At 38.0% G+C, this 119,265-nt stretch overlaps 1 pseudogene; it reads left to right on the forward strand.

Moving 5' to 3' along the window:
- Window positions 1–4,718: 4,718 nt before the first annotated feature.
- Window positions 4,719–84,715, forward strand: LOC149138650 (uncharacterized; annotated as a pseudogene).
- The last annotated feature ends 34,550 nt before the right edge of the window (window positions 84,716–119,265 follow it).

A 119,265-nucleotide genomic window follows, 5' to 3' on the forward strand; every position in this document is an offset into this window, starting at 1 on the left:
ACCCGGTGGGCGCGCCTCTACCCGGCTCGCCGCCCAACCATCTGCACGTTCAGTTTACTTCGTCCGCTGTTTACACCCGGGCGCGCCTCTGCACGACGGTCGTCCACCCGACTCGCCGTTCACCTCTGGGCGCGCCTCTGCACGACGTTCGCCTGCCCGACCCGTCGTTCACACCTGGGCGCGCCTCTGCACGACGTTCGCCTGTCCGACCCGCCGTTTACTCCTGGGCGCGCTCTTGCACGACGGTGGGCGCGCCTCTGCCCGGCTCGTCGCCCACCTGTTTTACGTTCAACCGCCCGGTCACCGTGCACGATTACTCGCCCGGTCCACCCGCGCTCCTTCCACTTCCGTGTCAACCATCGTGCACGCCCTGCCCGAGACGCTAGGGCGTCACAGAAACCCTCAAACAAATACTCATGGTCATCCCCGACTGATGATACTTCATTTTTTATTTAATGTGCAACTCTGCTTTCTCGCGGGACATGTGCCAAGATTTCCACAGGTTGATTTCTCTGGTGAATAAACACGAATTTTAGATTGAAAGAACATGCATACTGAAATCGGTAGGTTGAATCAATATTTTATATAGATTAAAGTGGGCTTCATTAATAAAGTTGTTTCTAAAGTGGGTTTATTAAGTTAAAATGTTATTTTTTATTTTATATATTAAAATTTTATTTTTGTATTATTTCGTTCATAAAAAAGAAAACAGTGTATATTTATTTTAATGTAGATTTATCAAATTTTTTGTAGTCATTTTAATAGATTAGATATTTTTGTGTTTGATAAATCCAAGGGTAAAGATGGATCTAAGTTGGTTTAAGATTTATTCACAAATTTTGAATTTATTTACAAATTTATAGAATAATTTCAAAATTTAAAATTTAAAGATCTTTATTTTTATTTTTTTTAACCACATGGTGAATCGGTAAGTGCCAGGCCTATTCCATGGGAGACCAAGGATCAAACCTCATCGCTGCCACTATAACACCAAGAGCATAACCTATTCTATGGGAGACCAAGGATCAAACCTCATAGCTGCCACTATAGGCCTATTCTATGGGAGACCAAGGATCAAACCTCATAGCTGCCACTATAACACCAAAAGCTGCCACTATAACACCAAGAGCATAACCAACCACCTGCCACCTGCAAGTCGAGTTTCCTACTATAACACCAAACTTGTTTCCTACTATAACACCAAACGCTGCCACTATAACAGCAAGAGCATAACCTATTCTATGGGAGACCAAGGATCAAACCTCATAGCTGCCACTATAACACCAAAAGCTGCCACTATAACACCAAGAGCATAACCAACCACCTGCCACCTGCAAGTCGAGTTTCCTATGATTTTAGAAACGAATCAGCCCCTCTAGCTGCCACCACACCAGGTCATTGTACTCAATGAGATTTGAACTTCGGTCTGCCAGGGCTTCGCCCATGTGACTTACCGTCAAACCACACATCATTGTACTAAAATTTAAAGATCTTTATTACTACTGAAGACATTAAAACCATAATGAAGGGAAGTTGTCACACACAACAATTTGGAGGAAGTTTTCTTTGCCAATATACATGATTTTAAGTAAATGTAATGATTAAATAGTAGTAAAACATTGAAGTTGCATATATAATTATATTGGAAATGTATCCATAGTGTATTGGATAGAGGGTGATAGGGTGTTCTCTTAAGACATTCCTTGATGTAAAGTCATTTGTTAAATTTGATGTTCTGTTAAAACACTCCTTAATGTGAAATCACATGTTCAATTCCCCACATAAAGATGTTTTCTGTTAAGACATTCCTTGATGTAAAGTCATTTATTCAATTTGGTGCTCTATTAAAACACTGCTTAATGTGAAATCATATGTTCAATTCCTACCGAACTTAAAAAAAAAATCAAAAATACACTTCTAATACTCATAAATTAAAAATATAAAAATAAAGATTTTTTTTTAATAAAGTAGCTCTCTAATGCATGATGTTCTTGTGAACCGGGGCACAATATTCTTTAATGCGGGATGTTCTTAAAAACCATTACTTTATTTCGTTGTGTTATATGGCATTAAAGAACATCATGGATTGTTTTGTTATATGGCATTATCTTGTGCAAACAATTTTCCACTCAGCTTGGATAGATATTTTCTTTTGGCGACTTTGATCCAGATAAATTAAATCTGAGCCCTTTATTAGTAAATACTACTGGCCTTTATTTTAGTTCTCTGTCAGAAAGAGGATATCCATTTCTAAAAACATAATCAATTTAACGCTTTCCAATCGCTGTAATCCTAATAAGAGTTGTTGGAGGTTTGGTCTATGACTGTCCGGCGAAGTTTACCCTCCGAAGTCTTTAATGCTTAAATTCTCGCATAATAGCCTCAAGAACAAAATTAGGCACACAACTATTCCTAGGGAGATGCAAATTTATTGTAACGTAAGACCACATGAACATCAAAATAACCTCTGCATCTCCTATGGTCGTTCTAATCATGAGGATCTCCAGGATGTTATGTAAATTCCCAGACAGCTTGTACAGATCCGCTGCACAGTTTAGATGTGCCTTCATTCATGTTTGGATTGTGGAGCAACAGATTATATAAGGAATTTGGATGGTGGCTAAATTTTCATAATTGTTGTCGGTATTTCCATTTGAAAGGCAATGTAATCACAAACTTTCATGGCATTGAGACTGAACATTCATGGGGCAAGCCCTCAAATTCGAAACTATAAACGCAAAAAGAGAGCAAACAAATACCCTTGAAAAACATGAACAGTGAATTAACAATCTTCACTCCAATTTAAAAAGAAAAATTGAAAATACAAATTAAAGAGCATTGAAGTCCCTAATTCGAATCTTTGAACAAAACTAACAACCATTCCAAAGAATAATGAGAATTAAAAGCAGCATTCGATAGATCAAATTAAAAGCAGTCTTTCTATCTATTTCCTTTGTTATTCAATGATTCTGAGCATAAATACTAAAAAAAATAACTAAATTCTTTCTGCATGTATGCGGTTTAGTCATTCCTGTTCTTATTTTTTTTTCCGAGGAGTGATCTATGAAACATTCTGAGCATAAATACCATAAATATTTTCAGAATAAATGCCCAGAAAATTTTACAACATACTTTGTCTGGTTCAATTTTTAGATAGAAATTCTGGCAAAAGAGCAATATTTTTTTATTATTACAGATTCATTGATTATTAAAAATATATTGATTACAAATGAGCAGATATTACAAATGTTGACCAACTATTTTACATTACATGTACACATATGCAAAAAAAAATTCTGCAAAACTATGGTATTAGATCCCAAAACTGACATCTTAAACTCTTTTGTGAGTGCAAAACTTGAAGAAAAGTTTGCACTTAGAGAGATTTGATCCCTCTGAGAGCTTGATAGAGCTTGTTTAATTATTAATATACTTATTTTATTTTTGAGTTTAGATTTTGATCCATAATGTTTAATGAGAATTTTTTCTAGAGAAATCCTATCTAATAATTTCTTGGAGTCAACTTTTCAATTTTAGTTATTATTTTACTTATTTTAGTTTAATTTTTATTTTTATGAAATTTCAACCTGTCAAAATATTTTAATTAATATTTTTTTCCACTTTTATTTTTATGTATTTTTCTATGTGAAAATGTTTACATAATATACTTTTATTTTTTTAAATGGTTAGGCCAAATTTCTCTACCATTTTTCCCTCCCGCGTCTGATCAGTTGAACTATTTTGAGCGGTTGATTTAAATACACAAACCTACATCACTGCATATTAGGGGTTTAATTTTTCCATTTTGACATGTCTCTTGTGGTGGGCATGCAATGAGACACATTGGTCGCTGAATCTAACCGCGAAGGGGTTTTGGTATTTGATAATATGCTTATGGAGGAGAAAGAGAGATATACTTCGTTTCACTTTGAAGAATGTTGGCATTAGAGTAAGGTCTCAAACTCGAGACCTCTGTATGAATTCAAAGTCTGTCTCTAGCATTTTAGCATTCAATGAGGGTTCACAAAAGGGAAAATTCTATTCACGTTAACGTGGTGGGCCGCAAGATCAGAAGTATATCAAGAATTCAAGCACTGGAAGTTCTTTCCATCCAACTTGTGTTTCTGCATCCCCGGCAACTTACAGGACTGGACGCAATGAGGCACCGACTTCATGTAAGAGTTGTGGTGGTAGAGGTACTCTTATTGTAGGCTTGCGAGATAAAAGGCCTTCAAAGCTAAAATGAAGAACAAAACCGATTATGCAACAAATATGTCAAACATTCACATAACTAGGCCTCCAAGGCCCACACATGTTTCCTTGCACATCTCACTGAGATTGGGATCCCAACCTGGAAATACTATCGTGCCTCAACCATTTTCTATTGAAACATGCAAATTTGCTTCAAATGTTCAAGGATTTTTGACAACGCGGGACCTCAGAGAGAAGCTTGCCCAATATGGTCATTCTGCGACTGAGGTAACATATCTAGGGTTTTATTTATTTTTTATTTCTAAATTATGTTACATCCCCTCTACATGCTACCTTAGAAACACACATAATTTATTTTCCTTGACTAGCTATAAGCATTCCAATAGATGTAATGGGTTTTATTATAACGAATCTACCCAATGATCCTGTATGGTTAATGGGTGGTGTCCAAATACATGGAGGATGCATGAGGATCTGTAAATAATCTAGCAACTGGTTTAGTGACCATGGTTAGCAAGGTAGATGGCATTTATGGCATGTCAGGGAGAACAAAATTTCTAGACAAGCCCTTCCTTTCTAGCTTAGTTAAGCTTGCATTCCAAGCCCATCACAAACCTCATAGAAAAAAATTATCCAATGGTAATGACTCGAGGATCATTTCCAGTCCAAAATGGGATGATAATCTCAACAACATAAACATTATTTACCTATGCTTCTATCCATTTCCACATTTGTGGGAGATGCCAAATGTGTGACAAATGAAGATATTATTACAACATTGACAAAGGTGGAGGATACATACCAAAAACTTGAAGGAGTAACCTCGAGTGCCTATAGGGTGTCAAAGGAGTTCATTGAGAAAACTATAAAGACCATGAAGCTTGAAATTGATGTTGTAATGCCATACATACAAAAGGATTTTGATTTTGCAATTCAGATAACCTTCGTGGTTGCACCAGATGTCACTAAGCAAGCCCAAAAAGAACCTGAATCTGCTCATGTTGATCCAAAACCAGTGGTAAAAGAAGAAAAGAAGACAACAGTTGCAGATGGGTGGGTTTTGTAGCTCGTGGATAAAACCACTATATTGAGGAGAAGTTAGTGCCGAGGACAGCTTAGTCTCTCTTAAAGATAAATCACTGCAACTCAAGAGATGGATGCAAAATGATTTAGATTTTTGGTTCAATTACCTTTCTCAAAGGAAGATTCTATACACACTTGAACAATGTATCACTCCCAAGAGTAAATGTTTAGGTGTGGTGGCTGACACACAAAGGATGCAACTTAATTTTCCGTTGCATTAAATATGGAAAGGAGAAATATAAGAGAGGATTATGTGTTTATCTAGACGTATGCACTAGGTTTATCTCTTTTATGTCTCCTTTCCATCTTTACATCAATGAAAAATTAAGCTACATCCTCTGCATGCCTCTAACCAGACCTGAACATTTATTCTTGGGAATGATCCATTGTTCAAGTGTATATTGAATCTGCGTCTCAAAAAGGTAATTGAACCAAACATCTAAATCATTTTACATCGACCTCTTGAGTTGCACTAATTTATCTTCAAGGGAGACTAAGATGACCTAGGCACTAACCTCTCCTAAACCTAGGGGTTGTCTCTAGGAACAAAAACATCTTCAGGAGTTGTTTCCCAGGAATGAATAAGTATATTTTTCCCTGGCTACGACCTTAGTACATTCCTTTTTTTCGGTGAGAAAAGGAAGTGTGGGTTGAAGTTCTCTCACCTTGTCGACTCAACTGTTTAAAACCTTTGCTTCATCATCCTCGCTTTCAAAAAGCCTCATACTCATTCTAATATTTCTCAACAGAAGAATGCTCCTGTATTCGACCCTCAAAAAATCATATCTAGGAAGACTCGGAAAGAGAGGGCCCCTATTACTCTATATCCTATGATCGCGTTTGCAGAAGTGACAACTTCCAACTCTTTGAAGGCTAAGAGAAACTCCTTTGAGCTCTCTTCCAAAGCCTCAAAACATTATGGAGAACATTGTGAGTTGTTCAATTCATTTTCCTCAAGAACAAAATATGAAGAGGCTTCTATCAGTACACCTCTTTTCACTTTTCGAACCCCCCCCCCAGAGTTGAGGAAATTAAATATATCCTCATTAATAGTCTGACTCAGAGCATTTCTCAACTCCAGATAGCCATAATCCATACAACTCCCCAACCAGGCCCTGCGATAAATATTCTACTTGAAAAACATGGATTTACCTCATTTTCTACTTAATAGATATGCTACACTCATCTTGGCACAACCTTTGAATGGGATACCACGATATTACCTTAAAATCCTACACAAATTCACAGCATAGGATGATATCTCAGTCGAGAATTATATAGAAATATTCTATGTATTTTCTAAGAATATGAATGTAGACCATCTAGATATAGTACTAAGACTCTTTGTTCAATATTTGGATGGAGAGGCTAGGAAATGGATCAAGAATCTATGATAGTTTCAATCAATATCCAAGAGGAGATGGAGAACTCTTTCATGCAGAAATGGGGGGAAAGAAGGGACCATGGGTATATCCTTACAAAATTCAATGCAATGTATAAAAAACACAATGAAGATGTCTCAGAGTTTATAAGGAGGTTTAATAAACTATATAAAAATCTTTATACTAAAGTTAAACCCCCACAGGCTGCTACCAAAGTGGTTTTTCAGGGTCATTGAACCACAGTTTGGGTTTACTCTTAGAGAAAGAAGGTCACGTACTCTAGATCAAATCCAAACAGATGCCCTAGAAGTTGAAGAAAATTTCACCTCCACTGGAAAGTGGAAAGGGAAGGTTGAATATGGTGATAGGAGGCGGGGAAAGGAAGAAGCCAGTTCTTTAGGGTATGCAAAGGAAACCTAAGAACAAAAGTTAGACAAGATGAAGAATATAATAGGTAATTTTTCTAACAAACTCAAAAAGCTAGAGTTAGAAAACAAGAACCCCCCTTGACCTAGTCATCCAACTCCCAATATAAATTTTAATCCCCAATACTGGAGACCACTATTGCAACTCTTGCAAAGGGAAAGAAAGGATCAAGTGGACCATATTCAACCTCCTTTGTACTTAGAAGATGATCCTGAGGAGACTGTTGAATAAAATATCGAAGTACAAGAAAACCAATTTTCTTCTCTCTCAGAGGGGGGAAATGAAATAAAAGCCCATGAAGGAGAAGGGAGTGATTTGGAGGCCCCATTGGATGATGATGAGATAGAAAGTTATTGTAAATAGTTTTTTGACTTCTTGCAAGCCTAGTTGCACAAGAAATATGATCTCAGTTCGTCTAGGAAAAGGTCTAGGGGGAAAGACGAGAATGAAGAAACTCTTCATCCAAGTCCCCCTACGCCAATAGATAAAGGGAAGAAACCACTCAGCCCTTTCCCACAAAGTAAGAAAGAATCCTCCCATATCATTTCAAATAAGTCAATAGCCTCCAAAATAGATTAATTTTCCCCAACGATGAAGCCAATCTACAATGAGGATGAAGCACTTGTTGATTTTTCTAAAACTGATAAGAACCCCTTTCCCTTCAACCTCCAAAAAGAGTTAAAGAAAGTCAATATAGTTGTCCCTTTGACTAAATTATTAAAACAACCCAAGTACAAATATTAAGTGTCTCAATTCATTAATTCACCCACCACTACCCCTTGCAAGATAGCCTTAACCTTCAAGAAGAGATGCATATGGTTGTGTTTGGACCCCATGTGGAGGAGTATGACCCTTACACTCCTCCATTCTATGTCACCTTGGTAATTCATGACCTTCCACTACATAATTGTATGCTTGATTGAGGAGCATCTCCCAACTTAATGCCATTATATGTGATGGAATATTTGGGACTCCAATAACAAAACAATACAAATATATTTACTCCTTTGATTCCGAAAGAGTAAAGTTCCTGGGTATGATCAAGAATCTAGTGGTAAATTTGGGTAAAATTCCAATAAAGAGCATAGTAATGGACATCATAGATGCTGAAATCCGTGCAAGATCTGGTATGATTTTGTCCAAGTCATGGGGATCAAAAATTGGGGGGTACATCAAACTTGATCTAACATATGATACCATTCCCTTGCTTGGTGGAGAAGAGAGTTCAAAGAATACCCTTGTGTATGGTAAGGAGAAGGATTTTTCTTTTTTATTATTAGAATAGGATAATCAAATCATGGGATACACTGAGGTGGAATGTACAACTCAGCTGAGTAAACAATTATTGGAGGATTACATGGAATTGAAATTTTATTTTGATGGTTCTTATTCTAGGGAAGGAAATGGGGCAGGTGTGTTATTGGTATCCCTAGTAGGAAGCTTGACCCCTCTCTCTTTCAATCAAGAGTTTGAGGCCACAAACAATGTTACTGAATATGACACTTTGTTCTTTAGGATGTAAGCTGTTAAAAAATTAACATCATGTTCTTGAATTTGTTTGGGGATTCAGAGCTAGTGGTGAAGCAAATAAAAATCAGTCTTAAACCAAGTATCTAAGATTTAAGGACTACAATAACAAAGTATGGGATTCGGTTGAAAACTTATTCTTAGCCTTCAATATAAAGTTCATGCTGAGAGAATGAAATCAGATGGAAGACTCCTTGGCCATCGATGCTAGAAATTTTAAGCCTCCCCGAAACGCTTGCTCAGATGTGAAGTCGAGGTTAGGTACAAGCCATCGATACCATACAATGTGAAGTATTGGCATTTATTTAAATATGAAGAACATATTAAGCACTTCATGGAGGTTGTTGGGGAATTCTTGAACTCGGTGATTGATAAGGAGGACGAGGAGATGACATGTGAACAACAGGCTGGTTGGGAGGGAATCATTATTGGTCATGAGATATTGTAGCTATAGGGGAATACCGTCCCCAGATGGTTGGTCCCATTGGAGATACTTTTCCACTCAAATGATATGGCTCCTAAGAAAATTGAACAAGATCTAAAGGAGGAGGTGGAGGATTGTTATATTGGCACCGAAGAAGATCCGAGAATCATCAAGTTAGTTAAAGGATTTCCGAGGTAATACAAAGAAATATACCTTGATCTTTTGAAGGAGTAAATGGATGTGTTTACTTGGTTCTACTAGGATTTGAAGACTTTTGATCCCAATGTCATACAACACAAAATACCTCTAAAAACTAGGGTGGATCAATTTAAGCAGAGGATCATGAAGATTAATCCTTTGTTTCTCCCATCAATTGAAAAGGAAATGAAGAAATTGTTATAGGATAAGATAATTTTTCCTTTAAGGTACTCTGATTGGGCGGAAAATTTGGTTCATGTCAAGAAGAAGAATGGATAAATAATGTTGTGTGTATATTTCATAAATTTGAATAAGGCGTTGTTGAAATATAACTATCCTCTGCCTAAAATGGATTATATTCTACAGAAAGTGGTAGGGTATGCCCGAATGTACATGATGTATGGTTTCTCTGGATACAACCAAGTCACTGTACATCCTGAGGATCAGAAGAAAACAAATTTTACTACACCATGGGGAATATGTATGTATGCTAGAATGCCTTTCAGCCTCATCAATGTTGGAGCTACTTTAGAGAGAGTGATGGATATAACATTTGTTGGAGAGTGGGATAAATTTGTAGTAATCTACCTATATGACATAGATATTTTGTCTAAGTCAAATGAAGAGCACCTCAAGCATTTGTAGTTCACATTTCCAAAATGTAGAAGGTACGGTCTGTCTTTAAAACCCAAAAAATCATATTTTGCTTTAAGTGAAGGGAAGATCTTTGCACATAATGTAGCAAAGGAAGGAGTGAAGATTGATCCCAAAGGTTGGAGGCAATATTATTAATATTCCTTTACCAATTAACAAAAAATAAATAATGTTTTCTTGGGAAGAATAAATTTTTTGAGAATGTTTATACCAAACTATGTTGAAATTGTCAAAGAAATCACATAAATGCTAAAGAAAGATAGGGATGTCAAATGGACTATTGAAGCTTGGAAGTCATTGTCCAAAATTAAAATTACTTTGGAATAAGCCCCAGTATTAGCTATTCCAAATTATGAAAAGTCGTTCCTCACTTTCTATTTTTCCTCTCCTAACACGGTGGCAACTTTGTGGTTGCAGAAATATAGTGAAGGGTAGGAACAACCAATTGTATTTTTCAGGCAGGGTGTTGCGAGATGCAGGGTTGAAGCGTAATATATTAGAAACAATAATATTCCTTGGTTAAAGCTTTGAAGGCCTTCCAAATTTATTTCCTGCAGTCAAATATAATAACTTATGTTCCCACAACTGCGGTGAAAAATATTCTGGTTCAGGGTGACAGCGAACGCAAGAGAGGTAAGTGGATTGCCAAGATTCAATAATATGACATGGAAATCAAACCCACTAATTCAATCAAGGGGAAGGGATTAGTGAGAATATAATTTGAGGCTAACTGCTAGGCCTTGGGCATAAACCTATTGGCAAATACGGGAGATGAACGCAAAGGAGAAGAGAGGCAGAAAAGCATTGTGTCCTCCACATAGAAAATTAAAATGAAATACCTTGTCTCACAATGCTATAAACATATTGTCTACTATTTACATTTTCGAAAGTTCCTAGTGAATTTTAATAAAGTTAAATATAGGGCATTGAGGTTGCAATCCCAAAATTTTTTCATTTCAAATGGGCAGTTGTACTAGAAGGACTAGTTGGGGATTTTTCTTTTATGCCGAGTAGAAGAAGAGATTCATAAGGTGAATTCCATAACTATATATGTGTTGTACATTATAACTGGAGAGCCACAACCCATAAGATCCTTAAAGCAGGTTTCTATTGGCCCAAGTTGTTTTGTGAGGTTCATGCTTATGTTAGATCTTGTGAGCAATGTCATATTTTTGCAGAGAAGCAGAAGTTGGCACCCCTCCCTTTGATGCCTATTTTTGTGGAGGATCCCTTGAGGAAATGGGGCTAGAATTCATATGGGAAATACATCCACCATCCAATAGTGAGCACAAATGGATATTTACAACCACTAACTATTTTACGAAATGGGTGGAGGTCATCCCAGCCATAAATGAAACTAATGTAGTGGTAATCAAGCTTATGGAGGAGAACATCCTTGCATGGTTTGGTTGTCCAAAGAATATTATCACTGATAATTCTCTATTGTTTAAGTCATCCAAGTCTCTTAGCTTCTTCCAAAAATACAATATCATCGTGGGGTACTCCACCACCTACTATCCACAGGGGAATTGACTAGCTGAATCTTCAAATAAAAATCTAGCAAGGATATTGAAAAATACCATATCAAAATGATCTAAATTGGATCATTATATTTTTTTCATCCATATCAATGTATTCTGAGTGGAAAAAGTGGAGGAATCAAGTCATGAGACCTTTTTAATCGGCAGGACCTAGTTTGGTGAAACGGGATCTGAAACATTCTAGGAGTGTTTTGAGGCATCAAATGATGTTATTTGGAGGTAAAAAACTACTGCTCAAGTGCAACATCTTTACATGTTATTCTACACACCAAATATTTCCAACGATGCAACAATCATATCAATTAGAGTCTGAGCAAACATTATGCCACTCAGAAGTTGACCTTCCTGTTTTCACACCTATAGTTCAGGAGGATGCTGCTTAAGCCCCCATATCCATGGAAAAGTGATTGGCCATGTGCTTTTTATGGAAAATAATCTAAAAGAGTCTATTTTGTAACTCTAGTTAAGAGTTGATGTAGTCAAAATTTACCACTAATAGGCTATTGGGTTGTGTTATAACTGGGCCACTCAGAGGAAGAGGCATTCCATTCTTTCGAGAAAATTGTGTTCCATAGTTGATCAAAGTTATCCAGGAGAGATAGGAGGTGGAGAAGAAAGAGAGGATATGTGCATTGTAGCAGCCCATAGGCCACATGTATTACTTCTTTGTATATGTAGTTATATTTCTAGACGGATAAAGAGAGCGAAGCGGCCTCATCTTCCAGTTGGGTTTTCTCACGAAAGGGTTTCCAAGAGAGCATATCTTGTGTGTTATGTGTGATTGAGATTATCTTTTCATTTTCTACTTTTCTTCTTGATTTACTTGTACATGCATGTTCTAATTACAGTTAATTTTATAGATCTAGAAATTAAATAAATTTGTAATAGTGTAGAATCTCAGATTTTTAATATAATATTATCAGATTTGTTGTGACGAACTATTTAGTGGAATATACATGGAAGTTTATGGATCATTTAGTATCAGAGTAGGATTCTTTGGGTATTTTTTGGAGATTTCAGGGATCTAGATTGACAATGGAAAAAATCGTAAAACCCTGATCATGGGCAACGAATCTGTAAACGAACCTTCTGATGATACAGAGGTGAGGTTATTCACATCTCAAAGAAAAAGTCACGGATATAAACCACAATGTAATCCTCCTCATGGTGGCCTTTAGAAATAAGCTATGGATATTTGGAGAAGAAGGGGGTTCAAATGCAAAGGATAAATCAAAAGGGCGATTGAGATCGGGAAGACGCATATAACCAGGCGAAGAAAGAACACGGAAAAGATCAACCCAATTCGAGTACCATGAACTACTCCTTATTTAAAGTGGGAGAAAAATTGAATATCAAGCCATACCATGAAGATATCGGTGCTCTGAAGTTGAACCACTCATTGCAACAACTGAAATTTTATTTAAGTGTCCATCAAATCGAGGAAGGGTAGGAGGTCTCATTCACGCGGTTGAAATTGAAAGGCCATGCACTAAATTGGTGGGAGAGCCACACGAAAACCCTAAGGTTGGAGGGAGAACCTCTAATGACTAAGTGGGAGCATTTCAAAACCCTCATTAAGTCATAGTTTTATCCCATTGGGTATGTGGAAGACCAATGGATCTAGTGGCATTACTTCAAGCAAAAGCAAGGCGAAAGGGTGTAGGAATACACCAGAGAATTCAGAAAGATGGCTATAATGTTGGGTATCTCTCCAAAGAACCCAGATGTACTCCTCAAGTATTTGGGATGTCTACACCACCATCTACTTGAGTAAGTGATGCTGTTCAAGTCAAAAACGGTGGACGAGGCTTATGTATAGGCACATTACCTAGAGAACATAGGTCTGAAAAGAGAGCAATCAAGTGCATCGAAGAAAAAGGAGCAACAAGACACTTCTAAGGAGGGGAAGAAGAAGAAAAAAGGGGGAAAATATAAAAAGACGACAACTACAACACACCAGTGCAAATATCCTAGCAACCACTACAACATTGATGGTCATAAAGGGAGAAGTGATGGAAATTGCATCAACAGATAAACCCGAAGAACAAGAAGAAAGATAATAAGAAGAAGAATCTCATGGCCACTAATTCGAGCAACCAAGTTGAAAGTAGCTCAAACGTGTATGAGAATATCGTTTGTATGTTATTGTAGAAATAGGTGAATATGAGTAGCCTTTAACAATAGGAAGAGAAAGAAATGACCAAACTCTTCCATGTAAATATACAAGTCCAGAAGACGATCATTGATGCTCTGTTTGACTGAGGATCGCAGGAAAACATCATTGCAACATATCTAGTCAAGAAGTTGGATTTGGAAGTTCATGATCATCGAGACCCATGTCCACTAGGATGGGTACAAAAGGATCCAAAGTTGAAGGTAACAAAATAGTGTAAAATTAGATTTGCTATCAATTCTTATTTTAATGATGAAGTAGATCTGGATGTGGTTCCCCTTGATGTATTTGGAGTCGTGTTTGGGAGTCCATACATGTACATGCCTGATGCAATATTCATGAGGAGAGATAACTAGTATGAATCATCAAGGATGGAAAATAATTCATCATCAACAGACGAAAAGGAAATTAAAAATTTCATTGGTAAGTTTCAACCAAGCCAAAAAATTGATCAATTCCAGTAAGAGCTATTATTTATTTTTTTTAAGAGAAAATAAGTCTATAGAGGACTCAATAAGAGGCATGGCATCCCTAGAGGGGTGTACTAATAAAAAAAAAATTGGAGTATTTTTTACAGACATACAAGGACATGTTCCGAGAGGCTAAAGGGCTACCCCCTAATAGAGAAGTGGAGCACTAGATCTAGCTATTTCTAGACTCTCCATTTCCAAATATTGGGTTGTATAGGTAGTCTGTTAGGGAATCAAGTGAGGTGAAGAAACAGTTACAGTTGCTACTAGAACAAGGTGTCATTCGATCGAGTACATCACCATGTGGGTCACCCATCATCATTTTCCAAAGAAGGATGGGAATTGGCAGATGTGTATAGATTAGAAGGTGTTGAATAAAATCACACTAAAGAAAAAATACCCCCTTCCTAGCATAGATGATATACTAGATCAGTTGTAGTAAGAAAAGTATTTCACCAAGCTGGACTTGAATTCTGGATATCACCAGGTTTGGGTCAAAGAAGAAGATACATGGAAGATCGCCTTCAAAACTAGACAATGTTTATATGAGTGGTTAATTATGCCATTTGGCCTATGTAATGCACCAAATAAATTTATGATATTAATGAATGATGTACTGCACCCTTTTATAGATTCATTTGTTGTTGCCTATTTGGATGATATACTAGTATATTGTGCTACCTGGGAGGAGCATATTTCACATTTGATGTAGGTGCTGGCAACATTGAAGAAGTACCAGCTGCGAGAAAATCTCAAGAAGTGTGAGTTACACAGTAGTCCTTGGTGTATTTGGGATATGTGCTTGGTGGAGGAGAATTAAGGATAGAGCCTTCTATGGTGGAGGCCATCATGAAATGACGAGTGCCTACTAATGTTACTAAGATTAGGAGTTTCATTGGAGCAAAATAGTACCTGATAAATTGATAACCTCGTTTTTAGTGGTAGAAACATTGCTCCATGCCATAAAAACAAGTGGCAAGAGCTTCCAATGGAGAAAATGGAAGGAGAAGACTTTTGATGAGTTAAAGAAGAAGATTTGTGAAGCACTAGTTCTAGCATTACCAAACTTGCAACAACCCTTTGAAGTGGAGGCAAATGTGAGTGGGTATGCTATGGGAGTTGTCTTAATGCAAGGAGGAAGGCTCGTTTGCCACCATTCTAAAGTATTTACTCAGGTAGTTCTTAAATACCCTACCTGTGACAAGGAGCTCTATGCCATGGTGCAAGATGTGAAGAATTGGAAGCACTATCTGATGGGAAAGGAGACAATAACCCACACTTATCACTAGTTGTGGATGGGGTTTTATAGTAGTTTCATTTGGTGATTAAGTATAAGAAGGGAATAATAAACAAGTTGGCTGATATGCTTTCAAGGTGACCCACATCAAATATTGCAGCTTTGGGGACTCTTATGCACATGGAGCCATTCACCCATGATGCATACAAAGATGCATATTTAGAAGATGTGGAATTCAAGCAAGTTTATCGCAGAGTTAGAGTCATGTGCATGATGGTGACAACACCATTGACTACCATCTCCAGGATGGGTTATTATATAGGCTAGATAAGCTATGTGTTCATAGAGGTGAGAATTTGGAGTTGATTAAAGAGGTTAATACCTCCATGGTTGCAGGGAAATTTGGTGTAGGGAAGACCTTGACTAACTTGCAGAGTTATGTGTATTGGCCCAAGATGCAAGAAGAAGTAGCTAGGTTCATAAGAGGATGTAGGCTTTGTTGTACCAGCAAGTCTAGAAATAGGAAACAGGGTTTGTATCATCCCTTACCTATACCTACTCATCCTTAAAAATCATTTCCGTGGACTTTGTGGGAGGTTTACTAACAACCAGGAAGGGACATGACTACATGTTCATGGTAGTTAACCAGTTCAAAAAGATGTGTGTTATGATGCCATGAAAAAATACCATCAGCGGACAAGAAGCAACAAACTTGTTCTTTGGACAGGCTTCGGTAAGCTTTGGGATACCAAGGAGCATCATTTCAGAGAGGTATACAATATTTCTCAGTGCGTTCTCGACTACATCGTGGGAGAAGAAGGACACGAAGTTGAATATATCTACAACATTCCATCCACAGACAAATGGGAAGACAGAGGTAGTCAACATGAATTTGGTGCAGCTTCTGAGGGGTTACAACCAGAAGCATCCCAAGGCTTGGGATGAAAATCTTGTATATATACAACATTATTATAACAAAGCAGTCAACACTTCTACAGGAAAGTCCCCATTTATAACTTTTTTTGGATATTTTCCACCTTCACCTATGGATATTGCATATGCACAACAAGGAGGAGTGAAGGAAGACATTACATGAGATTCTTTGAGGAATGAAAAAATTATAAATAATATCAGGCATGTCCATCTACAGGTACAGGAAACACTACAAAAGTAATAGGTGAAGTATAAGGCCAGACATGATGAGCACAGAACAGAGAAATCATTCAAGGTGAGAGATAGAGTGTGGCTACAGTTGAACAAGGAGAGGCTACAAGGGTGTGGTAAGAAACTTAAGGCTCTAAGGTATGGTCCTTTTGAGATACTGGAAAATGTGGGTGATAACCCCTCTCGACACAATTTACCACCATATATGCGCATTTACTCAATTGTAAATGTAGAGAATTTGAAACTCTATGAGCCTTCCATGCTAGATCAGGAAGAGGAATAGGTCCTACCTTTTGTGGACAATTTGGCACCAGATGCTCAAATAGAGTTCACAGAAGATACGGTTTTGGATAAGAGATCCAAAACTATTAAGAGTTTGTTGATGGTGTTGGACCCGCCAACATGTTAATGGATCTCCCTGGTAAGAAGTCCCAATTAGACCTCAAACCATTTGGTGTAGGAGTCCCAGTAGTGGGTAGTACGATATCACCTGGACCACGGTTTCGTATAGAGAAAGATGTCCCTATTGATAGAAAGGGTGTGAGGGCTATGGTGAGTCAAGGAAGATGCATGAATGATTCTAACACACAGAAAGTGGGTGTGCCCCTTGGAAACCTATAGTAGTAGTTGGCTTGGAAGCGAACACACGAACAAAGATGCATCACCAGCTAGAAAGAAAGTTAGAGAGAAATACAAAGTGATGTTTAAACCAATTAACACATCAGTAAGATTCATACATACTTATACATAATAGTCCCTATATGAATGCGTAAGCAAACATATACATATATCATTTAGAGGAAACAAGATAGCAGGAATACAATATGACATATGCATGAAATGTGCTAGCTCTGTTATATTAAGAAGTGTAAGTTCCAGTCATACAATACATCCATGTCCACCCACTAGCCTTGATAGTAGAACATTACAGCCACAACCTCCTGCTCCTCCAAAGACATATACTAGCACTGCACAGTGGACAAGCCAAGGCTAGTTACAATATTGTCCAATATTTCTCTAAGATACTCCTATTGGAAGCTTAGTTGACCAAAGGCTTCTACAATGAGTTATGAGGGACTATATATAGCAAAGATTGGGGTGGCCCTTGACATTCCTCTTTGTGGCAATTCCTATACCCTCATCACTCTTCATCTACTCTGTGACTATTACATCCAACTATTGACACTTGAACTTACACTTGACAACACATTACATACAATCTGCACATGTACCCATGTGAGACAAAATAGGCTTGAGTAAGACATGCAAGACATCACTATGACTCAGACAAGTCCTGGAAGACCAACTCTTCGACATCCTCATGGTGGTTGACAGTAGCAAACTGATCTTCCAACAGTTGTCCGAGTCTAACAGGTAGATTTGCACAAATCTAGAGCCCAGCAGGCTGCCAGTCAAGATTGTACAATTTCTGGAGGGAAGACTGGTTCCGCTCTAGAATTGCACAATTTCTTGAGGGAGAAGCTCAGCCTGGAGTTTGACCAAGTCCGGAGAAACAACCTGTGAGGGGAATGCAACAAGCTATCATGCATAGGCTGGAACTTTGCTAGAAAACCCATTGAAACTTGTGTACTTGATAGTGCAAGACATTCTGTTGAGGATGGTTGTTAGGTAGGCTCCAAAAAAAAGCTAAGGAAAACAATTTGGAGGGTGGTTGTAGCTACTACAACACTTGGAGACACACTGGTAGAACTCTAGCTCTTTGAATGGACCTTGCTCATGGAAAGCAAGTCTAACACCACCAGAAGTATTGTTGAGTTCATAGTTCGTCTTGGTTTCCACACTTTCTTGATTGTAACTTGTAGCATCTTCCAAGCCCTTAATTGGTTGCCACAAATTCAAATCCAATACAACACATTTGTTTCGATTGGGATTGAATGGTATATTGGTGCAAAAGAAGTATAGTCGTCAGAGTCTTAGTTTCATCTCTAGTGTTGCACCGCTGCCAACGGGCTTGGATAGTACCCTGACAGAGTCACGTAAGAACACAAGCATCACTCCACTTCCAGAGAGCCTGGTCAATACCCTAGTGGAGTTACTTTCATCACATCTCTATGTAGTAAGCCTTTCTCTTCTTTCGCCTTATTCATTTTTAATTTTTGAAAATTTTCACTTTTTTATTTTTTCATTTTTCATAACTGTGCAAAGAACTTATTCATTTCACAGGTGGAAGACGGATCCCAACTTATTGAGAGAAAAAGAGGTTGTTTATTTAGAGAAGTAGTTTATTATATACCTTTGATGTGTCTGTTAAGGTTTCCCCCCTCACCTTGCTCTACTTGACTGAGTTTTCAAGCGTTAACCCAAAAACAACTGACTAGAGTAGGTAACACTAGTTAGCGTGCAAGCAATGTGTTTTCACCAAGGTTCACTTTGAACAGTACCTATTTTCCATCGACGTATCACGAACTGAAGATAACAAGATAGTTGGAATACAATACGACATATGCATGAAACATGTTGGATTTGTTATATTAAGAAGTGTAAGTTCCGGTCATACAATACATCCATGTCCACTCAATAGCCTCGATAGCTGAATGTTACAGCCACAACCACCTCCTCCTCCAAAGAGATATACTGGCTCTACGTAGTGGAGAAGCCAAGGCTCATTACAATACTGTCTAAGATTTCTCTAAAATACTCCTATTGGAAGCTTAGCTGACCAAAAGCCTCTACCATGAGTTATGAGAGACTATATATAGCAAAGGGTAGGGTGGCCCTTGACATTCCTCTTTGTGACAGTTCGTCTACCCTCATGACTCTTCATCTACTCTATGGTTGTTACATCCAACTATCGACGCTTGAACTTACACTTGACAAGAGAATACATACAATTTGCACATGTACCCATGTGAGACAAAATAGGCTTGAGCAAGCCATGCAAGACATCACTATGACTTGGACAACTGTTGGAAGACCAGCTCTTCGACATCCTCATGGTGGTTGATAGTAGCGAACTAATGCCAAGCTTGGTAGTTTGCAATGGTGTCCATGTACTCTAAGGTGACATCATTCTAGAAACGAACTCTTGCCTCCATAACATCTAGGTACACTGCGCGGGGTCCTCTGTCCAACTCGTCTGATAGAATCCACATGATTGTCTTTTGTGCAACTGCACCAGCAACATACTTGTGCATGGTGTCTACACTGATCACCAAATCTCGGTTGGTGTCTATGCGCATCAACTCGTCAAAGTACGAGTCAAGCTCTAGTGGGACCTATGCCTTTCTCCTCACCTGGGTGAGTGTCCCAATAGATGGGATCACATGTGCATACACAACAACATCCATACTTCTGAATACACATGCATGGGAAGCCTGTAGACTAATGATGAGCTGCGGGAGATATTCACAGTTCCAAATCTGACTCCGGATGGATGCCTTCACCTCGACCGCTATGGGCTTCATCATCACAGGAAAGTGTAGCAAGGGTCCCTTGTATATCATTGTCGATGTTTGCATGTAATCAAAAGTAGTATGCACGTTTGACAAGATACGTGCTCTCCTAGCACATCGTTGCTACCAACCATTGAGATGGACAACTGCCTTATGCACGATACCAAACTTGGAATATAATGCCCGCATGACTATGTCAAGGGACAATACTTCATACAGTATTTCCTTCTTCAACTCTGGTTGGGCGGATGTTGTAACCAATTCTCCTCCCTACTTGGTCGTCTATAGCTCCTTAGCCATTCGCTCATTCTCAGCTATAAGGAAGCGAACACTCGAGCTAGTGGCTTCAACATATGCTCTAGTAGCATCAGCCAATGCTGCTGGATGTTTGCACACGTCAAACATGATCACTCATTCCTCAATTTGCGCAAGGGATGTATGATCATCTAGAGTTGACACTCTACAAGTTTGTACAACTCTATGTCGGGACGCATCAGATGAGATGTTGTGCATCTCTCCCCCTGTATTGTCTCCAAGGATTTCAGTGTCTCCTTGGTCGCTTGGGACTTGCTCCTCTTCTAGATGCAGTGAGGCTGGTGGGTCGACCTCTTGGTGATGAGGCATGAGTTCAATGTCTTGCTCTAACTCCTACTGCTCCATGTCTGTATCCATATATGTTCAAGTGCTTGTTCGATCTCTCGAGGAAAATCCTGCTCCTGTGATTGTTCACCCTATCTGTGTGATGCCATTTGTTCAAATGAATTGACTACCTGTATGGGCGCAGTTTCATATATTTGTACATGTTGTGCCCCCTGTTGTACTTGTTCCTACTACGCTTCCTTCTCTTGTCTATGTAGCTTCTGTTTCTTCCAAGGTTTCTCCTTCAACTCATGCAACTCTTCTATGTTTCCTCCATTCTCTGTTTTTCTCTCTACCTTTGCACATTCCTCTTATCACATTGTTGCCTCTTTTCCTCTATTGCCAAAGCTACTTTCTGCACAAGTGGTTCTGCTTGGAACTTTCAACATTTTTTCTCCTCCATGCTATTGACAATCTTCCTCCTTCCCTTGTTGCACACTGGTATGTTTACCTTTGTTATTGCTGTTGCTGGTTCTCTCTAGGATGCTTCTTCATGATTCTTCGCTAACCATTCCAAAGTGAGGCTAACTAGTTCATTGTGTCTGGAGAAGCTGTGATAATATCTCCATGGGTCTTCCTCCACCCAATGAAATGCCCCGTGGATCCAATTAAATTGTACTCTTGTCCAATGATCTTTCACAAAACAATGTGGGTCATATGGGTTGTAGCTTCTGGCATCGAATGGATATTTCTTCATATCCTCTTTTTCAACATCTACATGCTTGAAACTTTTTATCTCGTATAACCTGATCTACAATGAAAGAGCGGGCCAAGCTACCTTCTTCCTTTAGTGCATCCTAGCTGACAATCCTATCGAGATGTGATATGATACTTCCTCCATGATGAGTTTGTCCAAGGAGCTTCCAATGGAGAAAATGGAAGGACAAGACTTTTGATGAGTTAAAGAAGAAGATTAGTGAAGCACTAGTTCTGGCATTACCAAACTTGCAACAACCCTTTGAAGTGGAGGCAAATGTGAGTGGGTATGCTATGGGAGTTGTCTTAATGCAAGGAGGAAGGCTCGTTTGCCACCATTCTAAAGTATTTACTCAGGTAGTTCTTAAATACCCTACCTGTGACAAGGAGCTCTATGCCATGGTGCAAGATGTGAAGAATTGGAAGCACTATCTGATGGGAAAGGAGACAATAACCCACACTTATCACTAGCCGTGGATGGGGTTTTATAGTAGTTTCATTTGGTGATTAAGTATAAGAAGGGAATCATAAACAAGTTGGCTGATATGCTTTCAAGGTGACCCACATCAAATATTGCAGCTTTGGGGACTCTTATGCACATGGAGCCATTCACCCATGATGCATAAAAAGATGCATATTTAGAAGATGTGGACTTCAAGCAGGTTTATCGCAGAGTTAGAGTCATGTGCATGATGGTGACAACACCGTTGACTACCATCTCCAGGATGGGTTATTATATAGGCTAGATAAGCTATGTGTTCATAGAGGTGAGAATTTGGAGTTGATTAGAGAGCTTCACACCTCCATGGTTGCAGGGAAATTTGTTGTAGGGAAGACCTTGGCTAACTTGCATAGTTATGTGTATTGGCCCAAGATGCAAGAAGAAGTAGCTAGGTTCATAAGAGGATGTAGGCTTTGTTGTACCAGCAAGTCTAGAAATAGGAAACATGGTTTGTATCATCCCTTACCTATACCTACTCATCCTTAAAAATCATTTCCATGGACTTTGTGGGAGGTTTACTAACAACCAGGAAGGGACATGACTACATGTTCATGGTAGTTAACCAGTTTAAAAAGATGTGTGTTCTGATGCCATGAAAAAATACCATCAGCGAACAAGAAGCAACAAACTTGTTCTTTGGACAAGCTTGGGTAAGCTTTGGGATACCAAGGAGCATCATTTCAGAGAGGTATACAATATTTCTCAGTGCATTCTCGACTACATCGTGGGATAAGAAGGACATGAAGTTGAATATATCTACAACATTCCATCCACAAACAAATGGGAAGACAGAGGTAGTCAACAGGAATTTGGTGCAGCTTATGAGGGGTTACAACCAGAAGCATCCCAAGGCCTGGGATGAAAATCTGGTATATATACAACATTATTATAACAGAGCAGTCAACACTTCTATAGGAAAGTCCCCATTTGAAACTTTTTTCGGATATTTTCCACCTTCACCTATGGATATTGCATATGCACAACAAGGAGGAGTGAAGGAAGACATTACATGAGATTCTTTGAGGAATGAAAAAATTATAAATAATATCAAGCATGTCCATCTACAGGTACAAGAAACACTGCAGAAGTAATAGGTGAAGTATAAGGCCAGACATGATGAGCACAGAACAGAGAAATTATTCAAGGTGAGAGATAGAGTGTGGCTACAGTTGAACAAGGAGAGGCTATAGGGGTGTGGTAAGAAACTTAAGGCTCTCAGGTATGTTCCCTTTGAGATACTGGAAAATGTGGGTGATAAACCCTCTCGACAAAATTTACCACCATATATGCGCATTTACTCAGTTGTAGATGTAGAGAATTTGAAACTCTATGAGCCTTCCATGCTAGATCAGGAATAGGAATAGGTCCTACCTTCTGTGGACAATTTGGCACCAGATGCTCAAATAGAGTTCACAGATGATACGGTTTTGGAGAAGAGATCCAAAACTATTAAGAGTTTGTTGATCGTGTTGGACCCGCCAACATGTTAATGGATCTCCCTGGTAAGAAGTCCCAATTAGACCTCAAACCATTTGGTGTAGGAGTCCGAGTAGTGGGTAGTACGATATCACCTTGACCACGGTTTTGTATAGAGAAAGATGTCCCTATTGGTAGAAAGGGTGTGAGGGCTATGGCAAGTCAAGGAAGATGCATGAATGATTCTAACAAACAGAAAGTGGGGTGAGTGTGCCCCTTGAGAACCTATAGTAGTAGTTGGCTTGGAAGCGAACACACGAACAAAGATGCATCACCAGCTAGAAAGAAAGTTAGGGAGAAATCCAAAGTGATGTTTAAACCAATTAACACATCAGTAAGATTCATACATACTTATACATAATAGTCCCTATATGAATGCGTAAGAAAACATATACATATATCATTTAGAGTAAACAAGATAGCAGGAATACAATATGACATATGCATGAAATGTGCTAGTTCTATTATTTTAAGAAGTGTAAGTTCCAGTCATACAATACATCCATGTCCACCCACTAGCCTTGATAGTAGAACATTACAGCCACAACCTCCTGCTCCTCCAAAGACATATACTAGCACTGCACAGTGGAGAAGCCAAGGCTAGTTACAATATTGTCCAATATATCTCTAAGATACTCCTATTGGAAGCTTAGTTGACCAAAAGCTTCTACAATGAGTTATGAGGGACTATATATAGCAAAGATTGGGGTGGCCCTTGACATTCCCCTTTGTGACAATTCGTATACCCTCATCACTCTTCATCGACTCTGTGACTATTACATCCAACTATTGAAACTTGAACTTACACTTGACAACACATTACATACAATCTGCACATGTACCCATGTGAGACAAAATAGGCTTGAGTAAGACATGAAAGACATCACTATGACTCAGACAACTCCTGGAAGACCAACTCTTCGACATCCTCATGGTGGTTGACAGTAGCAAATTGATCTTCCAACAGTTGTTCGAGTCTAACAGGTAGATTTGCACAATTCTAGAGCCCAGCAGGCTGCCAGTCAGGATTGTACAATTTCTGGAGGGAAGACTGGTTCCCCTCCAGAATTGCACAATTTCTTGAGGGAGAAGCTCAGCCTGCAGTTTGACCAAGTCCGGAGAAACAACCTGTGAGGGGAATGGAACAAGCTATCATGCATAGGCTGGAAATTTGCTAGAAAACGCATTGAAACTTGTGTACTTGATAGTGCAAGACATGCAGCTGAGGATGGTTGTTAGGTAGGCTCCAAGAAAAAGCTAAGGAAAACATTTTGGAGGGTGGTTGTAGCTACTACAACACTTGGAGACACACTGGTAGAACTCTAACTCTTTGAATGGACCTTGCTCATGGAAACCAAGTCTAACACCACCAGAAGTATTGTTGAGTTCTTAGTTCGTCTTGGTTTCCACACTTGATTGATTGTAACTTGTAGCATCTTCCAATCCCTTAATTGGTTGCCACAAATTCAAAGCCAATACAACACATTTGTTTCGATTGGGATTGAAGGGTATATTGGTGCAAAAGAAGTATAGTCGCCAGAGTCTTAGTTTCATCTCTGTTGTTTCACCGCTGCCAACGGGCTTGGACAGTACCCCGACAGAGTCACGTAAGAACACAAGCATCACTCCACTTCCAGTGAGCCTGGTCAGTACCCTAGTGGAGTTACTTTCATCACATCTCTATGTAGTAAGCCTTTCTCTTCTTTCGCCTTATTCATTTTTAATTTTTGAAAATTTTCACTTTTTTATTTTTTCATTTTTCATAACTGTGCAAAGAACTTATTCATTTCACAGGTGGAAGAGGGATCCCAACTTATTGAGAGAAAAAGAGATTGTTTATTTAGAGAAGTAGTTTATTATATACCTCTCATGTGCCTGTTAAGGTTTCCCCCCTCACCTTGCTCTACTTGACTGAGTTTTCAAGGGTTAACCCAAAAACAACTGACTAGAGTAGGTGACACTAGTTAGCATGCAAGCGATGTGTTTTCACCAAGGTTCACTTTGAACAGTACCTATTTTCCATCGACGTATCACGAACTGAAGATAACGAGATAGTTGGAATACAATACGACATATGCATGAAACATGTTGGATTTGTTATATTAAGAAGTGTAAGTTCTGGTCATACAATACATCCATGTCCACTCAATAGCCTCGATAGCTGAATGTTACAGCCACAACCACCTCCTCCTCCAAATAGATATACTAGCTCTACGTAGTGGAGAAGCCAAGGCTCATTACAATACTGTCCAAGATTTCTCTAAAATACTCCTATTGGAAGCTTAGCTGACCAAAAGCCTCTACCATGAGTTATGAGAGACTATATATAGCAAAGGGTAGGGTGGCCCTTGACATTCCGCTTTGTGACAGTTCGTCTACCCTCACGACTCTTCATCTACTCTATGGCTGTTACATCCAACTATCGACACTTGAACTTACACTTGACAAGAGAATACATACAATTTGCACATGTACCCATGTGAGACAAAATAGGCTTGAGCAAGCCATGCGAGACATCACTATGACTTGGACAACTGTTGGAAGACCAGCTCTTCGACATCCTCATGGTGGTTGATAGTAGCGAACTAATGCCAAGCTTGGTAGTTTGCAATGGTGTCCATGTACTCTAAGGTGACATCATTCTAGAAACGAACTCTTGCCTCCATAACATCTAGGTACACTGCGCGGGGTCCTCTCTCCAACTCGTCTGATAGCATCCACATGATTGTCTTGTGTGCGACTGCACCAGCAACATACTTGTGCATGGTGTCTACACTGATCACCAAGTCTCGATTGGTGTCTATGCGCATCAACTCGTCAAAGTACGAGTCAAGCTCTAGTGGGACCTATGCCTTTCTCCTCGCCTGGGTGAGTGTCCCAATAGATGGGATCACATGTGCATACACAACAACATCCATACTTTTGAATACACATGCATGGGAAGCCTGTAGACTAATGATGAGCTGCGGGAGATCTTCACAGTTCCAAATCTGACTTCGGATGGATGCCTTCACCTCGACCGCTATGGGCTTCATCATCATAGGAAAGTGTAGCAAGGGTCCCTTGTATCTCATTGTCGATGTTTGCATGTAATCAATAGTAGTATGCACATTTGACAAGATACGTGCTCTCCTAGCACATCGTTGCTGCCAACCATTGAGATGGACAACTGCCTTATGCACGATACCAAACTTGGAATGCAATACCCGCATGACTATGTCAAGGGACAATACTTCATAGAGTATTGCCTTCTTCAACTCTGGTTGGGTGGATGTTGTAACCAATTCTCCTCCCTACTTAGCCGTCTATAGCTCCTTAGCCATTCACTCGTTCTCAGCTATAAGGAAGCGAACACTCGAGCTAGTGGCTTCAACATATGCTCTAGTAGCATCAGCCAATGTTGTTGGATGTTTGCACACATCAAACATGATCACTCATTCCTAAAACTGCGCAAGGGATGTATGATCATCTAGAGTTGACACTCTACAAGTTTGTACAACTCTATGTCGGGATGCATCAGATGAGATGTTGTGCATCTCTCCCCCTGTATTGTCTCCAAGGATTTCAGTGTCTCCTTGGTCGCTTGGGACTTGCTCCTCTTCTAGATGCAGTGAGGCTGGTGGGTCGACCTCTTGGTGATGAGGCATGAGTTCAATGTTTTGCTCTAACTCCTACTGCTCTATGTCTGTATCCATATCTGTTCAAGTGCTTGTTCGATCTCTCGAGGAAAATCTTGCTCCTGTGATTGTTCACCCTATCTGCATGATGCCATTTGTTCAGATGAATTGACTACCTGTATTGGCGCAATTTCATATATTTGTACATGTTTTGCCCCCTGTTGTACTTGTTCCTACTATGCTTCCTTCTCTTGTCTATGTAGCTCTTGTTCCTTCCAAAGTTTCTCCTTCAACTCATGCAACTCTTCTATGTTTCCTCCATTCTCCGTTTTTCTCTCTACCTTTGCACATTCCTCTTATCACATTGTTGCCTCTTTTCCTCTATTGCCAAAGCTACTTTCTACACAAGTGGTTCTGCTTGGAACTTTCAACTTTTTTTCTCCTCCATGCTATTGACAATCTTCCTCCTTCGCTTGTTGCACACTGGTATGTTTACCTTTGTTGTTGTTGCTGCTGGTTCTCTCTAGGATGCTTCTTCATGCTTCTTCGCTAACCATTCTAAAGTGAGGCTAGCTAGTTCATTGTTTCTGGAGAAGCTGTGATAATATCTCCATGGGTCTTCCTCCACCCAATGAAATGCTCCGTGGATCCAATTTAATTGTACTCTTGTCCAATGATCTTTCACAAAACAATGTGGGTCATATGGGTTGTAGCTTCTGGAATCGAATGGATATTTCTTCATATCCTCTTCTTCAACATCTACATGCTTGAAGCTTTTTATCTCATATAACCTGATCTACAACGAAAGAGCGGGCCAAGATACCTTCTTCCTTCAGTGCAGCCTAGCTGACAATCCTGTCGAGATGTGATATGATACTTCCTCCATGATGAGTTTGTCCAAGGAAAATTTCGGTACAACATGTGGAGGATTCTCTGCGCTGTACATCCATATGAAGGTGTCGGATGGTGAGGCATACCAATCTGCTATATCAATTAGTGCCTTCATTGCTGCCTTCGACATGCAGGCTGGATCCTATTCAAATATCATCTTGTACACCAGGGTGACAAAATGATCAGACAACTCTGTGATAACTCCTCTGAACTTGCATTCAGAAAACATCTTAAAATAATGATTCACAGAGGTCTCCGCTAGTGCCCATGCCCACTTCAAGCCTACGAAATCCTGATGGGCACAAATTCCATCCAAGTTGTAGGTGGACATGTAGATTTCTGCTTGCATACATTTCGGCAGCTGTTGAGCTCTTGTTACCTGTTCCTTGAGTTGGTGAGCCAACATGTCGGACCAGTTGCATGCTTTCTATAGGAAGGTGTCCGTGCTCTCTTGGCCATACAGGCAACATGCAAAGATGACCAAGTATTGATAAACCTTCTGTAATATCTTTGTCTTGTAGACCTGATTAGGTGTCATTGTGAATTTCATTGACTCCTTCACCTAGTTCTTCAAGATATCTCTGGAGTTGGCATTGCTGCTAGGTATGCTAAAGGGAGTCTCCATGGTGATCACGAGCTTCGACATCTGATACATCTGCTCATAATCCTGTGCCCTGAAGGTATAAATCTCCATCGAGATGACATTTCTCAAAGTCATTGTCTAGGGATTACTGTGTGAGACAATCCAATGTATCATGTCCACGCATGGGACCATGGGGTACCTGCATGCATTCCGGTAGAAGCCAAAGTTGTGGATGTTCACATAGACTTGGCGGTCTTCGAGGTCTTCCCAAAATGTGCCTGCAAATGCATCATTTCCCTCTTGACATTTCAACTTGATGTCCTTTTCTACAATCATCTTGGTGTCTTCATAGAGCAAAAAAATTGTAGGCACTCACTCAACTGCTACTCTAGTTTCGCTTCTGTTAGTGTCCTTTGATCCTGCTCTCATGGAGGCCATTGATCCTGAACTGCTAAGAGGCAGATGAACACCTGCTAGATATGGATACATAGCGACATGAATGACAAAAAATTTGTCATCTAAAACAAAAGCGAACTTGAGGAACAACATGCAACATCCCTGGTGACTAACTAGCAAGGATTGCACAATTGTTCCTGGGAGGTTGGGAGACTGGCTACTAGAACTATGCAAAAGGTAGTCTGGGCTATATGGAGGTTGGCTAGCTAGCTGAGTTGTGCAATGCGCAATCTAGGCTGGCCTACTGGCTGCTGGAATTACGTAATGCACAATTTTTGTTGCCAAGGGTTGCAGACCCAGTGACTGCATTGCGCAGTTTTATGGGCCAGCAGCTACTGCCCCTTAGAATTACGTAATGCAAGACTGGAGCATATTCACTGGGCAAAAATTTGCATTTTATGAGAGGAAGGCAGAGCCTTCCCTCTTAGTATTGTGCAATTCTATCTCGGTGAGGCAAAGTTTAGGCCAAGGCTGCCTAGACATACCAACGGGCAACTAAAAGAAAATGTGAAAGTGAATGCATGGTGATACTAAGTGTAAGTAGGAGTGAATGATCGTGCATGTAAATAGTCAATGGGAGATTCAAAAAATGGAGCAACATGCGTGTGGTGAAGCAAGTCACCAAATCGACGATCTTTCGTGCAAAAAAGTGTCGTGCTTATGACAATAGTGAGATGCTAACAAAAACTAAACAGTGCTAGTACAAGCCAATATGCATGCAAATGACAACAAGCGTTCACATAAATCAAGAAAACAACAGTCACATGAGCCAAAACACAAAAAGCAACAAAAATGTTGTGAAAGACAAGTTAAGAGGACTTACCCATAAATAGTTGAGTTGGATGTGTCAAACACTGCTCGATGTGTTGTGGGATGTCAAAGCTCCAAGATCGATGTGAATAAGTGAGCTCTGAAGTGTCAAACAAATAAGTTTGAGTATCACATGCGCATGCCATGAATCCAGGAAAAAGAAACACTTGGAGGAAATGTTGACAGGCAAATTTGTATAATTCTGGAGCCCAACAGACTACCAATGAGGATTGCACAATTTCTGGAGGGAAGGCTGGTTCCCCTCCATAATTTTGTAATTTCTTTAGGGAGTTGCTCAGCTTGCAGCTGCACCAAGTCTAGAGAAACAACATGTGAGGGGAATGCAACAAGCTATCATGCATTGGCTAGCAATTTGTAAGAAAACCACTGAAGCTTGTGCACTTGAGAGTGCAAGACATACTGCTGAGGATGGTTGGTAAGGAGGCTCTAAAACAAAGCTAAGGCAAAAATTTTGGAGGGTGGTTGTAGCCGCTACAATAGAGTTGATGTAGAAAAACTTGACTACTATTATGCTATCTGGTTGTGTTATAACTGATCCACTAGGAGGAAGGGGCATTCCATTATTTAGAGAGAATTTTGTTCCATATTTGAGAAAAGGTAGCCAGGAGAGATACGAGGTAGAGCACATAGAGAGGATGTATGCATTGTAGCATCCCACACACCACGGACATTACTTTTTTGTATCTGCAGCCATATTTCTAGATAAAACAAGAGACCAAAGCAACATCACCTTCCAGCTGGTTTTTATCCTGAAAGGGTTTCCCAGAGAGAATATCTTGCATATTCTGCATGTGTGAGCTTATTTTATCGTTCTCTACATTTCTACTTGATTTAATTTTTCATGCATGCATTAATTACAGTTAATTTTACAGGTCTAGAAATGAAATAAAACTCTAATAGAGTAGAATCTCAATTTTTTAATATAATATTATCAGATTTCTTGTGACAAAATATACAGTGGAATATCAGCGGAAGTTTACACATCATAGAAAATCATAAAAACTGGGACTCGCAATTGAAATTTTCTTTATTGGCCAATAGAGTCACTACCAGGAGGTCGACTGGGAAGTCTACCTTTGAATTTGTATATAGAAGGGCTACAATATTCCTTATCCAGCTAGCCATGCCAGTGGCTAAAATCCTACAAGATGGTTAGAAGGAGCCAACTCTCTGATCCGAAGAATAAATCAGTTGGTAGAGTTGCAAGAAACCAAAGGGGAGGTAATTCAGAATCTGATTAAGTATTGCGAGAAGCTGAAAGCTATTTTTAACAAAAAGGCAAGGGATAGATCCTTACAGCTTGGAAATTTGGAACTCAAATTGGATGTTAGGTGGCAGGACAAAGGAAAACATGAAAATTTTGATCCCTTGTTGTTTCAACCCTTTAAAATATCCAAAGCAAAAGGAATAACACCTTCGTACTCGAAAACTTTGATGGTGAGGTGCTTGAACTAACTGTGAATGGGCAGTTTCTAAAGCTCTGTTTCCAACATTAAATAGGTCCATTTTCACTCACTGTATATATAGGTCAGCCATTTTACATATCAATAATGTTTAAAGTTCTTACTATTTTTTTTTTGCTTCTTATGTACTTAAAAAAATGACTCCATGCCAAATGGATAAAAGGATACTAGCCCATAGCTTCTCATGACCTTGCCAACAAGGCACTGTCCCCAATTGGAGCTAATGTTGTCACCTATGACACCATCTTATATTTGTGTCAAACGGTGTTATTTTTCATCCCTCATGTAGAGAAGGGTAGGTGCTTTCTTGGTTGACTAAAGCAAAAGCCAAAAAGGAGAGCCGAAAATCGGAGGCTGAAACGAAATGGAGAACTAAAATTCCGGGAGCCAAAATTTGGAACAGTGGATATTAGAGATATAATTAGAATATTGAGATCTGATATCGGAAGGAATAGCAGAAGGGCATATCGAGACTTCAAGATTTCTTAGGTTAGAACATAACGAACCTCGGTAGTCTATTTAAAAGGCGGACATAAAATTGAATATTAGAGCAATCAATCAAAAGGAGAGGTAGAGAGCATATTGGATCCTCATCATTTTGGAACCTGATATCAAAAGGAGAAGAACTCAGAGTAGAGTGGTATCGGAATATTAGAGTTTCCTACTACTTAAAAATTGATTTCTTTAGAAGGACTAAAGTAACAAGGAGTAGAGAAAATACAAAGGAAATCATCATGAAACGAAGGACCCCAAGGACGCTTTATCTCTCCTCAAGGGAGACGCATGGGAGCAGGTGATTGGTCTGAGGGAGAATATGTGGTAGATGATCTCAGCATGGCGTAGTAGTACAATGGACACGTAGTAATCAGTTTTGGAATTTTTTAGGACCTAATAGGAAAAATCGGGGTAACACATTTCACCACCCAAGGGGAACCACGTAGCAGTGATGATGTTAGTATGATGTCATTTCAGAGATCTTCCTTTTAGAGGATAGAGTTTTCCTAACGCCTATCAATTTATTTTTATGAAAAGTTCTGATTCGATGAAGGGGATTTGATGTGGAGTATAATCTGGTCATGAGGAATCAAAGGACCAAGGGTGTATGTTGGATTAGGGGTTCCTAACCTAGGTTCAGAGTTAGTTGCGCCAACCAACAAAACCCTACACTACTAGCCCTTTCAGCGACAACCCGCGTAGCGTAGGCTGCATTTTCACCCAAAGTAGTATTGGGGGATGCAACAACCAAGTTTCTAAATCTAGAGACTCCTGTGATTCCTTCCAGTGCCTTGGATCTTCCTTTGTGCAGACCTATAGACTTCTAGGGCTCGTTACTATAATTAAGTTAAAGTGTCCTTCATACCCTCGTAAAGGTCCACAATCAGTGCTTATGGACCTTAAATAGTCGATTTACCTACTTACATGCATCAAAAAGTAATTGTAGATCGGAGTTCGCGTAGATCTACTAATTTTGTTAGAACACATAAGACAAACAACCTGTAGCTTCACGGAAGTGGCTAATAATTCATTTCATACATTAGTAAACCAATTCAGTAAATTCACGTAGCATTCGATCATTATTTCATAAAACATATCATTAATCGATATCATATAACATAAACAGATACAAACGAAAATACTCAGTAATCCTTCAGAAAATTGTCTTTATTGATGTTCAATTTACTGATTACATACTCTTCTTACCCTACGCACATAGTTGTAGGAGTCTGTGTACTCAGCTGTGGACACTACCTAGGCCTCTTGTGCACTCAGCTGCAGGAGCCTTCCCTTCTCTATCTAAGTGCAAGAAGTAGAGCCTTCCTGTCTTAGCTCTTTCCCAAGACAACAAAAACTCTTCAATGTACCCAATTTTCTATCCAAACATACCTCTAAGACTCGCTAAGAATCAACTATTTATAGCTTGCTTAATACAATACCATGACCCCCGTCTCATGGGTGAGTCTTTAAAACCAACCAAAAATAAGGGGTTAAGGCCCCTTTGACTCTATCTATATGCGTGCTCCACATCCACATTTTGCGGAGACTTTACATATTTTACAAAAATGACTAAGTATAATTCAATTCTACCCTTAGGGACCCTATCCCAATAGGCCCTCAACACAATGATCGTGACTCGCCCTTGAGTCATTGAGATGGTTGTTTCACTTTCTAACGGAGTTCGCTGAATGGATTGGTCAGCGCCTGAAGCTTCGCAGTACTCCGTTATGTCGGTTGTTGTACTTCCTGGACCTGCTTCTCTATGGTTGGACCCTCTACTACCAGTTGCATAGTCCTTTGTGTCTACTGCATTGCCTTTAGCTTCTCATGAATGTTCTTTGAAAACTGGTAGGCTTCCTTTGTCCAAGGCCCAAACCGAGATCTAAGCAAGGACTGATTTTTCTGCAACTCCTAGACCTCCATCAATTTTTCCTTTCCTTCCTACAAGCGCGCAAAGTGTTGGACTAGTGCCAATGTCCGTGTTGTTGTACTGATCTCATCGTACTGCTACTGCGCTTCCTTGATTTCTGTGTTCAAATTTTAGAGCATAGGATCCTCCTGTATTGTACCCCATAGGCCCAAAGACTTAATGAAGAGGTGGTCACAACCTTGAACTGCGACATCTAGCTAAGCCACGGATTCTTTTATCACCGCACCTATTTTTTCCTGAACCTTTGGTAGTGTGGTCAACTAAAGATTCAACTAGAGCTCACTTATATGCATCCACAGATCGAAAGTCACCTTATCGACCTTTTCTTTTGATGTGCACACTACAGTAGCCAATTTCCTCACTTTAGTTGAAGCCTCTGCATCATCATGTATATTCAGCTCGGGTACGGACTTGCAGGGCTGCTCAATTGCTATGACGAGGTTCTGGCATTGTGTCCAAAAATATTCTTGTTCCTTCAATGCTTGAGTTAGCATTGCATCTAATGCAATGCAAGAAGCATCCACATGTACATGAAACTCCTTTTTCCAATCAGGAAATAAAAAGATTAGCGGAGTTACCATATTTTCCTTCAACACATCTAAGTTGCACTGACATTCTTCATCCCAACAAAATGTGACATCCTTTTTTAACAACTTTTCCATGGGCACGATAATTTGAGAATAAGCTTTGATGAATTATCTATAGTATCCTGTGTATCCCATCATCGTCTGTCGCTGCTTGACGTTCGTAGGGGCCTCCAATTTCACAATCACTGCAATCTTTGTAGGGGAAACCATCAATCCTTGTTTGCACACAACATGACCCAGCAAGATCCCAAAAGGAACACAGAATATACATTTTTTCAAATTCAGCACTATCTCATATCTTCGACATGTATCCAATAAAAGGTGCATGCTTGCTACATGGCACTTTACCAAGACAAACATCGTCCAGTCATTAAAGTACACTTCTAGGAACTTATGAATGAATTCTTAGAACACTGCTATGACTACATGGGAAAATATTTTAGGTGCCTGCTTCAATCCAAACAGCATAACAACATACTAAAAGAAATTGCACTCTGTCACAAAGGTGGTTTTCCTTCTATCCTCCGAGGAAATCTTAATTTGATGATACCTAGAAAACATGTCAGTAAAGGAATAGGCCTCTTGCCCTCTGACAATGTCTAATACTTTATCTGTAGATGACATCAAAAATGTATTATGGACGCATGCATCATTAAGCCTCCATAGATCTACGCAAATTCTTATTTTGCCCTTTTGTTTCTTCTCTTGGATGGCAGTCAGGCTCAACCAATCAGAGTCTTCAATAGGTTCGATAGTGCATGCCTCCAACATTTTATCCATATCTTGGTGAAATTTTTCCTTATACTTAGGGTTAAGGTGATAAGGCCTCTGTTTAGTAGGTTTCACATCCAACTTCAATGTGATCTTCATAATGCCCAAATCACCAATTATGCCCTTCAAATCTAAAAACTTAGTGGGGAATAGATCCTGGTATTCATGAATTAATTCAACAACTTTATCAGTACTATAGCGTCATCCCAATAGTCTCTAATCTTTGTGGACTTTGGTTCTTCTTCGGTGCTAATGTTTACTTCCTTCATTTTCAAAGGTGCAGAGATGTCTGGGTTCTCTACTTATGGACCTTCTACTTCATGATTCCCTTCTGTCTCCAGAATATTGATATTGCTCAAGTCTTCTTCCTCCTCTTTAGCAGTCACATTATAGAATTTCAATGCGTGGCACAGCTAAGTGCGTTAGTCTGGTTGGGTCCATTCCATCTGTTCCGTTAGTCTTTTAAAGATAACTGCTTCGATTTCTTGAAGCGCTTCATCGATGCTTGGAAATCTGTCCTCGAAGCTAAAAGTAAATAAGAATCCCTCCTTCAATACATCTCATTCTGTCGTGCCGTGGCAGAGCTCTATTTCAAGGTACCAGTTCATGGGGATTGTATCCAATGTATGACAAAAGATATTTACCCACTCTGGCTGCGGTTTTGTTCCCCATGCCTTAGTCCATTTTTTGAGGTGATCACGTGGATAATTACTTCCATTGTACTTCTCAGTCATTTTGGTATTAGCATGCCCAAATCGGAGCTTGACCATTCTTCTGTAATATCACCATCCAGTAAAAATATCCTTATGCGTACCCGACCATCGTGTAGGCGTAGCACGCAGCGCCAACTCTAAGGTTTGAAAGTGGTGGTACTCAAGGACTTCACGCTCAAATTCATCTAAAAACATATCTACATCAGTGAAACCATCATAATAAGGTAACTTTCTTACCTCCGACGACACATAGCATAGTCACTTCATCATCATATTGCATCATAATGTAGAAACTTCATCTAAGAAATTATCCCAATGTTCTAATTCCTCGTCTAAATCAGAAGTGTAGGAACTTTCTCGATCCCATGAAATCTATCCATCTACCATTAGATTGATCCAATCCATATATCGTGCTACTATCTTGTAGATTTGATCCAGATCATCATCACTTTCCACGTAAGCGCAGACTGGTTTAGTATAGCACATCCCTTCTGTAGGATCTAGTGGCACTATAACCCTACGCAAATTTCTTTGAAATGACATTGTCCTCTTCTTCAGATTGATGACCTCATTCATATCAATAGCAGTCGATTCATAGGAGCGCAGGGTATGGATTACTGTCATCGACAATTTCTATAACTTCAAAGTCTACTACTGCACTTGGACTATCCATATCAACTATTACTCCATATAAGAATCCCATGGGGATGATTTTCTATTGATTCGCCATCCTGAGTTGAATCGGAGACCACTGTAGTGTAGGTCTCCCCATCCTTTCCCATGTCTGTTTTGGTAGGACATTCGCATTGGACCCCAAATCCAAAATGACCTAGTCCATTTCATAATCACCTATCTACGTTGTTAGCCACATCTCTCGCCTTGTGTGTGCCTTATTCTTACCAATTTTTCTGACTGCGGACTGCTCTGAAGGAGTCTTTTCCTTATTGGCGCACTTGTCTATTAGGTCTTGCAATCCTTCCACAAGCTTCCTATCGCATAGTAACTTTATGCAGGTCTCCAAAAAGGTAGTGAGTACGAAAGGATCAACCTCTTGTGTCACATTGGTTTCTTGCGTCTTGTCCTGGCTTCCTGAGGTGGAGGCCTCAACGAAGCTCTTCTTGGCTTCCATGAATGTTTCCTTAGTGTGATTAAGGTCAAACCTGAATTCTTTATCCGGAGCTTTGTGAACCCATCCATCATCTTGAGGCTACTTTCCATTATCTACGCTAGTCGTCATATCACTTCTTAGTACAATATTAATGTTCTGATCCTCCTCGCAGGGCTCAATCCTTATCATTTGTAAATTCTGTGTATGTTTTTGGAGTTGTGGTTTCTTTTCTTGCATCTTAAATCTAAGGTGTAGTCGGTAATTTATTTTAAGGAGATCATGATGAAGATTGAGGAGACACCTTGGGACTTTGATCAAAGGTTGAAGTGCCATATCAGATAGGCTAACATGCATATCTCAGATAGCCAGCATCCTGACTGATTCATCGCGTCACTTTTACCTCATTTGAGAATTTATTTATCATAGCAAAAGATATCAAGATAGGCAGAAGCCTTTGAGATCAGGATGAGGCTGCACACATCACCTATTAAGGATACGAAACTAGGGGCATAACATATGCACTCGCAGTTAGCAGGTCTACACCTAGAATTACAGAGTTTGAAGAATGAAAAGGAGACTAATCCAGAAGTGCATGCAGAGGTTTGGCATTTGAAGTGCAAGGGCCGTGGGAACGATAAAGATAATTTTAGATAGAGGAGGAATCACCTGTTGTAGAGTTTTGTGAACCCAACGTTTCGGACTACCAAGTGAGTCCATCATCAGGGGACGCGACAATAGATAATCTTCAATCTTAATGATGTATCCATGAGCTGGGTTTAGGGCATATATATATATATATATATATATAGGTTATTAAAGAATGATGTGAGAAATTAGGTCGGCCAATGTATTTATTTATTTATTTAAATTTATATATATATATATATATATATTTTTTTTTTTTAAATCAAAAATTAATTGTTTTGAATAATGATTTACTTACATTTATTAATGAGTTTAAATTATTTATTTATTTATTTGTTATATTTAATTATTTGTTTATTCTGATTATTTTTTTTTTCTCGGCAAAGCTAGCTAATCTATTATATTATATACAGAGAACATTACATTCAAAAAAGCAGGCTACCCAGGGCCGACAATGGCGCCTTGGGTAGCTGTACCTGACTCAGAATTCGCCCACGCAGGGGCAGCACTTCCAGTTTATACCAAAACACATGACACAGAGATGTTCCCAGGTAGTAAAAAACGGCCCACGCAGGGGTATCCAACAAAACGACGCATAACAGACTTTGCCAGGCCTACTTCCCTTACTATAATAAACGTGAACGTGAACAAGAATAGAATGGACACAAACATAGATATTTAGCATAATCCAGAAACCAACCGAGACCCCAAACCTATACCAGACCTGAGAGAGAGAAATGTATGCTAGTGAGTGCCTCTGGGAATTAATCTTCAGGTTCTTCCTCAATAATTCTGCACCAGCCTTGGCCTTCTGGGATGCGTGCCCACATTGCCATAGGATCCTGCGCGGGGGCCGGCATCTCTTGCTCTTGAGGTCGGGTAGGGGCTTGCTGAAGCTCCTTCTCTGAAATACCCTCGGCATTTGATGGCTACAACACCGGGCGTTTCTCCCTATTTCCCTCTGGAAGTACCTCAGCGGAGACCGGTTGCGTTTCTTCTGCATTCTCCTCAGGAACCTTTGTAAAAAGAACTGAGATGTGTGCGTTAATGCCAGCATTATCCCGCGAGCTGCCCAGGGTAAAAATGACTGAGCCGAACGCTGGAAGCATGGGCGCTCCATCATTGGAGCTGCCGGCCTCCAAAAACTGACTGGCTGGAATTGGTGTGGCTCCCGCCCTTCTGTAGCAATAGCAGCAGCAAGATTGATGATGGACATCCGCTGCAGGGGGATGCGAAGACTCACCACGCCCAGTACCTCTTCGACACGGCATTCTGTCACGCAATCGCGCCATGGTTTCAACGACGCCCTCAGCTTGTTCCAGAGCAGTGCTTGAGGGCCTGTTGTTACTGCGTTCACCCCCAATTGAGTGCTGTCCCCAAATAGACTCGAGGCAGAGCTCAGCTGTACATGAACAAAGCCCAGAATAAACAAGCAGGGGCCAAACCTCTTCCGAATGAATGTCTTCGCTCTCAGCATCAATGGCGTGACACTTTCCCTCAGAGATCTGAGTAGCTTGCTCGGCAATCTGAGCCCATAACTGCAACATTCCATCCCACTTAAACCAGCTAACATTCCCTTGGATTTTGTCCGCATTGAATGCTCTCTGCAGGCTCTCCATCATTCCCAGCTACCTCATTAAGGATTCCACTATGCTTCTCCCTTCTTAACGTCTCGGCGGCGAGGGGCATTAAAGTCGTTTGTCCATCACGTGGCGGCACATGCTGGGCATGTGGCTCCCCATGTCCTGGCTCGATGACACCCGCATCCGGGGTGTTTATTCTGATTATTAAATTATTAATAATTTTTTATTTATTATAATTTCTTTTATTCTATTTTATTTATTTTTTTTAACTTTTAATTTTTAATTTAATTATATATTTAATAAAAAAGTTTGATGAAATATGTATCTATAAATGTTTATTGTTATTATTATATATATGTATATATTTTTTAATTTAATTTGATTAATTAATTAATTAATTATTTATTTATTTATTTGTTATATTTAATTATCTATTTATTATGATTATTAAATTATTATTAATTTTTTATTTATTTTAATTTCTTTATTCTATTTTAATTTTTTAACTTTTAATTTTTTAATTTAATTATATATTTTAATAAAAAAGTTTGATATATATATATATATATATATATATATATATATATATATATAATTTAATTTAATTTAATTAATTATTTATTTATTTATTTATTATATTTAATTATTTGTTTATTATGATTGTTAAATTATTATTAATTTTTTATTTATTTTAATTTCTTTATTCTATTATAATTTTAAATTTTAAATTTTAAATTTAATTATATATAAAAAGTTTGATGAAATATGTATCTATATATGTTATTGTTATTATATATATATATATATATATAGATATATATATATATTTTAATTTATTTATTTAATTAATTAATTAATTAATATATGATTAATTAATTTATTACTTTAGATATCATTTTTGGGATTCAATTGCGTTAAGTAAGTCATTCAAACGTATGACCATTTCCATGAGAGGTAGTCGTAACTGACTAATTTCTCATGATTTTTGAATAGTTCACTTAGCACTCATTGCATCGGGTGATGCTCACAGGGGTGAAGAAGTGGGATTGAAACTAGTGAAATGTGGAGAACGAATCACATAGCATCAATCATCACTTCCGGGGCTTGCACCCGGTAACCAGGACTTCCCAGGAGGTCACCCATCCCAGAACTCCTCTGGCTCAAGCGCGCTTAACTGTGGAGTTTTCCCCCACAATCAAGCCCACTTAGCTTGCTACCCCATTTGCAAAACCTTAGCAAGTATTGTGCCTCATGAACCATTCAAGTAGAGATCCCTTGACTCTTTTTGAATTTAAGTATGGGGGATTTACGCAGTGCATTATATTAGATATCATTTTTGGGATTCAATTGCGTTAAGTAAGTCATTCAAACGTATGACCATTTCCATGAGAGGTAGTCGTAACTGACTAATTTCTCATGATTTTTGAATAGTTCACTTAGCACTCATTGCATCGGGTGATGCTCACAGGGGTGAAGAAGTGGGATTGAAACTAGTGAAATGTGGAGAACGAATCACATAGCATCAATCATCACTTCCGGGGCTTGCACCCGGTAACCAGGACTTCCCAGGAGGTCACCCATCCCAGAACTCCTCTGGCTCAAGCGCGCTTAACTGTGGAGTTTTCCCCCACAATCAAGCCCACTTAGCTTGCTACCCCATTTGCAAAACCTTAGCAAGTATTGTGCCTCATGAACCATTCAAGTAGAGATCCCTTGACTCTTTTTGAATTTAAGTATGGGGGATTTAAGTATTACTGTTTTATGATTTGATTAGACCAATGCATTAATGCTTAAGGAGGATGGTTAAGTGGAGTTTTATAATGATTGTTAGTTTTTTTTTTTTTTTAGAGGAGGGAAAAGGTTAATCTGAGTGGTGATTATTGTTTTTTAGGATTTCTAGTAAAGGTTTCCAAGCGTTACTCAATTTTGATCCATCATCACGGTTAAAGTTGTTTTTCCTTTTTTCTATTTCAATGGCTTCTTTAATTTTTCTTTTAAGACAATGTTCTTCTTTTCTAACAAGTTTGGCTTTTTCCATGCAGATGTAATGAGAGGAAGAGTGAACATGTTCAGCTAAGGCTGATATAGAGATTCTTTCTCTTCTTAAGTCAGCAGTGTGTTCTTTAATTCTAACATTAAGAGATCTACCTGTTTCACCTATGTATTCCTTGCCGCATGAGCAAGGAATCACATAAACACCTTTCTGAAGGTTAGGGTTTATGGGATCTTTAACAGAGTTGAATAATTGTTTGATGGTGTTAGCTGGGGTGAATGCTACATTAATGTTATGTTTATTGAGAACTTTAGTAATTTTATCTGTGGTACCTTTTATGTACAGAAGGGAGACCTTAGGAGTTGATAAATTTTGATCATTATTATTATTGTTATTTTTCTTTAGGGATAGGTGCATAGCTTTCTTTATGGTATTTCTATTGTAGACATTTAGCTCAAACACTTTGTGAAGATGGTTGAGTTCATTGTTTAAATGGTCAGGATCAGATATCCTTACTGCCCTAGTGGTTAAGGTCCTAATGATGCCAATCTTCTATTTAGGGTGGTGATGGGAATTTGCATGTAGATATCTTTCTGTATGAGTTTTCTTTCTATAGACCTGGAAACCAAGAGACCCTTCTCTTTTAGTTAGAAGGACATCAAGAAAGGGAAGCTGGTTGTTGTTTTCAATTTCAATGGTGAATTTTATATGGTCAGAGAGGCTATTTAAATGATTGAGGAATAGGTCAAGCTTTTCTTTTCCATGACTCCACTTAGCAAATATGTCATCTACAAACCTTTTCCATTCTTCAGGGGTGTATGGAAATGACATAAGAGCCTTCCGTTCAAAGTGCTCCATAAAGATGTTGGCAATTATGGGGGATAGAGGAGAACCCATAGCCACACCATGAGTTTGTTCATAAATTATTCCTTTGAAGCTGAAGTACGAAGATTTCAAGCATAGTTCCAAAAGATCCACAGTTTCTTTATCAGTGAGGTTTCTCATGATCTCAATGGCTTCATCAATAGGAATCATGGTGTAAAGGGATACAATGTCAAAGCTGACCATAAGATCTTCATCTTTCATTTCTATGTTATTTATCCATTGAACAAACGAATAGGAGTCTTTAATATAAGAAGGGGTATTACCAGATAGGGGTCTAAGCTTTTTAGCAAGGTGTTTTGCGAGCAGGTAAGTAGGGGAACCTATGGTGTTAACTATAGGTCTGAGAGGTATGTTTGGTTTATGGACTTTAGGAGCCCCATAGATTCTAGGAATAATAGAACTGCTAGGAATGATTTTCTTTTTAGTGGCATCATCTAAGGATGATTCTTTGATTTTCTTAATTACATCGCGCATGATTTTCTCACTAGGATCTTTGTTTATTATTTTATAGCAACCACTATTGTTTAGATGATCTTCCATTTTATTGTCCTAATCACTTCTGTTCATAATCACAGTTGCGTTTCCCTTGTCAGCCTTTAGGATGACTATGTTTTTATTATTTCTAAGGGTGTTTAAGGCTCTTTTCTCTTCTAAGGAAATGTTAGATGAAGGAGGTTTTGCAGTTCTCAGGATTTTTGCAATATCTTGTCTGATTTCTTCACTTTCAGCTATATCTAAGTTTTTTATGGCTACTTTGATATTACTGATAACCTCTTCTATCAGAATTTTATTAGGGGTTATGGCAAAATTCAGCCCTTTTTTTAAGATGGATTCAGCTGCATGATCTAGGATGATGTCTGATAAGTTAATAACTAGGGCTTTGTCAGATGTCATGATTAGATTGTGATGAGGGTTTTGCGTTTTTAAACTGGTGGAAGGGTTATTAGCGAAGTTTTCTGTTTTATCCATATTATTATTTATGTCAGCGCTATTTTCATTTTGTGACCTGTTGGTTATGTTGCCGTGCCTACCTATTATACCTCTGCTGCTTTTATCCTGAGTCACAGCCACATTTCTTGCCATCGTATTGCTGCCTTGACTGCTCCCATCCTGACTTGTAACAGTGCGGTTCAAAGGTTTAAATGTTGTGACTTGCGTTGAATTGAAATCAGCGTTTGAGCGGGAATGTGCTAGAGTTACCCTATCCTTCCAATTTACCATAATACAATTCCGCTCTGCACTGTTTAAAGATTTTACTGCTGGAATGTCGGGACTGTATACCTGCACCACCAAATCCATAGTCTCAGGCGTTGAATCAAGACTGGATTGCGTTCTGGATGAGTGGATAACCGGGATTGTGCTGATCTGTGAGTCGGTTTGCAAAGGAGCCTGCGCCAACGAATTATTACTACTTCTATTCATCATCATGGTAGTGTTGTTTATAGGCACGACTGTTAAAGATTGCGAGTCAGGAACAGGGGCCGCTGAATTATCTCTTTCTGGCATCGAATCTAATTCCGAGTTTTCGCTGATACAACCACTATTCATCATTTTCACTGCCCTATTTATCTTTAATATATCTTGATTGCTATCAGGAACATTATCAACCAGCGTGTCTTGCGGTATTTGTATTCTGGAGGAACCATTAAGATGAATCTTTGAACGAGCGCACAGGTTGTGATGTTCCCCATTGTTGCGTAAATTGTTTAATTTTTTTAGTTTCTTGATGTTGTCTTTCATTAACCATTTGTCAGCTCTTATGAATGTAATTGCATCCAGTGATTGCCAAAAATCCTTTCTAAGATGCGCGGAAAGGTTCAGATGCGCAGAAAGAAGTTTCTCAGAAGTTTTTATTAATTTGGATCTGACCCATTTGATTTCATTTCTCACCAAGCTATCACTTAATTTTTTGAAACTGGATAGATTTCTGAACCGAAGAGGATGTTTGTAGATGGAAAATTTAGGAATGACGTTGTTATCTCTACACTTTTTAAGAAAATTCATATTAGAAATGAGTTTAGCTCTGGACAATCTTAATTTTTCGAAATCTGATGCGCTATCCATCATATCCCTTCCATGGTAGGATTTCATGTTGTTAAATAGGGAATCCATATAGGTGAGGATGGTTTTAGATAGAGGAGGAATGACGTGTTGTAGAGTTTTGTGAACCCAACGTTTCAGACTACCAAGTGAGTCCATCATCAGGGGACGTGACAATAGATAATCTTCAATCTTAATGATGTATCCATGAGCTGGGTTTAGGGTATATATATATAGGTTATTAAAGAATGATGTGAGAAATTAGGTCGGCCAATGTATTTATTTATTTATTTAATTTTTATTTTGTTTTTATTATTATTATTATACTTTTCCCATGTACGAAAATTATATTACAAGCGGGGGCCAATTCCCCTTAATCTAGAAGTCCCAGCAAGGCCAAGCACGCGAACTGCACTATGGTGCACCATTTGTTAAAAGTTGTATGTGTTTCTATTATCGATGCATGAGGGTTGTCAACCCAATACATAATTTACTAGGTTAGCACACGATCCTACAAGGTGGTATCCAACTGAGCCTTCTTTATATTATCATCGGTGATTTGTTGCATTTTCCATACAGTGTTCGCAATAAACTGAAACTTCTCTAGATCTTCATTCCCAATGCCCTTGAAAATCAACATCTTCATTGTGTTCTTCAAGTTGAATGGAAGCGGTGGAGGTGGAGATGTAGATGAAGGTGTATGCACTGGTGGTGTTGGGAACGGGTCCCTTGAGGTCAATGTTGGGGTTAAAAAACTAAGTTTTGTGGTAGAAAGCCCAAATTTTGTATAAAGAAATGTAAAGTCTCCACATTTTGTGATTGTGGAGCACGAAGATATCAAGTGTCAAAAATGGTTTATGCCCTTAGATTAGATAGGTTGTTTCGGCTTGATGAGATCCTCCCTTGGTTTGAGTACCATGGGATTGTATGAAAAGAAGGTCTTAGAGGTGTCTAAGAGTCAGTTCAGTAGAGTTGATAGATATAGAGTCATTGATGAGTCTGTAAGGGGCTAAGAGCGAGAGTCTTAGCATAGGAAGAATGCTCTACAACTGATTGCACAGAGTCCTAGGGTAGAAGTTGTTATAGACATATTTGGGCACTTCAACCCCAATATTATATGTCCATAATCTAGGGCTCTTTAACCCCTAAAAGTGTCGTTTCATACTTTAAAATATCATGGTCAACTAATTACATCATTCCCCAAAAGTTACACCTGAAAAACCATCCAGAACTGGCTAAAACAAGACCATACTGACTGCTCCACTGTCAGGGTACGATGCATACTGACTTTTACACTAGCCAAGTGCGATGCATACTAATGAGGCCTTCTGTAGGGTGTGATGAGCAAGGATGGACAAATGTCTGAGACAGTTTGCTAAGTGGATGCTCATGGAATCTTCTAGAAACTTCTCCTATGACACTTGCCTCTCTGAATTCGCCCAGGGATGAGTAAGAGATCCAATAAATCTCCAAGTGGAACCAAATGTAACAAGTGGAATGACACTAATCAAAAACCCAGAGATGACTCACACCCTTGCATACATATATAAATGGATCCCTCATCTGAGAGATCTAGAGGCTGGAATTTTGTAATTTGTAAGGAAGTGTTGATAGTTTGTGTCTAAGAAAGAACATTGTATTGTTGGGTGATCTTGCTTTTCATGAGGTGAAGAGGGCTTTGATGCTGGGAGGATGATGCTGGATTAGATAGCTGGGTTGTAATTCTCCCTTCTATTTTAATAAAGTTCTTTGAGTTTTCCTCCATACAATTGTGTATTTGTGAATGTTGTTATTTGTGAATGCCATTGTATGTTCATTGTATTTCTGATTCTGCAATGCTTATGATATAATAGATCAAGATGCTTTGATGGTGTTTTGTTACTTTGTTTCTACAGGTATTCTCTAAGCGGGATAAGTAGGAGAGGAGGTGCAAGCTCTGTCAAGGGGGAGAGAGATCAAGCAAGGAGTTAAGTGAAAGATCTAGGTTGGTTCCTTTGCCTCTCTCTTATCTATTATACATAGAGGAATCGAAAATTTCTTTAAACTGTTTGTTTCTAGGATAGCTACCAATCCTAGAGGGCTAGTCGATCGAAAAGACACTAGTTTTCCCAGAAACAAAAAGGTGACTCCACTGGGGATCGAATAGATGTTTGTCTGTTATTATTTTTTGTTTTATAAACTATAGACGAAGCCTGAAGTTAGCCAAATAGCCTTCGAACTGCTCTTTCTCTACAATTGCATAGTAGATGAATGTTGCTTCAGTCAATCTCCGGTTTAGTTTATGAACTGAACAGTTGACTTACAAGCATTCTAGATGCCCTTTTGGTAGCTCAGTAACCTCTCAAGATCATTCCTCTATACTTATCTCTTTATTGTCTATCATAGCTCAGCTTAACTCACTGAAATCAACTGCAAATTTGAGCCAAAACCCACTCAGTTGCACTCCCTAGCCGAATGCACTGTCTGTCACTGTCTAACAGTATGCTTCACACCTCCCGAGCTTGAAAATTTGGATGCATCATTGTTTCTATGAAGCCCAGGTGCGATGACTAACTGAACCTATTTCCCTTCTTGAAATTTGGGTTTTTGTCCTTGTCTTCAGCTTTGTTTAATTGTTTTGATGCTTATGAACAGTACCTCATTACTGAAGCCTCCTTGCATCAGATAGACCAGCCTCCATTGACTAGGATTAGTAAATGTTTTTATGTATTTGTCCATGATTTACGATCCTTTGTCGAAAATTTGCTTAAATCGAACTGTCGTTTTGGTACAAAAAATGTCGTAACTGTCGTTTTGTGTCAAAAAGAGAAGTGTTGTCGAGTCTTCCTTCTATGGATAGTTGATTGAACTTTTTGTCATGTATTTGATTTGATTTTTTGATATTTGAAGTGTCGAAAGTGTTTTCTATTCGAAATCGAAAAGTGTCTTTTAGTCTTCCTTTCTATTTTGAAAAACGAAATTGTCGAAATGTTGCTTTGAGTAAAAATATTTCAGATATATGCTCTACTTAGTTTTCCTTTTTGGCATTTTTCACATTAAGGGGAATGAAAAACAAATACATGCATTTGCATTTACATTTAGACTGTGTGCAAAAAATGATTTAGGAAATGTGAATTTAGTGTGTGTTGTTTGCTCTTTGTTCGAAAGAATCGTAATTTTTTTCCTTAGTAGTTAGGATTTTCATTGCTCAAAATAAACAACAATTGTTTATCATTGTAGACTACATATTTAGGAATTTTAAATCTACATCACGTGGTGAACCATTGAAAGGCAAACTTTAAACAAGATCAACTCTAAAATAAATTTCAATGAACTTAACAACGCTTTGGAACCTAACGCAACACATCTAGAGGTCTAGGCTAGAGATGTGTTCCAGTGTCGTAAAATCTAGTAACTATCGTTTTCATTGAAGGTTGGGTGATTCCTCCTCCTTGATACGACAAGTGCTAGCACGGACTTGTGCTCCCCATATCGTCACGTATATATTGGGAGACCATAATAGGCTTATATCCTTTATCCATAGGAAGCCGAGTCTACCGCCCTATCGATCGCAATGCACTGAACACAACATTCGGGAAGATTGACTGCCGTACATAAGTCCTTGGTAATTTATCTTTAATTTATCACCAAGGTTTATTTTGTAGTTTTGGGATCGGTTTGGTAATCCTTCTGTCTAGATTTCCAGAGTAGTCACTTTCGTTCCTTTTCGACTCTTTAAAAGAAAAGGTCCATCTGAGCACTTGTCACTTCAGGCTCATTAAAAATCAAAGGGGACTAGAGTCATCTTTAGCTTTTTCTCAACTCTTAAAAATTGAAAAAGCAAAGTTGTGTCAAAGCGTCATTAAAATTTATTAAATACAGAATAACATCCCTGTTCCTTAGTTGATCTTAGGTTGAGATATATGGAGTCCACCAATCAAGGAATCCCTCTCGAGGGGAATCCTAGTCCTTTTACCTCTTAGGGAAATATTGGTGCTCCTCATATGGCCACTTTGTCCCTTTCGGGACTTACCATTGGCCTGCCAGTATGGCTATTCTCAACCTCTGTGGTTCAAAATGCCATGATTCCTCAGCAATCGAATCGATCTCCAGTTGATACTGAAGTTCACCCTTCTCCTTCTTCCTCGTTTGTTTCTTCCTCCCCTTCTTCCTCTTCGCTTGGTAAAAGTATTGATACTAGTAACCAGGTGGCTAAGAAAAAGAAGAAAGGGAAGAAGAAGAAGAAGAAGCCAATTCAGCAAGGGGGCAACCAGGAAACCATTGCTCTAAATGCAACATCTAATGAAAATTTGTCCATTAAAACTCCTAAACCCAAATTTCCATGCATAATTTGTACGGGAGACCATTTTCACCGAGATTGTCCTTGCTTTCCTCGGATCTTGAAAGAATGGTCTTCCTGTTCACACCAACCCGTGTCATCAACCTCTGGAGATCATGTTGGTAACACACCATCAACTAGTGATAGTAAAGTTCATGGACAGAAGGGAAAAGTCAAGCTTCCATGTAGGTTATGTGAAGGTACACACCCCTTTCACCTTTGTCCCTATTTGGATGAAGCCAAAAGAGTGTTGGATAACTGTCCTGCTTCACTAGGTGATGAACCGACTGACTTAAATCAACCATCGATTGAAACCACTCTCTCTGAAAGTGAATCCTATGAGTCTATCCCCGACCAAAGTCAACAAGTCGAGGTGGCAGTTGACCCGATTTCACCTTCAGCTAATCGTACCTTCCCCAAAGAGAGTGAAAAAGATACCGCTCAAGTTCTTTTTGTTTCCTCAGATTCAAATGAGCTTGGGGGCAGTCCACCTATTCCACCCAAACAGGAGGAAAATCCTCCAGTTCTCGTAACTCAAGGGGTTAATTCTCCCGTTTCTATGGTACCCCCTCTAAGTAGTCTAGTTACTTCCTTTGATTGGAATCAACTGGCAGGATACCACCTTCCTTCTTATGTGCCTTTCCAGATCATAGTACAAGTATTGTATCTGGCACTATTATAGATGAAGGTGCATCAGTGAGCATCCTTTCCTCAACTACCTGGAAAGTGCTCGGTTCGCCACCACTTGTGCCTGTTACATAGAATCTGTTGGGCTTTAACAAAGGAACCAGTCGACCGTTAGGGTTCCTTCCTTAGTTACCTATCACTTTGGGAGGAAAAATGGTTTATTTGAATGTGATGGTAGTCCCAGGACCTTTAGATTACAATTTACTTCTTGGGCGTGACTATGTTTATCACATGGGAGCTATTGTTTCAACACTCTTTCGAGTGATTTGTTTCCCGCATGAAGGCAGAATTGTCACTGTTGACCAGCTTTCATTTCCCAGTCCAAATATAACTCCTAGTCAACCATCATTCCTAAATGGTCCATTTATACCAATGGTATCATCCCCACCACGGGTTAATTATGTGGCAACCTCTTCCATACCTACATCAACTGACGATCAATTCAGTGATGTTGTACATTATGTACTGGGGGCATTGGAACTAGATCTTTCCTTCATGACCCCTTATGAGTTGTGATCAAATCTGAGCATAGTTTCCGCAAGGTTCAAGCTCGTTAAAAAATGAACCCGCACCCACACTGAGCATATGTTATCGCATGGTTCAAGCTCATTAAAAAATAAACCTACCACAAAGCATATGTTCCCCCAGAGTTCAAGCTCATTAAAAAATGAACCTACCTTCGGTAAATAACCTTTGTGATTGCCATTACATCAACCTTTTGAGCCTTAGTTGTGTTCCTTCCATCACCTCCATTCTTTTGGCCGATCATACACTTCCACTTGATTGTTTATCCTTTTGAGTAACATCTGTGATGAGTGGTTTTATTAGTCAACCTCTTCAAACAACCATGTTTTGAGAAGTTCCAAACCTACCCGAAACCAGTTGCTACCCTAGACACCACTCTTTCCTCAAAAATGAGTCCTCTTTAAACCCTTTTTAGACCCGTTAAATATGAAAAGATTGTCGAGAAATTGGCCTTTCCGGCTTGTTGAAGTGATGTGAAATGCCATCCCTCCTGTATATTTTAATCTTTTTCGGACCTGAGGGATTATCTTACTAAAAAGTTTGAACGCTTGTCTTTTTGGCTCGCTAAAGTGATCGAAAAGTCATCCTTTGTATTATTTTAATCTTTTTATGACTTAAGGGATTATGCTACGAAAAGGAATCATTGGATTTTCCTTTTCATCCCTTTTCAAACTCTTAAACATGAAAAGGACCGACTTATCCTTGTTGTTAAACTCGTTAAAACAATAGCGACAAACTTGTCCACCTAGACAAGAACAAGTTTCATTGTCGCTAGGCTCGCTAAAACATAGCGACAGGTTTGCCCGAAGGGCAAATTATAAAACAAGCATATGTTATCCTCCTCAAGCTTGACAAAAATAAAGAGGTACTGGTCAGCAATGACTGGGGAAAAAGTGAAGAAAACTTGAATAATTTTATGGTAGCAGGTTGCTCTTGAACATGACACTTTCACTCCATCACCATGATTGAGTAGTGTTGGGTTATTCCGTTCACCGGTCATTTCACCATTGGTCCTTCACACCATCCATTTTTTGGGTTAACGCTACCAATCTATCCTAGTGTCGCCGATATATTCAAGAGAAGTCATTCAGTCGAGAATTCACCATCCAGTTAATGTCTCATCCACTGAAATAATTTCAACCTCCATTTTTCATGACCACCATTCCTGAACCTTATATCATCGATTGTTTTCACCTCCAGAAAATCACTTGCTTCATTTCATGTCGCAGATGTGGGATACATTAAGGCCCTCCTACAACGGGTCACTTCTTTTCGACATCAGCTCATTATCCAATAAGTTGACTTAGAAACAACCCTTTCAGTACTTTGAAGCTTGCATGCCTTAATGGCAAGTTTCTCACTTCCGGTGATAGGTTGACATCAATGGCCTTTGACCAAAATATTTTGCGTGGTGTTTGACACCAGATCATATATTCACAGCACATGAATTGTATTGTAGTACCTTGAGGTTCATTATCATTATCGGTGATTCCTCTCGCATCTGTTAACATCTCACATTATTGGCTAGTAATCATGCGATTTCTTTCCATGTTCGACTTTGAAACATCTTTTCACATGGATCAACTTGTATGTCGAGCGAAGATTGAATGAGTTTGAAGACCTTGGATCTAGTTTCATCCATCTGGTCTGTGATATATTTAGGGATATAAAGACATCAAATGTACACAAAAGCTACACAGATGGTCATCCAAGCGAGGGAGGATGACTCTACATATGAAGAATCACCAATCTACAACTGTAGACGATTATCTATTCTATGTACATGAAATGAATTTATAAAAGCTGAGCATGGGAATGCCCACCTCAACTAGATCATGAAAATTATATTATGATGATGTATTGTATTGTATCTTATACAGGTCACCTTCCAGTTTCGAAACCTCGGATCCTCATGTTAAATCATTTCACTCGACATCAAAGATTTACGACTTCATGCTTTAGGGGGCAACTGTTCTAGACATATTTGGGCACTTCAACCCCAATCTTATATGTCCATAAAATAGGGCTCTTTAACCCCTAAAAGTGTTTTTTCATACCCTAAAAAATCATGGTCAACTGATTACATCATTCCCCAAAAATTCCACCTGAAAAACCATCAAGAACTGGCCAAAACAAGACCATACTGACTGCTCCACTGTCAAGGTGCGATGCATACTGACTTCTACACTAGCCAAGTGCGATGCATACTAATGAGGCCTTTTGTAGGGTGCAATGGGAAAGGATGGAAAAATGTCTGAGACAGTTTGCTAAGTGGATGCTCATGGAATCTTCTAGAAACTTCTCCTATGACGCTTCCCTCTCTGAATTCGCCCAGGGATGAGTAAGAGATCCAAGGAATCTCCAAGTGGAACCAAATGTAACAAGTGGAATGACACTAATAAAAAACCCAGAGATGACTTACACCCTTGCATACATCTATAAATGGATCCCTCATCTGAGAGATCTAGAGGCTGGAATTTCGTAATTTTTAAGGAAGTGCTGATAGTTTGTGTCTGAGAAAGAACATTGTATTGTTGGGTGATCTTGCTTTTCATGAGGTGAAGAGGGCTTTGATGCTGGGAGGATGATACTGGATCAGACAGCTGGGTTGTAATTCTCCCTTCTATTTTAATAAAGTTCTTTGAGTTTTCCTCCATACAATTGTGTATTTGTGAATGTTGTTATTTGTGAATGCCATTATATGTTCATCATATTTCTGATTCTGCAATGCTTATGATATAATAGATCAATATTCTTTGATGGTGTTTTGTTAGTTTGTTTCTATAGGTATTCTCTAAGCGGGATAAGTAGGAGAGGAGGTGGAAGCTCTATCAAGGGGGAGAGAGATCAAGCAAGGAGTTAAGCAGAAGATCCATGTTGGTCCCTTTGCCTCTCTCTTATCTGTTATACATAGAGGAAATCACAAATTGCTTTAAACTATTTGTTTCTAGGATAGCTGCCAATCCTAGAGGGCTAGTCGATCGAAAAGACACTAGTTTTCCCAAAAACAGAAGTCCATAGCTAAGTGCGCAGACCTCTGCAGTGGTGTGCGCAAGGTAGTCAAAGTCTGTACTGAAAATCTGGATCATCAATAAAGAAGAGTATTATGAAATTACTGTGTATTTTACTTCTATCAATTGCATACGATTATGTTATGTTAAGCACTGGTTTTATGTTTTAATGCTGAATTGATGTGCGAACCTATATGTTTTCCTCTGCTATATGAACGCAAGTAGAGATATATGTTTATGCAACGATAATCTAAATTGCATGATAGAATTAATCAACACTTAAGATAATTCGGGAAACTATACAGCAAGAGAGTTACAGAGGTGCCTAAGTGCCGAGATCGCTTGTTAGGGTTACGTGAAGGATGATCCCAGACCTTCGCGGAGGTTTTTAAGGGCTAATAGAGAAGTACATCGATAAGCCCTAATAGCTTATCGATCTGCACGAAGGTAGTATTAAGGTATAAAACCGACATCACAAAGATCTCATGGTGCGAAAACTTGGTTCCTACATCCCCCCATACTTCTTCAGGTGAGACTTCAGTCCGTGCTCCGCGGGCTGATGCCGAAAGGGCTAGTAGTGTAGGGATTTTCTTGGCTGACTAATGCTGAACCTGGGTGGGGGCCCATCAAGCCAACAAATGGTTCTGTTGTCGAGACTGGGATCTGCATAACGATATGTGTGATGTTGCATCATTGGAATCCAGCTAAGAAGGAGATTGAAGACTAATTGGATAGAAAGATCCATGAATTCCAGACGCAAGAAAACAAGAATGTGCGATTGACGAAAGAACAGTCGTTGGACTAATATCTATACACATAGATACATGAAATATTCTTCTGTTCCTTCTCGGTTGAATTATGCAAGTGGATTGTGAAGTTGGCACATGGCCAGGGAAGGTGGAGGCTTGACAATCCTATTTTTTGGACCGTAAATTTAATGTGGAAATTGTAAGCCTCTGAAGATAAGATCATGCATGTTGTCTATTGTTGGCTTGATCATATCATATGAGGGTTTGTAATAGAGTTTGCGGTTGATACTTCGGCCAACAACAACGAAGCAGAGCGCCGATTCTTTAAGGGACTACGAGGTAAGTATTTTAAATCATTAAATACTTGGATTAAGATGCTCTTGTGTGAAAAGTGGGTCATGTAGTTACCTTGATGTTTGGAGCTACGTGAAGTGGAAGGTCTTTCAGGGACAAAAGAAGAAAAGGTCCTGAGTATAGCCCGTTGATTGAGCCTCCTCTAAGTGACAACGAAGGAGCAGCACAGGCTTCTCTGCTAAATGCTATTTAGTTGATAAGACAAGGGTTCCCGCGAATACCTACGCTGCCTCCATCCTCATCCCATCCATCCACACCGGCTCCATCCTCACCTCCACTGCTTACCCCATCACCCACACCACCGCCACCTCCACTAGTGTTCAACATGGCAAACTCATTAAAGTTACCTGTGTTCAAGGGTGTAGGAAATGAAGATTCGGACCAGTTTTGGTTCGTGGGGAAGGTTGTATGGGAAGCTCAAGGTATCACGAATGATCAAATGAAGAAAGAAACGTTGGTTAGTTCTTTGCAGGACCGCGCACTAACGTGGTACATTAAGTACAGTATTGATAACCCGACGTCCATGTTGGAAGATATCCAGACTATGTTGAATAGGGAATTCAGAAGACCTAAGTCTCAAGAACAATCCATTGTGGGATTCAAGGAGATCATGATGAAGCCTGGGGAGATGCCCTGGGTCTTGGATCAAAGATTGAAGTTTACAATCTGTGAAGCCAACATGAACCTGGCTGATGGGCAGCACTGCGAATGATTTGTCGCCTCACTCCTACCTCACCTAAGGGTTGCGCTATCACAACAGAAGATTGGGACCCAGGCGAAAGCTCTAGAAATCGTGACGAGATTGCATGAGACACTGATCCAGGATGCTAATCTACGGGTTCAACAGATTCACGTGCAGTGGGAGAACCTTTGCCTCAAAATGAAAAGCCTAAAGAAAGAGAGAAAAACTCAGCCAGAGGCACGTGAAGAATTCTAGTGCCTGAAATGCAAAGGTCAAGGGCATGACAACGATCATTCTCCAGTATTTGTGAATTATATTGCAGTAGGGGGACCAATTCGTCTAAGGTCAAAGGCTATAGTAGGGCCAAGTATAGGTCCCGTGCTATGGTGTGCCATATGCCAGGTAGCAGGAAACATACGACCGATAATTTCCGTTTGCTGCAAAAAATTGTACGAACACCACAACTGCTCTTCTGCAATTTTTATCAGTTAGTCGGTCATGAAAAGCACAATTGCCATAGTTATGAGTTAATGATGGACAAGTAACCTACATACAGGGTGTAGGCAGAAACGCAGCCTCCGGACCAAGGTGTTGGAGGAGCGCAAGGTGAGTATCATGGGCGTGGTCAAGTCGGAGGTGGAGGAGGATCTGGTAGAGGTAGAGGGAAACTTATTTGTTAGAATTATGGAGGACCAGGACACTATGCGAGAGACTTATCGAACCCGACGCGACTGTCATGCCATTATTGTACTCAATTTGAATATTCGACTAAGGATTTTCCTATATTGTTTGCTAAGATCCGCAAAAAGGGGGTGCAGCCTCCGTAGTTGACTCAGAACCTACAGATGATCAGGGCTGAGCCTCGCGAGGAAGACCCTAAGGCAAACATTATGTTGCAGAGTGGAACGATGACTGGTGAGGATAAGGGGAAGCAACCTGCAGAGGGTGACTGAGTCAGTAAAGCACCAGAAAAGGAGACCGAGTTTGATCTGGAATGTGCAAAATAAACATTTATGGAAGTAAAGAAAAGTTTCACTGAGGCCTCTACCTCAGCAATTCAGGAGAAACTGGTTGAAGAAATTGACCCATCCATGACTACCACGTTCTTGGAGACCTGCATGAAACTGCTTCGTGATAGTAAGGCTATGAAGGGACTACAAGAACTAATCAATCAGTGTGCTGGCAAGGATAAACTATTGGTGAACCACGCGTAGTTAGAAAGTTTGGTAAGCATAAGGCAAGGCCTAGACGTGAGATGAAACTCACCACGCAGATAGGGGAATATAAAATGGACCAGGTTGTCTTGGATCTGGTGTCTGATGCAAATGTTTTGCTGAAACAAACATGGGAAATAGTGGAGAGACCTACACTCCAGTGGTCTCCGATCTAGTTAAGGATGGTGAATCAATAGAAAATAATCCCAATGGGGAGGTTGCAGGGGGTAACAGTTGACATCGAAGGCGTGAGCGCACTGGTGGATTTTGAAATAATAGAGATTTTGGATGACAACAATCCCTACCCCGCACTCCTTGGGATCTATTGGGCCACTAACATGAATGGCGTAATCAACCTAAAGAAGTGAAAGATGATATTTGAGAAGAAATCACTCCCAATAGTGCTGCCACTGGATCCCTCAGAAGCACCTCCCTATATAGAACCGGTATGTGATTATGAAAATGATGATGATTTGGACCAAATTTACAAGATAATGGCATGAGACCAGGATTGGGTGAATCTGACAACAGACGAAGGTATTGAATGGGACTGCAAGGGCTCCTGAACATCAGATTCAGATGAAGAACTAGAGCACTGGCAAAACCATCTGCATGAAGTATCTACGTTGCGTTGTAATATGATGACCAAGTCATTGCACTACGTATCATCAGAGGTAAGAAATATGCCTCACTATGATGGGTTAACTGACGTTAATTGGTTTTTGGATGCATTTGAAAGGGAAGTGCTTGAGAAGCATCGCTTCCAGGCAATACATTTTGCGCTGCATGCTACACCCACAAGATGGTGGGATACACAAAAGGAAAGTTTAAGGATTGGCGTGAATATAGAAGGATGATGAGGATACGCTTTGGCCATCGAAGGTATGACTAACAAAAAAGTATGACGAGAGGAATGATCTGCATGATCATTTCGCCAAATGGACTGAATTATATGGAGAAAAGCCTTAGCCAAAGTGGGTCCATATGTTTTGTCATACCTTAGATGTTATACAAATGAATTGGTACTTAGAGACAAAACTTCATCATGGCACTGAAGAATGGGATGTTTTGCGCCAAGGCTTTTTTATGACATTCATTTTTGCAGCTGGATTTGAATATATCGATGAAGCATTGCAAGAGGTGAAGACAACCATCTTTAGGATACCACAAGATCCTCTAGACCTGATTCAACCTGATTGGACTACCCAGCTGAGCCACGCACTGGAGCGTTACAATGTAATAGCGGAAGAATAAGACGAAGACATAAGAAAGATTAATATCCTGGAGACTGAAGGTCACCATGGAGTTGAAGGACCACAGCTAGAGAATCCAAACATGACTGAGCCACTCAAGACTAGATATATGAACATTAGCATGAAGGCAGAGACAAAGTTTGCAAAGATTCGAGACTATTGGGATGATGCGATAGTAGATAAGGTCTCTGAACTACTCGGAAAATATCAGGACTTGTTTCCCATGAAATTTTCTGATCTTAAAGGAATAATAGGAGAGTTTGGTGTCATAAAGATCATCCTAAAACCGGACGTGAAACCTGTGAAACAAAGACCTTACCACCTCAATATAAATTATAAGGAAAGGGTCCACATTGAGTTAGATAATATACTCATGGCGGGTATTACTGAACCGGTGGAAGAATATGATTGGGTAAGCCCAATAGTGGTTTAGGAAAAGAAGTAGAAGGAAGAAATAAGGATATGCATAGATATCAGGAAGTTGAATGATGCCTGCATGCATGAGCCCTTCCCAACCCCATTCACCGATGAGGTCCTCGATAATGTTGGTGGCCAAGAAGCGTATTTCTTCACTAATGGGTTCTCTGGGTACCATCAAATCAATATCGCACTGGAGGATAGAACTAAGATGACCTTCACGACTACATGGGGATGATTCCAGTATACTTTGATGCCTTTTGGGATGAAGAACACACTGACGATATTTTCTTGCATATTGATCGCGGTGTTCAAATATTTTATTCATAAATTTCTAGAAGTATACTTCGATGGTTGAACAGTGTTCAGACTAGTGAAGTTCCATGTCACAAGTCTGCGTTTGATGTTAGATACATGCCAGAGATGCTAGTTCGCATTCAATCTAAAGAAATGTTTGTTCTGTGTCTCGCGATGCAGAAAAGGCTTGATGGTAGACTCAGCTAAGATCATGGTCATAATAACTTTGGAGGTGCCAAGGAGTGTGAAACAACCACAAGCAACACTGGGGCATACGAGATACTATAGGAAATTCATCAAGAGTTATGTGGAGATTACCACACCAATGGAAAAATTGTTAAAAAAGGATGCCATGTTCTGTTGGAATCAAGAATTCTAGAAGAGCTTGGATGTGTTGAAGGAGAAGATGATCACTGCGTTGATTCTAGTCTTCCCAGATTGGAAGAAGTAATTCCATGTGCATGAGGACACGTCATATATTACGTTGGGAGGAGTACTGACACAGGAGGGTGAAGGGGACTTAGATCATCCTACAGCGTTTACAAGTAGGAAAATATCCAAAGTGGAGAAAAATTATTCCACAACAGAGCGTGAAGGCTTAGCTATAGTGTACCCGCTCCAAACGTTCAGGCACTATTTGTTGGGAAGACACTTTAAGATGTATATAGACCATTTCGCGCTGAAATACCTTATCAACAAGCCTGTTTTGGGGGGGAAGATATGCAGGTGGCTATTTTTTATCCACGAGTATGATTTTGAAGTTATTATGAAACCATGACATTTGAATCTTGGACCAGATCATCTGTCGTGCATCGAAATGGGAGGGGAACCTACTAATTTGGAGGAGGTGCTACCTGATGTGCAACTCTTTGCATTGCACATTGTGGACATTAACTTTGAATATATTATACACATCTAACAACAGGTATGTCTCCAGAAGGATATACAAGCCAACAAAAGAAGGAAGTGGTGGTGCGTGCAGTAGACTTTTCTGTCATTGCAAGCCACTTGTACAAAATGGGGTCAGATGAAATATTATGACGTTATGTACCAGAGTTTGAACAGAACAACATCCTCGCTGAGGCTGATGACAGAGCCACGAGAGGTCATTATGCAAGAAGAGAAATAGCATAGGAGATTCTACACGCTGGGTTATGGTGGCCAACCATTCATAAGGATTCAAAATGGGTATGCGACCCATGCCAAAGGATGGGCAGACCCTCGCAAAGGAATGGACTGCCACCAAATCCGTAGATATCGCTACAACCCTTCAAGAAGTGGGTGATTGAATTTGTAGGACCAATTTATCCTCCAAGAAAGAAGACGGGTGCGCGGTACATCATCACCACAACTGAATATTTAACTAAATGGGTGGAGGCGCAGCATGTGAAAGACTGTACGAGTGTGATGACAACAAATTTTATCTTTGAGTACGTGCCAACTAGGTTCAGCCGTCCAAAAATTCTAATGAGCGATTGCGATACGCATTTTGTCAATGAGAAGATCAGCGCGATGATGGAGGAGTTTCACGTGTACCATCAGAAGAGCATGCCCTATCATCCACAAGCTAATGGGATGGTGGAGGTGTTTAATAAAATGTTGGAGAGTGCACTCATGAAGGTTTTCAATGCTCAAAGGAATGACTAGATGTTCGCATACCCACAGTGCTATGGGCTTATAGAACGACTTGCAAGAATTTGACTAGAAAAATGTCGTTTAGACTAGTTTATGGCATGGAAGTTGTGATGTCGATGGTGTACATTGTACCTTGTCTACGCATAGCGGCATTCACAGGAATGGTAAATCATGGAGCCCTGGAGGAGAGGCTCACGCAGCTAACAGAGCTTGAAGAAGATAGATTTCTAGATGGATTCCATCAGCAGGTTCAAAAGGAGCACGAAAAGGCATGGCACGATCGGCACATCAAACTACGCACCTTCAAGGTAAATGATCTGGTTTTGTTATATGACAGCAAGTTTGATAAATTTCCAGGGAAATTTAGGATGCATTGACTAGGGCCCTATGTCATCAAGGAGATTACCGATGGTGGAGTAGTTCAGTTGGTAAAATTGAATGGAGAACCATTCCCAGGATGGGTGAATGGTAGCCGATTGAAGCCATCCACTAGCAATCCAGCTAGATGACTACATGATGGAGGCACAGTCTTAGCGCTTCAGGCAGCTGAAAGAAGGCACGAGACTATAATCTACATTTCCCGAGTTGGGGAGCTCCGCGATTGGAGAACTACGTGGAATGAAGGAATGTCATATTATCAGCAGACACATGCAGAGAGTTGTGCTATCCAAGAAGGCACTGCGCATGGCAGCTGGAAAGTGACCGCTATGGTCACTGTTCATGACTTGACAGTCAGAAAACGGCCAAATGGAGTGGGGGGGTGGAATTTAAGTCAAAATTTAGGGGAAATATCTATGAAAATATGCCACCAATCCAACATTTATGAATGATTTATGGGGGGAATGGTCAAATTTGAATTTGAAAATGCCTGTAGATTATAGGTGGTTTCCCAGTGAAAAACACTTGCCATTTTGAGAATTGAGGTCTTAAGCTCTCAAGCGCATATGAACCCTTAGATCTTAGAAGCCCTGATACCGAGTTTAGTATTTAAGAAGTTGCCAATAGAGACGGAGGTGTTATTGTGTAGCATTATGTTGGTGCCCGTAGAAACTGTGAGTGTAGAAGAAGAGATGATAGCTGAAGGAACGACACTGGAGGTAGTAATGGTAGCTGAGGGAGCTTCCCCAGAGGTTGAAAGTGTAAAAGTACTGGCATAAGTGCCTAAATCTCCCAAGACACCCAGGCCAAGGCCTATGCTAAACAAGGAGGGTCCAAAATGAAAGAAGGAAAATCAAAAAGCACAATGGTCAGTACGCACATCACCCAAAAAGTACCCACAGACAAGAAAGCCCATTGTGCAGGAAAAGGGTAATGTGATTCACCTAGAGCCTAAAGTCGAGGTTGAAGAACTCCATGTGGGCATGGACGACATTGATATGGATGGGGCAGAGGACGTTGATGTTGATGGTTCTAACCCAATTTCAAAACTGCCCTAATGCATTCCTCCATGCAGAAGCAAGACGAAGGTTCCAAAGGATATTTATCAAAGTAAGGTCACACTACACACACCCTTACTACTGGACCAAATCGTCTTTGAAGGAGTGCACTTGGGGAGTATCCCCCTTTTAAAACTAGAGGACTGGGATTTGGCTAATGCGAAACATTTTCCCCACCTAGCAACGGACCAGATCTTGCACCATGTCTTCTACAAAGACTCTGGTGTCACCACACTAGAGTCAAGAAAGTGGATCAAAGGGGTGGATAAGGCGAGCTTGTTAAAAATGTTGTGGGTTTCACATTACAACCGCACACACATAACCATGGTAGTGATCAAGTAGCTGTTGTGCTTGGTGCATGATGGGTGTCTATGGCTAGAAGAGCTGATACCCATCACTTGCATGCTGATCCATAGGATCACTCGACTGCCGCACTTGGGAGAAAATTTGGCCATGGTGTTTGGGGAGAGACATGCGACTGCAACCTCAATGAAGCCATGAAGGACAAATTAAAACGCGCTAATAATCCCATAGCGCAATGCAAAGCAAGCGTCCTCAATGCCCGAATAGGACCTTGGCTTGATGAATCCTATGCGCTCACCGCGACCATCGAATGAAAGCTGGCTGATCTGCAGGTGATTCAGCAGAAGATATAGTCAGATAGTACAGGGCCAGCAATGGAGTAGCTAGTTAAGGAAATGACAAAGGCAAAAACACAGTGCGTTGCCAAAGTTGTAGTAGGCCAAGTAGATCTGTGAGGTCTTCATGACAAGATCTCCACACTGGCTGAGTGACTCGAGTGCAAGTCACCATGTTTGTGTTGTGGACCTATTGGGAACAGGTCCCCTGGGGTAAATTTTGGGGTTCAAACCCCATGTTTTGGGGCAAAAAGCCTGAATTTTTTATAAAGAAATGTAAAGTATCCGCATTTTGTGATTACAGAGCACGGAGATATCAAGAGTCAAAAATGGTTTCCACCCTTAGTTTAGATAGGTTGTGTCAGCTTGATGAGATGTGCCCTTGGTCCGCAAACCGTGGGATTATATAAAAAGAAGGTCTTAGAGGCATCTAAGAGTCAGTTCAGTAGAGTTGATAGAGATAAAGTCATTGATGAGTCTCTAAGGAGCTAAGAGTGAGAGTCTTAGCGTAGGAAGAAGGCTCTGCAGCTGAGTGCGTAGAGGCCTAGGGTAGAAGTCCATAGCTGAGTGCGTGGACTCCTGCAGCTGTGTGTGCAGGGTACTCAGAGACTAAACTGAAAATCTAGATCATCAATAAATAAGAGTATTCTGAAATTACTATCTATTTTACTTCTGTCAATTCATGCGATTATGTTATGTTAAGCACTAGGTTTATGTTTTAATGCTAAATTGATGTGTGAACCTATATGTTTTCCTCTGCTATATGAACGCAAGTAGAGATATATGTTTATGAAATGATAATCTAAATTGCATGATAGAATTAGAAAACACTTAAGATAATTTGGGGTACTATACAGTAAGGTAGTTACAGAGGTGCGTAAGTGCCGAGATCGCTTGGTAGGGTTAGGCGAAGGACGATTGCACACCTTCACCGAGGTTCTGAAGGGATAATAGAGAAGTACATCGATAAGCCCAATGCAGAGTGAAGGTATAAAACTGACATCACAAACATCTCAGGGTGCGAAAACTTGGTTCTTGCATTCCCCCATACTACTTCGAGTGAGATTTCAGTCCGCGCTCCATGGCTAATGCCGAAAGGGTCAGTAGAGTAGGGATTTGCTTGGCTAACTAATGATGAACCTGGCTCAAGGTCCATCAAGCCAACAGGCAATGAGTGTGGAGGTGTAGTGGATGGATGATGTGTTCTAGGAATACCCTAAGTTATTAGCTGAAAAACACTTCACGATGTAGTCTGCATCGCCCCTTCATCATCGCTCGAAGGAGGTCCAATCAATGGGCTATACTTTGGTCCTAATTCTACACGATTTCTAAAGAATATTCCGCTTTGCGTGACCCCGAACATCAAGTTAATGGAATTACCCTCTTTCCACGTAATAGCATTTTAATCCAAGTATTCAATGACCTTAAATACTTACCTCACGGTCCCTTTAAGAATCTTCGCTCCGCTTCGCTATAACTAACTGAGGTGTCAACTGCAAATTCTGTAAGAAATCCTCCCAGAATTCAATCAAGCCAATTATCAACAACCCACGCGATCTTGTTTTCAGAGGCTTCTAGTTGTCACACCAATTCTAGAGTCCACACTATAGGACTATCGAGCTTCCACCTTCCTTGATTGTCTGTCAGTTTAGCTAACCACTCGTATAGTTCAATTGGGAAAGTGTAGAAGAATATTTCATGTACCTCTATATACAGATATCTATTCAACCAATCTTCCTTCGACAGGTGCAGATTCCTGTTTTCTTGAGTCGCAAACTCGTGAATATTCTGATCTAACCACTTTTCAATCTCTTTCTTAGTTAGATTCCAATGACACGACATCATACATCTCTTTAAGAAGATCTTGGTCCTGGCAACAGAACCATTTTTTCGCATAGGGCATCCTAACCTAGGTTCAGAGTTAGTTGTGCCAACCAAAAAAAACCTACACTACTGGTCCTTTCGGCAACAACCCAAGTAGCGGAGGCTACAGTCTCACCTAAAGCAGTATTGGGCGATGCAAGAACCAAGTTTATGCATCGAGAGACTAGTATGATTCCTTCCAGTGCCTTGGATCTCCCTTCATGCAGATTGATAGACTTCTAGGGCTCATTACTGTAATTACGTTAAAGTAGCCTTAAGAGCCTCATGAAGCTCCACGATCAATCCATGCGGACCTTAAATAGTAGATTTACCTACTTACACACATCAAAAAGTAACCCTAGATCAGAGTTCGCGTAGATCTACTAATTTTGTTAGAACACATAAGAGAAATGACATGTAACTTCATAGAAGTGGCTAAGAATTCATTTCATACATTTTTAAGACAGATTCAATAAATTCTTGTAGAATTCAATCATTACTTCATAAAACATATCATTAATCAGAAGCATATAACATAAACAGATACAAATGGAAATACTCAGTCATTCTTCAGAAAATTATCTTTATTGATCTTCAATTTACTGATTACTGACGTAGTGGAAACAATGGTTCAATATAAACTCACAGTTGGATCTATAAAACCATAAAATCACCCCGTTTTACACCCTTTTAAACAAAATATATGCCTTTTACCTATTGGAGCCAAAACTACCTTTAGAAACCCTTAAACAATGTGTTTTCCCTTTCAGAAATGTATTACCATTAAAAAATACCAAAACAATGCTTTTTTCCACTTTTTAAACAAATATATATGTTATGTCGCAGATCTAGATCTGGCCAATCAGACGGCTCTGATTGAATCGCAGTATCGGCGATCAGAGGTCCCAATGGTCACAACTATCGGTGTTATCCCTTGGTGGAGGTCCAATGCGATATCGCTAATCACTATCAGCGATTACAATCACTCGCTTAACTCTCTGCCTCTCCACTTCATACATGCTGATGCAATATATGTTGGAAATAATACTGAGAGGAGGGGTCAATCAGTATTAGTAACTCAATAATTTTTCATTTCAGATTTGTATACGCTACTTTAGCTAAGTGAACTAGCGTGTACATACGACTGTTATTAACGCAACCAGCGTATATGCAGAGAACTTTTGATTTACCCAATTTATCATGTATTGAACTTTAACCAGTATGTCAGATATTAATTAGACAGTGCAGTAAAAGCAAAATAAAGCATAAGCATCACACATGAACACCAAGATATAAGGTGGAAACCCAATGTGGGTAAAAACCATCTGTTGCTGTCATCTCTATCTTCCTTTAATAATAAGAAAAATCTATTTACAATTTTGTACTGGTGTAGACTTATACCAGTACGTAGACTTCTACCTACAGAAGGCTTCAACCTTCTCTCGTTTTCCAGCTACTACTGGAAGGGAGCTGCAACCCCCTAGCTCTTGTACTAGCCAATATGTTTGCTGGTACATAGCCGTCGACCTACAAAAGACTATGACCTTCTCTCTTCCTCCAAGGACCACGTTTCATAAATTTTTAAACTGGATCCATCAACAACATCATAAGTGTAATTCAATCATCAAATATATCTGCATCAACCAATCACCTTTTGAACCAACCACAACTGAATCAATCAATCACTTTGGCAACCCATTGATCTGATCATTCAGAATACTATCACCAGACTACAAGAACCATAACCCAAACCAGAACCCAGAACTCTGCAATAGCAAACAACAGCAACTAAAACATATTTTATAAGGTATACGCCACTTTCATGTGTCAAACCTGCGTGTATACGCACTTTTCTCAAAGCCAACCACGTATACATCTGCAAATATTAATTCATCATTCTGCAGTTATTCCAGAATTTAGTTATACCCAGATCATATCATTTACAGAATAATATATGTGTCAGTATTCAGATATAGAATATTCATGAGAAAAAACAAATAATGATAGTTCATTTTATGCCTTAAGATCTCAATCCATCATTAGATCTAGTCCCTCATCATCTGCTTAGGTTCATCGTTGGTTCAAATTCAGCAATGCACCATAACCCAACAACCTGCATACTAGATCTCACACTTCATCAAATATTCGATACTTGCACACCCTAGCCTAATGATCTTCTCCTCCTTTTATAGTTTTAGTCCTTTCTCAATACCATGGACCAAAACCACTTCGGGCCAATACCTTGGACCAAATACCTAGGGTCAATACCTCGGACCAGATACCTGGGAGCAATACCGTGGACCAAATACTTCGGACCAAAAACTTAGTTTTCCAAGGTATATGTGCTTTTCCTTTTGTAAAAGTATGTGTGTATGTATACGCAACCTGTATACGGTGAACCTGTGTGTATACACAACTTGGTCAAGGTGAACCCGTGTATACCTCGCTTTCTTCATTCTGTGAAGACTGATATGTAATTCTTTGTTGTTTACCTGTTATATTGTGATCTTTCATCTGAGTGAGTTGCCGTCAAGGACAATACCTGTATCATAATGCCAACAATCTCCCCCTTTAGACTTGATGGCAACAACCACACCAAGTCACTCTCCCCCTTTGACATCAAGGGAAAAGGGTCATGCTCCCCCTAAGTACATGTTGAAATCTCTAATATGCTGAAGTGTACTGATTGAGCTCCCATGATCGAGTCCATGCTCCCCCTAAGCACAAGCAAAGTCTGCAAAAAGATTTTCTAAAAGAAGAACATGACTCTATACCAATGACCTTCCTATCACCAATGACTCATACATACATCCATCTCCCAACCAAGTGGGGATATACCAAATTTGACTCATCCACCCAACCAAGTGGGGATATACCAATTGTTTATACATGACAAAAACAAGAAACATTACATCATCCATCCCATGGATAGTGGGGTTACAAATTAGGTATTTTCATGACCTTTACATTAAATGATATGCATGACATATATAACAGAGACAAAATAGCTTAAGCAAGACCATGATAGTCATCGGCAACTATCATATGATTTGTATCATTAGCAGCATCTGTCAATAGCATCCAGACCAACAACATGTATATGTCCCAAAATATCATCAACCTATGTCAAAGTATGTCGGCATGTATCAACTCAACCTCTTGATCTCATCAAGATCAAATTGCTACATCCCCTTATCATAACCTTCCATGAGTCAACTAAGCACATGTCATATCTCCAAGCGGTAGTAAAAAAAATCATGCACATCATATCATATGTATGTGAAAACAGCATAGACATCATTATCAAGAATTGCATGATCTTTCCACAAGAACCTTCATTATATCATCACTAGGGAACATCCCATATCATCAACCATGATAATCAACATACGTGAGTGTCAACCTATCATCATAAAGTAAGAACTCATCATCATTGATTAGGTACCAAATACTTCTAGACATAATGCCAACAATGCTTTATTAGAAGCATACCATGTTCTCCCCCTCAACCTGTTCCACATGCTCACTAGCAGATCTAATCATTGCATATGTCAGTATGAGATATCAAAACATCATCATCAATTAGATATACATCAAGTTATCAACAACTTTATGAGGACCAATATATTTCCACATGTTATCAGAAAATTGTAACCATCATCAAACAGAGCAGATAATTGACAGAACCATAGCAAACCGCTATTTTTCTGAGTCTAGCCTACTGCTTTTCTTCAAACCAACATATATGCGACTGCGACCAAAAAAATCCGTGTATGTATGTGACTACGCTTCATGAAACTCGCATATAACAACCTTTCTCTGAAAAAATAGGATGTAATAGTAGGACGATGCAACAACTACTCCCAAATTTTGTCTGAGATATTCAGATGTTTCTCTGGGCAGTGGTTTAGTGAATATATCAGCAACCTGTTCTTTGGAGGGAACATACTCCAATTTGACCTTTTGTTCAAGCACTTTTTCACGTAGAAAATGATATTTGATGGTTATGTGCTTGCTCTTGGAGTGCATGAATAGATTATTTGAAATACTGATGGCACTTGTATTATCATATAGAATGGAGATGGGTAGAGTACATGTGATCTTAATGTCTTGCAAGGTTTGCATCATCCAAAGTAGTTGTGTGTAGCAAGATGCAACATCCACGTATTTCGCTTCAGCTGTAGATAATGCAATTGAATTTTGTTTCTTGCTGAACCAAGACACTAACCTGGAACCCATATAGAATGCACCACCACTAGTGCTTTTTCTGTCATCAACACTTCCTGCCCAATCTAAATCTGTATATGCATGAAGTGTAATATCTGTATCTCTAGGATACCATAAACCAAAGTTTTGTGTTCCTTGAAGATATTTGAGAATTATTTTGATTGGCTGAAGGTTTGATTCCTTTGGAATTTCTTGGAATCTTCCAACTATTCCTACTGCATGCATGATGTCAAGTCGGGTAACTTTTAGATAAAGCAGATTGCCAATCATGGATCTGTAAGTTGGTTGATGTACTACTGTTGATTCATCATTTAATCTGAGACTGCATCCTGTTACCATTGGGGTACATACTGGTTTAGAATCTTCCATGCCATACTTTTTCAAGATCTGTTTGAGATATTTGATTTGTGAAAGAAAAATACCATCTTTATTTTTTTGAACTTGTAGACCAAGAAAATAGGTAAGCTCACCAAGCAAGGACATTTGAAATTCTTGCTGCACTACTGGAGCAAAATTTTGACTCATGGATTCTTCATTGCTACCAAAAATGATATCATCAACATAAACAACAATTATTAGCAATTTATCAGAGTCAATATTTGTATATAGATTGCTATCTGCTGACCCCTTTGAAAAAACCTGTTGGTGGAGATATTTTTCAAGATGATAATACCAGGCCCTTGGAGCCTGTTTTAGACCATAGAGAGCCTTTCTGAGTCTGAAAACAATTTTTGCATCATTTCCAAGAATGAATCCTTCTAGTTGTTCAATATAAACTTCTTCTTCTAAGTCTCCATTAAGAAAGACAGATTTTACATCCATTTGGTATACTTTGAATTTCTGAAAACTATAAAGAGCAAGAAACATTCTTATGGCTTCAAGTCTAGCAATAGGTGCAAACGTTTCTTCAAAATCTATACCTTCTTATTGGGCATATCCTTTACAAACAAGTCTGGCCTTGTTTCTAATAACTTCTCCATTTTCGTTCATCTCGTTTTTGAATATCCATTTATTTCCTATGATATTTTTATCATGAGGTCTAGGAACTAATTCCCAAGTATTATTCTTATCAATTTGCTCAAGTTCTTATTCATGGCCTTGACCCAACGTTCATCTTTGAATGATTCATTTACATTTTTAGGTTTGGTGGAAGATAGTAATGCTAGATAGCTTGAGGATTCTGTAATAGTTCTTCTTGGTTGCACACCTGCCCCTTTTCCCACTAAAATTTGAGTTTCTGGATGATTTTTCTGAACATACCTGGACAGAGTCTTTTCTTCTACTATTATCTCTTCTTTTGGTGTTTCATTGGTTTCTTCTTCAGAATCAGTGTGATTTGATGTGGGAAAATGATCCTCATCTTCTTCATTGTCATAGTATTTGGTTTTTATCTATTTTAGATTTTGGCATGATTCATCAACCACAACACCAATACTTTCAATAATTTTCCCAAGTCTTTTATTATAACATTTATATCCTTTACTTTGGGAAGAGTAGCCAAGAAGAATACCTTCATATACTCTCACATTGAAGTATTTTACAGTATGTGTCTTACCATACCAAAGTTCATGTGGAGTTTGAGTGTTGTTTACCCGAACATTTGCTTGGTTGAGAATAGTGGTGGTAGTGAATACAGCTTCACCCCCAAAGGTTGCAGGAGTTCCAGATTCATCTAGCATAGCTCGAGCCATTTGTTGAACAATTCTGTTCATCCTTTCTACCAGTCCATTTTGTTGAGGAGTCCTTGCGGTGGAGAACTACCTTTTTATTCCATGTTGTTCACAAAAGTCAAAGAATTCATCCGAGGTAAATTCCCCTCCTCGATCAAATCCGAGGCATTTGATTTTGCGATCTGATTCATTTTCAACCAAAGCTTTGAAGGCTTTGAACATTTCAAATGCTTCATCTTTATGCTTTAGAAGACCTATCCAACACATTCTGGAAAAATCATTAATGAATAATATAAAGTATTCTTCTCCATGAGGTGACTTTTTCCTTGATGGTCCACATAAATTAGTATGAACAAGTTCAAGAGCTTACTAGCTGACCCTTCCTTTTCAATGAAGTGAGATCTGGTTTGCTTACCAAATTGACATGATTTTCATATAGTATTTTCAGGAATGCTAATATCTGGAAGATCATGAACAGCCTGGAATCTGCATGCTTTTCTTATTTGAGAAAATCTTAGATGTCCCAATCTTCTGTGCCATAGCTAGTTTTAATCATTTTTTCTTAGATAGCATTGTTGTTGTCCTGCCTTGAGTATGTATAGGTTTTTTAGAGTTCTTGTACCTTTGATCAGAGTTTCTCCTGTATCAAGCTCACGAACAACACATCCATTTGATCGAAACACCACTTCATTTCCTTGATCACACATTTGACTCACACTCAACAGGTTATGCTTTAAACCATCAACATAAATAAAATTCCTAGCTTAAAATTTTTCTTTCAAGAAAACAAATCCTTTACCTTTTATGGCAATAGGAGTGTGATTTCCAAATGAGACATTCTTTTCCTTTTCTAAGGCATTATACGAGTGTAGTTTTTCTTTGTCACCTATCATGTGTTTTGAGCATCCACTATCGATGTACCACTGGTTTTCTTGTCCTTCTGTATACAAGGCTATACCACATCTTTATGTTTGCGGTTCTTTCTTTCTCCATATTTTGGGATTTAATGGAGTTTGCTCCTTTTGAGATATTTGTTGAAATTTACTCCTGCATTCAGATTCGTCATGGCCAAAGTTGTTACAAATTGAGCATTCTATTTCATTTTCAAGAAGAGAAAAGTTATTATAGGAACTTTTCTTGATCCTTGTCACATTCCTTTGATTTCATGCTTCTCTAGTCATGATGGGTTTGTAAGCAACACATTGAGTAGCTTTGTGTCCAAAATTATGACATGAGAAACATTGACCATTGAAGAAGTTCCTGCAATTATCGAATCTATTGATATGGTGATTGTAGTTTCTATTCATCTTTGAAAAAAATTGAGTATGATTTACCTGAGGTTGGTTGTGACTTTTGTTTATCCTTGGAGAAAACTGAGCCTGATTTACCTGGTGATCTGCCTTATGCCTTTGCTGACGATTGTCATACTATTCACTGTTCTTTGCTGCATCAAGATAGCTTTTAGTGGAGGTTGACAGCTTCTGTGATTGAGGTGCTTCTTCAATATATCGAAGACCTGTATTTATCAGAGGAGAACGCTGCACTTTGATAATTTCATTTAAGGTTTTTGATCCTTTAGAAAATCTAAGATTGAGAGATTTTTTTTCTCAAGATCCTTTCTTAGACCCACAATTTCACATTCTAGTTTTTCATTGTGTTTTTCTCTTTCAGCAAGTTGATATGTCAAGGTATATATAATTATATTATTTTCTTCTAAACATATTTTGAGTTTAGAAATTTCCTCATGGAGTTCATCTTCTTCTAAAGCATCCAAAAATTATCATCTTCATAAGCCATTAGAATTCTATAGTCATTACTATTTTCATCTTCATCACTATTTGATAATCCATGGCTATCTTCATGAGTATAGTAGCTCATTTTACTTACACTTTGTTTTCTATTCCATTTTGTAGATTCCTTCCATTTATCATATTTATCTTTATGAGGACATTTTGCAGCATAATGACCAACTCTACCACAAGCAAAACATTTGAAAGGTAGTTTACCTCTAAATCTTCTGAAACCCTGTTGAAGCTTCTTGACAAAGTTTACTTCATCTTATTCTTCTAAAATATGTCCTGATTCATTGAGTTCTTCTTTTCCTTTTGCTGAAGCTTTAAATGCAGCTTCCCTCATATCTGATGGGCCTCCTTTTCTCATTTCAAAGGCAGTTAAGATTCCATGAAGCTGTGTCATGGTAATAGTCTATAGATCCTGTCTTTCTTCTATGGAAAATACTTTTGATTAAATTTAGCAGACAAGGACCTTAAGACTTTCTCAACTAAGGTAACTTCCTTTATCTCTTCACCCAAATATTTCATGCAATTAACAACCTCATCTATACGTAAGAAGTAACTAGCAATACTTTCATCATTGTGCATCTTAAGAGTTTCATATTGAATTATGAGAGTTTGCAGTTTAGCATGTTTTACCTGAGAGTCTCCTTTGTAGCTTAGAATGATTTTGTCCCATATTTCTTTGGCTGATTTGAGCTGCATAACTTTGAAAAACTCTGATTGTGACAGACTTCCCAATAATGTATTGACAGCCCTGGCATTGGTTTCATATTGCTTTTTACCTGCCGTATCTGTAGGAATTGTTGATGGAAATGTATATCCTCCTTCCACAATTTCCCAGACATCTGTTCCAAGAGATTGAAGGTAGGTTGTGGTTCTTATCTTCCAATAAACAAAGTTTCTCCCATGAAAGATTGGTGGTCTGATGGATCCCCTGCTTTCTTGATTACTCATGATGATGGATCTTCCTTCAAGCTATCAAACTTCTTCAGAAGGACCTACTCTGATACCAATTGTTGTAAATAATCCTCAGAAGGGGGTGAATCAGTATTAGTAACTCAATAATTTTTCATTTCAGATTTGTATACACTACTTTAGCTAAGTGAACCAGCATGTACATGCGACTGTTATTAACGCAACCAGCGTATATGCAGAGAACTTTTGATTTACCCAATTTATCATGTATTGAACTTTAACCACTATGTTAGATATTAATTAGACAATGTAGTAAAAGTAGAATAAAGAATAAGCATCACAAATGAACACCAAGATATAAGGTGAAAACCCAATGTGGGTAAAAACCACCTGTTGTTGTCGTCTCTGTCTTCCTTTAATAATAAGAAAATTATGTTTACAATTTTGTACTGGTGTAGACTTATACCAATACTCAGGCTTCTACCTGTAGAAGGTTGCAACCTTCTCTCTTTTTCTAGCTACTACTAGAAGGGAGCTACAACCCCCTAGCTCTTGTACTAGCCGATATGTTTGCTGGTACATAACCGCCGACCTATAGAAGACTATGACCTTCTCTCTTCCTCTAGGGAACACGTTTCATAAATTTTCAGACTGGATCCATCAACAACATCATAAGTGTAATTGAATAATAAAATATATCTGCATCAATCAATCACCTTTTGAACCAACCACAATTCAATCAATCAATCACTTTGACAACCCATCAATCTGATCATTCAGAATACTGTCACCAAACTACATTAACTAGAACCCAAACCAGAACCCAAAACTCTGCAACAGCAAACAGCAACAACTAAAACATATTTTATAAGGTATACGCTACTTTCATGTGTCGAACCTGCGTGTATATGCACTTTTCTCAAAGCAAACTAGCGTATACATCTGTAAATATTAATTCATCATTCTGCAGTTATTCGAGACTTTAATTATACCTAGATCATATCATTTACAAAATAATATATGCGCCAGTATTCAAATCTAGAATATTCATGAGCAAAAACATATAATTATAGTTCATTTTACACCTTAAGATCCTGATCCATCATTAGATCTAGTCCCTCATCATCCGCTTAGGTTCATCCTTGGTTTAGATTTAGCAATGCACCATAACCTAATAACCTACATACTAGATCTCACACTTCATCAAATATTCAATACTTGCACACCCTGGCCTAATGATCTTCTCCTCCTTTTATAGTTTTAGTCCTTTCTAAGTACCATGGACCAAAACCACTTAGAACCAATACCTTGGACCAAATACCTAGGGTCAACACCTCAGACCAAATACCTTGGACCAATACCATGGATCAAAATACCATGGACCAAATACTTCGGACCAAAAACTTAGTTTTCTAAGGTATACGTGCTTTTCCTTTTGTGAAAGTGTGGGTGTACGTATACGCGACTTGTATACGGTGAACCTGCCTGTATACACGGCTTGGTCAAGGTGAACCTGCATATACCTCTCTTTCTTCATTCTGTGAAGACTGATCTGTAATGCTTTGTTGTTTACCTATTATACTGTGATCTTTCATTTGAGTGAGTTGCCATCAAGGATAATACCTGTATCATAATACCAACAATATATATGTTGGTAATCGTGTATCGCAAAGGATTGGGGAGAAGCCTTTGACATGCGCTGATCTGACTACACGACGCGATCTATTGTCGGACCTGATAGGACCCAAAACTCTCGTGCATAAAATTTCAAGTCCACTTCCTTGAATCCGCTAAGTGTTTAGCGTGATTTCTCTGTGTAAATGGCATTTGGTGATACGACAAGTAAATACACTGGGGTGATGCTATGTGGGTTCCATGGACCCAATAGTGTTAAAACTTCCCTCCTATAATAATTTAAAGTCTGGATTCTCTATCCGACTATGTTTTGCACCCGATACTTAGTGTATTTTGGGTTTTCCACTCACAGAACCAAACCAATGGAATGAACTCGCCAATCAAACCTTTAACACAATATTTCTATCATAAAATATGAAAAACACAGGCCAACATCAATATCATCCAATTACAGAGAGAAAATAAGCATTTGAGGCCTCCACGGACTGTTTATATTAATATGCACGCAACACTAATTTATTCACAATAAACACATAATAGATTCTCGGCCTTAGGCTAGATTACATAGATAAAGACCTTTGTCTCAAAAAATGCAAATTCACTCACTATCTCTCTGCTCTCGCTCTATCCATCCCCTCACTCATTACATTTTCCTTCCTTTTATCCATCGATAAACACTCTAACCATATCTAACAACAAAATCTCTATTTTTAATAGATCTAACAACAAATCTCTAACTCCTAGCTCTATGCTAACAATCTCTATCTCTGAATCTAAAATAAGATAGTCTCTAACTTATTACAATAATGAATTATAACTAATTTCTTGAGAGATCCAACCCTCTCAGTAAAACTGGCTTTTTACCAGTTAGGCCAATGAATTTCAACTTGTTTATCCACAACATGTGAACAAACTTTTACATTGCTAGCTAAGTCTGGATGCTCCTGCATTAGAATCCCGGGGAAGAATAGAATCCTCCTTCAAAATTTCAAGACTTACTCCATATTTCTGTAGTTTTTCTACTGTTAACCAGCTAGCGTGCTCCACTGGTTGTCCTTTCCATTTGACTACATACTAGAAATAAGTTTGTCCTCTGGTTCTTTTGGATACTCTCTTCTCCAAAACAACTTCCACTTCCTTCTTAGCTGTCTTTGGAATTTTTTCTTCCCAGTTCACAGTTTGAACTTCATCCCCTATAGCTTCCTCCTAAAATTCTGTCTCTGCCTCTTTGTATGGATACAAATCTGTAACATTAAAAATGGGGGATATTCCAATCCCTTCTGGAAACTCAATCTCATATGCATTGGATAAAAAATTTCTTACAATTTTGCACAGTCCTATCTTTTTCATTTTCAGTTTGTTGTAAGTTTTAGTAGGAAATCTCTCTTTCCTCAAATGCACCATCACTAAGTCTCCCGCTTGGAATTCTTTCTATCTTATTTTCATATCTACCCTCTGTTTATATTTTTTGCTGCATTCCTGCAATTTGCCTTTGATTTCTTCCTGTAATCTCTACAACTATTCTGCAAATTCTTTAGCTTTTGCACTCCTGGTTTCCTGTTTTCCCAAATTCCTGAGCTCATACACACCTCTTGGATGCATTCCAAAGAAAATCTAAAATGGACTCATTCCAGTGCTTCGGTTTGGAGTATCATTGTAAGCAAACTCAGCTTGAGCTAGTGCTAAATCCCACTATTTCGGATTCTGATATACTAAACTTCTTAATATATTTCCCAAGCTCCTGTTCACTACTTCAGTTTCTCCATCTGTTTTAGGATGATATGCTGAACTAAAACTGAGGTTAGCTCCCAGTTTCTTCCAAAGATTCCTCTAGAAATGCCCTATAAACATGGTATCTTGATCAGATACAATACTTACTGTAACCCATGCAATCTTACAATCTCTGAAAAGAATAAATTAGCTATGTGTGTTGCATCACTAGTTTTCCTACATGTAATGAAATGTGCCATTTTAGAGAATCTATCTACTACAACATAAATGGAATCATTCCCTCTCTGGGTTTTTGGTAATCCCAGAACAAAATCCATGCTAACTGCATCCCACGGTCGGTCTGGTATTGGCAATGGCTGATACAGTCCTGCATTCTGACTCCTTCCTTTTGCATGTTGACATATCCTGCATTTCTCAACAAACTTTTTGACATCAGTTTGCATTTTTGGCCAATAATAAAAAGCATTCACCTGAGCGAAGGTTTTATCTTGTCCAAAATGACCAGATAATCCTCCACTATGTTTCTCCTTTATGATGTTTTCCCTCATGGAACATTTGGGAATACACAACTTGTTGCTTTTAAATAATAGGCCTCCTTGAATGAGGTAGTCCAACCACTGACTTCTGTTATGGCTCATTGGATTCTGAACTGTTGTGTAGATATCTCTGAAATCTTCATCATCCTTGTACATTTCAATCATTTCCTCAAATCCTACAACACCCACTTTGAATTCTTGCAAAATAAAACTTACCCTGCTCAATGCATCTGCTACTTTATTTGACTTACCACTCTTATAATTTATTACAAAAGTAAAACTTTGCAGAAATTCTACCCACTTGGCATGTTTCTGATTCAGCTTTGGCTGGTTATTGATAAACTGTAAGGCATGATTGTCTGAATATAATATGAATTCTTTTGGCAGCAAATAATGTCTCCACTTTTTCAAAGCCTACACAATAGCATAAAACTCCTTATCATAAGAAGAATATTTCTTCTTTGCATCATTCAGTTTCTCACTGAAATATGCTATTGGTCTTTGCTCCTGACTCAGAACTGCACCAACTGCAACTCCACTAGCATCTGTTTCTACTTGAAAGACTTTCTCAAAATCTGGCAAAGCTAAAATCAACTTCTCTGTGATTTTCTTCTTCAGCAAGTTAAAACTTCTGTCTGTTGCTTCTATCCACTGAAATGGTTGATTGATCTCCTTGATTGTCTCAAGGATTGGTGCACAAATTTGACTAAAACCTTTGATAAACTTTCTATAAAAACTTGCAAGTCCATGGAAGCTTCTTACCTCAAATATGCTTCTGGGAGTAGGCCAGTTCCAAATTGCTTGGACCTTCTCTGGATCCATCTTCAAGCCTTCTTTAGAAACTACAAATCCCAAGTAAACCAACTCCTCCTTCATGAAACTACACTTATTCAAATTTATTAGTAGTTTCTCTTTTTGCAGAGTTCTTAGGACCAACTTAAGATGCTCTAAATTCTCCTCTTTACTTTTACTAAAAAACAAAATATCATCAAGGTACAAAATAACAAATTTACCTCTATACTCCTTCAAGACTTCATTCATTAATCTCATGAACATACTGGGTGCATTAGTGAGCCCAAAAGGCATCACTAACCACTCATCACCTTCCTGAATCCTTATTTGATGATATCCACTCTTCAAATCTATTTTAGTAAAGTATCTAGATCCACTCAAACATTCCATTAAATCATCCATGCGTGGTAAAGGAAATTTGTACCTAATTGTGATCTTGTTGATATCTTTGGAGTCTGTGCACATGCACCATTCTCCTCCTTTCTTTGGACTGAGTACTGTTGGTACAACACATGGGCTAAGACTTTCTCTGATCAGCCCCTTATCCATCAACTCCTGTACTTGCCTTCCAAATTCTACGTTCGCTTGAGGAGTTAGTCTATATGCTACTTTATTTGGCAAGCTTGCTCCTGGTATTAAGACAATGTGATGACTAATACTCCTAATCGATGGTAATTCATTTGGAAACTCATCCATAATAATATTAGCAAAATCATCTAACATCATTCTAACTTCTTCAGGCAAATCATTCAAGTTTGTGGAAGTCAAAATTACCTTTGGTCTTACCACAACAGAAAAATTCAACTCCTCATTCTTCACTACTTCTTGCAGCAGCTCCTTTCCACTTATCAGCATAATACTACTCCCAGGTGTTCCTTTGTCAGCATCTTCCTTCAATGGCAACAATGTATGTTTAGTTCCATCCTTCTCCAAAGTATAAATTTTTCTCCTTCCATCATGAATAGCTTTCCGATCAAATTTCCACGATCTTCCCAACAATACATGGCATACATCCATGGACATTACATCACATATATCACATCTTTATACGTACTAATTTGTATCTCCACCTTGCATTGTTCAGCCACAATGATCTGATGTCCCTTCTGTAACCATGACACTTTATAAGGAGTAGGGTGCATGGACTTTGCTAGCTTGAGCTTGTCCACCATCTTTGTAGAAACCAGATTGCTAGTGCTTCCACTGTCAATTATTACTTTGCAACACTTACCTTTTGACTTACAGGTAGTTCTGAATAAATTCTTCCTCTGTGCTGGTTCTCCAATATCCGGCTCTACCCTGAGCAAAGTCCTTCTCAATAACATTGATTCACATTCTTCATAGGGTTCTTCCATTTCCACAAGTTGAGGTGGTTCTAGCTTTGCCTTAGCCACATTCGCATTCCTCTGAATTTCTAGTTTATTATGAGGACAATCCCATGACATATGTCCCCATTCTCCACATGTATCACACCGAACATCTCTTCCTCGGCCTCTTCCTCTGGGCATAGATCTTCCTCTGTTAGATTCCCCCCTCTATGGTGGTCTGCTACTTGAGCTTCTTGCTTCATGCTAATGTTGTTGTCCCCTTGGTCTGGTAGTTCCCCTACCTCTTGCTGAGCTTTTTCCTCTATTCCTCTGATTCTGTTTCCTCAAGATCTTTTCTTCTACCTTCAAACTTGCTTGATAGGCATCCTCAACAGTTTTCAAACTTAACAAGCTAATCTCATCTTGTATTTCATACCTTAAGCCATTTATATATCTAGCTACCTTTTCCACATCATCCTCTACATGCCCTGCTCTAATATTCAATCTATAAAATTCTTTTGTATATTCTTTAACAGACATTCCTTTTTGCCTTAAATTTTGCAATTGCTTAAAAAGATTCAAATGATAGTCTTTAGGAAAAAACTTGGCTTTCATTTTACTTACCATTTTATCCCATAGCTTGATCTTGGACTTCCCTTTCCTCGTTCTTGATGTTTGTACCTCGTCCCACCAGATGGCTGCGTGACCCTTCAATCTAGTAACTGCAAACTTCACTCTCTTCCCCTCATCAATCTCTTCATAGTCAAAGTATTGGTCTAAGGATCTGATCCAATCTGTTAACTCTTCTGCATTCAGACTCCCTTCATACATAGGGATTTCCGCCTTAGGTTTTCCTCCCACTTTTGCCAACATCTTAAGGACCTTGGCAGTTTCATCGTTTTCGTCTACTATCTCCTCTGCAGGAGATTCTTCTAAAGAACTTTCATCTCCTTCATCAGGTACTCTTCTCTGAGCAGTCTCAATTGACTCCATTTGCGTACACAGACTCCATACTTCCTCCAGTAGAATTGCATTTGGGTCAGGTCTTCCTCGACCAATGCCTCTCCTTGGTGGCATTTTCACTGCAAACAATCCCTTTCTTCTGCTCTGATACCAAAAATGACACAGCGGAAACAATGGTTCAATATAAACCCACAGTTGGATCTATAAAACCCAAAAATCACCCCGCTTTACACCCTTTTCCACAAAATATAGGCCTTTTACCTATCAGAGCCAAAACTGCCTTCAGAAACCCTTAAACAATGTGTTTTCCCTTTTGGAAATGAATTACCATTAAAAAATACCAAAACAATGCTTTTTTCCACTTTTTAAACAAATATATATGTTATGCCATAGATCCATATTTGGCTTATTGGACGGCTCCCATTGAATCGCAGTATCGGCAATTGGAGGTCCCAATGGTCACAACTATCAACACTATCCCTTGGTGGAGGTCTGATGCGATATCGCTAATCGCTATCGGCGATTACAATCACTCGCTTAACTCTCTGTCACTCCACTTCATACATGCCGATGCGATATATGTGTCGGCAATCGCATATCGCAAAGGCTTGGGGACAAGCCTTTGACATGTGTCGATCCGACTGCGCGATGCGATCTATTGTCAGACCCGATAGGACCCAAAACTCCTGTGCATAAAATTTCAAGTCCGCTTCCTTGAATCCGCTAAGTGTTTAGCGTGATTTCTCTATGTAAATGGCATTCGGCAATACGACAAATAAATACACTGGGGTGATGCTATGTGGGTTCCACAGACCTGATAGGGTTAAGAATTCTCTCCTATAATAATTTAAAGTCTGGATTCTCTATCTGACTGTGTTTTGCACCTGATACTTAGTGTATTTTGGGTTGTACACTCACATAACCAAACCAATGGAATGAACTCACCAATCGAACCTTTAACACAATATTTCTATGATAAAATATGAAAAACACAGGCCAGCATCAATATCATCCAATTACAGAGAGAAAATAAGCATTTGAGGCCTCCACGGGCTGTTTATATTAATATGCACGCAACACTGATTTATTCACAATAAACACATAACAGAGTCTCGGCCTTAGGCTAGATTACACAGATAAAGACCTTTGTCTCAAAAAATGCAAACTCACTCACTATCTCTCTGCTCTCGCTCTATCCATCCCCTCGCTCATTACATTTTCCTTCCTTTTATCCATCGATAAACACTCTAACCATATCTAACAACAAAATCTCTATTTTTAGTAGATATAACAGCAAATCTCTAACTCCTAGCTCTATGCTCACAATATCTATCTCTGAATCTAAAATAAGACAATCTATAACTTATTACAATAATGAATTATAACTAATTTCTTGAGATATTCAACCCTCTCAGTAAAACTGGCTTTTTACCAAACAGGTCAATGAATTTCAACTTGTTTAGCCACAACATGTGAACAAACTTTCACATTGCTAGCTAAGTCCAGATGCTCCTGCATCAATTACAGACTCTTCTTACCCTATGCACATAGCTGCAGGGGTCTACACACTCAGCTGCGGACTCTACCCAGGCCTCCTACACACTTAGCAACAAGAGCCTTCCCTTCTCTATCTAAGCACAGGAAGTAGAGCCTTCCTACCTTAGCTCTTTCCCAAGACAACAAAAACTCTTCAATGTACCCAATTTTCTATCCAAACTTAACTCTAAGACTTGCTAAGAATCAACTATTTATAACTGTTTTAATACAATACCATGGCCCCCAGCTCATGGTTGAGTCTTTAAAAACGACCAAAAACAAGGGGTTAAGGCCCCTTTAACTCTATCAATTTGCACACTTCGCGTCGAAATTTTGCAGAGACTTTACATATTTTACAAAGTTATTTACAAAAATGACTAAGTCTAATTTAGTTCTACCCTTGGGGACCGCATCCCAACAACATAGAGAGGGGATAGCACCTAGGTGCTATAAAGTATTTCAGAGGTAAGGGATATCAGAACTCTGCTATAAAATCCTTTTTGAGAAAATTTACGATGACAAGAGCTAGGATGCGCTATTTGTGCTTGGTTATAGGGACCCAAATGAAACAAATGGCGAGAGAAAGTACACTAAGGTATAGGCCCATGACTCAATTTCAAGGATATTAGCACCTAAGTGCTCATCCTCCGATCAAGGCACATGTTTTCATGGAAGATATATAGGAAAGGGGGTTAAGAGAAAAGGAGATGAATGCATTAGAGTGTTATGACTTTGTAACATTTTTTTAATAGAGTTACAATATGAGAAAGCTATGATACTAATATACAAATATCATTATGGATGAATGGGTGGGAAACTAATTCAATGTGTGCATAAGGTTGGCATCGCAAGATTAATGGCGACCACAGAGATCACTCGGTCAAGGCAAGAAGGATCAAGATTTGTAGGGAAAAGCTCGGTCCTTTGACACCCTAGTAAGTAAGTCATCTCTAATATCATGTGCAGGTTACAGGGGATTAAATCAAGAACAATGCCATTAGTTCAAAGAAGCCATGTTGCTGTTCATTTTTATCTTTGCATAGTGTGACTAAGTATTAATTCTCGGTATGGAGATCACTCAAAGGCCCATTCTAAGAGGTTAATGATGCATACATGTGATCAGTTTCTCAATGCCCCACTAGTCCACATCATAAGCACACCACGAGTCAAGATAACGAAGCCTGAGTCCACTCCAGGAAATAAGAGGAATAAAAAATGGAGATATTTTGCTATCTCAACCATCACACATCATGTTTTGTTTATACTTTGTAAATATTTCATTGCGAAGACGAATCAAAATATGTTTGGATAGTTAGGACACGCACTTCCTCAGATAATTGAGCAGTTCAAACAACTAGAGCATTCAAGATATTTTGTAAGTATTTCTTTGAATTCTCTCCCTTAAAAGGGAAGTGTAACTTAATATAAGGGTTTGATTTTCCTTGATCCAAGAGGATGTTATTGTATTGCAAATCCCACAAGTTTGTGCTATGACATGTATTTCGTTCGAGAATTTTAATGAAGAAGTCCTGGTGATTCTAAGCATTTGGGATATGTAGTATGTGTTCCTCCTTTGTATTCCACTTCATATGTGTTTTACTCTTCAGAATTTGTGTATTTCGAGTTGCTGGATTCCCTCTCAGTTCACATATTTACTTAGGTTATGTGATATCGGATTGAACATGTGAAATTGTAGGTTTATCTATGTTATGTATTAGGAGATGATACTTATGAAATTATAGAAATACATGTGTTACGAAATAGATGATAGTACTTGTGGTAGATAGAGTTGAAAGCCTTAAAATGCTATCCATAATTTCTGCAACCTCACGCCTTTTATATTTTCATGGTTGTGACGATATTTCTTGTCTAATATTCCTTGTTTATCCAACCCTCTACACCGGGTTCCTGTCTTCTATCTCTCCTTTCCATATTTACTGCAACGACAAATTAAGCTACATCCTCTGTGTTGGCCACTACCCTTGAATATTTGTTCTTGGGAATGATACATTGTTCAAGTGTATATTGAATCTGCCTCCAAGAAATGTAATTGAACTGAAAATATAAATCATTTGAGAGCTAGAATAGGGGGCAGCTAAACAAACTACAAAGGCAATCAAAGAGGTGAAACCCATATCTTTAGCTACGATAAACTCACTTGTATCATCAGATCCTATTCTCCTTGCAGGAGGTGTATGGGAATTAATCTTGTTTTATTTTATTGTTCCTTCAATTGTATACACCATTGCCTTTTCTCTGAGGGGTAAAGGTAATCTCAACCCTGCTCAAGTGCTTTAGTTTCTCACCAAACAAGACTATGTGATATTAGACATTTGAATAGAGAAAGAGAAGTTCAAGGTTGACATAGCTAGTTCGCCAAGGAGTGTTAATGATCCGGACTTAAACATGAACGCAACAAATTACAGAGATAACCATAAACACAGATATGCAGTGGAAATAGTACTTCATTTCATTAATGTAACATCCTGAAATATGCTTATAAACAGTAATGGAAATAAACTAGCTAGGGTGATGGTAGCTTATCCCTGAGAAGAGATGTGGTGGCTACATGCCTCTGAACTGTTCTGAATTGTGTTACAATGAGGCTCGAAGGCCTATTTATTGTTGAGAAACGATTGAAAACCCTTAACATTCCAAAACATAACCGTAGAAGATGAAACGCCAAATTGTGGGCCCCGTTTGGGTAAATTGGTACATCAATTTCTCGGGGTTGTAACTTTGGCATACGATGTCTGTTTGACACGTACAATAGCTCGTTAGAAATATCTATCCGAGCACTACCACTTTGGGAGGCAACATCGGTCCATGGACCCATGTTGCCCCAGATTTCCGAAAAAACATCGTTTAGGGCCTCAAAACGGCTCTGAAAGTTCAAGACCCGAAAAACTACTAAAAATAGTAAACTGCGCTACAATTTAAGAAACTGAAAAGACTGAAAGAGACAGTTGTGAGGGTCCAAATGGGATAGGTGGGTGGCCACCAACATCCATCTGGACCAGTTAAAAATAATCTTTTATTCTTAGCAATCAAAGAGTTTCCTAATAAATTGAGAAGTATGTTGAGAAACTCTAAAAAATTTGAGGCAGAAATGGTAGTTTTGAAAATTTCATAATTAAAGAGGCTTAACAAGAATTCAAGGGTGGTCATAATCATTTCATATGGAGATGTGGTAAATACTTTGGCAACGACTCTTACTGGCCTTCGATTCAACATCTCATGGGTTTTGACTAACGTATTCTCAGGGGGAAGAGGCTGGATGCAAAGTTATCTTGGAAAAAAGTCATATATTGCCTCCTCTTCTGAAATCCTATCCCCATCAATAATAATACAGTCAGTTATGGGGCATTGTGGAACAACTATTTTAAGCTCGCAGACAACATCTCGCCACCTTATTGCTAGTGGTTTGGATGATTAAGAAACTAAATTTTATATGTAAGTCAAACCCACTCCATGATATTATCTGTGAAATTACCGTAATCTCATGTATCATAGCATCAAAAATGTCTAAAATTGTCCTTCTTATTGCCTTCAGTGAAAATGGTGGGTGAGCAAACTTTAACAGTCATAGGTCAAATATTATTGGTTTCCTGTTTCCAAAATAGCAAGTTTACCAAACCGCCAACAAAAGAAAACTAACAAACTTATAATCTCAAATGCCCGATGAACATCATCTAATCTATAGTAAATAACACAAAGTACCAAAGAGGACTATGGTTATGAATATGATAACCCTATAGAAGTCAATTAAATGAGAACTTGTAGCAAGCTTGCAATATCTTAATGTTGAGTGTTCTCATGGTTATGATTATTTGGAGAAGCAAGTCGATATGAAATTCAGATTTGATGCCTAATACTATGACAGATAGAACCCATTTCAAATCAAGCTTTCCAACTAAGTACTTTTACTCAAAACTTGGTATCACAACACAATGTTACTTATCTCATAAACTATATACTTATACTTTCCAGCCAACACATCTTCGAAGGCCATTCTTTCTTGCTAGAAACATAACATACTATAGGGAACATGTCATTAAGATGGACTAGTGTTTTCCTACATCATAATTCAATGGACCATACAGAGATATCAGGATAAGTGAGTATTAGGTATATTTCATATTTACATTGAATGCATTGGCCAATTTTGTTAACTTGGTATTTAGTTAGCACTAATAAATACTCTTACTCCTCTTGTGAATGCCATTGTCAAGTGTTATATATAGAGGATGAATGCAACCTTTTTAGCAATAATTACTTTCTGTTTGAATTCAGTAGTAAGAAGCATGAGGAATCCTCAAGTTCTTCTTTTGAGCTAGATATTAATAGCCTTTTTCAGGTTCACCATGGCTATAAGGGAATTGGATATGCCCTTTTCAGAAAGAAGGAAATGTATTTCACAATGAAAGATGATGTTATGGTTGGATCATGTAGTGCTCTACCCACAGATGTTCCCAAGGGACACTGTGTAGTGTATGTTGGAAGTGAACACAGTAGATTTGTCATCCCCATGACTTATTTGAATCATTCTCTTTTCAGGGTATTGCTGGAGAAGGCCGAGGAAGAGTATGGGTTTGATCACCAGATGGGTCTCACCATTCCCTGTGAAGAAGTTGCTTTCCATTATCTGACATCCATGTTGGCTAAAAAGGAAGTAGTACCAGCAACTTTGAAGTTGGATAGTTTCCTCCATATAAATTAACACAGAGATGGAGCGCATATAGTTAAGTCCACTAAGATCATTTTCCAAGCATGGGAATGGCAACATGGCTACAAAGATGTCCTTAAAAATTCAAATTGAAACTCAGAAAATATGTGCTCTCGTATTCTCTTTTTGTTTTGTATTTTTGAGTGTCTTAAAAATTTTCAATCATGGCCTTCTAGATGTTTTTGGTTTTGATTGTTGGAGACTAATGACACAGTACTAGCCAGGTCATCTTCTTCATATAATATATATGGAAGTGGCTTGAGGGAAATCCATTGTTTTGGATTTTGTGGAGGTCAAAAAATTTCATCACAATTTAGGTATTTGGATTTTCCTTGCCCCTATCTAATGGGAAATAAAACTTTCCAAATCACCTCCCAAATACCATGACAAAGACGATCAACAAAGTAGGTAGAAGCAAGGTGACACTAGGTCGAGAAATTTTCTAGCTTATGGATGACAGAGAATGCCTCTCATTAACATTGGTGATGCTACTAAAGTTGTAAATAATCTCAAAATAAACCAATTGAGAATGATAAAATCTTATTGAGTGGTATGTTCTGTTTTCCTGTTATTGAATTGTTTTTGGTCTTTTTCAAAGCAACTCGCAAGCTAGCTTTGTGACAACTTAGTTATTCTGCTTTCGAAAAAGCAAATTTCAAAACAAAATTCAAAATACAGTATGGTACCTGGATATTAAATATATTTATTTATTACATATGTATTAATCAAAATTTTGTGTTTAAAGGATTTTTCTTTTAATCCCTGATCAAAGTTTACTGATAAAAATTTTCAGTATTTAAAAAAAAATAAAGTCATATTTTAGTTTTCCTTTAACAAAGCGAGAAATTATTTTTTAAAATTAAACTCATATTTCAGTTTTCCTTGAAAAGATCAAGAAAAACAAATATTTGTTTGAAAGCAACTATCCTTATTGACAACTATTAGGGAAATTGCAATGCTTATCAAGGAGCTTAGGCTGGCACATCTGTCTCTGAACAACCTAATCATGTCATGTATAAGACACCATGAAAGTGATCAAGGTGAGAGAATCTTTATGGAAGTAATTAATAGAATCCTTATTCATATAGAGATGGGCATGTTGTCAAGGGTATATACATTAACAACTGTAAGGAATGAAAATGATGACACGTTGCCTAATTAAGAACCAACGTTTAAGGAGCAGTTAGGTCCAATTATCAGTCTAACAGAGAAGAGGAGATAATAGCCTCAAAGTGTACACCAAGGTTTTCATTCATAAACAACAGTGAAGTAGGATACTATACTTCCTCTATAAACTCTTGTATTATCAAGGACTAGAATATTTATCAATAGTCTTAATGTGTACACCAAGTTTTTTATCCATAAATGTTCAAGTAGCAACATGCCACTAATTCCACTATGCATTCTTGTTACTATGAAGGATTTGAGCTGCTATCAAAAGCCTATATGGATCTTGAAACCCCCTTTTCATATATTTTGAATCTCTTGACATTAGGCATGTTCGATTAAAAGCATTGATGAGTTGATGGATTTTGGTATAGTGTAATAAGAATATTTTTTCAGAACTCAATGTGTTCCAACAACAATTACTATAGTCATAAAACAACAAAGTTTCCAATCTATTCATGCAAATTAGGGTATCCAACAAGGGTGTCAACTAATTACAACCATAAGGTATCATAATTCTTAGTTCCCTAATACTTTCTATTATCATGCATCTGAGTTTGGTTAATATTATGAATGGAGGAGAGGTAGGCTTAGTGTGGTGTTGCGTACTGATGTTGTCTATGTAGCTCCATTTACAAAAAAAAAGGCCAACACTAAGGCATGTTTTGAAAATGGTATGTATCCGTGGGTCAACATCTTAATAGAATGCCATGGATTGAGACTAGCACATATAAGTAATACTATATCACTTTAGGATCTAACTTGTTGGTTGACTTCACCATGGACAATTCATATCTCTCGTTGGAAGTATTGCACAAGGACTTTTAACTTCCATACCTAGTTGATCAAGTATAATTACCAGATCAACCACAACTTTGAAGTTGCCTATATTGGTAATCACGACATTTGGTGCAGGTTTGGCATAAGATGATGTATATGTCAACAACTTGTATTTGAGCTCTTTAGTTATTTATATTTATATGTAAAGCATAGTTTGATTTGCAAACAATCAACAACAATTTTTCCATGAAGATCATAGAACCTCTAATCTAATTATTTAAAAAATAATCTCTAAAAACATGATAACTTACCAAAGGCATAGGAGGTTGTAATTTATAAAGATAAGTGAAATAAGCACAAGTTCAAAAAATTCCATCATATTAGGTTGAAAAATGGATTCTTATATTTCCATCAAGCACAAGTTTTAAGGTAAATTTCCAAATGGAGCCAAAAACTGGAGTGACATGTTGATATGTTTGTTGATATTTGAGTATCTATAGTGTGCTCACTATTCAAAAAGTTCAAGGAAAATTTCCCTTCTCATCCTTCCCTTTCCATATCTATTATAATGTTTGATAGAAAACAAACTTAATTCTCATTTGTTTCATTGATTTCACCAAATATGATAGGTTGCTTGATAAAATCGAAGGAGAAAAAAGGATATTCAAATGAAACAAACAAATATTATAAAAGCATAGAGCTATTGGAAGAGGAGAAACAACATGGAAAACTTGATGTTCTATTGTCATGGACTAAATTTGAAGTTCTATTGTTGTGGACTAGAAAACTTTAGGCCCTATGTGAGTCGATCGACTTGCTATTAGGTGCTTTTTTATCCAGATTTATGAAGGAACACAATAAAGTATAGAAATAACCATAAATATAGAGATGCAGTAGAAATAACACTTCCTTTTATTAATATCAAATAATGAAATATACTTACAAACAGAATGAAAATGAGACTAGCTCGGGCAATGGTAGCTTATCTCTGAAAAGAGATGTGGCGGTTACATGCCTTTGAACTATGCTATAATGAGGCTCGAAGGATTATTTATTATTGAGAAACAATGGAAAACCCTAAACATCCAAAAACCTAACCCTAGGAGATGAAGCACCAAACTATGGGCCCTGTTTGGGTAAATTGGTACATCAACTTCCCGGGGTCGTAACATTGGCATATGATCTTTGTTTGACGTGCACAATACCTCGCTAGAAATACCTATTTTGGGGACTACACCTTTTAAATGACCAACATCAATCAAGGACCCGTGCTGGTCCCAATTTTCCCAAAAAACATTGTTTAGGGCCTCAAAATGGCTTGGGAAGTTCAGGACCCGAAAAACTACCAAAAATAGTAAATTATGCTACAAATAAGGAATCTAAAAAACTGAAATAAACAATGGTGGGGGTCCAAGTGGAATAGGTGGGTGGTCACCAATATCCACCTGGATCATTTTTTAAATGGTAGCATTTCTCATAGTTCATACCATAGGCGTTTTCACCATGTTTAAATCTTTAATGAATTTTACAAACAACCCATTTCCAAAAAATCCAAACCTGGGAAGGCCATATGCGGATTTTTATAATCGGATATGGGAAATTAGAAGTTGTGCAACTGCTAATCCAATTTGGTGGTAGTTATTTTTTGTCTGGTTTATGAATATGGCGGTGAATTATGTTTTGTCAAGATAAAAGTGAGATTGATACGAGGAACTCCTTTGGAATTGAATTAACAACCAGGAAAAACCTCTATGTTAATATACATATTTTTTTTCAATCTTTTTACCCAATATTCTATTTTCCTGGGCATGTTTAATTTTGTTCTTTTTGTTTTCATTCCATGTACCTCACTGTTTTCCAAGGAAAAGTTTAAGAACCCCCCCTAAATTTATATTATAATAAATGGGCAAATCTCCTTGAAAAATGGAAGGTGATTTTATCAATAAAATAATATGTATATATAATTTTTTGGCGAATCTCTCACCAGGCATGGCGAATATTTTACTCAATTATAAAATCTTGTAAGATCTTGGCGAGTCTTTCACTAAATAATAAAACTTTGTAAAGTCCTAGTGAATCTTAGCATTGTGAACTCTTAGAGAATTTTTTGAAAAAGTATAAAACCATATATGACAAGAGCCACATGGTGGCAATATCACTATTTTTTTTTCACATTTCCACAACATGGAACTTGTTTATAAAATTATAAAAAAGCCAACCAAGTCCCTTATAATATGCAGGTAAGCTTATAACAGAGTCCCATACCTCTACTATGCTTGTCTTCATTCAAGTGTCATAGTTGCTATACTTAACACTGTGAATCACAACTCTCTCAGAACTCAACTCTATAGTGTAATTAAAACCTTTGGAAATTGAATCTAACAACTCTATAAAAAGGATTAGTGAAATAGAAGCTTTTGTGAATGAGCCCACTAACTATCACTGCTAAACAATCAATCTAGACTATGAAGTATTCCATCTTGATCACAATCATGCTCACGATCAAGGGAGTGCGACCACCTGGCCTGACATAATGGCCATCATAGCTTCCAATAATCAAGAACCACCTTGCAAGGACATCCTAGCTCATGTCTCATGAATTTTATTCATCAATCTTAACTGATATAAATCTTATAAAAATAATATTAGTATCCTCTCCAGATTCACTATTAATACAAGGGTAAAGGAAATTTTCTAGCTCAAGGAACTAGCCAATACCAACTTTGGTATTTGTGACCCCTTTGTCGGGATGCACCTACCCTGCCCCATTGGGTTTCTGCCTTGTAACACAGTTCAAGGATCACAATACTTTCCAATCTTCCTACTCCATTAGACACACTTTATATGCTATACATAGTGAATGGAAAAGAAGCATTATAGAACACACAATTTCACAGAAGGAAGAAAAATCTTAGCCAGTTCAATATCAAAATCTTAACCACTGATTAATAAAGAATAACAAGTAGTGTAATGAATTGTTTTGAGTTATTTATTTACAAGATGTAAACAATGTAGTGGAATGGAAAATTTTACTTATGCAACCCCTCAATATTTTCTACTAATATGTCTGTGCATGTACATATGAAATTAAGAGCATTGTTGAATACAAAGTTTCCTTTTCTCTTGCCTCCATTTTGACAAATCAGTGTGAAATCAATGTCACTTTGAATCTCCTTTCCTGTGTGGATGTTTTGACAAATCAATGTGAAATAAAAGTCACTTTGAATTTCCTTTCCTGCGAGGGATCACATCCACAGTTGATCAGTAAAAGATAATCTACTATATATTATGTTCAAGAAACTGACTGCAATCTACAGTGGAAGCAAGACCTCAATTCTTATTCTGAACTTGATATCTCAGGACAACATAAGAGATAAAAATGCATATGGCCTTAGTAGTTAGAAAACAATCACTCCATCATTACAAGACCACCTAGATTTTACCACTTAATCTAAATAATGGCACTAGTTCCAGTGCTTATTTGCATTAACACCATGGAAAAGCAAAAACAATGTTTCAAAGCAGACTTACTGGAAAAGTTGTAACATTCCGAGAATATTTAATGATAGCATCTGAACCTAGTAGCTATGGTGGGGAAACTAGGGAACCCAAATCTTGGAAGATATCTCATACCAAATCTGAGAAAAAATAAAAAAGGGAAAAAATCAAAATTTATAAATCAAGCAATGAATTGTTTACAAATCAAATACAATTCCTTTAACTAACAGTTAAATTGTGGTGATATATTTAAATATTTATTAAGAGGGGAACTTCAAACCATGGAATATTACCTTTGTCATTACTGTCATCCCTCAGTGACTAAGATTACAAATCAATAATTATGGAAAGATTGTAAGAAATTTTGTGAAATAGTAAAGCATAACCTCTATTTTCAAGCAACAAAATCAAGACATTGTTACATCAAGAGCCATAATTGATACATAATCAACGAATCAAGTCCTCGTATGGCACAGGCTTGTTTCACAACCTCTATTTTCTCAATAACAAAATCAAGACATTGTATGTGGTTATTTCCAAAAGGAAACTATGTTCTAATTTGGAAGAGGATATTATCAAAAGACATGGATTTATTCAAAGCTACAAAGCCTAATGGGTTACTAGAAAACAAGTTGGAATATGGGATCATGATACTTAAATTGAAAAAATATGCTTTCCTTTAAGAAACATTACAATTATACAATGTTTTTTGAAAGCATTAGAATTTGAAATTGGGCCTTTCTATCAAGACAAATTTTCATTAACAGAATGTACTTTCCTACCTGAAACATTGTAGATATCCAAGAAAAACTTGAAAAGCATAAGAAAAATTAGCATAATTTACTTTCTTTCCTTCCTTAACATTCTTAAAGATTTGAGGTTCCCCAAGTCATCAGGTAACTTTCAAAGGAAATGACAGTTAGTAACAGTCCAATTCACAACTGAAGATGTGTCACAAATATGAGGGGGCATCTCCTCCAAATCACAAAAGTGCTCTAGGTTAAAATCTAGCATTATTGGAAGCTTAATGCTCGACTGGGTGTTATTAAGCCCAGACATTTTTCCAATCTTCACTAAAAGCTTAAAGATAGCTTCTCTAAGTTCTACATGACTTTACTATGCTCTTGAAGTGGGGGCACATGCAACCTCTCCAAGTGAATAGTCTTAAACTAAGTGAAGGTAAGGTCAATAGATCATTCATCGTGGATCTATTTAACCCATAATTGAATACTATGTCTCTCTTGAACCCATAATTGAATACTATTAGGACTTCCAAATTTTTCATGGAACTCAAAAATGTTGGAAAAAAGTATTTGCTTCCGGAAAAGAGTAAAACTAAAGCCTCTGCTTGAGGACAATTTATGTCACACCACTAATACTTCTCCATGGAATCTGTATAGGTAAACCACAAATGCAGAATTCCATTAGAATATTATGTTTATTGAATACACAAATGAAATCATTGCATTTATTTAAAATATCTTTTCAAATCAAAATTACTGAAATTACATATCAATAACCTAGTCGGTGTAGGATAAAATTCACGAGTGTCATTCACAAAAAGCATGAGAAAAAACCTAATACTATATATAAAACCAAGAAAAATTCAAATTCATCACTTCTAGGGACCTCGTAACCACCGTGCCAATACACAAGTATGTTCCTATTTGACGTTAGAAAAATTACCCAAACTACCATCTGTTTACTCCAGCCTATGTTGGAAAGTTACTCCAGCCTATGTTGGAAAGTTATAGAAGGATGACTAGTGCAATCAATCCATTCCTTTTAGCCCTAGATTTGTTTCAGTTTAAAACAAAAGTATACAAATATACTTGTCCAATGTCTATGATTTAACCATTCACCTTAAGATGTTTTTGCAATATAATTTACTAAGTCTATTTAATATCCTCATTATCATAAAAACCAACCTATATCCATCTTAACTCCACATCTACCACTCTTAGGGGGATGAAATCTATTTATCCCTCTGAGCACTTGGTAGACCCAGAATTAAAATGGATCCAAAATGATAGAATATCCACTTTAAATAGCCTATGCTCACATGAATACCATGGTATTACCATGGGTTATCATAAACCTGGAGCTTAAAAAATACTATTAGTAATTTATAAAAATTAATAAAATTAATAGTTGATTTTTATTTTATTTTTTATTTTAACCAAGGTGAAATGTTTAACATACATTAAATTACAACATCCATTTTTACTCTTCATCCACCAAGCCCCGAGAGGGATCGAATATTTTTTCACTCTATGCTAGTTTGCATATCACAATATTTGATACCTCTCAGGGGTTAGTAGATCCAGAGTAAAGATTGATCTATGTTGGTTTAATTCCCCCATGTAAATAGGCTACATTCTAGGTGAATACCATAGGTCAATACCATGTGCCATTTTTATTTTTATTAATACTAATATTAGGGTTAATAATGTTTTTTTGCATGGTATTAATAATAATCTAGCCCATGGTATTTTTCCCATAGGTTTCACCTAAATATAATGCATTTTTGAGTGTTCGTAAATATAAGGTGACTTATGAGTAAATATAAAAAAATGTTTTATTTGTTTACCATGCCTCTCGTTTATTTATATTTTTATTGATTCACCATACCTCTTTTACAAAATGGTATTTGGCCCATAGGATTCACTTAAATAAAACCTCTTTTTTGAGCCTTCATAAATAGAAGGAGGGTTATAGACTAAATATAAAAAGATGTTTTATTTATTTACCATATGTCTAGTTTATTTATATTTTTATTTATTTACCATACCTTTTGAGTAAGTATAAAAAGACGTTTTATTTATTTACCATACCTCCACTTTACTTATATTTTTATTTGTTTACACCCTTGCATGTATATAAGGTGACTTATGGAGTAAATATTAAAAATGTTTTATTTATTTACCATACCTCTCATTTATTTATATTTTTATTAATTTACCATACCTCTTTTATAAATATGGTATTTGGCCCATAGGATTCACTTAAATAAAACCTATTCTTGAAAATTAGGGCGAATGGAAGGATGTAACTTCTACTTTCAAGGGCTAAATTTACCTTTTTTACCCTCTCCCATAAAATAAGGTGGGCTATTTGAGGTGATTTGTAAAAATGTACTATGATACAAAATATTCGCCCACTAAAAATTTAAAACCTCTTAATTTCGCCAAAGGGCGAACATTCACCCCTAAAATTTTCCATGTTGTTTTCTCTATTTTTTATGAGTCCAAGTAGGGAATCTCATTCTTTACTTTTTCCATCTTTATTCCAACAATTCCAAGTAGATAGTATTGTTGTGAGGGTCGAAGCAGAGGCAAAGGTAGCCTAGGGAAACAAACATAGGTGTACTATCTAAAGGAAGGCTCAAAATTCCACTGCTACTATTGTTTCTCTTAGTGATAGCAAAAAGTCAAGTGCACAAGATGGGTGATTAAAATCACCTAGCCAACTCAAAGCATGTAATATCCCGTTTCCAGGATATCCCTCAAACCCAAGCAAACTCCAACCAAACACGTCCAAATGATATAGTGACCAGGAAACTCAAAGTGATAAAAATAACAGTGGTACAACATATAATAATGTGAACATGAAATATAAGCAAATACTCAAGAAATGCAGAGAGAAATGCTAAGCCATTTTATTATACTAAGTAATGGAAAGAGTACAAGAGGTGATTAGATAGGTAGCACCTCGACTTGCATAAGGCAAGTGAAGAAATACACTCAAAATAACAAAGGAATGGCCTCTCTCTAAACTACATCCAAGATGTTGGAGAACTGTCGTGTTGCTGCCACTACTGGAATCAAATGAGGATTTGGGGTTGTTCCCCTCCTCAGAAAGTTCTGAAACTCTGGAATCAGACTCTACTCAAGAAACCCAAAAAAACCCAGTAAACTTTTCTGAAATAGCCGACCCCCGAAAATCACCCCCTTTGGGATCTACACTATCCCTCAAGGCTCTACGCTGCCACTGAATAGAACCCTCCAAAAATGCTCTTGAAACTCTACCAAAATCCTCCAATATTCAAGAGTTGATCCCCTTCTCAATCTCCCAGCTCAAATCCTCCACAAAACCCTCAATCCGAAACTCCCACCAAAAGAACTGTGTCCCTCTCTCAAGACTACGCAGTTATCCAAAATGCTCAGTTCCTCCTCCCTCCAAAGATCAATCCTCCTACAAAAGACTGCTGAAAACTACCTTGCCTGAGCAGGCACTCAAAGTCCCCCGGGGCTAAGGGTGAGATCTCCGAACGGAGACACTCGATGCACTAAACAGTGTTGCAGACCAGCTAAACAGCCAGTGTGCTCTAAGTCGAAGTGACTAGCTCAAATGCACATAATCGAATGACAAAATGAGGAGGCTCCCCTCTCCTTTATAGCATTGGCCTCTCTCAATCCCAAGGCCCACCTCCTCCAACGCAATCCCTCTCTTTCCACGCGTTCGTTTCCGTCTGTGCAGTCCCTCCAAGTGTTTCCATGGGCCCCATCTCTGCGCGGTCCTTTGGCCCCCTTGGCTCCCCTTTAAGTCACAACATTGTGCTACTAGGGAGTGACTTTATTCTAAAGGTGAGTTATTTCCCCGTTTTCCTCACCTTTTTATTTATAAATAACTATAGAAGGCAAAATTGAGCAAAATAGAATATTCCAATTAGCCATAGCTAATTAGGAATATTACAAAGCAAGGAACTTGTAGGGAAATGTCACAACATACAATGCCAACATCTGGAAATGAGGTTTGTCTTATTGAAGAAGTGTTTTGACTCAATTTTTTTTTTCTTGCTTTAAAGATTGGCTAAAATCCAAATACACGAAAGGCAAAGGTACCCACATCCACGGCTATTTACTTGAATGTTTTATAACTCTAAGATATAATTGTGTTTATCTATGATATAAATGGGATGAAAATGATAAATAATCTTGATATGGGTATTTCAAGATGCACACGTGACTTCTACAAGGTTCTCCCTAGCATTGATGATGGAGACCTTGAACCCAATTGGCAGTTGGAAACGACTAAAACAATGAAGGAAATCTTGATTAATTGGTTGATAGAGGTACACATAGTCATATGTTAATTTTGTTTACTGCCAACATTAGATCTAGAAGATTTATATATGGGAAATATCTTATCCTTTACTTTGGAATCATAAATTTTGCAAGTGCATCTGAAATTTGAGCTAATGCCAAAGAGATTGTATCTCATTGTAAACATCATGGATAGATACCTTTCTATTTAGAGAGATTGAAGATGGAAATTGCAATTAGTGGGTATCACTGTGATGCTTATAGCTTGCAAATATCAAGATATAAAATTCAGACAATGTGCAACTAGGATTGGATATGAAAAGATCTAGGTGTTGTATATTGTAGATTGGGTGATGAAATCTAGGTGCTCTATATTTCAGATTGGGATATGAAAAAATCTAAGTGCTCTGTATTTGGGATTTGGAGATATGTTTTTCACTTAAAAATAATGAATCAAAAATTTCATATCCTTATCTAGGTTTAGGTTCTAAACGCTTCATAGATGTCATAAACCTAGTTCAAACCTTCAATTTTTATTTTTATTTATACAAATTTCTAGCATATACACATAGAAATTTTAATTTCACTACTTAGGTTTTCATACTAATATTATTGAAAACATTTTCCTACCTGGAACAGGTAAGAGAGTAACAAGAACATTTATAACTCTTCTTTATACTTGAAACCATGGTATTGACCTCATCATAGAAAGGGACTCGGTGAATTTATTTATCAATTTATGTTTTTCTATGCATATTTCTTGACCATATTATACTTAACCCACCCAACCTAATCCTAATTATTTCACCTCCTATTAACGTATTGAATAAATGGCCAATATAGCATCAAGACTGGGGATATACCATGTGACCTAGGGGTTAATTGTTCATGTCTATCCTCCATGGATATACCATTCCTTAGTCATCTATATACCATGCTGCAAAATAAACTAAGGAATCTATATACCATGTTGCAAAATAAACTAAGGAACCTTATAATTCTAGCTCATTGACGAGTCCTCCAGAAGGGAAATCATGCTCTGCCTAGGTTAATTGTTTGTCTTTGCCATATTCATTTTCAAATCTTGAGGTACCACGCCTTGAACAGTGTGACCCTACTGCATTGTTCCACCTCACCAGAATCATGTGATAGTCACAGGGTTGGTTTGTACGAGGGAGAGGCGGATGACCAAGATTCTCTCTCCACGATCCAATCATAGAGAATGGACTAGTGCAACCCAAATCCATAGTTCGGATCCCTTGTTCATCTCACTTGGTAAGTTCGACATGTTGAAGGTGTCATTCCATGATTTAATGCTAGAAACCACCTCCTTCCCTGTTTGCAGTTGGATCTTAATGTGGAATTGATGTAGGCTCATGGTAAAGTTTTTTTTTTGTTCACCACTCTTGTATTTAATTCTTCAACTTCTAGGTGTTTTGTTTCTCCAGTTATGTCATATTCTAGCCTTAATTTCTTCCCTCACTGTTACGTGTGGAGGGGTGCTTGGGTGCTCTGCGAGTGGAGTCGGGATTGTAGAATTGAGCCACTGTAATTTAGTTAAATTTTTATTTTTTTTTAGATGAGATTGAAGTAGACACTTTTCCCACTATTCGCTAGGGGAAGGGCCTTAATTCAACTGAGTTTCGTTTCCTTTTTCTTCTTCTTTTCTCCACTCTGACTAATCGCCCTCCTGTTTGTTATTCGGTTCGGGTCAGTAGCTCCCTATAATCTTTCTAGATCACTGCGAGAGTATTTTGTCTGACAAATTGATGATGAGAGAATTTGTTTACGGGAAGGAAAATATTTCCTTAATATGAAGTTTAATTTGTACTTCCCAACTCAAGGTTCATTTGGCATTGGTGTTTACCATTTGAAATTTGTTTGGTTCTTTTGTTTTGGTGTTTTTGTTCCATTCTCCTCTTTTTTTATGTATATATATACCTATAATATCTCATTCCTTGTTTACAGGAACAACAAAACCCATCACTCGCCCTTGTGCAGGTATGGCCTCCTTTTCTATGAATTCATCCTTCATCTTAGTGTGTGGTATTATGTAAATAGTTTTTCAAAACTATGAACTCATACCTTGAATTCCTTTCCTTGTTTTTTTTGTTTACATTGTTGGGAATTTCTGATAATTCCAAAACAAAATAAAAACTTGAACAGAACAGAGAAAATGCTTTGTTTTAACACAACGGAAACTAAAATTGTTTTCTGGGAAGAACAGAGTGTTTCACATGCACAATAAAAACTTTGTATTCATTAATAAAAACAACAGCTGTTACAAATTCCTTCCTCTCACAGAGGGATTCTCCAAGAACGCTTCGGTTCCACAAAAAAAAAATTACTCTGTCTTCTCCTGAAAAATATTACACTATTGTGTGTAAAATTTTCAATACATACGCTCTGTTGTGTCTCCCTTTCATTTTCTCAGCAAAACAACAACATTACAATCACTTCACACTGTTGTGTGTGTTACATTCAACCTGCTGTAAAAAAAAAAATAATAATAATAAATAAATAAATAAATAATAATAATAATAATAATAATAATAAATAAATAAATAAAAAATGAAAAAAAAAACTAAATAAATAAATAAAATAAAATATATTAATTAATTAATTAAATAAAATCTTACATTCACTGCAGCGAGTTTTTTCCCTTTTGCATATGCAACAAAACAAAAACAGGGCATATATCCTTTTTACTTGCCATACTCCCGTGAAATAATAAAAAACAATAAAATTAAAGATTTTACCTACGTTCTACCAACCGGAGTAAATTTCATTTAAATTACTTTACTGACAAAAACTGGCGGTCAATGAGAATTTACTTCACGTCAAGTCCATATGGTGCAGGCTTGGACACAACTATTCATTTAATCGGACAGTTGACAACAATTCCCCAGAGGTCCCTTTCAACCTAAATCTATGTGCCGGGGGATGGTGGTTTTGGAACAGTGCTTGTGGCCACGTGTCCATCGTTGATTGTGATCACTGCCCTCCTGGGAAATACCACTGTCCAGCAAAGAGCGGTGCGGGGAAATCAGGCGGTTTTGCTGAATGACGCTATAGTTGGAATTACATTTCAACGCTCCCCTTTAATTTCAACTACTAGGTTATCAGTCATATCCAGACATTTCCTCAAAAACTCAAAACTTTTCTGCCCCAATGGTTTGGTCAAAATATCTACAACCTGCTCCTGAGTTCTGCAGTGTTGTAAAACAATTTCTCCATTGTTTACCAATTCCCTGATGTAATGAAACTTTGTGTCAATGTGTTTCATTCTCTTATGAAACACAACATTCTTGGATAATGCAATAGCTGAACTATTGTCACAAAAAATCATAGTTCTTTTAGCTTGCTCTTGGTATAAACTCTTTAACATCCTTCTCATCCAAATTTCTTGACATTCTGCTGCTGTAGCTGCCACATATTTTGCCTCTTCCTTGAGAATTTGCTGGACTGTTTCTTCCACCTCTGTTTTGGTTTCTGCCTCTTCGAAATGAACAGGGTCATCAACATGACAATATAAAGTGAACAAAGAGTTCATACCTTCATTTGCTACATCTTGTTCATAAATGTCACTTAAATTTCTGAACTTCTTACCTTTTTCATTTGGTGTACAAGTGCTTGAAGAAGCACTTGAATTTCCTCCTTGTGGTGTGCTTGGAGAAGCGCTTTCATTTCTCCTCAAGGGTGTCTCCTGCTATCCTTTTGGTGCTGCTATTTGCAGATGTATTTTAGCAATCTCCTCATCATCTTCATCATGTGACAAAGAGTTTTTAACATTCACTGTTTTCTCTATGCTTCCATCCCAAGCTTCCTCCTCAATGAACTAAGCATCTTTACTCACAATAAGCTTCTTGGTGGATGGGTTATACAACCTATAAGCTTTGGATTCCTCACTGTATCAAATGAAAATACATTTCTCCCCTTTGCTATCCAACTTCTTCCTTAGTTGATCTAGAATGTGTGCATAAGCCACACATCCAAAAACTTTCATGTGGGTGACTCCTTGCTTTTTCCCACTCTATGCTTCTTCCGGCACTCTGTTCTGCTTTTCTAGGGCATCTATTCAAAATATACGCTGCACAATGTACGACTTCAACCCAATAATCATTTGGAAAATTCTTTGCCTTTAACATACTCCTCGCCATATCCATGATTGTCCTATTCTTCCTTTCGAAAACTCCATTTTCCTGCGGGGTGTACCTAGTGGTAAACTGCTTATGAATTCCACTTTCTCTACAAAAACATAGAAATTCTTTGGAGATATACTCACCTCCTCTATCAATTCTTAAAACTTTCATATGTAGCCCACTTTGGTTTTCTACAAGTGCTTTGAAATTGCAGAATCTTTCAAACACTTCACTTTTGTTCTTCAGGAAATAAACCCAAGTTTTTCTAGTAAAATCATCAATAAATGTTAGTATATAGTGGCTGTCTGCAAGTGATGGAGTTTGCATTGGTCCACATAAATCTGAGTGGACAATCTCTAAGGGTGCTTTTGCCCTTATGCTTTTCCCAGATGGAAAACTTTCTCTGTGTTGTTTCCCCAAGATACAACCTTCACAAAGGCTATCTAGTTTCTCTATCAATGGTAATCCTCTTACCATTCCTTTTCTATTCAACAAGTTAAGACCTCCAAAGTTGATATGTCCAAATCTCAAGTGCCACAACCAATTTTCATCCTTTGGTTCGCTTTGGAAAGCCTCTTGAGTCACTGCTACTATTTCTTCTCTATTTTTTAAATCTGCTTTCATTCTGAGAGGGAAAATCCTGTTCCTTGTCATCTTCACTTCAACAATACATTGTTTGCTAGGTGTTTTATCCATGATGGTGCATACATCATCCATAAAGAAAACATTGTACCCCTTTTGAACAAGCTGTCCAAAACATTTCATTCCAGGAACATAATTAACATCTGTTATGGTTTTATTTTCACCTTTCTTTGTTAAGACATTTAATTCTCCCTTTCCCATAACAGAAATTTTATTATCAGTCCCTAGTGTGACTTGTGACTTCACACTTTGATCTAACATAGAAAACAGGGCTATGTTTCCTGTCATATGGTTACTGCAACCGGAGTCTAGAAACCATACATCTTCACTCTTTTCTTCAGCCATATTACAAGCTAAAAACAAATTATCTTGGCTGATATTTTCTCTAGTGAAATTTGCACTAGTTCTATTACTCATATCATGCTGCTTCTTCCTACATTCATTTGCATAATGCCCATATTTTTTACAATAGTGACATTGGACATTGGATTTATCATACCTTTGTCCTTGAGCATGATGTTGTCCACTTTGTTGGCTGCTGCCTTGGCCTTGGTTCTGATTTGGATTGCTGCCTCTTCCTTTCTTGTTTCCTCTACCTTGACCTCTTCCTCTTCCAAAGAACATCTGGGTCTTAAAGGCATGTTCTAGAGATGAGTTTTCATTTCTACTCAATCTCTGCTCATGTGTTAGCAATGATGCATGTAGTTCATCAACTGAGAATTTTGTGAGATCCTTTGTCTCTTCTATGGTGGTGACAATCACATCAAACCTTGAGGGTAGGATCCTCAATAGTTTCTCCACAATCCTCCTTTCTTCAAGAATCTCTCCATGAGACCTTATCTGTGTGACCAGACCAATCACATGTGTGAAGAATGAGTCAATATTATCTGACTCCTTCATGCAAAGATTCTCAAAATCTCTCCTCAGCAACTGTAGTTTTGCTACCTTCACTTTCTCCATACCTTGATAGGCTATCTTGAGAGTTTCCCATGCTTCTTTGGATCTCTTAGCTGCTGCTATCCTTGGAAACACTCTCATGCACTGCTTGATACAAAAAGTAGAGGACTTTAGAATCCTTCTTCTTATAGCTCTTTAACAGATCTTTCTCTACCTAAGTTAAATTATTAAACTCATTTTCGTCTGCTGGTTCTTCAAAACCATCCTCAACAAATTCCCATAAGTCTTGGGAAGCAAGCAAAGCTCTCATAGTTATTGCCCAATAGTCATAGTTTTTCCCATTAAATTGTGGGAGCTGGGTATTATAGATACCCATGCTAGTGCTGGCTCCAGCCATTCTTGCACTCTTAACTATGCTTCAAAATACTTGACTGTGTATTTAAAACAACTGGCTCTCCTCAACAGTAACACAAAAACTAACTTGAGAAATACCTTGGATTCTTTCTTGACTGAGTCTTCACTTTGCTGGAGAAGCTGCTGCAACAAGAAATCCTTCCTTCAGCTTGTTTGACACCTTCAAAGAGCCTGGACAAGCTCTGATACCATTTTGGGAATTTCTAATAATTCCAAAACAAAATAAAAACTTGAACAGAACAAAGAAAATGCTCTGTTTTAACACAGCAAAAACTAAAATTGTTTTCTGGGAAGAACATAGTGTTTCACATGCACAATGTTGGACACCTAATCCTAAAGGGTTAGTGTGGAATTCGAATGGACAAAAGCAGTCCAAGAGACCTTGGGATCTGAAACCCAAGAGTCACATACTTGTACTATAAATGTATATCTATTGTTAATAAAAAAGGGAATTCACTGATTTATCTTTCATACTAGTCTTGCTGTCCATGTGAGTTTAACATGGTATCAGAGCTAGTACGTTCATAATCTGCTCAATCCTTTGTGAGCCACTTGTTTTTGTGTGGCCTGTGTAAACCTATGCATCGATTATACGCTGGTTGTATATGTAAGATGGTGATGGTATATATATTTTGAAGACGGATTATATGCTGGTATATATGTTCGTTGGACTGATAACCTATGGTGCAGTAACAACATCGCTAAGGCCTGACATGGAATCAAGTAAAGCAGAGATCATTGAATCTGCGTTGAATGCTGAATGATAGATACGCCACCATCCGAAGTTTTCCAGCTCCTGGTATGCGGTATTATTAACGATGCGTTTCCAGTGGAATATGTTTGAATAATAACATTTGAATGGTTGATGCTTGATATTGCCTTGGTTTAAATATTAGAATGGTGTGTTGAATTGGTTTATGGCGAATTGTTATTACTCGTGCGTTGAAACACGTTTATACATATGCCCATTATGTGCATGATCATTCCCATGAGTATGCACCAAAGAATGGATGTCCAAGTGTGATGCTGGAAACAACAATCCCTCGAAGACGTCAAGAGCATGCCACGCAATACCGCCACCAGTTCCTAAAAGCATTAATGAAATTCCAAGAGCTCCTAATGTCTCAATCTTTCCATGTCCATATGGATGCTCCTTGTCTTTTGGAGCTCGTGCTGCTTTAAATGACCATAAAGCGACTCCACTTAAAACCACACCAGATAAAGAATGAGTTGCATCAGCAATAAACCCGGTGACCGCCTTTCCACCAGCGAGTGCAATATCGGCTATCAGTCCCAATTTCGATACGTGCTCCCCTGCTAATCAGCGCGGAGTGGCTTAACAAGAGCAGTTGAAAGCTGATATTCTGAGTTTGATGCTGAAACAATATTTTGGCGCAGTAATCAGCGCGGAGTGACTCACCCCCATACTGCACAACACGTTTGAATTGCTCCTCACAAAGAAACGGTTTTCCGTTCACAATACACAGCTCCTGGTCGTCAGGGATGCAAAATTCGAGCAACAGGAATCAAGAAGGTGAATAGTATCAATGCGCAGTTTTTTAAATCATTTGAATGGTATAATGGTGCGTTACGGTATTAAAATGGTTCATGAGTGTAATGGTGCGTTACGCTATTGGAGACCATTCAGTGACTGTTGTAATCAAAACATTCTATCAGTTCTAGAATCGAAACATTCTCTCCCATAAATTCCAGCACTCCTGACATGCTGCCTCTGCCATTTTCTGTCCTGCCATTCTGAGTCTGCTCAGTCATTATTCCTCTGTAGTAATCTGACCTGACAACGCATCTGCCTGAATTGTCCATATGCCAACGCATCTAACGTTCTTTGCCTCTGTCGCTGCCCAGAGATGCATGTAACGTTTTTTGCCTGAATACACCGTTCACGCTGCCCTCTCTGCGCATACACTGCCAACACTGTAACGCATCCTTGCACATTGAAATTCCGCGATAGTTTGTTGGGAGCTTGTTTGAATGAAAGTATCTATTGAAAATTTGGGTAAATGTGACGATCAATAAAAAAAAATTAGAATGTAAGAAATAAGCATTCTGCAAGTGGCTTGGCTTTCATAGTCTCTCTGCGAAATCCTCTGATGCTGGCATGGACTGAGCGCTTCTCTCCAACCTCACGCCATGTGCGGTGCATCGTACCCAAAATATTTCTGCCTAAAAGTCGTCCTTCTCTGTCAAGTCCTTGCAGAATTAGATCGAGAATCTATCGACCGAGAAAAGAGTTCAACAGAGAGTTCAACAGCTATGCGACGAGTTCTCCTGGTGAACATTTGATTTTACGAAGGAAAGTACGATAAATGTGATCCGCATCTGCAGAGTTTTGTGGATGCACTGTTTGAGACATTTTCTTCTGCGGTTACTGTTGTGGGCATGTATTTCTTGGAGTTTCCAAGCACCCAGTTATTAGGCATCGAAATGCGGGGCCTGTAAACCAGCTAGTCCATATATGAGAGATTTACTTTTGGTCAATCTACTCCAGCACTTGGGAGCAGAACAACACTCCATCTCTTTTTGGTCAAAATTCGGCTTTTGGAGCTCAGTCAAGGGTGATTGTGAGGATTCGGCCATTGACGAGAGAAGAAGAGCAGCAAGGCACCCAGATTGTACAGGAGACCTCGTCCGATACAGTGGCTGTGGCAGATCAGAAATTTACGTTTGGCGCCGTCTATTGAATGAGTCGGCATATTGTACGCACTCCCTCGTGCTCGATCCTTCACTACTTTGTCTTCTATCGTCTGTGCATTATAAATGGTTGAATTTTGCTTTTTAATGTAGAACGGTGGTATTGAAGCGCATGCTTGTGTATCTATTGCATCCATAAAGCTATATTGGTATTGTAATACTCAAAGCTGTGGTATAGCTGCGTTTTGCATGGAATTGCTACAGTTGACTTAACTCTTTCTGGAAGCCGCAAGCTCTGAGGGGAATTGGCTCCTGTCACCTCAAATTCATCCATCTGAAAGGCTTCAGAAAGCTTGTCACATTTAGTTTTCAACCGTGCTTCAATCTCAAGAACCAGTGACATCTGATAGCCAGTACTATCCTCAGCAAAGTGTGCACGTGGAAGATGAATTTGCCGTAACCAGCCAGGAGTCACTCCAAGAAAACGATTAGCTACGCCTCCAACACCAGGCTCTGAAATATCAGAACTGCTGGCTGATGTCACAGTGTTAGTAATCCCACCTCCAACGCTATTTGTGCTAGCACTGGCAGTTGAGTAAGCACTGGAACTGATAGTGATGCTAGTATTGGTGCTGTCAAGAGAACTCCTAGATATCATACTCCATTTTTCTATTTCCTCTTCAGGAATTTCACCATCCTTGGAAAGAAGGGGCAGCCTGAGCCGTTGGGCAACCTCTGCAACAACTAGCCTTTGTTCTAAAGCTTCATAGACCTGTGGCGAGTTCCTTAGTCCAAGCTGAGAAAACAGGGTTTGAAGGTCTCGAATTCCCCCGGGTATAACTGGAGTTAACGCTGATAGATGATTTGTAAGTCAAATTTTTTATGACTTGGCACATGCTCAAGCAGATTTTAAGACCAGTAGATTTGGTGTTGTCTATGGAACAATTTGAAACAACCTCTGAGTGAAGTGATTCGTGGAGAAGTGATCAGCATTGTGAAGTGAATTTGAAGCATTTTTGAAGACATTTTTGGAAGTCATTTTTTTTTGCAGTTTCTTGTAGAGATTTTGGAGCAGTTTCTTGTAGAGATTTTGCATGATTTCCATAGCAGCTAGATGCTCTGAATTTTGAAGCTGAGGACAACGCTCATCTTCACATTTATATATTTTTTTTGCATTGGTGATGTTATGCTCCAGTTCATTCTTGAAACGAACTGTGGACTGTTGATTTACCATGTGCCCAATTGTACCAATGTTTATTGTAGCTTGACGAGAAATGTTTATTGTAGTTTAACTTGGTAACATCCAGCTTACTCAGGTCCTGCTCCATCAACCATTTTCGCGACATTGTTGCCACTTGATAAGCCCTTACAATATCTTGTAGTAAGAGTACAATATTATTTTTCTGTTGCTGTTGCCTCAGTTGTGTTTTTAAGTGACATTGAAGAAAAATGGCCAGACTTGAAGATGCATTAAAGTTATTGAATATCCTAATTCATTCCACTGTTGATGAGATAGTCAAAGTTAACAAAGAAACTCTCTTTGACATCCAAACCTCTCTGCAAACTGCACATGAGAATATTGAGTTTTTGCAGCTTGAAACAAAGCTACAGCAGGAAGAATTACACCAGTGGAGTCATCATTCTGAACCTGTTTCGGTTCAGAACAATGAAGCAGACTCCCATAAACAGCAAGTCAATAATGTTACAGTTCATTCAGATAAAGCAACAAAGTTACATGCAGATGCAGAGGTTCAGTCTGCACTTCCCAAGCCCATCATCAGACCTTGGGAACAGCTTGTCCACAACAAGCACAGAACTGGTCTTGGATATGACAAGGACTTGTCCTTTCATATTCCAGACTACTCAAAGCCCATTCAGTTTCAGAGTGCTGGATTCATTCATGACAGTTCACCTGCTCCTTATGACAGTTCAGCTTTAGCTGTTCCAGATTTTGCCCCTCTTCAACAACAACAACAAAAACAACAGATCATAAAATGCCAACACTGTGACCGAGTTGGCCATCTGAAAGATCACTGTTTTGATCTTCATCCATGTGAGCACTGTCATAAAACCAGCCATTCTTCACACAGATGCTTCAGAAACAAACGTCCTGCAAGAACAAAGATTCATCTTGGATGGATCGCTTCTTGGCAATGGGCATCAACAGCCAAGAAGATATTCCAAACACATGTCAGAACTTGTTCTAGAGTATTGAACAGTCTTGCAGTTGAGTTTTCTCCATCTTCTCACCTTGTACCTGACAGGGGGGGAAATGATGGTCATCTACAAGCTTCAAAGTCACATCAAGCGAGCCTGAGCCACAACCTGCCACACCAGTTTCAGAGTTGCAGCCAGAGACAAAGATGCCTGTGAACACAGATTGAGAACACTTCCTCTAGCAGAAGACTCCAGCTTCTTGCCAGCTTTGGAAGAGTTCAGGAATTGCATTAAGCATTCCAGAGTTGTTGGTTATCCTTAAACCATCACAGGTTGAGACTTCCCTTTTCAAGTTGAAGTTTTACCTTTTATGCGGGGTGAGACCTCCCTTTCATGGTTGAAGGTTTCCCTCTTTAAAACAATAGGGTCACTTCCTCTAGCAGAAAACTTCAGTTTCTTGCCAGTATTGGAAGAGTTCCGGGAACTGCACTAAGCGTTCCAGTGTTGGTGGTCATCCTTAAACCCCCGCCATTTTTTACCAACATTTCATAGAGCACATTCAGCCTAGTGCTGCCATGCGATTTTTTGCACATTTTGTATTACAGCTCTCTTCTTGGACTCATACATAACCCTTCGGATTAAGGGGGGGAATGTTGGACACCTAATCCTAAATGGTTAGTGTGGAATTCGAATGGACAAAAGCAGTCCAAGAGACCTTGGGATCTGAAACCCAAGAGTCACATACTTGTACTATAAATGTATATCTATTGTTAATAAAAAAGGGAATTCACTGATTTATCTTTCATACTAGTCTTGCTGTCCATGTGAGTTTAACACACAATAAAAACTTTGTATTCATTAATAAAAACAACAGTTGTACAAATTCCTTCCTCTCACAAAGGGATTCTCCAAGAACGCTTCGGTTCCACAAAAAAAATTTACTTTGTCTTCTCCTGAAAAATATTACACTGTTGTGTGTAAAATTTTCAATACATACGCTCTGCTGCATCTCCCTTTCGTTTTCTCAGCAAAACAACAACATTACAATCACTTCACACTGCTGTGTGTGTTACATTCAACCTGTTGAAAAAAAAAATCTTCTTACATTCGCTGCGGCAAGTTTTTCCCTTTTGCATATGCAACAAAACAAAAACAGGGCATATATCCTTTTTACTTGCCATACTCCCGTGAAATAATTAAAAACAATAAAATTAAAGATTTTACCTACATTCTACCAACCAGAGTAAATTTCATTTAAATTACTTTACTGACAAAAACTGGCGGTCAATGAGAATTTACTTCATGTCAAGTCCATATGGTGCAGGCTTGTACATAACGGTTGATTTAATCGGACGGTTGACAACAATTCCCCGAAGGTCCCTTTCAACCTAACTTTATGCACCGGGGAATGGTGGTTTTGGAAACAGTGCTTGTGTACACTTGTCCATCGTTGGTTGTGATCGCTGCCGTCCAGAGAAATACCACTATCCGGCAAGAATTACATTTCAGCGTACATGTCTTATGTTTTCAATTTACTAGCAGGTGTAACCCACTCTCACTGTCTGACTCTGCTTCTTTTCCTCCCAGGTCGGTGCCCATGGCTACTTTTAGGAATGTTTTTATTTCCTTACAGCATGTGAATATTTCGGTGGTTCGAAGCAGGGTTGAAACCTCTGTCTCTAGATATCACTGAATACAAGTTATGCTTGTTTTTCATTTAACTATCTAGGGTAAATGGCATACCACCACTAGGCTTATAGCCTTCAGCTTGGTGGAATGAATTGGATTTATAAATCTGAGTTAGTCTTCTAGCCTTTCAAGAGGAAAATAGAACAATGTAATTACATCAAACTCTTTGGGATTATGTAATGTTGCTTCCCCCTTGCTTATTAAACATCTAAGACGTATAATTTTCAGGGATTGTATTGGCTTCAAAGTGGTGTAATTTTTAAAATTATTACTGGACATTCTGAGTTGTATATTAAATGCTATTGATTCCAGAATAAGAACGCGTGTTTTAATATTTTTTCGTGCGACAGAATGATCTCCTTTTGATGGCACTCTTGTATTTTTATTCTTTGTTAGATTGCTATAATATTGAGTATAGCCTTCCATTGTTACGTTATGTTTAAAATTGTTAATTATGTTCAATAATTGGTTATAACCAAAAGTTAATTTCATTTCTAGATTTTGGTCCTTGTATAATTCGTCATCGTTTTATTTTCCTTCTATCCATAATAGTTTTAATAGCTCCGGGGCATCCTTTCTCTTACAATGTGAATTATCTAATTTCTTTGTGATGTATCAAATGACACACTGCCTATGCTAGTTCTGAAATTAAATCAAATGGGTTATGTTAAGCTGGTGTTGTTATCTTCTGATTGTTCCTCTATTCCATTGTTTTTTTTTATCGGAATACTTAATCTTAATCCTGTAATAATAAAATGATACCCATCATAGCAGGATACACTTAAAAAGTAAAAATTCTCTGTGTGATTAATTGGTATTTCGAATGAAATTTCCCTTGAAGTTGTTCTAGCTTGATTCGCATCTTAGAGTGAATTTTATAGTGGTTCAAGATATTTCATTTTCATTTTCTTTTTCCTGTTTTGTTTAGCCACTGTGCTAGCTTATATCCACTAAGTCCACTATCTACTCATGTACTCTAGTAAATGCATATACATTTTTTCACTAATTGATTGTTGTAAGGGATCCTAGAAGCGTCATAACTAATTAAATTGATAACAAGTTATCCAGTGCTGTGTCCCCAACACTACTATAGTCGAAAGGGTGTGTGGATTTAATCCTCTCTCGTTATATGAGAGCCTATTAGTCAACACCTGTGATTCTCTCTTTATCTGAGTTCCATCCTATGAAAATGTTCCTGTAAATACATATTAAAATATATATGTAAAATTATATAATGGTGGAGATGGGATACTTATCCTCTAAGAACATATTCAAGTCCTACCTTTTCAGAATGTGTAGGTATATATTTATATAGTCCACCAAAGTTGCAATGTATAGGCAACAATTATTCAAATTAAAATATTTAGGCAAATCGTTGCACATATAGTTTGAAGTTACCAGTATACACAAAATCGTATTTCTTATGCACAATAACAATTTAATTAGTAACATCAACACTTAAATGAATAGTAAAAACATAATTGAAATGTATCAGGGTTCTAACCGAAATCTGTTACTAGAAAGCTATGCTTGGGAGGACCACTATCCACCCAATCATGAAATGATCCATGAGTGCCCCTCGACCTAAGGTTTCTTGCTTCTCAAGACAAGGATCCCATTGTATTCTAGATAATGTATTTTATACATTTCTTCCCTAGTAGATTTTTCCTTAGTGGCATCACGGTTGTCTTGGGTCTGTGAACCTACTTGCCTAGGATTTCATTCTTTTATTTTTTTTCCTTTAAACGCTGCCTTTCTCTCTCACGATGCTTTGTTCCACCCTTACTCATTGTTTTTCTACAAATAAGTGATTTAATATATTTTCTTTCTCATCATATCAAATCTTATTAATAAACTCCTAGGGATTAGTTATTTAAGGGAATATTATTTCAATCTCATCCACCAATACGGGTTTCTAGATATTGGCAAGACCTCCTAATTGTATTATTTCTTTCCCAAGAAATTTCGAGGTTTTATTTTTGTTAATAGAAGCATATTACTTATTACATCATCATAATTTATTGTTCTCCATAATTCAAATCCATCATCGGTTCCTCACCATCACATCTAAAAATAGTTTAGTCTAAAAGTAGAAATATATTTACAAAGAAATAGATTGATATTACATTTTCCCCTCCTTTTAAATTAACACCATCCCCGATGTTTATTGCTACTTTTTTTTTCATTCCTAAACAATGTGGGGTACACTTCTTTCATTGTATCCTCTAACTCCCAAGTAGCCTCCTTAGGTGTAAATTGCCTCCACTTCACCTTAACCTAAGTGATGGCTCGATTTCGAAGGAAGATCTCTTTTTCATCTAAAATGTGGAGTATCTATGGCAGAAATTGCCCCTCAGGCTCCACCTATGTGAATTTCCTATAAATTACATGAGAATTATCATGAACATATTTTTTTAATAAATACACATGAAAAACATTATGCACTTTATTATGGCTCGGCAAAGATGGTTGATATGCTACAGAACCAATTTTGTGAAAATTTTCAAAAGGCCCATAAAGATGTGGTGCCAATTTTTCACAAGTCCCAGTTCTTAAGGTACGGTTCCTTGGTTTTACTCTTAAGCAAACATGGTCTCCAATATTAAACTCTTTACAAACTCTCTTCTTGTCTGCATAAATTTTTTGTTTGTCTTGTCTTGTCTTTATGTTCTCTCTAATATTTCGTACCACTCATTCCATTTCCTACACAACATCAACTCCTAATACCAATCTATCCTCCTAACTCCAAATGAGAGGTGTATTACCTTCTTTTCCATGCAAATCTTCAAAATAACTTATCTTTATTGAAGTTTGGTAGTTGTTGTTATAAGGAAATTATGCTAAATACAAAAAATCCTCCCATTTGGTAGGCTTGTCCATGACATATATTCTCAACATATCTTCCAAAATATAATTATTTATCTTTTACTATCCATCTATTTAAGGGTGATACGCAGTGCTAAAATTCAGTTGAGTTCACATGCCTCCGCATAAGACTTTCCAAAATTTGGAAGTGAATTTTACATCCCTATCATAGACTATCATCTTCGGTACTACTTGTAATCAAAAAATATATTTCAGAAAAATGTTGGCAATTTGTGTTGTTCCATAAGTATAATGTATATGTATGAAATGTGATTCCTTGCTTAAAGTGTTTGTTACCACTCCGTAATTTCCCTAGGATGAAAAGAGAAACTCATAGGTAACCACAAACCACTTGGAAGTTAGAATCTAGCCCTTCCAACTTCAAAGAGGGATCTCTCTATCTGAAATGTTCAATCACTTGGATATTAGGCTAGATATGGTGCTCAGAAAGGAATAGATTTTAAATGTTTTTTGGGAGGGGAGAAGGAAAATCCATTGGGAATTACAATCATATAAGTTGATTACTTTCCAGTAATAGGATGAAGAGAAAGAGGGATCTCCTAAATGGGAAAGGTAGGTAGTATTTTTGGAGTTTTTTAGTCAAATTCATTTTAGGACGGTGGGTGGAAGACAAATGGAAAATGAAAAAGGAAGCATCAAATACCAAGGTGAATTCTAACTATCATTTTAGCAGAAAACATATATGTTTAGAAAAATGAAATAAAGCACTATTTAGAATGCTTTCTGAGTCAATTATCTGTGGTTAACTAAACAAGAGGATAAATTTCAAAGAATTATTTTTATAGAATATAACTTAAAAATAAATAAAACACATATCCAAAGATAACTAACCCGAGAATCCCTATAAATTCCACCTTTGTCTTCATTCACTGTAAAATATATCAAAATAAGTGTAGTACACAATGTCTCTTATCTGAACCTGACCAACCAACCTTTTGCACACTAAAATTAATGAAATATATAAAATTAGCTCATCCTTGTACCTAGGGGGTCAAGCTCAACCATTTCCCAAAGATAGAGTAAGCTACATTAGATTTAGAAATTGTCTACTAGGAAATAGGGACTGAATTTATGGAAAATAGGGGTCAAATATTAAATCATATATCTCGAATCATGATAGTTGTTACAAAACCTAATGGGTTTTTCGTTTATTATCTTTTCATTAGGAGAAAACCCTCTCCGTTTTCGAGAATTATTCTCCAACTACTCAGACTCCACCCCGAAAGATCATGGCTAAAATAGGAAATAATGAAATATGATAAATAGGTTGTAATGATTCATTCAAATATTCCAATATATGACACCTCTTACAAAAATAAAGGAGGTTATTGTAATTTATCTCATGTTTAACAAAAATTCTTTCACTCCTTAAAAATTTGTCTCCATTTGGTCAAAAATTGATTTTGAAAATGATGACAAAAACAATAAAAAAAACACAACGACTGTCCAAAATTGAGATAACTCCATGGTTCTCATACTTCTAGCCATTCCCTGGATTTCTCAAAATCATGATAAGGTAGAATACATCCTCTACAACCGTAGGAACCTATTTAAAGAAACATTCTCAAGCTACAAACCCTTTTCCTCAAAAGTTACCCCTCACTGTAGAAGCACAACGAAATTCCACCTGCATATGTTTGACTAGATGTTGGGGCCTCCCGCTGAGGAAAAGAATTAACTAATGATGTTGATAACCTCACTAAATGAACTGACCCCACTACCTTGTTTCAATGATGAGAATACAAGACTCACTATGACCTCACTAATGATCTTGTATGCGACATTGACCCTAGAATTACTTGACTCAATATTTAGGGAATCCATAACTATTTTTACATCATATTTCACACACTCTAAATTAGTTACATCAATAATGAAATATTATGTTCTTTACAAAGACAAATAGCTTGGTATCTAAGATATCATAGAAAAACCTTTACACATTTACCAAAATAAATAGAAAAGACAAAACTTGTTTTTGACTACTATAATATAGGACACTAATAGTGTCCACCACCACCATGATGAAATCATGTTGTTGTGTATTTTTTGGAAATCCTGTAATAAAATCCAAATAAATAATTTCCCATTTCCATTCAGGAATGGGCGGTGAGTTCAACAATCCAGCGGGTTGTTGGTGTTCCACCTTCACTTGTTGGCATTCTAAGAATTTGGTTAAGTATTCTGCCAACTCCTTTTTCATGCCTAGCCAAAACATTTCTTTTCTTATTGTTTTTATCATCGTTTCATAAACACGATGACCTGCCTACAATTTCTTGTGATATTCATCTAATATCATCTGCTTCAGTGTGCTCACATTCAGAACATATAATCTATCTCTCTAGATTAACAATTTTTTAGAATTTTCAGCGTATCTTAGGATTTCTGTTTTTTGTAATTTGTTTTGAATTTCAAGGTATTTGTGATCTTTCTGCATTGAATTTTTAATCTTCTTTACAAAATCCATATTAATACTGCTAACAAAAGCTCCCCTTAAATAATGAGAATGCATGCTTAAGGCATCTGCTATTTTTTTTTCTTTGTCTTATATGTGTTTAATGTCAAACTTGAACTCACTAAGGAAAGCCAACTACCGTGCCTGTCTAGAATTTAGATCTAGATGGCTGAAGAAATATTTCAAGGTTATATGATGTGTCACCAGAGTAATTTTTTTTCCTAAGAGGTAGTGTCTCCACATATTTATAGCATGTATTACTATGGCCAACTCTAAACATCAAAAACATAATTGTTTTAAGGTGTTTTCAGTTTTGTAGACTCATAGGGTACTACTGCATTTTCCTCCATCAAAATGCCCCCAAGGCCTTCCTAACAAGCATCAGTGCAAACAATGAATTCCTTATTTGGGTCTGCAATTTTTGGTATAGGATCTAAACTTAGTAATTGTTTCAATTTGTCAAAGCTTTCCTCACATTTGGATATCCATTCAAACCTTGTTCCTTTTCTATGTAAACATGTGATAGGGTAAGCAAGTTTTGAGAAGCCTTATATAAATATTCGATAATATCCCTTAATTCCCATAAATGAGTAGACAACTAACACATCCTTAGGTATGGGCCAATTTACAATAGCCCTAACCTTCTCAAGATCAACAAACATCCCCTCCTTTGAAATAACATGACCCAAATACTAACTTATGTCCTTGTAAAACTCAAATTTTCTAAGTTTCGCATATAGTTGACGTTCTCTTAAAGTTTATAGCACTAATTTCATATGTTCATTGTGATCTACTTCAATTTTTTAATACACTAAAATATTGTCAATAAATATTAACATAAATTTATCAAGGTACTTATGAAGTACACTGCTCATTAAAAACATAAAATTTGACGGGGCATTAGAAAGACCAAAGGGTAACACTAAAAAAATTTTGTGACCATATTTGGTTCTAAAAGTTATCTTATGAATACCTTCATCTTTTATTTGCAGTTGGTGATAGTCCGTCCTAAGATCAATCTCTGAAAATATGGTTTCTCCCCTCACTTAATTGAATATATTACCAATACAGGGTATTGGGTATTTATTTTTGATGGTTAGCTAATTCAATTTTGTATAATCGATACACATTCTAAATATTCCATCTTTTTTCTTGAAAAAAAGGTACAAGGCCCCCCATGGTGAGACATTGGGGCTAATGCCCCCTTTATCTAACAATTATTGTAACTACATCTTTAGTTCTAATACCTCCGGTATACTCACTCGATAAGGAGCTCTATATATTGGGGCAACACTTGGTACTAAATCGATGGACAAATCTATGTCTCTACAGGCAGCTAAACCTAGGATTTCCTCTGGAAAAACATATTGAAATTTACTAATGATTAGCAGTGTCGCTATATTTTTCTTTCATTCTTGTTGTTTATTTATTTCCACCCGCACCATGTTTAATTGACATCCTTTTCTTGCACTCCTTTTCAATTGTAAGGCTAAGATTTATCTAATTGATACTGATTTGGGCATACCTCTAATTACTTGGCGTTGCCCGCCTTGACTCACACAACTTACTATTTTATCCAAACAATCTATAACAACTCCATGTTTCTCCCACCAATCCATGGCTATTAGTATGTCATAAGAACTTAAGGGGAGGATATTTAAATTTACTACTGTAGAATAACCATTTAAGTTTATGGGATGCTCTCTTACTAGGTTGGTTACCTTTGTTTTAGTGTTGGCTACTACCTGTACCAATAATGCAATTCTAATTTTTTTAGGTTTTAATTTACATATTTCCACAAGTTGGGGACGAGTATAACTTAAACTAGCCCTTGGATCAATTAATATATTTGTTTGAAATGGTACTTTTAATATCAATCATGGTAGATTGATTTTCATCCTTCTTGTCCTCTAGTGCGACACTGATCCTAGGAATATTTTTGGCAACATCATTCATTGTAGTTGCTTCATGGACAACTTGAATATTCTTAATGGATCATGGATTATGCAGGAAATATCTCAATAGGTGTGTTTCACCACACCCCCAGCACTTCAGTGGTTCTCTCTCATTGACTCCACTGATCTTTTTATTGTTCAAATCCATGGGTTTTGACCTAGTTTGTGACTGTATCAACTGATTCAAATTTCCCTTGCTGAATTTCTTCCACTGATGGTTCTTCCTAAAATTCTTAAGATAATATGGTTTTTGCCTTTTTTTACTCATTACAACCTTGTTTATGTCCTTACCTTTCCAAGGTTTTAAGCCTTCACCTTTATTCTTGAACCCTTTATCGCACAATTTGTCGTTCCTGACTGGTTCATCCATAGTCTTAGGATTGTCAGACTTAATCCTTTCTTTGTAAGGGGTTGGTAGGTAGTTCATAAATCATTGCACCTTAGCTTTATCCTCTTTAATATAGGGAGAATACCGCAAAAAAAATAGTAAATATAGCCATAAGCTCATCCATTATTAACTGCCTCAGTCTTAGTTCATGAAAATCCTCAACTTTATCATCGTAATATTATTCATTAGTTATCGAGACTTGAACTATCTTTGGAATTCCTCTGAGGATATTGTCTTCTCTTCCAAGGTATGTACTACTTTGACCTCTTCCCACCAAAGCATCGAGAACTGGTAAACAGCGAATTTGGCTTTTAACTTTCTCTCATACTCATACACTTGGAAATACTTGGTCATATTGAGGATACAAGCCTCTACATCCTCTTTTTTCTCTCCATCAAAAGTAGGAGGATTTATTTTCCTAAACTCTCCGAGCAGTTCTACTTTCTTCTTTCTTTTATGATTTCTTGGATAGGACCTATGTGAATCACCTCAACTTTCCAACCTCTCTTATTTTATCTCCACACTCTTCCTTTTTGGTACTTCTAGCTCCATTATTCTATGACTAGAATTTTCAATCAATTATCTTATCATTCTTTCCTGTTATTCACTAGATTTTAGCAGTTTCTCATTGTTGTCTCTGAGGTGATTTAGTTCTTGACGTAAATTCCTAATAATATCGATAAACTGGTTTTTTGGTGGATTACTCTCATTTCCCAATTCTATATGTAAGTCCTCTCCTTTTTATACCTTTGGAGGAGGATCCTCTGACATTCTATGAGAGTATGCTTCAGTGGATATACCTACATTCAATATAAATGATTAGTGATATACCTTACATTCACTTGATTATTGCCTTCCATTTCTGTGGTGGTTCCTCTGAGGCCCAACTTTGAAACTTGTCTTTGATACTATCTGTCATAATCGGTTTAAGCCTTCATATATATTTATATTTATTTTTTCACTTTTTTTTTATATACATACATCTAGCATATAGACATACAAATTTTAATTTCGCTACTGAGGTTGTCATATTAATATTATTGTAAACATTTGACGACTTGGCACAAGTAAGAGAATAAAAGGCACATGTATAACTTTTCTTGTTGAAGATAATGGAGAATATCCTAGAATAGGTAGAGTTGGTTCACGTAGCCTTAGGATAGGAACTAGTTTCTATTTCTTAGGACGTTATTCTAACTTCCCTAAAACCATGTATTCTATTTAATGTGTAATGTGGATGAACAATGTGGAGCATTCTGCAGAAAGCCAGACTCTCTTGGTTCAGACTCTCTTTCGTAGAGCTGAATAGTGGGTTTTATTTTAATACAAACATTGCCATTTTTATCATGGTATCAGAGCGTCAGGGCTGAGGAACCTGTATGCTGGCTAGTGGGTGGTTCTTTGAACCAAGATCATCACAGTTCTAAGGTAGATAACTACGATGATTCCGAAATCGTCGCTGGAAAGAAGTGTACCTCTGCGACAAGGGCACTGTAGCACTTCACACAAATTTCTCGTCGCAGATCGTCATAGGAAAGACGTGTACCTCTGCGACAACATCGCAGAACAAACATGGACTTCTGCGATGATCAAGGAAAGCCAATAACAAGGTTTTGGTTGTGTGGGGAAGCCAAGAACAAGGTTGTAGCTATCAAAGAAGTTGCGTGGAGAAGCCAATAACAAGGTTGTAGCTGACAACAGGAGGTTGTTTGGAGGCTGAGAAGAAAGCCATGGTGATCTGTGCGTGTGTTGCGAGATCAAACAACAGTGATCTATCTCTGTCACAGATCTAGGGTAAATTTAACATCTTTTACCTGTTGAAATTTTTTCTTCTAAATCACCAAGATGAATAACAATATTTTTGAAGCATGCATGAATGAGCATAACAAGCTCGATCGTTCCAATTATGCAAATTGGAAGTTTAAGATGCAGACTCCGCTAGAAGCGCAAAGTGCTTGGACGATTGTGAATGGGGATGAGCCAAGGCCCACGGTTGGATCAGCATCGGTCCCATATTAGGAGAAATGAGAAAGCAGAGCAAGGACAATGTTAAATATGTCAGTGAAAGACTGTATTATACCGCACATCAGAGAAGGTAAGTCAGCTAACGAGATCTGGGAATTCTGAAGGAATTGTACGAGATCAGAAATTCAAATCGTCTTTTGTTCCTCAAGAGTAAGATTATGTCCATGAAGATGGAGGAGAATGAAACAATTGCTTCATTCGTAGCATGGATTGAGTATCTAAAAAAAAAATATCAGATATTGGTCATACAATGGACGATACAGATCTTGTGACCATTACAATGAATGGTGCCACTAATGATTATCATATGTTCATCACTGGGATCAATGCCAGAGAAAAGATCCCGCATTTTGAAGAACTGACAGGTATACTGATGCAGGAAGAAGAGATGAGATCGACTCTGAAGCCCTAGAGCGTCGATCTTGCATTGGTGGCGAGGAAGAACTTCTACAAAGGGAAAGGAGGTCCACAACAGCGAAACAAAGCAAGTTCACAGAAACGGCCAAATCTGACCCAAGGTATGCATCTGAATAAAAACTACTCAGAAACTAAATTTTTTTATTGCGGAAAATTGGGTCATATTGCCAAGGAATGTAGGAAAAAGAAATATCATGAAGAACAATAGAAGTCGAAGAGACATGCAGGTAATCTCGCGAATAGTGATCAGGTGCAGAATTTAAGATTGTTCATGGCAGATCGTGATGAAAATGTTGATGCAAACATCCGATATGTAGATTCAGGAGCGTCAACACACATGACAGGGAATAAGCACTGGCTGGAGGATTTTAAAGAGATCAACGAAGGCGCACAAATTTACCTAGGTGATGATAGAAGTCATCAAATCAAAGGATGAGGGAAAGTTTCTGTTATTCTACCTGATGTTAGTATCAAACGAATTTATAATGTGATGTATGTGCGTGGCATAACAAAGAACTTGATTTCTATATCTATGATTACAGATCAAGATTTGAAAGTTGAATTTTTAAAATATAATGATTTCATTAAAGATCTGCTAGATGGCATGAAGACAATTGCTACAGGAATCCGAACAGGAGGTCTGTACAAGTTGGATGTGAGACCTGCACCAATTCAAGCATTGACAGCAGTGAGCCTGACTATAGAAGAGCTTTGGTATCAGAGATTCAGCCACATCAATTACAATTATTTGTTGTTACTACAGAGGAAAGAAATGGTAAGAGATCTTCCTATGCTAAAACAAGTACATAATCATTGTGATGCCTATACTTTAGGAAAAATGCATAGAGAAGAATTCCCTGTTAGAGTAGAAAAGAAATGGAGGGATATACTGGAGTTAGTGCACATAGACATTTGGTCCCATGCAAACAAAATCATTAGGAGGTGCACTGTATTTCCTACTCTTTATTGATGACTGTACGAAGTTTTCGTGGGTGTATTTCTTAAGTAAGAAGAGTCACACATTCAAATACTTTAAGTAGTTTAAAAATGTGATTGAAAGACAAACACGGAAACAGATAAAAATTCTCCGTTCTGATCAAGGGGGAGAATACAGGAAAGATGAACTCATCAGATATTGTGAAGATCATGGAATTTTGCAGCAGTTTATAGTACCCCATACTCCACAGTAGAATGGAGTAACAGAAAGGAAGAACAGAACTCTGGTGGAATGTGCTAGAAGTATGCTTAAAGGTAAGAATCTTTCAAATGGTTTTTGGGCTGAAGCAGTGAATACTGCGGTTTATTTAAAAAATAGGAGTCCTACAAGAAGTCTTG

The sequence above is a fragment of the Pinus tabuliformis genome, chromosome X, assembly GCF_031772625.1.
Source record: "Pinus tabuliformis cultivar Carrire ecotype Pingquan chromosome X, CPIR1, whole genome shotgun sequence".
Classification (NCBI taxonomy): domain Eukaryota; kingdom Viridiplantae; phylum Streptophyta; class Pinopsida; order Pinales; family Pinaceae; genus Pinus; species Pinus tabuliformis.